This window comes from Channa argus, chromosome 8 (assembly GCF_033026475.1).
Source record: "Channa argus isolate prfri chromosome 8, Channa argus male v1.0, whole genome shotgun sequence".
In the NCBI taxonomy this organism is placed as follows: Eukaryota; Metazoa; Chordata; class Actinopteri; order Anabantiformes; family Channidae; genus Channa; species Channa argus.
In genome coordinates this window covers 7970610-8083586 of record NC_090204.1, presented here as the reverse complement: position 1 = coordinate 8083586, position 112977 = coordinate 7970610, and the positions used below count along the sequence as shown (strand labels likewise).

At 39.4% G+C, this 112977-nt stretch overlaps 7 protein-coding genes and 1 non-coding gene across 35 annotated transcripts; 4 read left to right on the top strand and 4 right to left on the bottom strand.

Moving 5' to 3' along the window:
• Window positions 1-735: 735 nt before the first annotated feature.
• On the top strand, window positions 736-29912 carry tcf3b (transcription factor 3b). Of its 6 annotated transcripts, none has more exons than XM_067514570.1 (21): window positions 736-1221; window positions 4079-4175; window positions 6734-6806; window positions 13081-13154; window positions 13831-13903; window positions 14406-14446; window positions 14673-14805; window positions 15791-15837; window positions 20010-20109; window positions 20201-20298; window positions 20668-20764; window positions 20917-20975; window positions 21569-21644; window positions 22106-22167; window positions 22397-22594; window positions 23267-23375; window positions 24698-24842; window positions 25219-25272; window positions 25865-26100; window positions 26202-26353; window positions 26536-29912. In XM_067514570.1, exons 2-20 carry the CDS (start codon window positions 4101-4103, stop codon window positions 26345-26347), a joined length of 1896 nt encoding a protein of 631 aa, XP_067370671.1. In that variant the 5' UTR covers window positions 736-1221; window positions 4079-4100; the 3' UTR covers window positions 26348-26353; window positions 26536-29912. The 6 variants fall into 6 exon arrangements, with proteins under 6 accessions (XP_067370671.1, XP_067370672.1, XP_067370670.1 ...); XM_067514571.1 differs by having other exon boundaries at window positions 20198-20298; window positions 22400-22594; XM_067514569.1 differs by having other exon boundaries at window positions 739-1221; window positions 20198-20298.
• A 138-nt stretch (window positions 29913-30050) lies between these two features.
• On the top strand, window positions 30051-33607 carry LOC137132265 (cytochrome b-c1 complex subunit 10-like). Of its 2 annotated transcripts, XM_067514585.1 has the most exons (3): window positions 30051-30337; window positions 32640-32779; window positions 33433-33607. In XM_067514585.1, exons 1-2 carry the CDS (start codon window positions 30276-30278, stop codon window positions 32758-32760), a joined length of 183 nt encoding a protein of 60 aa, XP_067370686.1. In that variant the 5' UTR covers window positions 30051-30275; the 3' UTR covers window positions 32761-32779; window positions 33433-33607. The 2 variants fall into 2 exon arrangements, with proteins under 2 accessions (XP_067370686.1, XP_067370685.1); XM_067514584.1 differs by having other exon boundaries at window positions 32640-33607.
• Window positions 33608-33808: 201 nt separating this feature from the next.
• Window positions 33809-41321, top strand: mbd3b (methyl-CpG binding domain protein 3b). 8 transcript variants are annotated; one of them, XM_067514578.1, is made up of 8 exons: window positions 33927-33955; window positions 36566-36631; window positions 37226-37385; window positions 37997-38134; window positions 38318-38408; window positions 39072-39249; window positions 39633-39727; window positions 39981-41321. In XM_067514578.1, the coding sequence occupies exons 1-8, from the start codon at window positions 33942-33944 to the stop codon at window positions 40091-40093; spliced, it is 855 nt and encodes a 284-aa protein (XP_067370679.1). In that variant the 5' UTR covers window positions 33927-33941; the 3' UTR covers window positions 40094-41321. The 8 variants fall into 8 exon arrangements, with proteins under 8 accessions (XP_067370682.1, XP_067370683.1, XP_067370679.1 ...); XM_067514577.1 differs by having other exon boundaries at window positions 36563-36631; XM_067514580.1 differs by having other exon boundaries at window positions 36563-36631; window positions 39633-39785.
• Window positions 41322-41568: 247 nt separating this feature from the next.
• si:dkey-110c1.10 (unconventional myosin-Va) lies at window positions 41569-54759 on the top strand. Of its 4 annotated transcripts, none has more exons than XM_067514568.1 (35): window positions 41569-41703; window positions 42313-42423; window positions 42558-42726; window positions 43299-43443; window positions 43620-43776; window positions 43923-44066; window positions 44165-44246; window positions 44382-44489; window positions 44645-44757; window positions 44870-45138; window positions 45216-45297; window positions 45667-45807; window positions 46027-46158; window positions 46355-46438; window positions 46515-46628; window positions 46728-46825; window positions 46932-47018; window positions 47335-47655; window positions 47914-48070; window positions 48216-48455; window positions 48581-48790; window positions 48930-49023; window positions 49127-49275; window positions 49406-49615; window positions 49754-49854; window positions 49984-50098; window positions 50356-50461; window positions 50692-50802; window positions 51431-51582; window positions 51832-51921; window positions 52013-52145; window positions 52235-52532; window positions 53408-53582; window positions 54175-54255; window positions 54337-54759. In XM_067514568.1, the coding sequence occupies exons 1-35, from the start codon at window positions 41635-41637 to the stop codon at window positions 54496-54498; spliced, it is 5010 nt and encodes a 1669-aa protein (XP_067370669.1). In that variant the 5' UTR covers window positions 41569-41634; the 3' UTR covers window positions 54499-54759. The 4 variants fall into 4 exon arrangements, with proteins under 4 accessions (XP_067370669.1, XP_067370668.1, XP_067370667.1 ...); XM_067514567.1 differs by having other exon boundaries at window positions 50689-50802; XM_067514566.1 differs by having other exon boundaries at window positions 49106-49275.
• On the bottom strand, window positions 54754-98025 carry unc13a (unc-13 homolog A (C. elegans)). 10 transcript variants are annotated; one of them, XM_067514554.1, is made up of 43 exons: window positions 97677-98024; window positions 93973-94002; window positions 93751-93850; window positions 92768-92885; window positions 92080-92203; window positions 91633-91703; window positions 91341-91395; window positions 90713-90742; window positions 89807-90002; window positions 88361-88480; window positions 86128-86934; window positions 85885-85978; window positions 84854-84900; window positions 84590-84668; window positions 83006-83080; window positions 82695-82914; window positions 81905-82132; window positions 81501-81642; window positions 80673-80842; window positions 80426-80541; window positions 79358-79521; window positions 79113-79266; window positions 78841-78909; window positions 77153-77242; window positions 76849-76983; window positions 75499-75632; window positions 75216-75301; window positions 74356-74482; window positions 74134-74230; window positions 73281-73424; window positions 73061-73138; window positions 72835-72912; window positions 72154-72242; window positions 71871-72017; window positions 71209-71332; window positions 65667-65696; window positions 64688-64744; window positions 64498-64578; window positions 63860-64007; window positions 62987-63043; window positions 59405-59497; window positions 58397-58556; window positions 54754-58290 (listed from the first exon to the last, which is right to left on the bottom strand). In XM_067514554.1, exons 1-43 carry the CDS (start codon window positions 97696-97698, stop codon window positions 58002-58004), a joined length of 5475 nt encoding a protein of 1824 aa, XP_067370655.1. In that variant the 5' UTR covers window positions 97699-98024; the 3' UTR covers window positions 54754-58001. The 10 variants fall into 10 exon arrangements, with proteins under 10 accessions (XP_067370655.1, XP_067370657.1, XP_067370656.1 ...); XM_067514556.1 differs by lacking the exon at window positions 62987-63043; XM_067514555.1 differs by lacking the exon at window positions 65667-65696.
• An 817-nt stretch (window positions 98026-98842) lies between these two features.
• On the bottom strand, window positions 98843-103603 carry hmg20b (high mobility group 20B). 3 transcript variants are annotated; one of them, XM_067514147.1, is made up of 9 exons: window positions 103496-103603; window positions 103006-103117; window positions 102272-102472; window positions 101792-101912; window positions 101612-101661; window positions 101445-101508; window positions 101036-101251; window positions 100647-100779; window positions 98843-99472 (listed from the first exon to the last, which is right to left on the bottom strand). In XM_067514147.1, exons 2-9 carry the CDS (start codon window positions 103084-103086, stop codon window positions 99460-99462), a joined length of 879 nt encoding a protein of 292 aa, XP_067370248.1. In that variant the 5' UTR covers window positions 103087-103117; window positions 103496-103603; the 3' UTR covers window positions 98843-99459. The 3 variants fall into 3 exon arrangements, with proteins under 3 accessions (XP_067370248.1, XP_067370246.1, XP_067370247.1); XM_067514145.1 differs by having other exon boundaries at window positions 101612-101664; window positions 103496-103602; XM_067514146.1 differs by having other exon boundaries at window positions 101612-101664; window positions 103389-103530.
• Window positions 103604-105078: 1475 nt separating this feature from the next.
• Window positions 105079-112723, bottom strand: LOC137131557 (elongation factor 2b-like). Its single transcript, XM_067512991.1, has 13 exons — window positions 112589-112723; window positions 111180-111394; window positions 110571-110752; window positions 109375-109586; window positions 109084-109262; window positions 108876-108981; window positions 108345-108597; window positions 108018-108213; window positions 107545-107911; window positions 107071-107424; window positions 106721-106903; window positions 106344-106476; window positions 105079-105437 (listed from the first exon to the last, which is right to left on the bottom strand). Exons 1-13 carry the CDS (start codon window positions 112589-112591, stop codon window positions 105244-105246), a joined length of 2577 nt encoding a protein of 858 aa, XP_067369092.1. The 5' UTR covers window positions 112592-112723; the 3' UTR covers window positions 105079-105243.
• Window positions 108670-108737, bottom strand: LOC137132334 (small nucleolar RNA SNORD37). Its single transcript, XR_010915106.1, has one exon. It is a non-coding gene; the product is annotated as a small nucleolar RNA SNORD37 (small nucleolar RNA).
• Window positions 112724-112977: the final 254 nt, after the last annotated feature.

Genomic DNA, 112977 nt, shown 5'->3' with positions numbered 1-112977 from the left:
AGCACAAGCGATCACTTGATGATCGTTTGACAGAAAACAAATCAGTGACTAAATTATATGGATAATCTGTAAAAAATGTCAATAACTTTTCACCCAAAAGAGCTAAGTATTTACTAGTCACATCTTCGTCTTTATAAGGACTATAACGTTTTTATGTCTCTCATGTGATAGCAAACTAAATATATTGCGATTCTTAACTGCTGTCCAAATTAAGCAAATCATTTTAGTATAGCTTTAGGCCATATTTAATATGTAGACAATTATATATGAAAACATTTGTTTAATTATGTGTATATTATAAAGAAATATTAGTAAATCTACTTTTAAATCTTGCATCATTTTAAATGAAGGGAAATATTTCCACTAGCATTAAACTCAAAATGCAGTTCACAACCACTGTTAAAATAGTTTAAAGTCGCAGGTTGAGTACATTGTTTCAAAAAAGGGGTTGGAGGACACACCAACCACAGTTATAAAATGATGTCAGCGGGCATGCTGGAGCCCCCTCAGCACACAGGGGAAGAGCGTCAGGAAGGAGGAGGGCATAAACCGAATTTCCAGGCGCTTACTGTGTATTATTCCTGCCAATCAACCGCACGCGTTCTACTATTGGCTGTTGTCTTTCGCATTTATCGTGCCATCTCGTCAAGCGGCTGCTGTGTAATCGCAGGTAACTTTCTTACGATAGCCTTCCGCTGGACGACCTAGTGCTCCAGCATTTTTGATGATTGCGTGTACGGCACTGAGAACTGATCTTCGGAATTAGACAATACCGTTGTTTTGGTAATCGGAGGACGTACAGGCACTATTTTTTTCTCTGTAAAAATACGCAGTCTCACAAAGGCGTTTGAAATCGGACACCGCTGGCGTTGAGGCCCTCACTTTTATGCGGAGGGATACCTTGTTGCGTCTGACAATGTGGACGGAGGTGGTGAAGATGTCTACGAGAAGAATGAAATCATCTCAGTAGTAACAACAAAAAAGGAAGACGCGAGATTAGTTACTATAATAGATTTGTTTGCACACAGAGTTGTTACATTGAAGCAAACACGTGGGCGCTTCGTGAAAAGCAAGCGGACCCGGACAAAAGGAAGACATCTACTGTGCTCCAATGCGTTTCATGCACTGAGGTCGACATTCTCTTGAAGTTTTATGTTTTTTCCCCCTGCGAGTCTTCGCTTTTCTTTTTACTGTTGGATATCAGACACTTGGAGAAGAGAGGTAAAAACACATTCTCACACTTCATGTTTCGGGGGAAGTTGTACGAATTCGGTGGGTTTCATTGACACCTATTTCGACGCCTGCAATTTTCGAAAAGTTTTTGGGAATGTGTGGTTAAAGCGGGGGATGCAAGTTTTTTGTCTGGTTTGAGGTGGCGACCCAAGTGTGTGATGGTCTCCGCATCGACCACGGAGAGGAGGAAATTACTCCTTTGTTCTGCAAAAAGACTGCACTTACGTTAAATGTTAGACCTCTCCGGCAAGCCTCATTTTGTTTTTCACCGTGTGTCTCGGACACTAGCTCTAGCCGCTATGTAGAAATTTGTAATTTTCACCTTGTGTAACGCGGGCGAGCATTTTAGCTCAACTTTGTGTTGCAGGCCTCACGGTACGTGTGTTTTACACGAAAGCCCGAAACAAACTTTCCATAAAACGCATTTGGTAGCCCTTTAAGCATTCCTTTATGGAAGTGTCTGGCCAACAGCTAGACTTTATTTTATTGCACATTTGGCAGGAAATTCCTCATGCGCCCACCCCCACCGTCTCCTCCACCGAACTCCCTCATAATGCACGACTTGAACCCTAATATGTGAAGAAAGGGCTCAGTATTTGCTGCGGGAAGTTTGGGGCATTGCTCTTTAATTCTCCAGGGGTCTCGGCCGCTTCACTTCTTTTACTCATATCGTTTGTTTTCTCCTGGAAGACCCAACTGGACGTTATTGTTTTGTTAGTCTCGACGATGATGTCAACATAGTTCCAAATAAATGGTGAATGGCTTAGTTGTCAGCAGTGGCTTGGCCCTGGATGTGGCCTAGCGGAGATGATCAAATAATGTACAGCGTACATCCTGTGGTGCCCTTACTGTCATTGTTGTAAATTATTTCACCCACTGTGGTTGTTTATTCTAATGTTCCTTCACAAGACGACATATTCTTTGGAGCAGTGTTTGAATCAACAGTTGAATTTTCCCCTTTTTGGTCAGTGCGGCCGCCCTTGTTCCCACAGTGATACTATTGACACAAACGCATGGTAGAGATGCTTATTTTGCTTTTATTTTAGCAGTTAACACGACAAAAACGCGCGCAACCTATGCGCAAAAAATTGTACCTTAACATTACTTAAATGTCATCAGCTATCCCAAAGTAATAACATGTTTGCTAGGTACGTGGAATTAATTTAATTTGCCCCGTAATTCTGTTTGAAAGTTATGATGAAAAGTGACCGGGGCTTCATAAATTTAAATTATCCTACTTTTAGAAGAAGGCATCCGTTTAGCTCAGAGGGTTGTTTGACTGGAAGTGCAGCCTCTTTTGTGGAGAGGGACCTGCCTTCTCTGCCTTGTGTGGGGTGACAAAGACCCCTAATCTGCCTCCTTCATGTATTGATCCAGCAGTAGCTGAAGATGCCATTTTGTTACATTAAGTCCCTCAATGTGTTCTGCTCAGTTTACCTCAATGTTTACAGGATAGTTGAGAATGTTGAGTTTATTTTAGGGTTTGCAAAAGGCTACTTTTGTCCTTAATTGGCCATCTTATCCAAAAGTTTGTAATAGCAATGACAGCCATGTTGATAGTCTATTTACACTTCGGGCTGTGTGTGTGTGTGTGTTCACTTCCTTCCCTTGTCTCAAGGTTAAATTAGTTCTGCTCGCATAAGTTTGGACTGCACTGTGTGTCTCCTCAGAAGTGATTTTTTTTTTTTTTTTTTTTTGTAGAAAAATGGTAATCACATGTCATTTGTTTGTTTTGCTTTCAAGTGGTTCTGAATTGTTAGTTACTGGCACATGTTTAAATAGTCTGACTTGCTTTGATTGGCATTTCACAATATATATTCCCTCTTAGACCTCCACCTTTTTGTTTTTTGATAACATCAAATAATAGTAGTGCTCAATTCCAAAAGAGGTGGTAAAAGCACACCACCTGTTGGTTTCCTAGTGCCTCTATTCCTACACTCTCTCCCCTTACCACTAAGTTCCCTGTGAGGCTCGAAGAACCTCCACTCAGTATCAGAGAGCAGCCTTGGGCTTGCACTGGAATGCAAGACACAGGGTAAATCCAGTATTTATGCTCAATGTGTCATTTGACAAGGTTCTTTCTGAGTTGACATATGGTAATTTGGTAATGACGTGTTTGCATACAGTCATTAGCTCTGCCTTTCACCCCCATTTCCTTGGGCTAACAATAGTCCCAATTATGTCTGTAATTGTAAATGTATTACATTCTCTTTTATGTAGCAGTGATCGACATATGGCTGTGTTATTTGCCAGGGTTGTGTAAAATGAGACTTTCTTTAAGTCATTACTTGGTAGTGATTTGACTAAAGGCAGAGTCCTCATCATTTCATGGCAGTTTCCCTTTTGCTACTTTGGTGGGAAGACGGCGTCTGAGACAAAATTCATGATTTTCAGTAGACCTGCCTTAAGTGTTTGTGGTTTTGAGGAGCCTAATGTCAGTTCTCTGTCATCAGCCCATGTTTCAGCTCAGTAGTATATAGAGTTGTATGTTTTTGGCCAACAGAGGTTCAATAGATAATAGATAATAACAGCTGAATACGTTTACTTACAACCTGCCTATATTTATTTGATTCTTATTTGAATAAGAAAAAAATATTTGATGGACTGGTGATGGCAAAGCTCCTTTCTTTTTAAGAAAACTGCTGACATACTTTTTCCCCTGCACAAATCTGGACTAACAACTGGCCAGTAATAATAATTTTACAGGGCAAGATAAGGGTTGTGGTAAAGCAAGTTTGTTTGAATCATTCATTACCAAAATCCTCCTTGTTTAATAGTTACATGTAACCTTTATTTGTGCTTGCTAGTGCCATTAAAATCCTGTATCTGCAAATTTCTCTCATAGGGTTTATTAGAGACTGAAGGGTATGAACGAACAGCAGCAAAGAATGGCTGCAGTGGGAACTGACAAGGAACTCAGCGACCTCCTGGATTTCAGTGCGGTAAGAGAGTGGGAGAGCAGGCTGGGTGGTTCTGGGTGGTAGTGGTAGGTGGGTGGCACTGGGAGAAAGAGATGAAGAGTGATGCAGGTCTGGGTATGGGCACAGGAAAGGAGGAGTTCTGACTGAGCAAAATAAGGAAAAACCCAATAGGAAAAGTAATTTCTCAAAATCTGCAAACTGAAAATGTGAAATCTTTTTTGCAATCATTTGTTGTGGAACCTTGAGGCTAATGTCATTAATTCTTTGCATGTAGAGAGGGTGCTGATTACATCAAAACATGAGTAAAATGTTGCTAAACTAAATGTGACTAGGTAAAACGAGTACAGGTTTTAACTAAAGAATACTTGATTATTTTGATGATGCAGAGACTCAGCAACAAGGATGTAGCTCCTTACTTAAAGGAACCTGGTATCCATTATAAATTATAGTGAATTAGAAACAACTGCAGGACATGTTGGAAATAACTTCACCTCTATTTGTCTTTTTAACAGAATAAGAACAGAAAACATTCTGATGTATGAAGTGGGCTAAACAGACAGCTTCTGCATTTCTTTCTGTCATGGTTTTAGTTTTTCTGAAGACATTTTTACAGATATGCTTTCAGAAGTATCCTCCAGACATTATCTACAAAGTGGATAGAGGTTTTCTGTTCAGCTGTTATTTACCTGTGCTTCATTTTGTTGCGAAGCCTTTGAGCTTTACGCTGACATAAACATCTCAAAAGCCCAGTGGAGCTGTGTTAGTTTTTTGTCTTCTAAATAAATTCAAAAACTGGTAAGGTTAAATTGCCAGCTCGGTATTTTTGTTATACACCAATCAGCCACAACATTAATACAACCAAGTGGTTTTAATGTTGGGGTTTCACTCTAAACAGTCTGCATCTATAAAGCTCCATATGGAGCAAGCTTGATGCACTGTGTGTCTGACACTTGTTGATGATGGCCAGCTTTAAAAATTTCCTTTGCTGACCCCTGTCTAAAACAACAACAGAACCACCAGGTAAATTTAACGTTGTGGCAGATCTGTGCATACTGGATACCGTAGGTGATTCCGAACTGACTCCTGATGAATATTTGTCAGCAGATTTGATGTCCTGTGAGATTTCTTTTGACAAAGTACAGCTGATGAACACCAATGTGTTTCATTGGGAGAGTCATTCACATCGTATGCTGTGCCACACTGGGGAACAGCAGGACTATCTTTTTTTTTTTTTTTTTTTTTTTTTTTTGAAATGCGTAGTTCATGGGTATTTTTGGTGTAGCGCGCCATTATAATGACTTGCACGATTCAGTCAGCTGCTTTGTTAATGTAGTCATATTCTCTGCCACACCATCTGTATTTAAAAGAAACCTAACCCAGTGGAAGGAAAACACTCCTTGTTGTAAAGGGGGTTTGTGGGAGGTTCTCATTAGACAGTTGAGTTTCTGTTTAGGAAGCTCAGATTGATCGGCTGCCAGTTTGTTTCTGCAGATGTTCCTTCTTAATATGACATTGATAATTGGGTGAGAAACCGTTGAATGCTGTACCAACAAATTTTGTTGCCTTTGTTTATTTGGCTAGTCATGAAATACACTAGATTTGATATGCAATAAAATAAAACTAAAAATGTTTGTGATAAATGCAAAGAGGGTTTTTTTTTTGGATTGCTTTACACTTGCCCAGTTTGAACTAAATAAAAGATCATATGTGATAGTGACAGTATGGTATGGTGTCCCAGTTTGTGTAGTTTGTACACGTCACTCAAAATGCCACATAGCAGATATTTAGACCACACCATAGCTTCACAGTAAAGACCGCAGATGATTGGTGTCAAAACCCTCGGCCTTGTGTTTTGAAAGTCTAAGTAGTACAGTTGGGTGCAGAAGTTTGCACCTTTTCAGTGTAATGTAATCCAAGCGTAACCCTAAATCTAGGATGATAATCTTCGCAGATTCAGCTAGTACAGATGATCTTTCATTATCAGAAGTAAAAATGATTTAGGAGGGTATAAAAAAGATAATACAAATTTAAATAGTGCAAAAGTTTTTCATCCATACCTTATTAAACATATACAATATTAGAGTATTTAGTAACATGCTTTACTACTGGAAGTTGTTGTATACATTCACTGGCCACTTTATTAGGTACACCTGTATAATCTAAACAAATCCAAAGCATTATAAGAGGTGTTTCTAATATTTTCGCCACCTCCTTCATTTTAAATAGGTTGGCCAAAACATTAGAACCCCTACTCGTATAATGCACCCCAGTACGACGCATCTACCCACTTTGACCTCAGTAATAAACAGAGTTTAGGATTATCTCCTTTCTGACAGTGTCAAGCTAGAAACTGAGAAATTTTAAGATTATAAAAGTAGAATTCATGTCATTGCTGCTGTATTGGATTGCATTACATTGCACAGCTGTACCTAATAAAGTGGTCTGTGTGTTTTATTCATTTATTTTATTTTTTTTAACTTTGAAATGCCTATGAAGAGAGAGAAAACGCACATTAATGGAAATGGGATGTGTAAAAAAATGCTGTTTTGTTAAAGAAATTTTCCTCTTTTGTCTTGTAGATGTTTGCGCCTCCAGTAGCCAATGGGAAGAACAGGACAATGACACTTGCAAGCAGCCAGTTTGGTGGGTCAGGTAAGTTGTTCATCTTCAAGTACAAACCTACATTGAATTTTATTCCTTTGCATTTTCTCTTTGCCTTGGCAAATAATTGGTTTAAATTCTGATGATGTGAACATATTTGGCTCCCCATAATATTTCAGCATTACTGTGGCTGGATTTTGGAGAACTTTAATATTAACCAGTGTTTGTTAGCAACCAAATTTAGTGCAAACATTGAACAGAAATAAAACACTTATTGAACATGTGGACAGTTTCTGTTTTATTTGATCAGTGAAGTCAATTTTTTAACAGTTGCTTAAAAACTCAAATAGTTATATGAATATCCAAGAACAACATTATGGTTGGCTGACTTTGTAGAGAACTCTTCTCAATTGGAACAATTTTCTGTGAAAGCAAAACATTTAGAAAAATGGCCATGCTTGTATTTTATCGCACTATGTGTCACTGTCATCTTAAGAAATTACAATGTAGCATTGTGCTACATCGTGCTCGTGGTCTGTATAAATTGGTATCCATTGAGTTTTTTTAATTTATTACACACACACACACACACACACACATATCTATATATCTATCTATCTATCTATCTCTATCTATCTATATATATATATATATATATATATATATATATAGAGAGAGAGAGAGAGAGAGAGAGAGATCTATAGATATAGATATCTATATATATATATTACACACACACACACAGTGTCCTTTGAAATCCATTTACACCACACCTCTTGATGCTTTAATGATATTAAACGTTGTCTTGAGAGGCTTCAAGATTCAAAATATGTATTTTTTTTTTATCACAAGTGAAACTGCTAATTTCTACATGATTGTTATAATTAGTACTCTCGTTTTCTTTTCTCATTTCTTTACATAGTCTTTATCAATTTTATGCATTGTTGCAAGTGCAAATTAGCTGCCATTTAACCCCCTCAAGCACCTGAAACCTTTGAGTGAGCTCTTCTCTCTTCCTGAATGTTTTTAGTAAGTTGTTACTTTCGGTCTTCTGTCACCCTGCCAACCTGGCCTGTGAAATTGAGTCACACTCCCCAGTGTTCCCCAGAGTGAGAACTTGGCCACTGAGGAACAAAGGCAAAAAGGGGGCTTATGGACTTGAAACAACTCCCCCACCCTGAAGTGTAAAACACTCCTCCCCCAACACAGAACAGGGTTCTTACCCCCACTGATCTGCAGGAAATGGCTTGAGTACGAAACAATGTCCCTCACCCCCAGCTTGCAGCCTCTTAAACTGGCCCAGCATGCAGTGAGTGGCCAGAGTGCAAGAGAGCTTGTTGAATAGAGGGATCAGCCTGTCGAAGGCAGGATTCTGTTTGTTTCTATTACAGCAGGCAATTACTAAGCAGCGAGGAGTTAATTCCTTCCCCCCTCCTCATGTCCTAACTTGTGGCCCTTGGTCATTGACACCCATTTTAATGTCATACTTAAAGCTGTCACATTTAACTCTGGGAGATCTGCAGGTACCCTCTTATAGCACTTAGGAGTTAAATCACTAACATCTGCAAATTCTAGCTCCATGGTTCCTCATAGGTCTGTGTGACATTAAAACACACGTCTATGTGGTAACGAAAATGAAGATAGAAATAGTGTATGTATAAGAAAGAAGACTGGAAGCATACTCTAGGTGTGCATGATTTTACTTTATTTTTTTTAAATATGTTATGGCAGAGTTTGTTGACAAGGCCATGATTTGAAGCTCAACACAGAAGATTATAGCTTATTTAAACCCCTACATTTGTTTTGTTTTTTTTGTTTTTTTATGGAAATGATAAGCATTAAAGAACAATTTCCATCTATGACATCAGGTACAGCGCTTGTATATTCTGCGAGTCAGCAGCGCGGGAACGACAGCGAGCAGCCTAGTGGCCCACCAGACCACCTCTATTCATCAACACAAAAGTGCTCAGAGGGGTGCTAATTGCATTAGGCGTCCTTCTCCTTCCTCAGTGGCCAGAGTGTGCGCACGTGTGTGTGTGTGTGTGTGTGTGGAAGGGTGTGTCAGGCTGAGTGGCGAGTAAAGGAAAGGGGATTGGCAAGAAGTGTGGGATGTTTGAGAAGTAAAAAAGGAGGAGGGTGACAATGTGTGGTGGGAGCTGGCCAAGCCCACTAGTCTTCATGCAGGCGTCCCCTCTGTCACCTCTGCAGCTGCTGGCAACGTCTCCAACCCCCTTTACACACACAAAACACGGGACTGACAGGCACATTTCCCAAAGATCTAAACAGACAATATTGTGAATTTACATGTGGTGTCCTGAGAACTGTATCATGAGGGAGTTTGACTTATTCTGGCTCTTTCTGGGTTATCTGGCTTCACTTTGGCTATCTTGGATAAGTTATTACAAAGGTGGTTATCAACATTCTGTGAAGCCTGGGTTTTCCTATGAGGTCAAATGCTTATTCATGTGAAAGAGGTGAGTTTGTTAATTATCCCCAGATCCATGAAATGAGATAAATTGGCAATACCTGAGGGGGAAATTTATGGAAGGTGGTAAAATGTTTCAAATACAGTAAATAATCACATAACAGAAGAAGCTATACAAACATTGGAAACAATTTTAAATATTCTAATTGTGTACTGTAAATCAGTGTCATGTTCAGTTCCTGTTTCCCCCTTTTTTGTGTGTGTGTGTGTCCTGATGAGGAAACTATTTTGAACATAGGATGCAGAGATAATTTTTTTATGTATTATTTCTTTGATAAATTACCTATATCAGCACTGTCGGATGTTTTGTCTGGAATTTAAAACCCTCTGTTATTATTTTCATTATTCTGGAGCCTTTTTATTTTGTAAAAAATGACGTCTGTCACTCCCTTTAGGGGACAGTTGTGGATGTGGGGAAAATTGCAAGATATTTAAAAAAAAACTTACTCAATTATTTGTCATTTATTTTCCCTTTTGCAACAAGTTGGGATGCTGTATGAATGAGGAATAAGTTTTCAGTTATTTGATTGGTCAGTGGTTGGGCTCTTAAAAGCTTTTGATCTCATTGTATCAAGTAAATCTGGTTTGGAGCAAGTTAGCAGTGCACAGTAAGTTACCATGGAGATCTACCCAGATTAAAAGTGAGCCAAAGATAGCTGGATAACCCACTGCACTTTTCGGTACAGACCCCTTGAGGCTAGCTTACTTGCTATGCATTTGACTTTTGCGCCCTCAGTTGTATAGCTGCACACGGCTGTGGTATTGTGTGATGTATTTTTCTTTGCGTTAGTGGGTTGTAATTGGAAAATCTAAGCCCTCAGAAAAAGGAAATCTCAAAGGAGTGTGGCTTCCTTCTTCAACTAAATTAGATGTTTTCAGAGCCTGCAGTTGTGAGAAGGCTTTGTGGCTCAGAAAATAAATATTTTTCTGGGCTATGATTGTGAGTCAGTATTTGTTTTGCCATGTGACTTTCACTGAAAGTACATTCATACTAGCCATGCCAAAATCTGGATGGATGTGATGTATGTCCGCAGAACACGTTTTTATTCACCATTTTGAATTATTGATGTGCATGTCTAATATGTGTTTCAGTAAATTGACTGACTGTTCAGAAGTGTATCCCTTCACTTTTAGGCTTTATGCCGCTCCGGTTTGGTAGAAAATTTCCTATATAATGGATTTGAAGGGTGCAGCAAGTTTAAACAGGGTGGGGAAATGGAAGGAAATAAAACTGCACGTTTAACTACTTCACATGAACGGTGTCAGTAATTTTGGAATAAATGTTTTATACCATTTGATGTACGAAAGAAGTGGCTGGTCTGACGGTCTGTACATACGAACATTTTTGGCCTGCATATAGTCATCCACGGAGTCCATACGGCTTGTCATAGTCTGGGGAGATGACAAAATAATGTCACAGACATTTTTTCATGTAAATACAAAAAGTATGATCTGAGCCTTTATCCAATACAGTGTTTCAGTGTAGTAGCATTCACACTGTCATTATGTCATGTCATAGATTTTATTGGATCTGTAATGTAGCATGAAATACAGTGCTCAAGTACTGTCGTTGGCATCAAAAATATAGAAATGTCAGTGCAGGCAATAAACATTTTAACAAAGACCATCACTTGTAATTTAGGGTATGGTAATATGTTTAATGTTTTGTATCGCAAATGTGATACAATATTAGTCATAAATCCAACACATTTGTGGTATCCATAAAGAGAAATTTCCAAATGACTAAACGCCAATAAAAAACACTCTCAAAGTAGAAGCTGCAGAACAAGCTTTACTGTTTTGTCTTAATGGTTAATTACAGGTGTTTAGGTCAATAACAGCTGACAACTTGTGAGCTCTTTGGTTCCTTTTTTGTTTTAAAGTATTGGACAGGAGCACTATTGGGCAAGTGAAGAAATAAAAAGTGATGAAATAAAGAACACTTTTGGGAAAGCTTTGTTTGTCCTTTAAATTTCATTGAGAATGCAGACTATTCAAAGCCAACTTTTTAGGTCACGGACCAACGGTTGGTTTATAAAAAAGTGCTAAAAATATTTTGCTGGTCAAAATAATTGATGTTGTAGTATATCACTGACCTACTTTAAACAATATCTGCTTTTATAATCAGACTTTAAACTTAGTTGTATAAGAGACTTTAATACATGGTTACTTCTATAACAGCATTTTGAACAGGGCAGGTCATTTGAATGCTGTTTTGCACTATTTTATCATTTTGGGTGCCTGTGGTGACTGTCGATTTGTGTTTGATCTTACACATGACAGGAGATTAACAACAATAGAAAGATCTCTCTTCTGGCATAGTTGGGCTTTTCTAGGCTGGCTGAGTGCAAGTGTCACCTCAGCAGCTCTCCACCTTGTTTTAATTTCCTCAGAGTTAATTAGTCCAGTAAGTGTGAAACAATGTTGTCAGACTTCTCCTGCACAGCCGTGCTTTCACTCCATCCTCTGCACCCCTGCTGGCCAAACAGGCTATATAGGCAGAACCTATTGAAAATAGCTGATGGTTATGAAGTTACTCTTCTTTTCTACTTGGTGGCGTGGTAGACCTGCTCTGCTCAGGTCAGTGTTGGCTGTAACGATATGTAATTTAGTTTGTAACCTACTCAGCCTAACAGAAGGTGTTTGAGTTAAAACTCATTATTTCATCTTGAGGCTAGGAACAGACTACCTCATTGTTGATGTCTCTCCTCCCTAATTTGGTATTACTTCTTTTGGCACCAACCTTTGGCTGAAGTGTCTTCATACAAAGTCTGTCGTGCCATTGGACATGGTTGACGGTGGTGCAGTGCTTTATTATTGGTGTGGCCTTTTAGCATCGCCGATCTGAGAGTGAGCGAGGCCCCTCTCATCCCTGCTTGCCTGATTCTCCATGCCACTGGCATCAGCTCCATAGATCACGGCTGTCGCAGCGTGTGTAGGTGCTTGCACTGCTCTGTTAGTCTCATCACTCATTCTCACTCGTCAGCCAGGCTGCTGATCTCACCCAGACCCCTCTCACTCTTGTTCGTTCCTCCCTCTCTCTCGTCCCCTTGCTTTCTCCTTCCACCCGCTCACTCTCTTTTGCTTTCTCACACACATTTTTTTAATTAGGCAAAAATCAAAGACAAAATATGAATATTCATAAGGAAACAGCATTAATATGCACAATTATGCAAATCAGCATGCAATTAAGCCTTGTGTCTCCAGAGAGCTTGGATAGCATTAGTGCATAAGACAGCAAGAAGGGGATGATGGGGGTATTTTGGAGTTTTCTGCTCCACCAGTCTTTTGGCTGTGGTTTTCCTTTGTGCCACACGTTGGTTATTTCTTTACCTAAAACATAGTTTTTCCTATTTTGATGTAGATGTTTTGGTTTTGTGTTTCTTTTTGTTTTTTTTTTTTCGTGTGTTTTAGTCAACTGAGTTAAAATTGATATGTATGTTACAAGCATGTGAATGTTTAATATTCGGTGACCATCAAAAGACACTAGGTACACTGAGCAGCATTTAATAAGTGGCTTTTCGCAGAAATTGTACAGCATTGCATTCCATCTTAATGCAACAACACCATCTTTGATCAATAGTGATACTCGTTACTAGGTTGTTCAAACCCATTGTGGCCACTTGAAGACAAATAATGTATAGAGAAGGACATGGTGACAGATTCCTTTTGATATGACTTCAGCATCAGGGCATTTCTACATATCTGCAGTGACACAAAGGATAATAATTGCCAATAGTCTTTCACAGCAGTAGCACAACCTGTTGTTTGTTTTTTTTTCATCCATTTCTAATTCAGACTAACTTGTTTGCGTACCTTTCTGTCTATATTGCTTTACAGCACTAGATGAGCGCAGTGGCTCGGGGTCTTGGGGCTCGGCAGAACAGAACAGCCCCTCTTTTAGCCAAGGACGGGTAAGATCTAAATGCACACGCACTCTTTAGTCACATTAATATTTTAAGTTTGGAGATCTAAGCATTAACACCAGAGGATGTTGTCACACACTTACACGTATCTGCCATTGATAGACACACAAAAACCCTCTGCCTCAGTTGCCGCAACAGCTTAGTACTTTCCCCCCCCCCCCCGCTGTGTGCCATGTTTGATTTGAAGTGGTAGTTTTCTACCTAATCACCTTGGCTCAGGATTCTCCATTGGCAAGCTCTCTGGTAGCCCAGAACCTCTGTGAAAGCCCACCGGTAATTGCAGCTTCACATCCGCCGTAACTGTCTTGGCACAACTCTGTGTAAATACAAGGAACAGGGTGGAAATGTACAGCAGGCTTTGATTACCACAAGTTGATAATTAAGAAAGTCGGTTTGAATCCCATGAGCTAATGCAGATTTGTTTGGCATGAATCCTTTTAGATAGAAAAGCAGAGGGAGGGTAACCACTAACCCGTATAGGTGTGCTAACAAGATGGGGACCTAAAGAGTGTTTTTTTTTTTTAATACACACACACTCTCTCACACACACACACACACACACACTCATGGGATTCAAACACCTGCATGTTATTTCTTTGTGCATTTACCTTCCTAAGTTTGCTCATCCTTTCGTGTGCGCATGCACACCCCCCTCCTCCTTCAGGGCTATGGGGAAGGATCCCACTACAGTGAGCATGAAGGCTTGTCCTCCCCATTCGTCAGTTCAGGGATTGCAGGTATGCATTTTTTTTTTTTACTTAAAAAAAAAGGGGGGGGGGGACCTTCAAAGGACTATGTGGTAAAAATTACTTGATGAATTTAGGATTTTAGTGAGATAAGTGAACAAATGTGGTTAATTTAATTCTTGGTACTACAGGAAATGTTTCTTTGTCATTTAAAAAATTTGAACAAACAAAACAGATAATGGCCAATATAATTATATTGCATACTTCATTATGACCACAGAGTGTGTGTGTATATGTGTACATGCATTCATTCGTTGAGTGTTGGGGATGTTAGGGCACTGAAGCAGAAACCTTCCCTAGGGTTTTGTCTGGGAGGCGGCTTTATGCAGCTGAGCGTACTGAAAAAAAGGGAGGGCAGCTCTGGACTTTTTGTACTTCAGAAAACCTACTTTTTATTTGCTTTAGCACACATCATTGACTCTTTATGTGTGTACACGCGTGTCAGGGTTTCATTCGCATCAGTGTTTAAACAACCTCGGCTTTCACCTTACAGGTAAAAATGAGAGGCCCCCATATCCTCCCTTTGGAAGCCAGGTATGTTACCATTTATATCATTTCTCCCACTGCAAAGCTGAACATATATCTGAGACATAAACTCAAGTAATGTGTCAATGTAAAGGAAGCCCTGTTTTCTCACTTCTCTTTTCATGTTCAACACTTTGAATTAGGTCTTCATTTCCTAGAACAGAAACTGTTTGTGTTGATCTTTCCCACGCCTCTGTATTTATTATTAGTAAAATGTCTTTCTGTCTTTCTATAGCCTGGCTTTCTTCCCAGCGACATAGCAATGCCCAGCCCAGATGCCATGTCCCCTTCTGGCCTAAAGTCTGGCTCCCAGTTTTACCAGTCATATCCGAATAACCCCAGGAGGCGGCCACCTGAGGGAGGCATAGGTAAAACAAGTCATTCGTTTCTTGCTTGCCTCCTATTATTTTTTTATTTTTTTTATTTTTTATTTTTTTTGCTTGTAAATATATTGTTTGATTTTTTGTTTTTTAAGTCTGTACAATGTTACATCACAAGTCTGTAAAATGTTACATCGCTATATATTTTTATTATTTAATAATATTTCAAAGCTACAGTTTAGAATATTTTTCAAATACTCTTTTAATTTATCCTGATGTCGAGAGGTGCTGTGACCCTGATTCACTGAACATTACTGGCTGCACTAGCAGCTTGCACTACGTTTATGAATGACACCTTTCTTACCTATTGCAGAGTAATTAAAATTTTGTTAGGACACTTCTTATTTGTTGTCACTTGTAAATGACTAATACATGATGAGCTGTGCAGAGTGTAAAGACCAAGCCAAAGCTGTATCAGAGCAAGAAGAGTGAGGATTGATCCTGGAGTTTCAAGCAAGTGCTAGCTTATACTAGTTTTACCATAAGCTAACAACTGAATAATCAATGAATTCTTTCAGCTCGGCTTCTCTGAATGCACCAAAATGTCAGACAATAGATTTAAAATAGAGTTGAGATATAAGCGCTCTACAAGTGAGTGGTCCACTAGGTCCACAAATGCAGCTATTCTAATGATACCAATGAACAGATAGAAAAAGAAAAGGGGTAAAGCTTTGTAGTCAGAGCTTTGCAGTCAGACTTTCTTACTGTTTGACCTTCCTTAATGTTGTAAAGCAATTTGTAAACACAGTTTTCAAAAGGTGTTCTATAAATAAATGTAATTATTATATTGTTATTGTATTATACATTAACATACACTGTGCCACAGAATTTTTTATCATTTCTGTAGTCAAAATGTAAGCAAGCATATGATGAAACTGCATCAGAACTAGCATAACGTTGGCAATAGCTAATTCCTTATTTGCGCTTTTATGTCTGTCACATTTTTTCTTTGTCTTCACCTGCCTGTATGCAGACACTCAGCCAAAGAAGATTCGGAAACCCCCTGGCCTGCCGTCCTCGGTGAGAGCTTATTTCCACTCGCCTTCACAGCTCACAGCCAATCTTGTCTCTCTCTCTGTCTCTCTCTTTCTGTCTCTGTCTCTCTTTCTGTCTCTGTCTCTCTCTCTCTGCCTCTCTCTCTGCCTCTCTCTCTGCCTCTCTCTCTGCCTCTCTCTCTGCCTCTCTCTCGCTCTGTCTCTCTCGCTCTGTCTCTCGCTCTGTCTCTCGCTCTGTCTCTCGCTCTGTCTCTCGCTCTGTCTCTCGCTCTGTCTCTCGCTCTGTCTCTCGCTCTCTGTTTGTGTAGCTACACACACTTTATACACACTTGCACACTGGGTTCCCTACTCTGCTTGAACAGTTCTCTGACAGACAGGAGTAAAGACCCTCTGCTCACTCAGACTCTCAGTGAGTTGACAGTCAGACAACTCTGGCCCTAGTAAACATCAACACTGCAGTTGTCTCTACACTGCATTCAAGTGGTTTAAAGTGCTGTTCAGGGCCTGGTTATCATGCAGACAAGGAATTTTTATGGGATCTTGAGGTAGTTTCTCAAGTCTGCTAATTTACTTTATTTATTTTTTTTGGTTATTTAACTTGTTTTGTTTTTAGAGAAGACTCTGGATTTGAGGAATGTGGGTCACATGTTTCAGGCAGCCTGATTCATGAGTTGTGCAGTAAGCTTTGTCTCATACCTGCCTTCATTTTTTATTCCATTCAAATTTGGTAAAGATACCTGTTAAGCTCATGCTTCAGTTTCTTTAAACTAAAACTTTTTCTTAAGCAAATTCTAGAGACCATTCGTTGAGTTATTTGGCTAAATATTAAATATGCAACCTGTCTGTCAAGTTTTACTTCTTTGACTATCTTTCTTTTTTTAGTTATTTAATATTAAGCTGTGTAATATTCTATTTGGAAAAAGCTAAATCACAATACATTCGGTCAGATTGGAAGTATCATGCAGTGCTTTGATGTACAGTACCAAGTGTAACATTTTGTCATTGGGCCCAGAATTCCAGCAGCTGATGCAGCTTGTGTGTTGATTATGCTAACTAGACATAACTGGAAACATTTGTCAGTGTTACATGTTTAAGTATACAATGAATGAATATCCCTGTTAATTTTATTTATAGGTTATTTTTGAGACTTTTGTGTGTTGATCAACAGAGTGGCTACGGTTTCATGAGCAGTGGATCTTAAATGACTCAGAGGCCACTTGCTGATTTTGAATACCATATAGCTTCTTCAGCACAACAGCTTAATCTTAGCACACAACGCCTAGCACACAACCTAATCTCTGGATATATCAAGGTTCTTTCATTGATTCCTATGAAATTCACTAAATTCAATTTTGAAAGAAACCTAATGGGTAGTTGGCTGTGTTACTGTAGCTATTAGAGCCCAGCCTTGTTGCTTGAGTTGCCACTGGATCATGAATCTGAAATGCTGCCATTGCACAGACACTCTGTAACCCAGTCTTCATGCAACCATAATTCTCAGTTTATATCAGACTCAAAAGATAAACAGTTTTATCACGGTGCCTTGAAGCAGTACGCCAGCAGCCTGAGTACAAGTAAGAAAAGATTAAGTTGCGTTGTTTACAGTTTTTGGCAATTTTAAGTTTAAATTTTAACTATTATAGTTCTGTCTTTGCTGTGACTTTTTTAACTTGCATAAATGTAACATTTTAATTGACTCATGCCTATGTTGTGCATTTTGAATGCATAGATAAAGTAAATTCAAAGGGTTCATATGCCTAAATAGATTCAAATCACAGAGCCATAGATACATAATGGAGAAAGAAATGAAGTCAAGCATTATGGTTCTATAGTCTTTCTCAATTTGAAATAAAGTATTAGGAGATAATACTGTAGCCAGCTACATTGATAAGGTGGCTTGATATTCAACTTTAAATGTGGGTGTTTTTTTTTTTTTGGTGATACTGATATCCTCCACCTGTAGTTGCTGAAGTCTTGCTGTAGACACAGTTGGCGGTAGTGACATAACAGAGATTGAGTGTGAACACACTGTCTGACCGAGGCCCCATCTTTTCACTGTCTGAACCTCCATCGTTCCCCATAGTGTGAACGACGGCTGCGTGGTTTTACTGCGAATGATGAGATGTCTGTCTGTGTGTGTGTGTGTGTGTGTGTGTGTGTGTGAACCCCCCTCCCCCACTTCACCCAGGCCTCCGCCTACGCTTCACCACATGATGGCCTGGGTGGGCCTCCCCCTGTGAGTGACCCAGTTGTGAGGTGCAATGCTTGCGAGGCCTCTTAGCCCCATGTCTGAGCCCAGATTAATGACTGCCGATGGTGATCCTGTGGTCTTTTCCTCCCTTCCTCACTGCTCTTCCTGCTTCTCTTCACCACCACTTCAACATGTTTTTTAATTAATTTATTTTTTTCTCTTTCTGTACTTTGTCACTTAAATCCAGATGCTCAGATCAGTAAATAGACAAGTAATTGGTGCACTGTAAAGGCTGTTTTCTCATACCCCTCAGGCTCTGACTTCTGTAACCCACCAGTACTTGTTCTTAAGATCTTTGACCTTATCATGTAAACCTTTACCCTACTTCATTTGAAACAGTCAAATGGAGAAACTTCTCCTTTGCCCCCTAGTTGTCCAGTACTGAAACCACAAAACCCATGCGGTCAAATATAGCTTTTTGAGGTTAGTTTGATGTTCATCGGTGTCTCCTCCCCAACCCTTTAAACAACCTGTGTTTTTCTAGTGTAGAGACCTTTACACGCTTATAACCTGAATTACATTAAACCTCTATTAGTTGAGGATTTTACCCTAGAAATCCCCTTTCTTTCTGAGAATACAATTATCCAGCAGCACCAGTCATTGTGTAGTACTCTGTTCCCATGTAGAGCAGCAGGATTCACTCGACATTGTTCCCCGTGAAAGAACAACTCAAAGCCTATTGTTAAATGAAGCCATCTCCGTCATGTTTTCTCCTGAATTAACCGTGATCATTTTAAATCCCCTGTTTCCTTCACACTCCCTTGGCCATATCAAGCTTTGCTTAAGTCATTTAGATTACTTTCTCCTGTCCCCCTCAACACCCCTTATCTCTCTACCCTTTTCATAAATCATCAGGGCCTTAATTTTTCCTCCTTTGCCCCTTTACCAACCCACTGCAATCTCTCTCTCGCGCTCTCTCGCGCTCTCTCTCTCTCCCCCCCCCATCTGCCCCCCCTCTCATGCTGACTGGATCCCAGCCCCCATCTCTCTCCCTCTCTTCGCTCCCTCTCCTCAGCCCAGCTGCCTGTGGAGTTGGATGTGGTCCAGGAACAGGCAGATGGCTCTGTAATTAGAAGTGCATCTCTCCATTCCCTTTCCACTTCTCCCTGTTAAATCAAATTACAGAAAAAATCCCTTCTCTGGATTAGCATTCTTTGCAGCATAGCCTCCATTCTCTTTCTCTCTTCCTCTATATGCCATGTACTACATAGGAGAAGAGGAAAAGCCTGAGTGGTGGTGGATTGTGTCGGGAAACTGAAGACTTCTCATGTCTTCAGTCTGTGGCTGTGGAGGCCCAGCATCCATTTTTGTTACAAAAGAATGTGTGATTGGGTGCTTCTGATTGGATGTAATATAAAATGTCCAGTTTCATAAATGCCGTTCATTTACATTTTCTTAGTCCTCTCTTGATGCTATATAGAATGTGATAGTGCTAATTTGAGGTTATTGCTGCAGTATGTGTGCCTGGGTGGGTGGGTGTGTGTGTGTGTGTGTGTGTGTGTGTGTCAGTGTGTTGGCTCACTGAATGCATGGTATGTGTGTGAGCTGATACCAAGTGAGTGTGTTACAGGGAGGGGCTGCAGGCCAGGCAGTGCGATGTCACTGGGGTCCTGGGAGCTAGAGGAAGTGCTCACTGTGCACTGGGATCCAAGCCGTCGCTGTGCCCAGCATGCCATGGCCGCTGTGTTCTCCTCCACAGGCGAGGAGCCGGCCCACTTCCATAGCATACAGACTCCCTCTTGCCATCTTGTGGCCACTTAAAGCTTGTGTAACTAAATATTTTTCCATAGGATGTTATTGATACCATAGCCTCAGGTATAATTACTGGGATTAAATAGGAAACCACTAATTTATTTCAAATCCAGAATCATAAAATAAGTGTTTTCAGTATATAGTACTTGCTGTGAAACATGATCCAGCTTCTCACTGTTAGCATGTTTGTTTAGGTGTATGCTTCCACATCTGGTGAGGAGTATGCCAGGGACAATGGAGGATATCCTGGTGCTAAGCCTGGGGCTGTATATCCCGGCTCTTTTTACATGCAAGGTAATATTAAGTTTCACTGAAATCATTTTGGTCCTTAATACTCTTTAGAAGCTGTTGTCATATTTTACACTGTCTCCACTTTTCTCAGAAGACCCCTGGTCATCTTCTGGCTACTCTGCCATGCTGGGTAATTCACCTCACATTGGACAGCCAGGCTCCTTCTCTGCAATTAACCCACAGGACAGGATGGTGGGTAGATCCCATAACATCAACTTTATTAATTTTTTTTGGTCATGTTTTTTCCCCATTTATTTATCATGTATTTTGTGCTTATGGTGTGATAAGCTTAAAGTGTAAAATATTTTAGTCTCTGCTCCAATAATGTTTATCTCACACATCATCACATGCATTAGTTTAAATTGGATTGTGACATTTTGATTCTCTGTTCCATAATCTCACATTTTAAGTCTCCATAACATTTGAATATTTTTCAATGTTTTATTTTTTATTTTTTAATTGTGTGTGTGTGTGAGCATGCAAGCATGCAAATACCTTTTTATGAAGGTGCCTGTATCCCCTCACTAAAAGCATCACCCCTCCTCTGTGTGTCCCCCACAGAACTATCCTCTGCACAGCAGCGAAGTCAACGGCTTCCACTCAGCCACCACCACCACCTATAACCACACACCTGCCATCAATGGAGAAGGCATCATGGGTATGCAGCTTCTTAAAATAAACTTATTACACAAGTAATTTGGTAGCATCAGTCACTGATCCAACTGATCCGTGGTCATTTGTTTTGTTTTTTCTATCCCAAAAACAAATTAACGGGTCATCTGACTTGCATTATTTATTTTGTCTCTGCAGCCAACCGAGGCACCACAGCTGGCAGTTCAGGAGATGAAATTGGAAAAGCTCTTGCCTCGGTGAGCTCTTTTCTGTTTTTGAAATTAGTGCTGGGCAATAAAACAATTATGACAATTTTCACAGGATATTTATTTTCTATGACAAATTAAAAATATGCGTTGTTGAGTGATTTGTATGAAGAAAGAACAAATAAGTGCAGATTTAACGAACAGTGGTGATAGTGATGACAAATTGTTCAGTGGTTCAGGATTAGTTTACTTTTGCAGCCTTACATAGATTCAAATCCTATGGTAATCGTCATATACTGAAATGGCATGTATTATGTTTTAGATATCTATAAATAGATAATTCATTTTAAATGGTACATTCAATTCTCGAGTTTGGCTAATTACTACAGTTAAAACCGGACCTTATGTTGCCCTCTCTTGGCACTAATTTTTAATTGATTTCTAATTGATTAAATAACTGACTCCTTAAATTTGGAAATAGGTTTTGTGACAGTGGAATTTGACAAGTTATAAATAATTGTGATGTCAAATTGTGCTATTATTATTAATTATTTTCAGTTCTGATTTTAATTGCACTATTGAACAGTGTCATGTTTTATAACAGCATGAACATGATGTTGAGGTGACTGCTTTTTTTCTTTCAGATTTACCCATCGGACCACAATAGTAATAACTTTTCCTCAGCTCCATCTACCCCTGGATCTCCTCAAGCTATTGCAGGTAGATTGCACTTCTCACCTATAGCTAGGTGTCATGTTTTTTTTTTTTTTTACAGGACTAATTTTAATTTAATATGAACCTTTTCTGTCCTGCCATTCTTTGATTTAAAAGTCATGTTAAACCAAGAGCTGTGTCAAATTTGGCTATTCAGAAGGTTGGTAAACTGAGTTAGGGTGATTTGGCCCTCTTTATTCTAGCTTTTAACTCTGCCATGCAACCTCAAATTTGGATGATAATTTAGTTACAGCTACAAAGTACCTGCATCAGTCCAATTCATTTTACCAGTTTGTTTGATTGCAACCTTTTTTGTCACATAAATGAAATGAATGAATAAGATGAACTTGCTAGAGCAGAAATTATCCTCTGCATGTTAAATGTGTAGCACAGAAATGTGTTTGTAGCTCCATCTGCTGTAAAGTCATGAATTAACACTAAACATTATCCCATTTTTTTCTCTGCAGGAGCTCAGTCTCAGTGGCAAAGACCGACCACACCCAACTATGAGGGGCAGCCACATGCATTGGTATGTGAAACATTTTTTTTATTACATCAAAGTTATTCAGAACCAAGAAGCATTCATTAAATTTCTCTACACTTTATTTTAGAATGTTAGTACAAAGGCTAAAGTACACTTGGACATGAATTCATTAAATCCAAAGCATACCATGTGTTGTTGTTTTTTTTTTCATGCTATTGTTTTGGGCTTCATTTTTGTTAAGTAACAAATGTTTGTATAACTTATGTGTATGTAGCAGAGTAAAATGGAGGATCGTCTGGAGGAGGCTATACATGTACTGCGTAGCCATGCTGTAGGCCAAGGCCCTGGCTTAGAAGGCACCCATTCCGACATACACAGCTTGTTGTCTTCAGTACACAACGGGGGCCTTGGCGCGCTCTCTCCAGTTTTCCCCAATGCCAGCCTTGCCCTCAGCAACAGACATCCTGCTATAGTGAGTGATCTGGTGGCTTGTACTTTGTACATTTGTAATTCAAAGCGACTTTTAATGGTATACAACAACAACCTAAAGCAAACAAATGTTTGTGTTTTTGGTTAAATTGAGTTTGTGCTGCTTCTGAAGGTTCTTGCAAGCGTATTCTGGTTACAGTCATAGTGTAGATGTATGAGTGCATTCTCAGCCTTTGCTGAGGAAACATATTGTTGTTTTTTTTTTTTTACATTACGTACAGCAACCCTAACATGTTGAAATCTTATGTATACATTTTTTTAAAAAATCTTGTGGGGTCATGTTACACAACAGTGCTTTCAAATAAAAGGTTCTGTTGTATTAATAGGAAAATTAAGATTTACCACCCCCCCAAAAAAGCAAAAACAATTATTGCCTTTTTTTTTGAGTTAAAATCTTCAAGCAACAAAATTTCAAACAGAAAAGTTGTGCCATCTGCTGGCCAAAAATAAATTTGCAAGCAATCAGGAGTAGAGGCAGATATGGTACTTTCAGAGTCTAGTTGCACTGGTTCTATAAAATTTTCAATATGCTATATCAATAACTTTGGTAATTGGCTATAAGTATATCTTTTAGTTTCTTTAGCTGAACACAATGTTTTTAGGGAGTTAGCTGGACCATCGACAATTCATCATAGTTTTTCACCTTTATCGACAGGGAGGAAAACATGAGGAGCCCACAGGCCTTCCTCCCAGCAGTACTCTTCTGCATGGTCATCACGCATCTGGACCCACACCGTCAGGTGGCCAACCAGAAGGCTTTACAAGTAAGTTTAGCTAGGGCTGCACAATATGTTTTAACATTGTCATCACAATGTGCACATGCCCATGACAACTTATAATGTGCGATGTGGCACTGCTTGCATTTCCCTAGTTTTCTGCATAAGATGTGATCTAACCTTCAAGTCACAAATATCAACAAATGCTATTTCTAAGCTGAGAAAACAGTCATGATTGTTCATGTCTTTATTGAACACGCACCTTAAACATACAAATTGATAGTGGAAAAGGTAATGGCAGCACAAGTTGTAACATTAAACGTCAGCTGCAGGTTTCAGGTGTTGGCACGCCTGGAGTCCAATCAATGAAATGAGAATCAGAGTGGTTTAGAAATACCGTCACTTACAAAAAGATTGCCTGTGTCCTATTTATAAGCAGTGTTATATGCCTTGCAAACAAGAGGTCAGAAGCAACACTTGAGTTGTTGTTGTTCTGCATTGAGGTAGAAAGGGTCATAGAGTAATCTCAAAGACGACAGATATTGATCTGTCCACAATTAGACCTATTGTTTATAAATGGGGATGATTTGGTTGTGTGGCCACTCTCCATCGAAGTGGGTGCCCAGCCAAGATCACTCTAAAGGCACAAAACAGCTCAAACAAGGTAAAAACGAAGCCAAGGGTTATAACTAGAAACCTAAAGCATTCATTGAAGTCGGTTAACATCTCTGTTTAAGAGTCAAACATAAACAAAATATTGAACAACCATGTTTAAGGACACCACAAAGAAGTCCCTGTTTTGCTCTCCAAAAACAACATTGCGGCATTCTTGAAGTTTGCCACCTAGACCACCTAGCCACTCTATAAGTATACTGGGAAAATATCTTGTGAAACACTATGTATGGTGTAAAAATAACCACATACCACTAGGAAATCATCCTTCCCAAAGAGAGGCATGGTGGAGGTAGCATCATGATGTGGGGCTGCTTTGCTGCCTCTGGACCTTGACTACTTGCACTTCTGGAGGGATAAATTAATTCCCTGGTTTATCAATGTATCAAAGAGGATAATGTCAGTAACTGTCTGCAAGCTGAAGCTCGGAAGATAAGGGTTGATGTAGCACGACAGTGACCCTAAACAATGAAGTAAATCTGCCACAGAATGGCTTGAGAGAAAGAAAATTTACCTTTTGGAGTGGACCAGTCTGAGCCTAAACGTCAACCCAATAAAGATGCTGTGGAATGACCTTAGCTGTCTACATTGACCTATGTTACATCCCATCCTCTAATAAGGGGAAATGTGACAATGCTCCTCTCTTGATATTAAATGGCCTTAGAATTAAATCGTCACATTTTTGTGTTTGTTTCCAGGTCTTCCTGGGGGTATGGCCCGCTCCTCACTGTCCTCCAGCAGCTCAGACATCAAAAGGGAAGACAAAGAAGATGATGAAAACTCTGTTGGAGACAAAAGCGAGGAGGGAAAGAAGGACTCCAAGATGGCACGCAGTCGAACAAGGTAAGATACTTTTTTTTTTTTTTTTTTAAACTCAGATTTTGTGTTTTACTGATTTTGTTTGTTAACCACAAACTGTTAGACAGGCTGTTAAACTTAAGTGAAAACATCCCCCTCCACACACACACACACACACACACACACACACACACACACAAAAGTGGACATTTTCTTGAAAAGGAGTATATAAGGAACATTTTTTCTACCGGAAATATCCACTGCAAGGTTCCAAATGTCATCTGTTCAGTGAATCACCCTTAAAAGAAAGAGTAATTCATCTTCGTCATCTACTCTTTCCTGTTTGTCCGAAACATAGCCCAGGCTTTGTTAGGTGTTTAACAATGTCACATCTCCCCTTCCCTTCATGTCCCGTTTTCAGAAAGGAGGCGTTGACCCTCCAGATGCTCTCTAGCCTTTCAGACCAGAAAGATGAGTAAGTTTCTCCAGCAGAGAATCAATTTCTTGTGCTTTGTGGATTCAGATCTTAGACACCAGCTCCATGAACACATACTCTTGAGTGGTGTCTGATCTAAATTTTGATAGGCAAATCCATTTAATATTATGATTATTATTATTTTTTTTTAGTTTTGTCTTAAATAACTTAAAAGTTTAAACAATTATTTCCCATACAACAGTACAGTAAAAACACACAATATTTTCTGTAGATCAGCATTATATGTCAGAACTTTAACAACAGCAGCAAACAGCACACACTTTATAGCATACTGTTTTAAAGTGAACTGAGCCAACTTTTGTGGGATACGTAGGCTTAAATTGTCATTGGTTGAATTGGTTAGTGAAGTGGGATATTTTACTTTTTGGTTATTCACTTGGAAGTATTAGCTGCTCACACCTCATTCTTGACACATTGACTCAGTGTGGGTGCAAAGTCCATGCTAATTGTTTTACCATAGAACTTCTTATTCTTAATTACAAGGTAACATTAACACTTCAGTGTTTGTTTGGGTCTGTATTTTCTCTCTTTGTCAGACTTCATTAACGTCAATATTTCTTTTTAATACTAGTCAGGACAATGAAGATGACGAGGACCTTCCCCCTGAGGTGAAGATGGAGCGAGAGAGGGAGCGGCGAGTGGCCAACAATGCCCGTGAACGTCTCAGAGTACGGGACATCAACGAGGCATTTAAGGAGCTTGGGAGGATGTGCCAGCTCCACCTCAGCCACGACAAACCTCAGACCAAACTTCTCATCCTACATCAAGCAGTCAACGTCATCCTCAATTTAGAACAACAAGTCAGAGGTCAGCCTGCATGTCATAGATAAGAAGCCCAGTGCTGTTAAGCTCTGTTAAATACGGGTTTTCTTCATACTGAGAAAGCTTTTTATTCTTTTCTCTCTCAGAGCGTAACCTCAACCCCAAAGCAGCATGTTTAAAACGTCGTGAGGAGGAGAAGGTGTCTGGGGTGGTGGGGGAAGCACCCATGCAGCTATCAGGAGGCCACCCTAGCATGGGAGGAGATGGCCACAATCCAGTTGGCCACATGTAAAACCAGGTATGCCTTTCTACTCTGTACTGAAGTAAATCAGAATTTTCTTCTGGTTATGCACTGTTACATATTATTGTTGCCACAAGAATTTTGTTTACAGAGATTGTTATAAAATAATAATGCTGTATACCTGGATGTCTTGATTACATGGGGTGTCTGTTAATTATTATTCTCCTGTCTTTTGACAGATTGGTGGTGTGTCCTTGGCTGTCAGAGGATGTGGCCTTAACAGATTTCTTCCACCCATTATTCTCAGTGTGTGTGTGTACATATGTGGACATGTCTGTGTATTGTCCGTTCAAGTTTCAAGATGCACATTCACACACTCATACACACATGCATACTGCCAAAACTGACACAGCCAGTTTGTCGCACTCCCAACCATGACTACAAGCTCAAATGTGAAGAACTTTTTTTTTTTTAAGTTTTTTTTTTATTATTTTTTTTTTATTTTTGCTTTTTTTTATACATGTAAAAAAAATATTTTTTTTTTTTTTTTTTTGGTTTCCACAAGGTGATGGAGCACCAGAGTACTTTTTGTCCTGCCACAAATTGGGACTTCACACACTGCCGAGAGGTGCTCTGGTGTAAGAAAGGAGACCTAAACAAACACAAATTGAATCAAAGATTTGTGCCTAATTGTTACATGTTTTCTATTTGACATTTAAGCAAATTGCTTTACATGTGAGGAACATTTATTGTGAGGGATTGCTTATGTGTATGAGCAATTATTTTTAATGTATGTCATTCCCAGCGTGATGGTACAGTCTTACATATGTTATGTAACCAAGCCTATAGTTGAATTGTCTAAATTCAGTGACTTTTCCTTGATCTTATCAGTAAACAGGAGAGGTGGTGGAAAGATCACAAGGAAAATGTCGCAGCTTAAGACTGGAACTCTGACCTAGAGACAGTCTCTGACTGAAGCCCAGTCTTGTCCCACAAGGTGTCTAGAGACTTGGAATCGAAGACTCCTTCCTTGGAGCTTATGAATTACCCAGGTTGTGGAATCTGTCAACTATAGAACTGTTCTTCCTCTTTGTTGACCATGAATTCTAGTGTTACTCCAGTAATCCCTTGTCATTGGTTCAGGTTTTTGTACTGCTTTATGTACTAAAGCATACATAAACAACACAAAGCACAGTTGTATAGGTTTAGGCTGGAAGTTAAGTGTTGACCTGTAGTGCATTTCAGTCCCTTGAAGTCTGGTATGAAAGCCATGTACGACACTTTCTAAGTGATAAGCACCACTCACTGCTGTTTCTTTCCTAATGGTTTACTGACAATGCCAGCATACATAACAGCTCACATTTTCCCTCTTAATCAATAACTTGGTAAAGACAGAAAAACAAACAAACCTGGCTTCCTTTGATGGCAGGATCTCATTCTGCAGTTCACTGAAGCAGAAAAACCTTTGTGAAACAAAGACTTTTTTTTTCCTCAACAAGCATTCCCACTGAATTACAGCCCCTCACCTTACTAAGTTTTTCACATTTCTTACTGAGAAGTGTGACATGTAAATTCACTTCATACATTACTCTGATATGTTTCTGATATCATTTTTCAAAATTAAATATATATAAAAATATATATTTTTTGTTAGTCTATACATTGTAGATTTTTTTACATAAATGGCAATATTAGTTTGAAGTTTAGAGTGTATTGTAGATGAGCTGAATAAGGGGATATTTGACATTTGAAAAATTGGTCAAAAAGAGGAAAAGGGTCAGCAGATGATAAATGGCAATTGTTGATGTGTCCTTAATTCCAGTTTTAGTTGTAAGGCGTATTATCAGTTACCCAGATTAAATTCTTTCTTTTCTTGTGGGTGTATGTGGACAGAGTTTGTGCTACAATCCTGCAAGTGTTCCTACTTCAGCAGTGCTGCACTGAGGATAAATGTAGGAAGGGGTTTTTGTCTCCAACAGTAATTATGCAACTGGTTTTTGAATGTAGCTAACATACAAATGTGGATCGCCTTCAGTTTAATTTTGCTCATGGATTCTTGTCAGTACAGTATCATTTTTAGTTCACCGTCTGCCCTCAACCAAGTGGCTCTCTGTGTGCAGCACATGTATTTAGAGGCAGATGTCGGTATTGGGGTATAAGGGATAATATGGAGAACAAAACAGTGTTATTGTGATGTTAATCCCATGTCATGTTGTGAATGGTTTTTACCAACATGTAGTCACAAATGAGAGGTAGAACATTTTCTGTGTTTAATTTCTACAAAAAGAGATGAAGAAAAAGACATATACAAATCAATAGTGTGGCCTTTTCATTCTCAGACTTAAGATGTCATGACGGGAGAGTGATACCTTATCAGTGCCTGAACTTGTATTTTCATTTAAGACAGTTTTATTTTGTAAACCATATCATTTCATTTATCATGGAGATTAAAGAGGTACTTGTTCATTCCCCACCCTCCATTCTCCTAATGCTTTTTTTTTTTTTTTTTTTTTTTTTAATTTCAGGAAGAATTTTAAATGGTATAAGAGATTTTCTTTCTGTGTATCTAGTTAAATAAATAAATGTTATGTAGACCCTGTTTAGTTTTTTTTTTCTCTATTTTCAACTGGATTATATTTTTAAACTTGCTGTATTAGTTAAGGTCATGGGTCCAGGTCACACTTTTTTTTAATATGCCCTATATTGCTAAATCACTTTACATAATTGGGTTCAAGAAACACTGCTTTTGCCTCTGATTGTCTGCTTTTGATGCACATTAACATGTTTTAGTGTGTGTTGCTTCACTTTCAGTGTGGGAGTTTTATTTTTCTTAGTAGCTGAAGCCTCTAATGACTTGGAGTATTTTATATTTATGTAGAGCCTGACAGAGTGCAAGTTGCTGGAGTCTAGTATATACTTTCAACATTTGTAGTCTTCAGTGACAATTTTCACCTCTGACCTTTTACTCTTCCAGCTCTTGGTGGTGTTGACAGTGACTTTATGGAAGTTCTAATTACTTTCTTTAAAAAGTTGCATTTAAAGCTTTGTTTTTTTTTTATTATAAGATCAATAAGTGTAGTACTGAATATTGCCGAATTGTTCCAAGGGAAAATCTGACTTGATGTCATTTAGTATTCTGTGAACATCCCATTAGCCTGCAACCTATATAATCAAATTTTTGTTGGGTTTTTTTTTTTTTTTTTTTTTTTTACTTGGACAGGCACACATTACAGGAAAGCAAGCCCGACTACTGCAGGAGCACATAATAACAGAAAACTACAATATAATGATAGAAATGCTGAAACACTTGCTTTTGACAAAGACAATGTCATATCTGAACTAAAAAGGGGGAGACTGTTATATACATTCACAGGTACACAGAACCTGACATCTTGGAGTGAGTGCACTGTTGAGTCCTGCAGGTTCCTCAGTGCCTCACAATCTCTCACTCTCTTTGATATATATAAATACATATAGTTGAGAACTGTCCTGTATATAAGTAATGTAGCAATAAATGTGCCATTTTAATAACAGATTATACCTTTTCCAATGTCTGGCTTTTTGAATATTGTATACATAAAAAGGAAAATAAAGGAAAACATTGTAATAAAGGGTTTACTGTAGTTCGGAAATGAATTTGTTTATATTTTGTATTGCCAATAGCAGTTTTAGAAAACAATGAAAAAAACGTATGACAGTTTCCGCCTTAAATTTGGAGCATGGTACCTGCCAATAGTACCGATTGAAAATCAATGCGGCGCAGATACAAGAATGAATTACAGCTGAGCGTTTGGTTAATTGAAAGTACACCGCTTATTTAAATCATTTTTGTCGTATAAATAAACACCACTGAAATTGTGCTGTTACACGCATCCTGCTGTTTATTTTTACCAGGCATAAGAAAAGGCAACTCGGGGTCCTTTGCAGCATTCAGCGACAAAACATTGCTTGGAGCAAAATCTAATTTGAGAGTCCCAGCATGGTCCCGAATATACTTAATGAATTAATCGGTGCAAAGTATACTTGTATTCTGAGGACGTGGTAAGTTAAAATAAAAACACAGGTCGCAGTACTGCGCATACCCTCGGTTTGCGTTTAAATAATGTCAACACCTGTGTCCGTCTGTGTGACCCGTTTATCTCACCAGCTAATTTTAGCTTAGCACCCTTTATTACCTGCTAATGTAGCGTGGTCACAGTCCCCGGTTAAGTGAGCACCTAGCGAAGGTGGTAAGTGGTCAAATTTACATGTGTGATTTGTCTAGTATAATTGGAGTTTAATGCATATATTGTCCAAGTATGGGGCTTGCCTCAGAATGACCATTACTAATAGGTGGTGTCCATTTGCTTGACAGCTGTGTGTTTTATAAAATATTGTAGAATATAGAATATTGAGTGCATAGCACAATAAACCTTGCTTAGTGCACAGACTTACCAGCAATTTATATTATTATCCTAGGTATTAAATACACCCCTTCTTAAAATGGTAAATTCAATTTCTTCATGCACAAAATAACTGTCAAATTGTCGGAAAGTAGTAATCAGGACAGTAGTAATCAGGACGTTGCATACACCTGTTCATAATTGGTGTAAGTATTCAGACCCTTTGCAACAACACTGAAATTTAGCTCCGGTGCCTTCCATTCTCTTGAGCATTGCTGAGATGTTTCTACACCTTGATTGGAGTCCACCTGCGGTAAATTGAATTTATTAGACGTGATTTGGAAAGGCACATGCCTCTCTATAGAAGGCCTTACAATTGACAATGCATACTGTCTCAGAGGAAAAGCCATAATGTCAATAAACTGCAGAGCTCAGAGACAGGATTATTATAAGGCACTGATGTGTGGAAGGCTAAAATAATATGCTGCTGGACTGCAGGATCCTAAGAGGGCTGGTGGCTCAGTGGTAGAGCATTGGGTTGGGGTGTAGAAGGCAGCTGGTTAGAGCTCTAGAGGCTCAGTTAGGGTGACCGTCGGTTTCTTAGTCACCCAGTTTGGCCGCTACCTTCTACATACCAACCCAACGCTCTACTACTGAACCTGTGTAGGGATGAGACAAAGTTCCAGAAGGACAATTATCACTGTCACCCTCCACAAATATGGGCTTTATGACATGGGCTAGGTGGAAGCCTCTCGAGTGCAAGACGTTTGCACAAAGGACCTAAAGAACTCTTAACTGTGAGGACCAAGATTGTGTTGTCTGATGAACCAAGATTAAACTGTTTGGCCTCAATTCCAAACTTTGTCTGGAGAAAACCAGACATCGCTCATCATTTGCCCAATATCATTCCAACAGTGAAGCGTAGTAGTTAGTGGCAGCATTATGCTGTGTTTTTCAGCAGCAGGGACTAGAAGACCGATCAGGTTAATGGAAAGTTGAATGGAACAGAGATACCCTCAATGAAAACCTGTTCCACAGTTCTCAGGACCTCAGAAGTCACTGAATTTAGAAAATTCAACTATAGGCTTGGTTACATAACGTATGTAAGACTGTACCAACATGCTGGGAATGACATACATTAAAAATAATTGCTCATACACATAAGCAATCCCTCACATGTAATGTAAAAATCCTTAGCACACAGCCAAAACAACACAAGAGTGGCCCAGCAAGACTACTAACTTGAACCCTAATGAACATCTCGGAAGAGACCTGAAAATGTCTGTCCATTCAACCTGACTGAGCTTGAAAGGATTTGCAAAGAAGAATGGCAGAAAATCCCCAACCAGGTGTGCAAACCTTGTTGGGCCACACCCAAAAAGACTTGAGGCTGTAATTGCTGACAAATGTGCTTCAACAAAGTACTAAGCAAAGGGTCTAATTACACATTATTTCAGTTTTTCACTTTGTCATTATGGGCTACTGAGTGTAGATTAATGAATGGAAAAATGATTTTAGAAAATTATATTACAACGCTGCAACATAATTGAAAAAGTTAACTGACTACTTTCTGGATGCTCTGTACATAGACACAGTACTGTGCAAAAGTTTTAAGCACATGTTATGCTGTAAAGAACACCTTCAAAAATATTAAGTTCATGTTTATCAGTGAACCAAATTTAAATTGAATGAACAGAAGAGAAATCCAAATCATTATTTGGTGTGGTTACCCTTTGTCGCAAAACAGCATCAATCCCTCTACAAACAAAACATTTTTTACAAGTTAAAACTGCTGCAGTCAACTTATCTTGGTACTAGTTTTAAATTACTATTTTTTGACAAAAACTTCTTGTAATATGACACCTGAACTTGTGAGTCCAATTGCTCCTGATATATGTTTGTTTTGATTGCATAGTTAAATTTAGTCTCCCTTATAAACTAATTAGCTTTCCTCCCGGCAGGGTACCAAATATGGTCGCCTGGGGCACTGCGGGAGGAGTGGCACTTGTTCACTTCACAGACTGGCGATTAGTTCTAGACTATGTCCCATACATAAATGGGAAGTTTCACAAGGATGAGTAAAGTCACACTGCTCTAAAATGTGAGTGAACTGTGAGTGTAGAAACCAACTGAGATTTCTTCAACACACTTTGTTTACAGTGTTCTGTTGGGATGCTCATTAGCTTTGGCACCACCCATGCAATCTTGATAAGAAGCAGACAGGTGTAGGCCACACCAGGTGTTAGCACTGAACATTCAAATAAACACTCTTGAGTATTATTTCAATCTCTGGCCGACTTGCTTACACCTAACAGTTTGTTGGGGCATGTGTCCTGCTAAAGGCTTGATGCTTTTGTCTAATCTAAATATTTGCAAAGTGGTTAGAGTGGTTTAAAATATTTTGGTATAAGATCTTTTTGTGATGCATTGATAAGAGCTGGATTTTAAATTGATCAATTTAAGATAATTTGACTGTGTACATTATCATCACACTATGCTAAAATTATATTGACAGACTAATAATACACCTCTGGAGCCTTCGCACCATCCCAAAGCATCTGCCAGTCTCACTATTTCTATTCTGAAACTTCCATTTGGATATGGATATGGATTTGGATATGCTTATGTCAAAAAAAAATTGCAGTTAAAATGGGTAGTTTCTAAAGCATGACTTGGGTTTTCAGGATGTGCTTTTCACACTATTGCACATGTTTATGAACATTTTGCTAATGGACTGGCTGTGTCTGCCAACAGAACCAGAGCTTTGGAATGGACACATGGGTGGATTGCTTACAGAAGGCAAGATTAAATAGGAAACCCTGGCTCAGCAGTCACTGATGAGTTTTTAGGAGTTTGGATTTAAAGATGCACTCTGTATAAATCTGTTTTAAGCCAGTGTTATTTCATTTGAATAAATATTTAATTTACATTGTGTCCAGTTGTTCTGCAAATGCCAAGCTGTTAATCTGTTTATTTAAATGGGTTGAGGAGTTCTTTATTTGCATCGTAGAAATAATGTTAAATGATTATTGGGGATGTCAGCCTCTGACAATATATTTCATAATGCATGGTAAATGAGAGATATTCACACACTGAGACTACGCCAGTTGCGACCAGACATCATACTCATTTTATAAGGCAGACTGCGAAATTTGCGTGGATAATGTCTTATTTCTCCCATGGAAGGGGGAGGGGACTGAAAGAGGAGAGGGGAGAAGGGATTTAACATAGCGAGAGGGAGAAAACGAGATAGTGTCTTCAAGATGGATAAAAACGAGTAAGTACATCATCTGAAGGATAAAAAAACACCAGCTGGGGGATTTAATGCAACTAGCGTTTAAGGCGTGATATGTCGTATGGAGAATTTATTTGTAAAGTATGTTTATCATCGACTGGGTACTCGGTTGTCTCGCATTTGCAAATAGCAGTGCTGTTATCGGCTAGGATACAGGTATTTTCTTTAGCATTACTAAAATATGGATTAATATTCCTGATTTGTACGGCTAATACTCAATTAATAATGGAGTCGATATTTTGCGTCGACAATTTGCTGTTTCGATACAGATATTAGTCCTTTACAACGCACGGCATATTTTACGCATCGTTGCAGCAAACACAAAAACCTTAAAAATGCTTGATATGCGTTTAAATGATGGCGTTGTTGGATCGATGAGAAGTAGTTTGTTCAATCGTAAAAGCCGGTGTCACGCCGGCTCCAAGTCGGGATGACAACGGTTGGCATTGTGGGGAAACGGATCTCCAATTTCACGTCGCCTGCATGAAACTTTCACATTTCGGTTTACCGGCAAACTACAAAGTGCATGATGCTATCGGACCACATCTAACATTTTTAATGTCTCAGCAGTGTATATTCTTGTTGTCACTGCATCTGTGTGATAACTGTTGAGGATCTATTTATACGAACACACTAATACATGTTTCCCATAGGTTCACATCGCTGTGGAGCTAGCAGGATCAAGGAAGGCTAAACAGAAAACGACGCTTCCGCTTAAACCTTTCAAAATAAAATCGTTCGTTAAAGCAGAAACAAATATATATATATATATATATATATATATATATATATATATATATATAGTTTATACTTGTTTTCAACATAAATACTACATAAAGCAGTTGAAAACTCTTGAAAAAGATAATAAGTTAACATTTAGTTAAGATTATCTAGTTTAATATTTGTGTGCAAATGTTAACTTTTGATAAAGCTATAAGCCCAAAATAACCTCAATGCAAGTATCTATAGTTTTTTTGAACCCAAGTGCACGTATCTCTGATTTTGTTTCTTTTGGACAGATAAAGGGTAGCCTCATCAAATTGTCTTTTGAATGTAAACGAGTTGCAGTTGGAAATGTTTAAAAAAAAAAAATCAGAATCAAAAGTACTTAAATGTTTTAAAACTTCTGTACTTATACATGTGAGATAGTGTTTTGACCCATATTTGTTTTATTTAATGTGCTGTATATACTCACATTTCATTTGAGTTTTTAATTGAGCCATTTGTAGGTAAAAATGTGAAGACGTATTAAAAAACCCGTATTAAAAAAATATGTTATACATAATTATTGCAAAAAAGCTTCTAGCTTGAGTGTGATTGTTGAGTCCTGATTGTAATTACTATAGAGGTACACTAATTTGTTTTTAGAGAAGAAGTGGACACATTAACCAAACTATGTATACGACCAAACAGTTTTAAAGAATTTATATAACCTGTAAATGTAATTTTCTTTATTATTGTATTGTATTATCATTTGCCCTCTTTTTCCCCCTTTGGGCTGTTCTCTATTATTATCTGCCTCCTTAATCTTTTTATTGGATCAGTGTACTGTAAAACTTGGGGGATAGCTTTGTCTTGTCATGTTTTTTATCTTAATAAAAAATAGACCATGAACCAGAATAGTTATCATTCAAACATGAGTTGCCTTTGTTTATTCAATTTTGAAAGAAATTGTATAATACACGAGTTTTGGAGCTAAACAGGAGTCTTGATTTTGCCATCAGACCTGAAACTAAATTGGATAAGTTAAACTTTGGTCCTCTGTCACATTCGACGTTATATTTAAAGAATTTAGGCTGAAAATGTGCCTGTATTTTGGAGTTATAATTCCCAAACTTCCTGCTTTGCACCAGCTTCCTCGGCGTGTCTTGACATAACCGCTCTGCCCTATGTTTTCCTTGCGGATGTAGACCCATCGACTCCGGCGAGACGGGCAGGTAGTGATGGGGCTGACGTCCGTGGCGGAGCGATATGCGCGACGACAAAGAGAGGAGATGTTAGCAGCAGGGAGATCCCATTACAGAGGACGCATGTTGTGATATGATAGAAACTTAGAAGCGGTAGGCCTGCCGTCCAAAATAATCGAGACATTCTCCAAACGTAGTTTGGGTATCCGCAAACTTTTTGTGGATTTATAGGCTACTCGCGAGGGAAATGGAGAAGAAAAGGTGGGATTGCACTGCTCTCCCCAAGGGCTGGAAAATGGAAGAAGTGACCAGAAAGTCGGGTTTGTCCGCTGGAAAAAGCGATGTCTATTATTTTAGGTACTACACAAACAAGGGCTTGCGAAACTTGTAGGTGCAGGAGACACCGCGATTGCGGACGAAAACATAGAGGAGTTGGGGGGCCACGGCGGTCGGTGTAAAGTTTAGGATAGGGAGGGGAGGGGGTTTGTTTGCAGCAGGGCAACAAGGCCAGCCACGCCAGATCCACTCACAATTGTTGGGAGAAGAAAGAGTCTGTCCAACCGCACAGGCTAGTGGTAGCAGCTCCCGCCTGGCGAGGCATTTGTAAATATAACTCAGTGTGATCTTAAGTTGATATTTCCCAATGAAGTGAATCAACAACGCCAGATTTGTTTTCATTTAGCAGAGGAGAAGAGCAAGATGAGGAACAGAGGCAAGAGAGGGGGGAGGCGGGTCGGTTGTATAGTTTGTGGTAGGCTAACTGTACAATCCTACTGGTGTTAACCGTGGTGTGTGATGTAAGATACATTTGCATGAGTTACTAGCACGTATCCACCCACAGTTGTGCCTTTGTTGGTCATTGCTCAAGCTAAATATATTGTTGCTCCCACACGTGGAGCTACAATGTTTCCATTCAGAAACACTTGGACAAGTGTTACTATTGCCATGTTTACATCGTGCTCACTGATTCTTGGAGGCTCTTTGAAAACAGTTTAATGTTATTCTATACAGTAACATCCTCATTTTACTAAACATTTGTGCAGCTTATTAGGTAACAGGGCTTAACCAGCATATTCATCAAATAATGCATCCGTATCACAAAGTACTGTGACTTCAGTGTCGTTGCTCATTTGACTGTGCTTTGCTTCTCTCTTCAATTTTAAATTGTTGCATGTTGTGGTCTGGTTTGTCGGCTGTGTACGTGGTTGAAGCGTGACCTGTCAGTTTTGTTTTTCTGCCTTCATCTCTGTTCAGTTTTCAGTGTTTGTTCTGACCTGTTTGTTTGTGTAAGAGACCATATTTAGTGTAGTGGTTTCTCACATATTTTCATTGCCTCCCCTGCCAGTCCATCTGGGAAGAAGTTTCGGAGCAAGCCTCAGCTGGCCCGTTACCTCGGTAACCAGATGGACCTCAGTTCCTTTGATTTCCGCACAGGGAAGATGCTGATGAGCAAACTGAACAAGAACCGCCAGAGACTGCGATATGACAACAATAATCAGAACAAGGTGAGATGAGACCGACTCATCATGACCCGATGCTCTCTGTGAGACGCCTCTGATGGTGGATTAAACATTAAGTGTGCCAAATGATACTGTTTTACTATGCAGTGCATTATAGTTCCTTGTGAGCCAGTGAAAGCATTTTCGATCACTCTTAGGAATTCCCACAACAAGAAGGGTAGTACAGATGGCATGTATTTTCTTGGCAGTGTTCATTTAATAGATGCAAAAAGCAAATTCGTGACAGAAAATGATGCTGGTTTACAAAATGATATTCAAAATCACAATTTACTGCCCTAAAACTAAGTAAGTAATTAATAAATAAGAGACTTCTCTGATGAAGCCTATGTTTTGTTGATGAACAATGCAGGTGGAGCAGTCAAACTACAGCACTGCATAAAATGAGTGTCTCTAAAAGCTCAGTGCCTTAGTGCCTTATTCTTTTTGTCTTTGTTTTGTTTTTAAGATCTGCTGTTTAATAAATAACTGAATACAATATAATATTAAAAAATCTTTGGCCCAGCACCAAAAGTTGGTAAAAGTCAGCAGCATTAAGCTCTTTTATTTTTCCCTTTAAACTTGATTTTCTGGCTGATCTGTGTCTTCTGCTTTTTAAGGGCAAACCTGACTTGAACACATCGCTTCCAGTCAGACAGACGGCCTCCATATTTAAACAGCCCGTTACTAAGGTTACCAACCATCCTAACAACAAAGTAAAGACGGATCCTCAGAAAGCCGTTGACCAGCCCAGACAGGTGAACATTGTCTGCTTTCTACCGTTCAGATCACTGATACGGTAACTTGTAATTCTGCACAAGTAAATGTGCAACTCAAACTGGACAAACCAGATCTGAGTTTGTGTTTTGCAGGAGTGGTAGCAGCAATGTTTTTCTATGAAATCTGCCTGCAGCTAAAATAGTTGTTTTTGTGTTTCCCAGCTCTTCTGGGAAAAGAAACTCAGTGGCCTGAATGCTTACGACATTGCAGAAGAGCTGGTGAAAACAATGGAACTGCCCAAAGGCCTGCAAGGTAAAACACACAAGTTAAATATAGTAGGATGCAAGCTCTAAAGAACAATATTAAAGTCATCATCCCTTACTCTAAAATATCTCCAAACTGCTGAAATTTCTCCTTGTGTTCGCCCCAGGTTGGTAGTTAATATAATGTTGCTGTAAAGTGCTGCATTGTACTTGAACTTTTTATGGTTAGAAGTGTACATAAGGGCAGTAGTGGACCTGATCCTGTATTTGGGCTCTTTAATGAACTAAGGGCAGTTACTATTTTGATCTTTCTTACAAGAGCCGCTGTTTGTAAAACCCGATCCAATTTCAACATTCTCCAACATCCTTATCTTGGATCGTCTTTGGTTCTCAAATGACCAGTTTGAACTTGTTAGACCCCTTCTAGACAGTTCTCTGAGTTGGTGCATTGTTACCATAATGACCTTCTGGCTTCTTGAAGATTTACTCTGCTCGATAAACTAGCACTGATGAAAATTGTGGAGCAAGAGCACTTGTTTTTTATTAAGAGACTGTCACTCACAGGCACACACCACATTCCCTTCTATCTTCAGTTTTGTCTATGATGGCTGCAATTCCAAAACTTTTTTTAAATAAAACTAGAGAATGAAGCTATTAAATCAAATAGGTTTTTGTGACTGCTAACAAACTAACAAACCTATTGTGCCTGCAGGTGTTGGTCCAGGCTGCACAGACAAGACTCTTCTGTCGGCTATTGCGAGCGCACTTCACACCAGCGCTGCTCCTATTACAGGCCAGCTGTCGGCAGCTGTGGAGAAAAACCCCGGTGTCTGGCTCAACACGACACAACCACTGTGCAAGGCCTTCATAGTCACTGATGAGGACATTAGGTGGGTGATCCCCGAACTTTGCCTTTTTTTCACACCATCAGGTTCTGTCTGTCTAAAAACAGTGACGACTGCACAGGCAGTTTGAATATCGTCATATCTGTTGTACCTGCACCATTGCATAATGAAGAGCAGAATAACAACCACAAAGGGGCTCATATAACGGGGAAAACTGCCAGATCTGAAATGACCTTGATAAGATCTCGTCAAATTTTCTCTCCTTTGATCTGGGCAAAGATACCACTTGAGTCAGTTCAGAATTTCCAATCCACAAGTGACCCTGCTCTTTGTAAAAGAAAATACCATCTGTTGTGTGCTGAATCAGTGGCTGTTACAGGCAGCTGTAACTGCCAACTGTAACTGCTTCCTGTTGTGTTTATGCGTAGAAAACAGGAGGAGCTGGTGTACAGCGTGAGAAAAAGGCTGGAGGAGGCACTGATGGCTGATATGCTGGCCCATGTTGAGGAGGCTGCCAATGAAGGTGAGGCTCTGAAGGAGGAGGGCAACGGCAGTGAAGACATGGAGAGTGTATAGCACAGGTTAGTTATGTACAAAATAATTTTTTTCTTTGACCTGTGGCTCACAGAGAAAACTTAACCTGATATTTTTGCATAAAAATATAGTAAAGGCCTCTTTTTTTATTTTTTTAAATTTTTTATTTATTTCCCAAGTTTTGCACCTAGTAATAAATGATCTAATCAAAAAGAACTAATTGTTGATGTCGTCTTATGTAGGTTTTCGTCTGGATGGGTTTGTTCAACACCTGTGCACATACACAATCGTGTCCAGTAGGAGCCTACGGCACTCCAGCCCTGAAGAACTGTCCCCCGTATCTGCGTCCAACTGAAACCTAAAGTGCTGTCTTCCCCACTTTTTATCCTAAACTCTTTCAAATGTTTCTATTTATTAGTGACTCCAATGAGGGCCCTCCTTGACTTCGCCAATTAAATAACCTATTTGTAAGCCCAGGCGATTTCTGACTAGAATATTTTAAACCATTCTAAACATAAAATTATGTCAAATTACCTTTATAATATTGCAAAATAACATAACTACAGTGTGTAAAATTCATTGTTTAGTGATAAATGCATTTTTTTACTAAAAAGCTTTGAATGGTTTGTATTTTTTGTGACAATCAGGTCAAATCGAGAACATTTTATGTCAGTAAGTAGGCGATCTACTTTTTTCTTTGGGCAGATTAGAAATTAATATTTTATATTATGGGTGTTTTGTCTCTTGAATGTTTTGATCCACTCCACCGGTAGTTGGTACAAAACAAGTAACGGACTAATCTTTTGTAATGGCACCAATTGAGGTTTAACTAGTGTACACTGAGTTGTGCTAATTTAAATGGGCCTCAGGGTCAGCCTGCTGGCTGTACGTTACTACTGCAGATGGAGGAGTTTGATGTACATCTGTTGGAGGGGACTGACCCAAATTTTTTTTTTTTTTTTTTTTTTTAATTGTAATTTCAAGGAAATATTGTCTTGTCAGCTGTGGTATACTGTGAGTCATGTCCAGTATTGATCAAAGAGGAATTGAAGAAGGTATTGAAGAGGGTGCTGCTTTGTATTTTACCATAAGTGATTATAATTGCCCTGCTGTTGTCTAACTCCAAAAATGGAAAGTAAAAAAAGATGATAGGGCAGAGATCAATGGGCAGAGAAATGACTTGAATCGTCTTTCAATTGTACAATAATCACATTTTTTTTTTTTTTTTTTTTTTTTACTCATCATTTTATTGTAGGTGCTTACTGATGTTGCGAAACATTACTGTTTAGTGCCAATGCTTTGCTTCATGTCACATCCTCAATTTTTTTTCTTCTGTGTTGATGTTACCACACACACGCTGCCTCCTCATCAACCCACGCACAAAATTGGTGACACAGCAAACTAAAGTTAAGATTTAATTTTTTTTATCCATGGACAGGTTTTTTGTATTTTTTTATCATAGTTTGCCAAGGTGTATTGATAAATAATGTATCTGGTGAAATTATGAACTTCCCTGCTCAATATCAGCAGGCTTGCTGAAATAAATTTGTTTGTATGACCTATTAAAATGAACCAGAATGTCACTACGTCTACTGCCATACTGTCTTTTTTTTCTCTATTTAAAAGCACTGAAAATACCTTTGGCATTTATACATGTGGTTAAAGATGCATCCTAATTGCCATATGACCCAGGCTGAAAGTAGCAATTTAAACTCCCCTCCATCCAATCAGGACATCCTCTTGCAGATTAACAGTTAACTTGACAGTCCTCCTGCCTGGGCTCATGTGTGCCTGGCCAAAGTGCAAAATACTATCACCTGGAGAGAAAGCAGTGCTGTTGATGAGCACAAGTTACCGGCTGTGCCCTTACAGGGATGTGTTGATGTTGCCCTTCTGATGTTTGAATGGTGTCTCCCCATTTGCTCTGAAGTAATTAAAATGGCCACGCTGGAGTTATATACCAAGGTAAGACTGAATTAGGATTATATAATGTTTAAAATTATGCACTTTTTCATGTCTGTCTTATGATGGGCCTGGTTTTGTTAGCTTTTCTAAATATTAAGGCAAAATTAAACAATACTGATGTGTAAGCACTAGTTGGTGCACTGTGGGACCTGGTATCAAATTTTCCTAATGTGTGTTTTTGAGCCAGTTGGTTACAAATGATAACAGATGACTTTGTGTACTCTAACCTGCAAAAGCTCTGGAATTTTTATATTTATTTCTTCAAACCCGGTGGTCGAAGTTGCCTAAGGTTGTAGTGATCATGGTATGAATTTAAACTAAATTCCTAAAATGCACATATTAATAACCAAATTAGACTAAATAATAGTTAATCCATGTAGGTCATTTAGAGTAGAATGACCAGAGTTAATTTTTAACTGTGTTTAGGAGACTTTTATGCTGATGGGTGACAAATCTGATGTCTGGGTGGGACCAGGAAGTGTGACATATATCTGAAAATAAAATAAAAAATTATGTAATAATTGTTCTTTCTCCTGGACCTCAAATAGCATGGTAATTACCTTTACCTCTTTGTCATTCACTGAAACTAAAACAGTCTATTATTTCTAGGATGCAAGTGTGTGGATTCCTGACCCAGATTCTGTCTGGGTTTCGGCCCAGATTCTTCAGGACTACACCCCAGGAGAGAAACATCTACTTCTACAGCTCTCCAATGGAAAGGTTAGACATTACTCTGTACCATTACACTTTCCAGGAATCAGTGCAAATGATTATTTTCACAAGGAACTTAAATGCTAAGCCTAAACCCTTACAGACATCTGTAAAGTTACAGCTTGTAACATTTCCAATGATAGGAAGTTCACTACCCAGTGGGCTCTTCCTCTGACCTCCCACCTTTGGGCAACCCCGACATCCTGGAGGGTGAAAACGATCTAACGGCTCTCAGCTTCCTCCATGAGCCTGCTGTTCTGCACAACCTCCGGGTTCGGTTCCTGGACTACAGCAGCATCTATACATACTGTGGTGAGCACTAAAATTGTGAATAAGAGACCACATGGATAGTTAAGTAATGAGACAGAGATGGTTGTCACATGTAAAGGGGGAGAGATGCAAAGACACATGCAAGTGAAAGAGAATCCTTCAGATATACGCTGGCAATATGCCCGCAACAAGAAGCTCCTGTGTGCTTCTGTCTGCATGATTGTAGCTCGTTATGTCAACTATATTACAGTAGGTCAAAGGTTGAGACAGGAAGGCAACTCCCTCATTGCCACTGGTTTAAGATGTTACATATTTCTGTAATGCACTGTGTTCATACTGTCATATTAAGTGTAATTTAAATTCAGAATATGCTGACGTGCAGTGATTGAATCTCTCACCTTGTTCCAGTGACGAAATCTTAAATGATAAATTTCTTTCTTGTGTAGATACCTTTTTAATGAAGTGTGTGTGTGTAATTGTGTTCTGTATTGTTTTGTAACTTTGGAAACTAACCAAAGTATTGTTTAAGTTAGTCTGTTCAAATTGAAAAAAAACTGTGTTGAAGATGTCTTTTTAAAATCTGCTATGCTGAGGTCAGTTTTCTGTCCCTGCAGGTATTGTGTTAGTGGCCATCAATCCCTATGAACAGCTCCCCATATATGGAGAGGAGGTCATAGACGCTTACAGCGGCCAGGACATGGCCGACATGGAACCTCACATCTTTTCTGTGGCTGAAGATGCGTACCGCACTATGACCAGGTCAGAGGTCAATGAGTAATGGTCATGTTATTTTAAATGGAAATGAGGGATGCAAAGTCGACATTTGCGATGCTGCAGTCTGCTTGCATAAATGGCCTTAAATTATGCAACAGCGCTGGCTGGTGTCAGTAACCTCATCATATGGTATTGATAGCCTTTCCTCATTGCATTAACAGAGAGCAGAAAAACCAGTCTATCATCATTAGTGGAGAGTCTGGGTCAGGGAAAACTGTCTCAGCCAAATTCACCATGCGATACTTTGCTGTTGTTGGAGGAGCAGCACAGCAGACCAGTGTGGAGGAGAGGGTTCTGGCTACTAACCCTATCATGGAGGTTATGGATTTGCTACTTTGAAATAAGGATGTTTCTCTTAGTTAATAGATTTGTTTATTTTTTTTTTAACTCTATGTCTTAGTTAATAGATTTTTAAATTTTTTTTAAATCTATAAACCAAAATAATTCTGTGCTCTCCTCCTCAGTCTATTGGTAATGCTAAAACCACTCGAAATGACAACAGCAGTCGTTTTGGGAAGTACATCGAGATTGGCTTTGGTAGAAAGGGGGACATTATTGGGGCAAACATGAAGACATATCTCCTTGAGAAGTCAAGGGTTGTCTTCCAGGTAAAGTTTCACCATTCTCTCACTCTCTCGGTCTGAGTGTAATATGTTTCCAGTGCACCTGTCTATAAACAATAGGTATATTTTAATGTGTACGTTAGGCATCAGCAGAGAGAAACTACCATATCTTCTACCAGCTGTGTGCCTCCAGAGAGCTGCCAGAAATGAGATGCCTCAAACTAGGTAAGTATAACTAAGGGATGCAGGCCTTCCTTAAGTTGCTCTGGGACGCGTGCACTCACCATGCCGGATCCATAATGTATTGTGTATTATAATATCCACTTTGCATGAAGCCTGATTTCTTTTTGTTGTCTCCAGACGTACCAGAAGCTTTTCGTTACACCAGACAGGGAGGAGAAATGCTGATTCCTGGTACTGACGATCTGTCAGACCTGGAGCGCACTCGCAATGCTTTCACCATTTTGGGTATTTGAATTCGCACTCACAATGTAAATAAATAATAAAAAAAAAAAAACAGATTGATATAGGGTTTAGAAATGATTTAATTTCACTGATGTGTCATTTCAATTTGGCCAGAGATAAATAGTTTATTCTTTTTGCTTTGTTTGCTGAAATTGCAGGTGTGCAGCCTGAGCAACAGATGGAGCTCTTCAGAATCCTTTCAGCTATTCTGCACCTGGGTAATGTCAACATCCAAACCAGTGGGAGAAACTCTGAAGGGAGTTACATTGATGTAAGATATTAATTTCTAGTACACTTCATCTCTTTTCATCCTGGGGGCTTTTTTTCTGTGTTGCCCTGTTGTCTCCATCAGAATGTGCACGGAGTACTTTGTGTTTTCTTAGGCAGACGATCACTCTCTGGCCACCTTCTCCAAGATCCTGGGAGTAGAGGGACCTCAGATGGCTCACTGGCTGTGCCATCGCAGACTGGCAGTAGGCGGAGAGATGCTGGTCAAACTTTTGCCTGGTCAGCAGGCTATAGAAGCCAGAGATGCACTGGCCAAACACATATATGGTCAGCTGTTCACATGGACTGTTCAGAGACTCAATTCTGCCCTGCACGCACAGAGGGCACAAACCAATTCCTTTATAGGAGTGCTGGATATATATGGGTGAGTGATTGACCTTTGGTTTTTAGCTAGTGGATAAAGACAGGCTCATAACACTCAAGTTTCTTTCTTTCGGGCAGCTTTGAGACCTTTGATCGCAACAGTTTTGAGCAGTTCTGTATCAATTATGCAAATGAAAAACTACAACAACAATTCAACAGGGTAAGTAGTGTGATGCTTTTCAGTCCCTCTTTTCTGCGCCATCTATCTCTCCTGCAATGTGTTTACAGAAGTACATCTTTCTGATTTAATAAAACATAGATTTATCATCTTTATAGCAGCAATTGCAGAGGGAAGTGCTGCTCTGTCTTTGGCTTTCTGTTGTGAGGGGAAACAAGCACAGAGTGTCCTCACTGCGTTGGTCTGTTTCATGGCCAAGCTGTCCTCACTGGTTGATCTTTTCAGTTTGCTCTCAGGCCATCTGCCCCCTTGAACTGCCTAATTTAGAATTATGGAAATGGTTTCCATTATCTTTAAATCTTAATGTTTAATATAATACTTCGCTGAATTATTGTTTTGTTTGTTTTGCAGCATGTGTTTCACTTGGAGCAGGAGGAGTATGTCCGGGAAGAGCTGGCCTGGAGCAGGATTGAGTTTAGTGACAATCAGCAGTGCATCAATCTCATCGAGGGACAACTTGGCCTGTTTGATCTGTTGGATGAGGAGTGCAGGGTCAGTCATGCTTTCTAGTGTTTGTTTGTTTTTTTTCTCTTTCACTACAAACCTTTTGCCATCTCTCTGTCTCCCAGACAGTGTGTTTGCCTGCATGCAGAACAGTGTGACTGCTTGAAACTTCAAAGAATGCAACAGTGTACTGCTGCTGTGTTTGACAAAATGTTCAATTCAAAGTTTTAATTACATTTAATATCACTTATTGTGTGTCTTTATCAGATGCCTAAAGGTTCAGATGAAAGCTGGGTGCAGAAACTCTACCACCAGCACCTGACCAGCAGGCCTCATCCTCACTTCCAGAAAACCCGCATGTCAAACAGCGCCTTCATCATTCTGCACTTTGCTGACATGGTGAGTGATGAAGGTCATCGCCCTTCACTCGTTTCAATTCAGGGAAAACTGTATGAGAACTGTAGTGAGGTCTGGACTTGCCGTCATTCATCACCATCAGTTATTGACCAGAAGTTGATTTTGGGTTTATATCTGTGGACAACATGAACCAATTCTCCAGCGACTTCCAATTAAAAGTTTTTTGTTTGTTCAACAGGTGCAATATGAATGCGACGGCTTTTTAGACAAAAATCGAGATACGGTCTTTGAGGAGCTCATAAACATCCTAAAAGCAAGTCAGGTAGAAACACGTTACAAAAGTTTATTTCATTTCTGATGAGGGAGTCACTAAAGTCCATGTTGTCTGTGTGTGTCAGTCTGAGCTGGTGGCTGAGCTGTTCCAGGAGCAGGGAAATGTGCCGTCTGTGGCCAATGGAAGCATTCGCTCAGGGAAAAGAGCCAGAGAACATAAACTGACTGTGGGCTTCCAGGTGATCTGTTACTACCTGCTTTTTCCTTTTGGCTAACGGTCCATCATATCTTGATAGGGCAAACTTTTAGTATTAATTATTACTGTTTGCATCTGTCAGTTCCGTCAGTCTTTACAGATGCTAATGGACACGCTCAACAGCACCACCCCTCACTACATCCGCTGTATTAAACCCAACGACCTCAAAGAGCCTCTTACGTATGTCACAGACTTTGACAGTGAAGCGTGTGTCTGTTTTTAAATAAGTGTTTTGCTTGATACTGGTGTGCACACTAAAAAATCTGTAACATATTTCCCATGTTAGCTTTGACCCCAAAAGGACAGTACAGCAGCTGAGAGCTTGTGGGGTGCTGGAGACTATTCGCATCAGTGCTGCAGGTTATCCATCCAGGTACTGAGCCTTTGAATTCCGGCAGAGACAGTCACATAAAGTAGACACTTATTCCTTACTTTCAAGTAACAGGTAAAACACATGGATGAGAGCACCTTCATTTCAAAAGACAATGAGGAAGGGTCTTACATTTACACCATTTATTTCATCCATCCATGAATTATCTAAATGACCTATATTGTTAAGGGTTGGGAAAATTGGTTGTTGAGGAAGGAGTTATCAAATTTGATGTTGAATATGAAAAGGTACTAATTTACATCATAGTGTGAAGATCCATACTGATCTAACTTCTAATCAGTCTACTCTTTATTTTCAGATGGACATACGAGGAGTTCTTCAGCAGGTACCGGGTTCTTCTTCGAGGGCCTCAGACTCAGGAACAGGCCCAGACCTTGTGCAGACAGACAATACCTCCGCTCATTCCAGACCCAGACCAGTACTGCTTTGGAAAAACCAAAGTTTTCTTCCGGGCCGGTCAGGTGGCTCTTCTGGAGAGGTTAAGAGCAGAGAGGCTCCGTGTGGCTGCTGTGATCATCCAGAGCCACGTCAGAGGATGGCTGGGAAGGATCCGATACACCAGGATGCTCCAGGCAACTCTGACTATACAGAGATACTGCAGAGGAGCACTGGCCAGACGGTGAGGAAAGATTTGTCTCTCAGAGAGCAGGTGACTGAGAGAGAAAAATACCACTTTGGGTGACAAATCTGTTGCTGTGTCCTCTCCCAGGTTCATGCTGATGTTTGTTGATAGCAAAAGAATGACTATTTTCCAATTATCTACAGAAAATGTATTTTTTCAAATATAAATTCTAAAGCTATTAAGGAAAGCTACAATTTATTTTGACAAATATGTGGAAATATTCTGCAGTTAAACTTCTTTTTTTTTTTTCTGTAGACTGGCCTTGACTCTGCGCTACACCAAGGCTGCCTTAATTATCCAAAAGACCTACCGCATGGTGGTGGTCAGACAGTTGTTCCTCATGATTCGCCAGGCCACCATCATCATCCAGGCCTTTGCCAGGGGCAGACTGGCACGCCGTAAATACAGACAGGTTAGTTTAATGTGCCATATTGATCAAATCAGATCAAAAACAAAAAACACACCTCAGTCTGCCCATTTTGTGTTAGTCACTTTTCCTAGAAATTGCAGTTCTGATTTCCTCAGATAACAATATAAACACTATTCTCTCTCCTCAGCTGGTGGCTGAGCGTGCTGCTGTGCTGCTTCAGGCAAGAGTGCGTGGGTGGTTGGCGAGGGAGGCGTACAGGCGAGTATGTGCAGCGGTGGTGTTCCTGCAGTGCTGTGTGCGCCGCAGGGCTGCCAGGAGAGAGCTGCTGAAACTAAAAATGGAGGCCCGCTCGGTGGAGAGGTACAGAGAGCTCAACAAGGGCATGGAAGTCAAACTGATGCAGCTGCAGTTAAGAGCCGACCAGCAGGTGGGTGAAGAGTTTCAAAGAAGTTTGATCCAGTGATGTGATGCTTTTAAGCTCTAAAATGTCTGTGTCAAGAAGTCATTTCATTTCTTAGTCACATAATGACTAACTTGTTCACATGTGTTTAGGCCAGAGAGAGCGCTGCTTTAAGAGAGACCCTGCATGCAGAACGGGAGGCCGCCAGTGCCGAGTTGGAAGCCCTGAGAGCAACAATACAGAAACTAGAAGGTCAGAAACATGAAAAACCTCTGCACAGGCCAGTCATCAGCGAGAAGGAGGTGGAGGAGAGGAGGAAAGCTGAGGAGAAGGCTTCTCAAAAGATCATTCAACTCACTCAGGTGCCAAAGGCCTCAAGAATGACTTGATACATTTTAAACAGTTTTTTTTTCTTTGCCTTGCAATTAACTTTTTTCTTTTTTTCAGCTTAATAATTCAGACTTTCATTAGTTTTTTTATTCCTTTCATTATTTTTTTAAGGAGTTGCAAGCCCAGCAGAGGGAAAAAGACAGTTTTTACAAAGAGAGAGAGGCTCTCTCTGCTCGCTTGTTCCAACAAGAAACACAACAACAAAGTAGGTTTTGCCACCATTGAACAGTTTGCATTATCCTGTCTCTTTGCTCTGTATTTATCCCCGGTGTATTTCTCTTCTTCAGTATGTATTTATGTGTGTGCAGAGTGTTTGCAGGAGGCTGTGTCTCAGGCGAGTGCAACCCTGAGGGCGGAACTGGATGAAGAAAAGAGGAAGTATCAGGGTCTCCTAAGAGAGTTCACCCGATTGGAGCAGAGATACGACAACCTCAGAGGGATGAGTCTGCTCACTGAGGTCTATAACTACACCTAGTCATGATACAAACACACTTGCATACTTTACTAGAGATGCAGCTTTGGTATTACAATCAATTTCGTATCCTGATTGGATTTATATATATTGATTTCATTTCTCCTCCTGGCAGCAAACCAAAAGCCACAGAAGGACAGATTCCACCCAAAGTCTGAGCTTGGAGCCCCCTTCCCCTACCCTGCTGTCACCCACGAGTCTCGGCCCGTTCTCCACATCACCCTTCTCACCTGCCTTACTTTCACCAGATGAAGTCCGCAGGGTCAGCGTGACATCTTTCTCCTCAGAGAGGAGACTTTCAGTGTGGAGCCCAGAAAATACAATGGTGAGAGCAGTGCCACGGAACATGTCTCAAGTTTCTCAGATCATTAGAAAATGATATTTTTGTTCTGATTGCACGTGCCCAACTTGCAATATGATCTCATTAGTAAATACAACTTAATGTCACAATGTTTACTGACAGGACCAGATGATGGAGAAGATGGATGTAGCCAAAGACCCAGCAGTAAAGATGACAGGAGAGGACCTGACACATGCTTACGACGCTGTACGAGTGGCCAACAAGTCAGTCTGTCACTGCTCATTCATTCCTATCAGTGTAGTGACCTGTTTTGATGTCATTTTAAATTCGCGTTTTATGTTCTGGGGATTTAACCGGTCATTTTGTTTTATCGCTTCCTGTGTCTGTGTCAGGTTTCTGGAGAGTCAGCTGTGTGACCAGCGCAGTCAGTGGGAGCAGGAGCTGGAGTCTTTGAGGTGCCAGATCACTTTAGCGATCTCTGGTTTTTCCTCTGGTGCACAGCGACAGGTAGAGACTTACTTATGCCTGAAAGAGAAAAATGCTATACTAGTGTTTTATGTTGCACTTCTTCCTTTCCTGGTACTATTAAGCTCCCATCTTTGCTTCCTACCTTACCCTCATCTGTCAGTGGTTCTTCCTTTATAGAGGCACTGCATCTCTCAAAGTGGGACCCATTGCACTCAGTAGTGTAGTTACTGTAATTAGTATCATTAAAAGCCTTTCTTCTGTTGCTGTAAAAAATAAAAAATGTTTTGTCTACAAAGGAGCTGCAGGAACTACTGGAGGCCAGAGAGCAAGAATGTGTGAAGCTGAGGAGGGAGGTAAAGGAGCTTAGAAACACATTTTCACTCAAACGACTCCTGACTCAAGGTGAGACTCTGATCAGACTAAATATGTTACAATATCACTGAGAACACAAAACACTAATGTTTAGAGAAATGTCTTCATTAAACATGATTAAATGGAAAATGGACTTTCAATCTACTTGTTTCAGTCCGCAATTTTTATGAGTTTACAAAAGTGAATACATCTTACATCTATTTCATCATTGCTTCTTATGTCACTTGTGTTTCTTCCCTTTTCTGTTCTCCCATCAGAAGTTACCCCAGTGATGTCTCCCTGCCCATCCCGACCAAAGCCTGCCACATTCACTGGTTTGCTTGAATGCAGGAAAAGAGATGAAACCAAACTCATCAAAAACCTCATCACAGGTGAGTGTGATACCTGTTTGCCAGGATGTTCAAGTCTTTTAAAAATTAGGAAAATAAACTTTGTGTAGTTATTGTATTGTGTGAAGGTTTTTCAAATGAGTTACTCAACAGGTTCAAGTGACAGGGGCAGATAAAACGCAAACTGTTTGTAGCTCTATATCAATAGATTTCAAACGAAACCCATCATCAGCCAGGTGGACCATTAATGTAGAGGCAGCTCTTTCAGACAAGCTATAAGAAGAAAGAGTTAAGGATAATGACATATTTCAGCACTGCTGCTAAACCTACATAAACACTTGCAATTGTTGAGTCGTACTTTGTGTTACTGCCAGTTTCATTGTGGTTAAATCTAAACAAAAATGACTGAATGAATGAATAATTTTGATTCAAAAATTAAAACTGTAGGTTGACAGTAGTTGTGTGCCATTTGTGATTCAATGCATTGCAGTGTCACTGCATACGGGGATTCTCAGAATGTCCTTTAGTGCACGTGAAGATGAGGGCACGGATTTGAAGCATCTGAATGCGTTGTGACTCACAATAAACATTAACTGTGCTTTATATAGCTGACGAATGTGACCTGACTGCGTTCAGCCTGCTATAACGACGCTCTCTGTCTGTGCTTTAGACATCCGTGTTGACAGCGCCCTGTCTCTGCCTCCTGGCCTGCCTGCCAGCGTACTCTTTCTGTGTGTGCGCCAGGCCGACTGCTGCGGGGACCAAACTCGCACTCGCTCACTGTGCAGTGCTGCTGTCACTGCTATGAAGGCAGCTTTGAAGGTAACCTGAGGCTCTGAACTTGCTTGGTGCACCATATGGTTGACGTTTAACGTAAAAGAGCAGTTCATGTCACGTCAGGTGGATTGTCACTTACAGTACAGAGAGGCATTGACAACTAACTTCGAAAGACCTTTTTGCAATTGCTTTGTCCTGTGTGTAAAGTAAACCACAACAAGGCCCTGTACATATATGTACACACAGTATTTATCTCCAAATGTCAGAATCATCTCATTTCATGTTCTCCTGCAGAAGTATAATAATGATATTGGAATGACAGCACTGTGGCTAAATAATGCCTGGCTTTTGCACGACCGGCTGACCCAGCACTCCTCCAAAGTGGTAGGAGGAACATTTAAATATTTACAATTTAACGAGAGAATCTTATTATGCTGTCATATTAATTGACATTATATATTATGATTGGATTGAGACCTCTGAATCAGATGAGCTGGTTCCACTGACTACTGACCTGAGTGATTTGATCCGTGTCTTGAGCGACCTATGTATCCAGGCCTATCAACAGCTCCTCTCCATCACAGAGACACGCCTGCAAAGCATCATAGGTAGCACTTCACTCATAAGAATACTGATACTTTAACTATGTCCCTTCACTTGCTCCAGGATTCTCACATCCCATTACATTTTTTCTCAGTCCCTGCCCTACTGGAGTCTGAGACCATCACCGGTCTGTCGGGCTCTGCAGTGAAACTGGGACCATCCAGAAAGCGAGCGGGCTCAGACCCCAGGACAGTAGGAGGTGATGCTCCCACTATGACATCAGTGCTGAGGGAGCTTGGAGCCCTTCATACCGCCATGTCCCATCAAGCTCTGCCCCCGATACTGATGGAGCAGGCCTTGCGCCAGCTCACTTACGTCATCTCTGCTTCTGCTCTGAACAGCCTGCTGCTGAGGAAAGACATGTGCAGCTGGAGTCGTGGAATGCAGATACGGTAAAATCAATAAATATAATTTGTCTGTGAAGTCTTCTGAAAGATTATATTGATTATTGAGTAAAAACAAATGTGTATCTATAGGTACAGTGGAGGTACACCATTGTTACTAATAAGTACACAGTAAGTTCACTGTACTTACCCTGCAAGTCACCGACTTTAATCTAAAGCATTACCAAAGATTTCTTTTCTTTAAATTATTTTGAACTATTAAATGCTGATGTAATATTGTGTGCTGACATCTGGTTAATACATAAGATGGTTAAAATCAGCTTAACTTTTACAGTTAGAGTATTTTTACTTTTGTACTTTAAGTAATATATGGACAATCTGCTTAGTACTTTTTACTTTAGTAAAATATTTGCATGTGCAACATTTTGTATGTTATGAAAACATATGCAATCTTTGTGGCATTGTATAGACAAACTGCTATTATTTTAACTAGTTTTGGTGGAGTGTGAGGTCAGAGTTTTTGTTTTTGTTTTAAACTTCTGTTAAACTGTCTTGTATTGAATATTTTCACAGAATTGGCCAAAAAATCAAGGCAATGCCAAGACATCTTACTCTTTACATTGTTTTGCCTCTTCCAGAGAATTTGTGTCATTTTAATTTGAAATTAGATCGAAATGTGCTTTTAATTTATATTTTTATTAACCGCCAAAATCTTTGATTAGTTCATTGTTGGCTTACTTTAAATTTATAACACCTGTTGTCTTGAGAGGTTATTTGTCTGTTTTACCTACATGTTTTTAAATTAGCCGATCTACTTGTTGTAATTATTACCTTCCGAATATCACCATAGCTCGGAAGAACACCTAACATATAAAATACCACAATGCTGAGAAAGTCTACCTATCCATTCTGTGTTCATACAGGTACAATGTGAGTCTGTTGGAAGAGTGGCTGCGGAGTCAAAGTCTGCAGGCAGGGGGTGCAGTGGCAACACTCGAGCCCCTCATTCAGGCAGTACAGCTGCTACAGGCAGGAAAGAAGACAGAGGCTGATGCACAGGCCCTTGTTCAGACCTGCACTGCCCTGTCCAGCCAGCAGGTGGGTCCCTCTGTCATCTGTCTTGATAAAACGTGCTGACCACAACATTAAAAACCCTGACAGGTGAAGTAAATAACATTATCTTGTTGTAACATGGCACCTGTCGAGGGGTGGGTTTTAGGCAGCAATGCTGACTATTGTCAGTGTCAAAATACAGTTTATTGTGCAGAGGGCTGCGTAGCTACAAGCTGGTCATGAGTGCCCATGCTGACCCCTGCCCACCACTGAACGTGTACAATGAGCATATGAGCATCAGAACTGAACCATCGAGCAATGAAAGAAAATGACCAGGTGTGACTAATCACAATTTTATTTATATCGAGTGTGTATGTCGTTTACCTGAAGAAGAAATGGCACCAGGATGCACTATAAGGGGAAGGCCATTTAGTGGAGGTAGTGCTCTGAGCAAAGTTCTGATAGGAAACCTTCCTGCTCCAAATGCTAGCGGACACCTAGCAGTCTCAGGGAGTCCAGACTTATTTTGGTGCAAGAGGGCAGACCTACACATTTGGAATGGTGGTTTTAATGTTGTGGCTTTGTATTTGCCACATAAAACTGTAACTGTATGCTGGTCTCTTATTTCTCTCAACAGATTGTAAAGATTCTGAGCCTCTACACTCCCCACAGCGACACTGATGAAAGAGTCACGCTGAAATTCATCCGAATTGTACAGGTACTGTCTACAACTGTAGAATTTGTTTGTTTCAAGGTGTGTATATCATGCAAGCAGTCTATGATTTTGCTTTTTTCCTAGGGGCTTCTCAAGAGCCGCTCTGATGGTGGTCCTCCTCAGATCTTAATGGATGTGAGGAAAGTGTTTCCAGTCACTTTCCCCTATTTGCCTCCCACTGTCCTCCATGCTGAGCAGTTAGTCGTCCCAGACTCCCTCAAGATTTCCTTTCTTCGTAAAGTCTAAAATGAGAAGCCTGCCCTCTCCAGTTGGCCTCTTTAGAGCAAATGTACTAATGTTTTTGAAATCCAACTCCCAAACTTCTGGTGTTTGTCCTTTTTTTGAAATTTAAAAAAACAGGTGAACTTAATTCCTATTATCAATGCATTGTCAATCATTTACATCTCAGCTAATTAAGTTTGAATGCTCACAAGCAACAGAAATATAAAGTATGTCCTCTAGCTTTGTCTTTGTCATTGGAGAGACAATGAATGAAATGGATCTCTTTTAAAATATTTTATTGGAAGCAGAAACACAATGAGACTGCAGTCCCAGTAACCTCAACCCCCAATAAGAACAACCAGAATAAAAAACAAAAAAACAAATTAGAAACATTGTGTATAAAAAAATTCTCATGCGAGTACTTTGTACCACTACACATCATAAGTAATATTTATATATTCACAGCCATTTGAAAAATAGAAAACTTAAATTAAATATCAAAATCAAATAGACAACAACTGGCAAGTAACATCAAATAATTGTGTGTGCTGGCACAATACATGTTTTCTTTTTGTTTTATTGTTCCTATCATGCACCATTTCTGGGAGTACAGGGCCAACATTACTGTGCAGCTGTCTGTCTGTGTGGTCAGCTGGACCGAACAGGATGGATCATGCATGTCTGTCCACTGTGCTTTTCATTGTGCTTCTACATTGTTCCTTAACTTCTATGTGCATTCCTGTTTTACGTGCCAACCCAATATCCCTACACGCAAAATGAGGGTGGAGGATTCTCCTCGACTGAAGTATCATTGTCAACAGCACTGAAAGAATTATTTCGTGGCATTTCCAGCTATGTGACAGTTGTGTACCTGTTATTAAAATACTCTGCAGATTTCCTCTTTAATGGAAGACCTTGTACACACCAGAGAGAGATGCAACATATTTAAATTGATTTTGTAAGTGGTTTCCTTTTGTAGGGAGTTTGATGGTATATGATGTCAGAGACTGGCAGTTAATTTATCTGGCACTAAATCAAGTCCATTAAACCATCAGCTATTGTATTAACAGTTTGTTATTCTTCTCCAGTGTGTACAAAGCTTTCCTATATATTCCTTTATCAATAATCGCTACATTTCCACTTTGGGCACCCACACGTACACATTTCCTGCCTGTCACCCACAGCAAAATTCTACAAAAGAGCAGCAAACTTCACTTCACAGGATCCGACATGTTTGTTTCATCTTGGCTATTTACAATGCCCAACGACATCAATCCATCTCTGCTGTACAAACACATTTGATTCTCTAATCAGCTTTACTACAGCTGTGATATTTGGCCCATTACAATAGAGACAGCGTTTACAACATATCAGACAAACACTTGTGCTGATATAATTAGAATAATAATCCACAATGTAAACATAAGACTGCTTCAAAATGACTCGACGACTTAGATTTTTATAGATTAGATGCATAGAGTTCAGTTTTTACACCTTGTTCAAAAGAGGGGCCTTAAGTTAAGATCAAGTGCTTTGGGGTGAGAAGCCCACATGAATGGCGATGTAAAGAAAGGGGAAAAAAGCAAACAAAACAGCCTATCATTTTTAAACTTTTTAAATTTTAAATACTTTTTAAATACTAAATCATCCATATTTGAATATTCACAATAAGCATAGAAACTACTTATTGATAAACATTTTGTTGAAAATGGCATTCAGTAAAAATAAATGTGGCATTAAGAGACATGCTGGACAGTCAACAGTCAATTGATAACTTTTAATTTCACTTGGACTTGACTAGTTTAACTGCAGGATGATTTGAAACAATCTAAGTTTTTAAACAATTATTGAATCACAAACTAAACCAGATCTATAAATGTGAAGTATAAATGTGTTATTATGGGTGCTGAAGAGACCCTGTGCTTCTTCTACACCACATCTTCATACTTTACACTGATTAGAGCTAAAGACTAAACTAGAGGCCCTCTTTTAAATGTCAGCGCCAGACCTGGTGCAGGTCTGGATCTGCAGCCCTTTAGCAGATGTCTGACTTCTGTATTAGGGATCCGGATAGGTGGATTATTAGTGGTTTGTGCTCTCCCCGGGTTTAAAGGTGTGTGGGTTTTGTAACCCACGTAAACATTTTAACTTGGATGATTTTTTTTATCCTCTTACATGCAGGGTTTAATTTTTAAAAGCATTTGTTTAAGAAAACACCTGGCAATTAAGTATTCCGCTATCATGCACCCAATTTCGAGCTGTTTAGTTGTGGAATGTCTATAGTAACAAAGAATATGGAAAGATCCATCAGAAGATATATGATAAATCCTCCCACATAATAAAAGACAGCTCCTCCAAAATCTAATCTAAACATTAAAGCCTCCCATTGTGAGATGCTCTTTGTTTTTTGATGGCTTTCTGTGATTACATTTGCAGGTAACAGGCAACACAGGTGGCTACAAGAGGTCAACAATAGAACATATTACAAACACATGCACACTTAAGCTCCACGCATCTGCTCAAATGCAGATTATACATTCACACTTGGGCACGCTCAGTCTCACACATATAAACTGATGAATCAGTGCTTAAAGGCACATTTTCATCAGATTAATCTCACCATACAGTCACTATATAGGAGACAGACATGGTGTAAGAGGGTCACTGAGACAGAAGGCATTACGGGTGTCAGGCAGTGTGCTCTGTTACTGGGTAGACAGACAAAGACAGACAAGGACAATCTTTCAAGTACCACACAACTGTTGAATAATCCATTGTAGCTTTACATATGTCCTTCATTTGTTATTCTATATACCTACCTAGATAGATAGATATAATGACAGGATATAATATTTTTTCAAATATAAATACGATTTGAATGAAATCAGTAAATAAATATTAAAATACATTACTAAATAGTACTTTGTTCCCAATATGTGTTCCCCACCCCATATTTGAATTGGTCGTGGCAGCCATTGATTTTGTAAATGGGTCAGGGGTACGGTTGGTCCTGTTGTGCTTAGGCCTGGTCTTCGCATATTTTAATGATTATCTGTTGGCACTTGCGGTTGCTTTTCTGAGCGGATGCAGGCCAGGAAAAGAACGTGAGCATCTGGAAATTAGGGGATGGGTTGGTAAAAAAGTAAGACAAAAATGGGAAAGAAAGCCAAAATATTAAAGGCTACAAGATATTTCTCACTTAAAAAAGACGTGTTTATGGAATAGCATGACTCACTGCTATCTAGAGAAAAAAGTAGATATTAGCTCTATGATTAAACTCTATACTATATTTAACAACAAAGACACTAGTGCTTTGTTGCAAAATATAAAAATTTAAATGAGCACTGTGTCTTCCATGAAAATAAATGTATGTAACACTAGATGTGTGGTGATTGTTGTCTTATCTGTGCTTTTACGACACTGGATCATCAGGGCAGTGGTTAGCAGTGGCCAGCAGTGGCCCAGGAGAGCTCCAGAACAATAAGTGGGAATGCGTGACTGAGCTTTAGACGGTTCAGTTTTGCCTTCTAGCTGCGGCCCTCTTCTGCAGAGCGCTGGTCAGATTTCAGCTTCACAAATTCCTTGGCGACGTCGTCATTGTTGCGCTGGGAGAGGATGCGCAGAACGGTGAGGCCTGTCTCATCCATGTGTATGCGTTTACCCAGGGGCAGCCAACAGGCAACACTGCCCTTAGACGCCATATCCTTCAGCTGCAGGACAGCCATGCCCACAGTGCGGTCTTCTCGGGCGAAACAGTAGTCTTTCACACACACCTGCAGTTCATAGCACTCAGGACCCACCTCATTGCTCAGTGTGCTGCAAAGGAGAAAAAGGACGAGTTAACGACAATGCATTCAAATGTTTCTACAGTATCAAAACAAAACAAAGAAAAAGAAAAATCCTAATCAGTTTTATTACTCACAAAGTGAAGGTTTCATTATATTTTGGGGCCCAGCTGTTGTTCTTTGACTTGGTGGCATACTTCCTTTTCTTGTCACTGAGGTGAGGGCCAATGATATAGACCTCCACAAATGGCCGGAATATTCCCTGTGTCTGCCACCTTAGGTCATTGGCAGCAACCACTGAGAAAAAGAAAGTGATGGAGAGAGTGAAAGTGGAAGGATGGAGAGTGGGAAGGTGATGGTAAGACAAAGATTTATGTGGAGAAAAGGTGTGAAATTGTGGGGAAATAGAGAGTGAAAAGAAAAAGGCCTCATTTTCAGTTTTAAATAGGTAGAACCGTGATTTTATTTTAATACAAACTTATTTTACTTCTGCAGTTGTTAAGCAGTTGGGCTTTGGGTTTTATGCTGCTGTGCTGTAATGGCAGATATGACATCAATATGGTGAAAATAAATTATTAAACATACAAGATTTATTTTTCTTAACTAGTATTGAGTAGAGCAACATAATCTGTTCTGTCCTCATGGAAATTATTTTTTAAAAATGCTTAAATTGAAATCTTGACATATACAATTTCCTTCACTTTGTTTAACACTTTAATAAATTGTTAAATGAATTTGAAAAATTACTACTTGTTTGTTCTTGAGCCATTTCCATTGAGTTCAGCCACATCACATGACCTTAAAAACTGAATGGAATTGTCTTAGTTGTTATGGCAATGGATCTGCACACAGTCCAAGTCCAACAGCTGTACTTTTAGGACTATATCCACAATTAGTGAACAAATTCTCCTATATGAAGACGAGAAAAACACATGAAACATTCTGACTTTTCACTTAGCTTAGAACTGTTGTCTGTTGGTATTTGTCATTGTGGTGAAGATCAGATCACATTTCATGACTGATTTATGCATAAAACCAGGAAATTGCAGTGGCATTCTTGCATCTGTAATTCTAAATATTATTCTCTTTTACTGATAGATTAGTTTCCAGAGATGAACGAAGATAGAAAAAGCCCTTTTCTTTACCTTTCACTGTGACCTTGTGCTCTCCGGTGTTAGGGTGAGTGAAAATCTCCACGTGGATGGAAACTTCTCCAACAGCATCATCCACTCCAGAACCTGAGAGGACAGAGAGACAGTGAGTATGTTGTTTAGACCCTTGTATTTAAAATGTCACAGACCAAACACCAAGACAAGACACTGTCTCCTGGTATAAAAACAAGGCTAAGATCAATTCCACAGCAATTTAAATAAATTGTCACTGAAATGAATTTATCTACAGCCTTGCAGACATTATGCAGAATGTTGTCTATACAATCATTTCTTCACTGTGTAACAGGAAGATTTAAAATACGGCATATTGACCTATTGTGCATATGTTGTGGTCTGGAAGTGGACAGTCAGACAAATCTGCTATGAGTGGGTATAAGTGTAATATACATAGTCTACTGTCATTCTCTCTTATGCAGTACAACTGATGAATCCTCAACATGGAAAAATAACTGATTTTTGTTCTAATAACTAAAAATAACAACAAATGTCCAGTCAATAGTTTGACAGTGAAGTGTATTATGTACTTCAGCAAGAGCCCACATCAATGCATTGTAGTTCGAAACTGACTGAATACCATTTGTACAGAGTCAACAACTGTGAGGTAACAATTTGGATCCAGTGAGGACAGTAATTTGTGCCCACTCATAGAAGTGTTGTGTCTGTTCAGATGCAGGGTGGTTAGTACGAGGCAGAGAAGGAGAAAACAGGAGAGAAGCTGAGAAACTGACAGTGTGGTTCCCCCAACATAGAACAGGTCAGGACAGATGGATCTGGACAGGTGGACACATCCATTCCTTAGTTACCCAAGGATGGTAAGAGGAGGGATAATAAAGTGGAAGGAACTTAAAGGAGAGAGAAGCAACCTCTGTTGATGAAGGCACTGCTGAACACCCTAAAAAGCTACCATGTGAAGAAACAGATCTGCAGGACTCAAATTTTGCTTTTCATCACCATATTGCTACGACTTAGCATTTAAGCCTTTGGTTTTTCTAATAATTTTAACTCCAGCCATTGTGCATTCTACTCAAAAAAGTGCAACTCTGAACTTGGGGTCATACTGTTGTAGTTAAAGGGCTGTTTAGCGAGGAGATGGACTATGGCTTGTTTAGATGGCTCTAATCAAGCTTTAAGCTTTTTGTCTGGGAGAGCGATGGTGCACAAACCTTTCATCATTGTAGTTCTGTGTTGCATGTGAACAGGGGGTTTAAATCCGCATACGACTTCAGAAGGATACAGTGGCAGATGGACATTCATTTTCAATGTTTTAATTAGTGTCTTCACTCTGTCAACGGTATCTTTGTGGTGACGACCAGCAGCCGTGTGTTTTTTCAACCAGCCACCCACTAAACAAGGTGTCTGTGGGACTAAGACGGCAGAGTGTTCCTGGCATGCAGCTCTCTGCCTCTCTCCAGGGAAAATTATAGAATTGGTGGTCTTGCTGCCAACAGGACCAAAGAGAGCAGCAGTCATCCATCTGGCCTTGTCTACTCTGTAGAGGACGTCCATAAAAGATGAAAGATACTTTTCTATGTGGGACGCAGGGAGGTGTTGCTATGAAAATGCACGTTTGTCTTATTCAAAAAACACAACAATGTACGATACATAGTTTTTCTCCATATATTGCAAATAATAACCAGAATAGACATAGCTCTTAATTCATAATTAATAAATCTTAAACTTGTTCTGTGATTGTGCCAGAGCATCACGGGTCCTGCGTACTCACAGAGGAGTCGTGATTAATTTCAGTATCAAATAATGCACTCAGCCTGCAGTTCATGACAATTATCCTTTCAGTCGAGTTTATAGGAATAAGCTCCACTGTGCTTCGTTTATTGATCTTCTTCTAATCATCTACCCTAATATGGATTAAAAACAAACTAGTAAGTAAAACCTACTTGGCAGGAAAGTAATTTGCATGCATGTTACAGTGAAGGACATCCAGCAGCTGGCTGACAGATACTACTTTGCAATTGATATGTTCCTCCACTATGGAAGCATAGAATTTAAACTGTATCAGCAATTGAATTACTCATTATAAAGCGGAACCAGTACTGAGCACTTTTATGTTGTAATTCAAAATACTCAACTCTGAAAACCATCCATCTGAATTTGCATGGTCTGAATTTAGCTTTTTTAAATTTCCAGTATCTTATGTCTTCGTTGCTTTAGGATGACAAAAACAAACAAAACAAAAACAAACGTTTTTATATAATGTGCCTCAGTAATCTAGAACATGTTCAGGGTATAAACTGAAATAAATGCATGGATTTAGAAGGACTGAGCTCTTCTACAACTTATTTACTACAAAATTGTCAAGAGTGAGAGCAAACTCTGACATTAAAGGTGTATCACTCTTTTTTCTTCTACTGTATGTGCAGAATTACTTAGGCTTTTTACTTTAAAAAACAGATTTAATTTTTTGTTCACATGCACTATGTTTAACACTCCTATGTATTACTTTTGTTTAAATCTGTGTAAACAAAAACAAAATATTCTCTCCTATTACTATATAAAGTATTTTAAATATAGTACAGATGTTGCCCATTTTAGAGAAGTGTCAATATTCTCTAGCCTCTCTGTCTTACACGTGGTCATTGTGAAAAAAGTGCATTCATTCAGCTAAATCAGTGTTTGCGATTTAAAGACGAAGTCAGATCTTTAGATGCTAATCTAAAGTGACAGAAACCAGACCACATAACTGAAGGGACTGTTTCTTATTGGCTCAGTCTGTGGAAAGAGAATAAGAATAAGTTAAGCACTCTTTTCTCATCATTGCTGCAGGAAGGGCTGCTTCACTGCATGTGGGAGCAGTGTGTGTGTTTGTGCCCATCTCTGTCTGTGTTTGTGTGTGTTGATAAAGCAGGCAAGGACAGGGAGCCCTCCCAGACAAAGTGAGCCAACAGCCATCTTTGTTTTCGTACTCTACTCCTCTTCATCTGTGTTTTTCATTTCAAACACGGTGGGAGGGGCAGTGGCGTGGGGGACAAAGATTTCCTCTGTGTCTTCCTCGGTGGAGCCACACAATATACTTTGCTTCTGCTTCAGCACTCAGTCACAGTGGCTTAGTCACTCACTCTCCCTCTAGACCACATGTACACACACACACACACACACACACACACACACGGCCCTTTGGCCTCTTTCAGTGACATCATGCTGGATCAGGATTCCTCCACACTTTAATGCATTTCTGTTTTTGTTCTCTGATGTCCGCACATCATGCTTTAGTGTCTGCTCATACATACTGTCCATTACGTATGTATTCAGTGCAACATACAGACATCAGTGTGTACATTACATGCATGAATGCATAAAGTCTGTATTGTTATTGTTGTGGTAGTCGTGTGTATTGTACAGTATATGTGTGCAAAAAGGCAGATAGAGAGAGTGCGCTCAATCTTAGCAGAAAATTTGTCTGTTTGGATGAATTTGAGCAAGCAGGAGATTTTCAGGATGCACATGGGGGAGGGTGGAAGGTGGTGGGAGTTGGGCTTTGGCCTGGAGGACTTCTATTAGTCCTGGTTGTCTCAGGCCCTGAGCCTGAGTTCCACATACCCTTCTCTGGGTAAACATCCTCACTAGTGGTGAACCTCACCCCCTTCCCGCCGAACACTGGCCCACAGATGGGGCAGGAGGGAGGGAGTAGACAGAGAAAGGAGAAACATGTAGAAATATGAGGTTTTCAAACGAATTAAGAGTTACAGAGTTGAAACAACAGTTCAACATATACCAGTCCTGTCTGTAAAGAAACAGTTTTTCCCTTGACTTATATTTTTTCTTGCTTCTTCTGTACATGCAAAGCTGACAAAGATGTAGTGCTTAAAAACCAACTCCATGAACGGCTTCGCACAGCATATTCTAATTAGAATTGAGCTCATTATCCGACTCGAATGGCATTTCTACTAATGGTGCCCAGGAACAGTGTGTTAGAATCTGCACTTCCACAGAGATGATGGCGTACTATGTAGTCATCCGATGGTTGGACAGAGACTGAGCAACAGAATCAAAAAGTGAGAGGAAGGAGGGAGTGAGTATTTATTTTTTCATTGCAAATAGCTGTCAGGTCATGTAAAGAATAGTCTGCGTTTCCTGAGGCGGCTAACAGGAGACTCAGCATTTCAAAGCACAGAGAAAAGATTGTGCTGATGCAGCCTAGACTTTCTGCTCTACAAAGCATGAAAGATATTTTTAGGATATAGATCTCTGCGTTTGGGAAATCCTAACGTTTACAGAGGATTGGGAGATTCTCGCTTCACTGAGAGTGCAAAGCATAAAAACACAGATACAATGACCTCAATTAAAAATAAATAAATAAATCACGTCTGTAGTTAGGTTAGCAAAGAAAGACACAGGAAAGTAGAGAGTCCAAAATCTGCCAGTAACAGACAAAGGAAAGCATGTCACAAAAAGAGACAACCATTAGGTTACCTTGTGCATTCTGTGACTGGACAAAGGTCTTAATGAGTTTGTCTGTGGCCTGTGTGTAGAGGGACAAGGCATAGTGGAGAGACTGGAGATCAGGACTCTTTTCTAGGAATGTCTTCTTCAGACCCACACCACCAGCATGGAAATATTGCTAACATATAAAAAGGGAGACAAAAGGAAATGTTATTTATCATCCTGCTGTAAAATAATACAAAAAAATTAATTATACTTATATTAAGCGATGTGACACAGAGTAAGCAGTTGTGCTGTTTTTCCCAATATGTAATTTCAGACATATTTCATGGTCCCTGTCCAGCTTCAGATTCCCTGAACCAAGTCTACAGTATATGTTCTGTTGTGATTAAGATATTACAGTTTAGATATTTACTACTGGCCCCTTATGAATCTATTACAAAACTACATTTCTATAATCAATCTCTGTTTTACTACAAATATATAATATACAAATAACATTGTCCCACCTGGGTATCTCATTTTGCACACTGGGTTCATTGGCATGTAATTTTAAAAGACCCATACCATTAATACAGTGGTTTCTGTATTGATGTAATATTTTCTGTAAACATTAAAGATGAGACCGAAAAATAGAAATTTTTGTACTCCTGTAACAGAGTTTCTACCTTGATGGTGTCCAGAGCCAACTCTATCACAGCACACTGTTTGGGTGAGAGCGCTTTTGCCTCTTCACGAACCATGTGCTCCTGAAAACAACAAGAAAAGCATGATCTGTCTGTCCATTCATACAATATGTTTTTTAGTTTCTAAGTGAGGAAGTCTCGAGAGTCTAACACTGTTAAAAACATAGTGCACCTTCAACTTGGACAGCTGTCCCAGCTCCTTAGCAGCGTTAAAGATGAGCTGAGTGCCCTGGAAGAGACAGAAAGAGAGGAGGAGAGGGAGAAACAGAAGAAAGGTACACAGGGACAAGAGGGGGTGTTGTTATTATCATGACAACACAGGGCAGCAGTTAACGGCTTAGTGTTACACAGAGGACAGTGACGTTTCTGACAGACACATTCAAAAGCAGTCACTCTAAGCCGCTTTAGAGATGTCAAAGTACTTTTTCCTATAACTGCTGTTGTCATACTAATTTGTGTTTTATTCATTCCAAAAAATTACATTCTGCTGCACAAATCTACACACACACACACACAGTGAGACATTTCAATACAAAGAGAAGGGACAGTGGCTTAGTTAGTGAGGATAAGAAAGTAAACACTTTCAGACACTCATGGACAGACTGACACACATACACGCAAGCACGCACACACACAGCAGCTCTGTAGTTGCACTGTGGTGTGCACAGGTATGTACTGGCAGTCCAGCCTAATGCAATATTATGATAAGATAATATGAGTGAAGCCAGCTACACTTTCTATTGTTATCATTAGTTGGTTTTAGAATAGACAGTAGTTACTACAACCTATTGGGAGATTTATAACATAAAGACATCAGAATAATTCCAGTAAATGGAACAAAATACCCAACTGTTTATTATATTATAAAATGTGGAAAAAAAGTGGATATTTCAAACTACGTTGTGTATCATTTGAGTTATATTTCAGACACTTGATTAGTCCGCTTCCTTCTACAGTATGTTATCGTGGGATTTTCACAGTACAGTATATAAAAAGCACTATACAGGATGCCGTGTAAAAACAAAAGTGAAAATCAATATTTCCACTGCTTTGTTTGACTGGGGAGCTGAGGGAGAGAGAGATGAGGACACGGAGAGAAGACAAAAAGGAGAAAGACAAGACACATTGATCTTAAGGGGTTTGATCCTTACATCACTGTGAGAAGCACTCTTCAGCCTCCCCTGGAAAGAGAGCATGTGGTTAATTCATTAACTATGTGCATTTTAACTGTGTAACAAATTTTGAGGATCCTGGCAGAGATGTCCCCTTTTTGTCAGTTAGCAAATTATACTACTTTCCAAAGCAATTACATATTTAGTGTCTTAAAAGACACAGGGAAGTATATATTTTTTTAAAAGTTGACCAAACCATTTGTTGGCATAAAAGACCTAAATTGGTATGATAATATTTCCTTAGAAAGTTGCAAGTAACATTTGCTTTTACTGCACATTGACTTTCATTACTGGGTTAGTTTATGTCAGACTACAGCAATAGTCAAACAGTTTGTGGTCTGAATAAAACTTAATACACAATGACCACTTCCAACTGTTTCTGACAGTGAAATAAGTGGTACTTGTAGTGGAGATTTTCGTAAGCACTTTTGCTAGAGTACTTTGTTTGTGTACTTCTACCACTTCTGCACAGAGTGTAAAAACATGCTAGCCCTTGTGCTGGCCCTTGTCCTCCGTGACATTATTGGGACCACCAGGTGTATTGTTGGGGCAGATCCATCTATTTCATTTTGGGAAATATGATTATTTGTTAATAAAATATTATGTGTTTACAATATGCCAGAAAAGGTTAGTTAGTTTAGCATGGGTAAACAAATTTGCTTATCAGCACCTCTAGAGCTCCAGAAGCTCTAAACTCTCCAACTTCACACAGTGGAGAGTTTGGTGATAATTTAGGATGTGTCACTAGCTGTTGTAAGACACAGGAAGGAAATGACTTCTTGGCAAGCAAGTATCTCCCACAATTCCAAACTATTCCTTTTAAAGAGGAGAAAGTAAGGTTAAGCAATGAAAAAGTCATTACTAAAAGTAATTAAAAGTAATTTAATGCATTTTTCTCAGTACACTAAATGCAGCCAGTGTTTTGATAAATATAAATCCAAACAAATAACCTCTTGTAATACTGTGTATCAGTACCAGCAACATAAAGCCATTTTTACAAAAACCATAGTAACAACAGAACATGAAACCAAACCAAGACAGACCGACATGACAGGTCTGCAGCAACATACAGTACAGTACAGTGTTGTACGGTATACTGAGAGAAGACTGCAGTGTTGAAATAGATCAAATGCAAGCAACAAACCCACAGTGGGGAGTGGGGGTTTAAGACAGTGTTCAAACAGGAGGGAAAGGTGGGGACAGTAGGCGGGCTGGAAAATTGAGAAGGAAGGAAAGTGTTGGTGGGGCAGGACACCAGATACCAGGGTACCAAGAGATTATAGTAACCCCACCAGAGTCCCAGTAACAGGACACAATGCATGAGAAGAAACAAGGCAACACCAAACACAAGAGAGGAGTAGGGTACCACTCCCTGTTTGAGGAAAGTTATTAGGACAGCAGGAGACAGCAGAAGAGGAAGACTGTTAAGGGGTGAGACCTATCAAAATCAGTCAGGAATGCACCATGCTTTTGTCTTCTCAAATGAGAGAGTTGGAGAGTTGGAGAGGAGAGGAGAGCAGAGATTTTAAAAGGTCCCTTTATTGGACATTACAAAAACAAAGCAAAAATAGACCTCTATCAATCATTACTCTAGAAAAGAAAACAAAAATGTAGAGAGATACAAAAAGAATAACCAAAAAGCTAAGCAAAAACAATTATTGAAACAATTCTTCTGTCAGAAGTTTACAATCAGCTCTTCAGTTTCCTCCACTACAGTGCAGAGAACATCCCCTACTGTCCATCTGTGACTGAAAGCCTCCATATTGTAATTCGATAGTAGACGTATTCCACCCCAAGTCTGAACTTAAGGACCCACTTTAGAACTGGCACTAGCTCCACACTGCCAGGACACTGAGTTTGGTTTCTGCGTGTCAGCCAGATGGCCAGTTTAGCAGATCCACACAACAAATTCAGAAGGTTATGTAAATTATTTTTCCTCACCTAACATTTTGGGCCAAAATACAAGAGGCTAAAAGAAAAATCATCCCGAAGACCGTGAAACCACATCTTTAAAAGGTCCAACATTGTTGAAAGCCTGGGGCATTCAATAAATCTATGTTCTAATGTCTCTGTCTGGGAACAGAAGACACACTGGTCCAATAAGCTAGGGTTCAGCCACGCTCTGTATCTGTTCATGGCTACTGCCCCATGTACAACTCTCTGCTTTTCAATGGGCAGCTTGTACAGGCACCGCCAGCTGCCTTTCGGGGAAACGTCTTGACCAAAACACTCAGTAACCCTCCTCCATTTCACTCTTGTCAATGAGCGAAGGTTTGCTCATTGCTTTTTTTCTCTGCACTCTGAAATATACTCAGTTGAGGGATTTTTACAACAGAAGTTGACCTCCTCCTTCCTGCTACTACCCCACAGCTGGAGTGATCAATAGAGAAGGAAAGCTGTACAGTCATCATTCCACTGGTCAGACAGAATACTGTCTTCTGTGAACACTCAAGGATTGTGGCAAGGCAGCCCAAACTTCCTCCACAACTTTAGCAGCCTGATTGACCAGACTCTGCTGGTCTTTCTCAGTGTCCATAGAAGCTCCTGACATCTTGATAAGATGTCCCAGTTTAGGCTAGTGGACTGCAGTGTCTGGGTCCTTGTGAAGTTTTTAAAAAATAAGGTTTCCTCAAACAACCGCCCGGGGTGTCATTACTGGCACACAGTTTTAATAACCTGCCACGCCTACAGTACAGAGGTCCAGAAAGCTGTTAAACACGTGAGGTCCAGTTCATCAGCTTGTAGAAAGAAAAGTTGCCCATCATAGTCCACTCGCCCCACTCTCCTCAGCAACAGGCGAGAAGAGTCGGGCTAACATGACCCAGAGCTGTATAGCAGTTTCTGTGCAGTATAAAGTCTGAAAGAGACAATCTTGGAGTGAATGTCAATCAGGCCTTGACCCCCTTCAGCCACAGGCAGGTAGAGAACTGCTGCCTGGACCCAGTGTTTACTAGGACAGAAAAAGTCCACGATGTCTGGATGTCCCTGGATAACCCTGGATGTCCTCTATCAAGCTGTGGAATCTCCGCCGAGGCAACCAAGTTATTGGAAACAAGATTTCTTCCCCTATATGTCAACTGAGGTAGCCAGCATTTCCATTTAGACAACGGAGCACAAACCTTCTCCCTAACGCTGTCCTAATTTTTCCTCTGCAGAACCTCAGAGCCAAGACAAACTCCAGGCACTTTCAGCCCCGTCTTCCCCCACTGAAGTCTTCCAGGCTAACTACGCACTAGCTGACCTCTCCACTGTCCCAATAGCAATGCCTTGTTCTTTGCCCAATTAACCTTTGCAGATGTAGCTTCCTCATAAAGGGACAGGGTCTCCTCTAAACACTGAACACCCCTTTGATTTGTGACAAAAACATTTAAATCGTCTGCATAAGCAGAAACAGTGAGAGGGGGACGCACACTGGAGAAGCCTGGCAATGAGACAACTCTGAGGTGACTTCTCAGCCTGCACAGAAAAGACTCAATGACAAGACTGTATAGCTGCTCTGAAATAGGGCAGCCCAGAATGTTTGTGCAGGCGAGTCCAGGAACAGAAACAACTCTAGCCTCAGAGACTGCACTTGCTGTAGTTTAGAATCCTTATATCGCATACTGACGGTTTTAAATCCACTGGCGAATTCACCAAACCAACGGAATTCATTCTCCAACAGCTCATTCAGAATAAACGGCAGAACACCTGACACAGTGATCCGCGTAGAAGGAGCTAACGGGGAGGATACTTGCACAAACCAGTCTCTCTATGAAATTGTTGACATCATGCTCCGCTTCCAATCACACAACTACCGCTTTGTCCATTCTTGATGCGAAAAGTATTTAAGAATGGAAAAGTATAATTGTCATGTCCTACCTGGTCATCGACGACCAGTAGAACCATCTTACGCTGTGACACTATTAGCCGGCGGGACAATCCTAATTCACTGACGGAGGGTTGGAGGTGGCGTCTCAGGCGACGCCATCCCCTCCCAATACATGGGCAAAATCTCCCCAACAATCAGTAAAAAAAAACTAGTAACAAGACTTACCAGATCATGCAAAAAAAAAGAAAAAAAAAAAGATTAACAGTAAAAAGAGAAAAACCCCAAATAGGACTTGGAAAAAAATCCCAAACTTCGCGCCTCTCATATGCCCTCCACCCTCATTCGCACTCACGCGGAACTCCCAGCATGCAACGAAGAGGAGACAAAAAACTGAGGAGGGACAGATTTAAGATGTGAGAGTGTGCGAGGGGAAAGGGTGTGATATAGGGTAAAAACAGCGGAAGATCGAAGCCACATATAGAACCAACCACCGTGGACGGACAGACAGACACACACGCAGGAGTGCTGTACTTACAATCATCTGTGGAGGGAGAGCGGTGGGAGAAGATGTAATAATAGTCACAACAACAACAACAACAACAACAACAACCAGAGAGAAGGGTCAGTAAAGCAGCAAAGAGCCCCACATCAATCAGAAAATACAAGTTTGGGCACAAAGTTTGGCCTTGAGAGATGGGGACCAGCTAACACCTGTGTGAAGCCTGAACTAAGGACTGGTAAAGAACTGAGCACTGCTAGCAAATTAGTATGTTCAATAAGAAAGAATAATCTTTGAATAAGTCTTATCTTTCCTGTTTCAACTGAGCAGGGGTAACTGCAGGTCTATGAGCCAGTATTTGAATTTCTAGCCAACACTGTACACTTTAATCACTTATATTAATTATCAGATTATTAATAATGATATGAGGCTCTTTTGATAGTAACCAAACACAAATAAGAACACATATATTAAAACCAAAAGAAAACAAGAGGCTGCTTTCCAAAATGTATGATTCTTTTGGAAGGGGGCCAGATCCTCTGGGCAAAACAAATCATAATTTCTGCCACTCTGTTTTGAGATACTCATAAATCAGGAATCGCTCCAAATAATTTCAGTCTGACATACTGGAGAGCAGCCATGAGCTGGTGTTAGAATGATATGGTGCACTCCTTTTTTATTTATTTTTTGCTTTTGTTTAGATTTTATTTACATAGCTTGGATGAATGAAGGCACTGGGGGTGATGTTTAATACAATGTGTGTGGGGACTGAGGAGAGAATAAGAAGCCATGTAGATGTGATGCAAAACCTGTTTGATCTTTTGTTTATAAGAGCGCCATCTTAAATCGCAACGGCACACACAAAATGTCTGCCTGTCAATTCCCTTTCCTCATGCTCCACCTCCTCCTCCTTTTCTTTTGATGGTGCCTGGGTGTTACATGTGTTGTAAATGTTTTTTCTGCTGTCTACATTATTGCTGCAGTCATCATAAGAGCGAATCAAATATACTCTTTCTTTGGTTTCTGGTTAACAATGCGTCTGTTTGCATGTGCATATTTATCCAGTCTACAAATGTTAGACTAGTGTGTAGAAAAGCATGTACTTATTGTACTTAGAGCAGGCACAATGAAGTATAAGTCCCAAATTAAGAAGTGTAGCCTACCACTATTGTGGTGCCTACTGTTTGTTTATTTCTACATCTGTGCGATCTCACCGTTTGGTCAGTGAGCGGTGGCAGGACAATGGTCTTCTCCATTGTGTTCATCACTAGCTTCCACAGTTCCTTCAACACACGTTTTAACACAGTCTTCTCACAGATCTTCGCAAACAAACTCAGGCTGGCAAGATTGTGAGACAGAGGAAAGAAAGGGAGCTGAATAAACAAGTACAAGAAGGAAGCAAATGCTGTACTCTAGTTCAAATATTCATTTGAAGAATGAGCAGAATAGAATAAAATAATAATTTTAAATAATAATAAAAAAAAAATAACAAAAGCTAAAATTTTGAAGAATTTTACTAATTTGCTGCTCATCCACAGACAGATAACCTGACATATCCCTCTTTTAATCTATATGTGTTTATAAACACATTCCTTTCAATCATTAGTGCTAATATTAGCTTTACACAATCAATGGCTTTACTAAGTCCAAAAGAAAAATTACATAAAAATAATTAACGTCTGTGTGATGTGATGGAACTGTGATGGTTCTCTTCTCAAGCTGCAACTTGATTTAAACTACTCTAAGCAGACTATTGGTGAAACAAAAACAATGTGTTTGAGTCCCTTAGCATGAATAGATTACATATTAAAATGCCACAAAAATTTAAAAATCCCTTTTGAAATCATTTTTAAAATAAAATGGCAAATAGCCTCACTTGCTGTCTAGAAATTCCATAATGGGCTGCAGGACATTGTCAGCATCCTGGGCCACGCTGCTGGCATTGCCAACATTTGAAGTTCCCTTCACCTGAGCCAAGATATCTCCCATCTGCTTCACATTCTCCTCAATATGAGGCTGGAAACTGCAAAGCAGCACAAGAAGATGTGAATTCAGTTTGTTCATCAGCATAATGACTCACAGTAATGTCAAAGTTTGCATAGATGTGTGCGTTGCATATTTGTGCATGCATGAATATGTGTCTTTTACAGTGTTTTTACCTGACAGCAAATACCCTGCTGAGATCATCCATGACATTGTTGAGCTTAACTTGTAGGTCTTTCAGAATATCGCTAGCCTCCACACAAAGCTGGGGCAGGCACAGGAAAACCAACACACATACATTCACAGCTGGTTGGAGTATTTGGTCAAGGGAGTCATGCTATACAGCAATAATGACACTAACTCTTATTCAGATTATAGTCATTTAGACAAACAAAAACAATTTAACTTGCAAATAACATCAGCTGGAGAATGTCGTAGTTGAAGGATGACTTCACCATTTTTCAACTTGTTTTCTATGGCATTAGTTAAGGGCGTAAATGTACATTAATGCTTTTAAACTCCCCACTGACCTCCCTATAATAAGATATTTCTCTGCTTCTAGCTGTAAAACTCCTCCAGATGACATCACCTGAATGAGTTTTTCAGCATTAGGATGCAGATGATATCATCTGGGGGAGCTCTGGAAAAGCAGGTTGACCATGATTACAGCCTTCATAGTGTGAGCAACAGGATGACATAATCTGAACTGAAGTACAGAGATATTTTAATGTAAGGAAATCAAAAGGAGGTTTCAAGGCATTAATTTACATGCACTACCCAAACTAAAACCAAAAGAAGCTAGTACAAAATCAGTGAAGGCGTCCTTTAAGGGAGGATAAAAGTGGAGAATCACTCACATCTTTTCCACCCATTGCTTCAAACATCTTCTCCAGCTGAACTCTCAGCTGCTGAATGTTATTAATCAGGATGCAGGGCTGAGGATAAGAAGGGAACATGTCTGTATTAAACACACAAGTGAGTTAAGCTAAAATGAAATATAAGATTTGTTTTTTAGAATGGACTGAACCAGACAGACTCCTTCGTTAAGACCCATACAGACTCATTATGTCTCCGACTACTCACCACTTTCTCCATAGTGACATAGTTGGCGAATAACTTGGAAATTATATCAGCATATGACAGAAGTACATTGCTGATTGTCTGGAGAGAGAAACAATAAAATAGAAAATAGGTCATAAACTGTTAGTGGATATTTGTTGTTCATCAAATTATGATGTTAGAAATTGCCTGTTTGTGTTCAAAATTATAATTTGACTGCAGTTTTTGATTTTCCTATATTTACCTTGGCAAATCGCCTCATGTAGTGTCCAACAATCTGCGGATCTGGACACTCTAGCTTCCTGATAATCTCAAAGCTCTGGTTGAGCTGAGAAAACACATCCACCACCGAACAGGAGAACAGAGCATGTTCTGATGTGACTTGGAACTGCAGGGCAGAACAGACATACAAGACTATATAGATTGATAGATGAAGCTGGGAGAAGCTGGGAGAAGCTGGGTTGCTGGGACCTCTGAGCATACCATGATAAACCATGTTCCTGGACTGACACAATCTACTAGAACTAGAAACTAGAACTTTGATATCTTTCAGTGAATATACAGAACAGAGTAGCTAGAGTCATCCAGCCTGAGCCAGTTAGACAGCCATTAGGTGACAGGTAGGAGCACCTGTCTGTCTCCTGGTAATTTGATGTCATTTAGCACCTAGTTCATAGTCTTGGTAATACGGTGAGGACAGGTTTCCACTGGTCAAAACTCAGGAATAAGGCTATAAATTTACAACATCCTACTCATCACAGAGTTATCATCTTCTATTAGTGCACATACAGTACATCTACATACAGTACCTGCTCCTTTAAACATCCAAGAAGCATTTTATACAATGAAACATTTGGACTGAAACATACTCTTAGCCTTTAATTTGTGTTTCAGTGTTGGCTTTGAAGAATGCAGGATACGCAGGTAGGCAGTGTGGGAGGCAGAGCAGGAGGAGGAAGAAACTTTCACTGATAACTTTGAGAATTTCAGAAAAAGTATAGTACAAAGGATGGATTACAGTATATTGCCTGAACAACAGCAACTCAGGATTTCAAGAGAAGTGAAAGGAACATTAGAAGAGGAGCTAAAACTATTACCCCATCTTTTTTGTCTCTTTCCAAAGCACCATGTAGGAAGTCCCTAGAAACTTCCTCGTTTTCGTCCAGCCACTGGATGACAAATGGCTCAAACCAGCTATTGAGAGTAGAAAACAAATCAGAAACAAAATTAAAAAAGTAAAAAATCTTTTCTTCCTATCTTCTTCTTTCAGAGTGTGTAAAGTGGTTTTAGGTTACAAAAATGGGCAAGTTGCTACTCACGCAGGATATTCAGGCACTCTGCTCTTGAAGAAGGGCAGGTCTTTGCAATACTCGTTGTAGAGCCACTTGACTTTGAAGTGCAGGTTCATGTAATCTGCACTCTTGCACAAGCGATTTTTTTCATGTTCTGAGAGAAAGAATAAAGCAGACAAATACATGTTTAGTTAATTTTAAGTTTACCTGCAATCATGACAGATCCACTGTGCACATGGGGGCAGACAAAGATAAAGACACTTTCTCAAAGAGTTTCTGAAAATATTTGATAAAGTAGATTTTGTATACTTACCACTGGTCCACTCGAGACAAATTATAGGAGAACTAGTTCATCAATTTTGCTCAACAAAACAAAGATTAGTCTTATTATGAACCTATCATATAAAAATGAAGAATTGCCCTTGAGGCAAACACCTTTTTAGATTTTTTTTATCAAAACCAAATATGGTGGGTGAGCAAGGACAAATAGGATCCATTTTGCAACCATTCTTTACTGAATTCAACGTGAAATATGGTTTCAGCAAATAATGTAATTAGCTGGGTCCACTGAGTAAAACAAAACAAATTAAAAATCTAATCATTTATCTATCTTGTACACAGAATAACCAAAAGTAGGTCCCATGCATGCCCAGAAAGTGAATTATCTAAGCTGTTTTTCTGCTTTTTTACTTGAACAAATTTGGTCCACATGCTTATAAGACAAGCAATAATAAAAATTTGTGGTCCGATACATCACAGCAGGTGGTGGTTGTCACATACTAACGTATCACATATTCTCTCACACAATAGCTGCTACAGTTATTTAACTGGTTTTCAGTGCTGTGACAAGGCTCAGTCATTTGAGAAGCTCTTGGATATGCACTTACCCTCCATTGCATACTTCATATCCTGAGCAAACAGGTTCCACATCACTTCAGCACTGATTTTACCCACATTGAGCTCCTGGGGAAATCTTGGTGGAGAAGAGAAAAGGAGAAAGGCTTACTCTATATGCACTCATGAAATAAGAGCATGAAAGTGCACTTGTAGAAGTATTAAAAGAGAAGTCATAAGCTGTATAACATTAAAATGTCATTAAAAGGGAATGTGATCCATTTTGACTAAGAGCTTTCTAGATGAGAGGGGCATACAGAAAAGTTAAAAACATACTGGTTTAGGCAGGGAGTGTAAGAGTTCTTGTCTTCCTCAATTATGGAGACAATCAGGGTGATGAGCTTAGACCAGAAGTCCAGATTCTTAATGCTGGGTCCCTGCTCCTCTGGAGGCACAGAACCTTGCTTAGCCTAAAATCACAACAAAAACCCTTTACCATACTTGTACTTAAAATATGATCAGCAGACGGAAACAACTTACAACTGTGACAGAACAACTGTGTTCTGCTCAAACAATTCCCAAGCTATATTTGTTTTTTGGGGAATTCTAGGCTATACTGTAGACACCAAACCTTCAGAGACACACAACCAAAGCCTTTCCTTAATTTATGAGACCATTTACTGCTCTTAATGTGAGCATCGCTAAATTTATGTCTGAGACAGAGGAATTTTAGGAAGGAAATCCTGACTGTGTTGTTAATTGTACAACTCATACATATTCAACACTTGCTGCTCAAACAGCTTTAAACAAACTCAGATTGTCAACTGGCTGAATAACATCTTTGAAACAGCTTTAGATGTGCTGGAGAAAAAAAACTAAGTCAAGCACCGCAGGGGTTAAAGAGTGAAAAATGATCTTCCGGGGATTTCAAGAAAATTTAGCAATGTCCCTCAGGATGAAATGTTTTATTCAAGGGATAAAATGCTTATTTCAAATTCACAAGGAGGTCTGAAGGGAGCTGGCACTTTAATGAGGACTAGAAGCAAGTTCTTGAAATCCCTGTTGAAATCCGGTGGAGGAGTGATGGATGGAATAGCCTGGCCTACACAGACTGAGAAGAAGAACTCTCCACATGCATGTACATACATTACAAATGTTTTACACATCATTAAGGATATGCAGAAATCAAGAAATGAAAATGCATTTCAAAAATCCTTTTGTAAAAGTAATATTTTTAGCAAAGAAATGTGAAAGTCAATGTGTAGTCAAGGACCAGGCAAGGACACCTCAACTTAATATAATTCATAAAGAAAAGTGATGTGCAAGTTTGAAATGAATCAACTTGTTTTGAAACAGAGTTAGAGGATTAGAAACATTTCATGCTGTACTATACCCTGTATTAAACTGGGAAAAAATGGACAATGTCATGTTATCTTCAAGGGAACCCATCCATTAATGAAAATGTTCTGTGCATTCTAAAGATCTGCTTCATCTATTTGATTTCTAGATCACTTATTATCTTTTAATTGTTTGTATCAGGTTTTTTTTCCATTACATTGTACTATGTAACAATGCTGTTGCAACTACACAACCTTTAGCAATACTGAACTGAATACACTTACAAAATTAGAATTTAAACATTGATGAGAGAGAGAGAGATTTAATTAATTCATTGCTGTTTCTTACCGGGTCTGTCTGATACTCCCTGCTGTAGAGCTCGTGACAGTTATTAAAGATGTACTCGTAGGTGGAGTTCAAACAGGCTTTGACACAATCCTTCACTACCTGACTGGCTCTTGGTGGAGACTGAAGTTCTTGGACCTGGATATGCATACAAAGTAAGTTGGGAATCCACATATTGAGGAAACTATAGATTCTGTTCATTATATTCCAGTTATGTGAAAATATGGGTTTAATGGGTAAATGGAGGGCATGAAGTACAGAAGAAATTTTAAAAAGTTGGAGAAGAAAGTTAGAAGAAGAAGGGTACCTTCATTCTGAAGAAGGTGATACTGGTCAGGAGGTCCACGGTAGACTTGAGGTCCTGCAGCCTCTCAGGACTGCTGGCTGGGAAGTTGTTCTGAAAGAAAAACAGAAAAAAGAAAACGCTCAGATACTACACATGACATCGCATCCATCCTTGTCCAGAGAGTTTTTTGTGTCCATAAAGTTTATTATATGGTGAAAACGTGGGCTGTATTGAATGTATACGAATGAATGTGCCACTGAGGTTACTGTACCTATTTCAGATGAAACCCATAAAGGTCCCAAAATCTGCGTTCAACAAGTTGAACAAAATGATTTCAAACTTATCCAAATGGGCAGCACATTAAAGACCCTTGGTATCATGGATAAAGGATCATACCTATATCCAGTGGATCCACATACAACCTCTGCGTATAGCACCCCTTAAGATGTTAACCTTTTCCAATACATAAACAAATTTCATTGTATTGCTAATCTTAAAGGCTCCATACAAATGCATCTGGATGTAAGCTTCAAGGGGTGGTCTGTATACGGACTTGATTTTTTTACATCAGATTCCCTTATGCCAAACTTAAGTCATTTGAGCAAATAAAAATTACATTTGCAGACAGACAGAATTTGTTTTTTTATCATGACACATACAAAGTCGGACAGTATTTAATAAAACATACAACAGTTCCTTATAGAATTGAAATAAAGTTGGGCAGCAAAATGTTTTGAATTTTTATATGTAACAATTCTGTCCATTTAATACCCCATGGCAGTAACTGGAGAAAGCTCCAGCTATAGAAGTTAATAACAAGATACTTTTAAACCCCATTCACAATCACACACATATTTTTTGGTCATGCCTAATGTTAACACACTTTTAGAAGCATGTATTTGGGGCACTGAAAGAGGTCTTCTATCATGATATCCCACTGGATCTCACTGGATTTAAAAAAAAAAGGGTTAGAACAGTGGTTGTCAACCCATGACCTCTCATACCCCTGTCCTGCTTGTTTCCAGCTATTCCTGCATTACACACTGCTTATTACAGGACAGGGGTCTTTGTGGACTAGGTTTGAAACGGATTTGTATAAAATGTATTTTATACGGGCTTCAACAAAGTCTATTACAATCAAGTGTTTATTATATAACCGTTCTAACCGATCCAAAGAGTGTGGGATTGGATTTAGATGAAGCAAATAACATATGCATTATGATCATAATATTTTAATGAAGACATTCTCCCTATATCCTACATTATGCCAGCTGTACTTTTTCGTCCCTCTTTTGTTTTTCCTTTGTCTCCCCCCTATTTATTTGTTTTAATTATTGTAATACAAACTGTTTTCATTCTATTTGATTATGTTGTACAGCCCGACAGAATGTAAAACCAACTGGAAAAATGGAAAAGTAAAATGTAAAACAGCTCCAAATAATAAGCTGTTCTAAAAAGTTCTAAAAAAAATATTTCACTGCTACCAAACCCTCTGACTTGTTACTGTGTGGGTGTGCTGTGTTTCCTGGATAAGTCTGTGCATGTTTCAGAGGAACTGTCAAACTAATTATCACATCCACCCGCTCTATTTTACTGCTTCTCACAATGAGAGAAATATAAGGAGAAGGAGATGCATTAAAGAAATATAGAATAATATATTGCAGAAGGTAATTTATGAGTGCAAATAGTAAGAGAGAGAAAAATCTTACTCGATACATGGACAGGTCAATCCTCAGAGAGTTGTGCAGCTGGTCTAGGAGCTTGACAAATCGCTCTTTCTGTAGGTAATGACACATAAGTATTAGTATGTATAAAAAGTATATATGTAGGGGACATACTAGGCTGCACAATGCATGAAAAAAAGCGTTTAGTAATCACATGAACTGTAGTTTTTGGATAGATTTGTGCAACTATTTGATAAAAAAGGTAGCGACACCTGTTAAATTTACCAATTCAGCTAAGGGTTTCTGCAGTGACTTACCCCGAAGTTAGAAGCAGCAAAGCGGTCAGAGGCAGAGACATTATTGGTTGCCTGGGTGGTGTGAGCATAGTAGGCATTGATGTTGGCCAGCAGGGTACTCATCACTGCTGGCACACCTGGGCACATGTATTTAGATGACAGGCAGGCAAAGTGGCTGCAAATTGAGAAAAGAGGTAAACAACGCAGCGCACCTTACAGGGAGATATATGCATGAAAACACAACAATGCATTTCAGTGGAACATACGTCATGGCCTGATAGATGGACTCCACTCCATAACGCATAGCAAACTCATCTACAATCTCCTGAGGAGTCTCCTCAAAGTAAACCTTCCACGCATCGTCCCCTTTAGCATCCGGAATTTTCACCACACCATTGTTCTGGATATCAGTCACAAAGTGGAACAAGTTCTACAGAATGGAAACGCAAAAGAGTTACACAGGAAATTGAATGAAACGTTTTGAAAATAGAAACTAAAGTAGCATCACACACATCAGTCAGTTGTAATGGAAGTTTGTATGCAGTTCATTGTGAAAAGGCAAGACCAGATTTCAACCTCTTCATGTGTTTATCTTTAAACAGATGTACTACATCCATGAAAGTAAATTATGATGCCAACACAAGGTGCTGTCTTGGCTACTCGGCCATAAAGTGTTATGCTGTTGTAAAACATTTGGCTTTGTGGTTTATGGGCACCTATGTGCATCAGTAACTGTGGTCATTTGTTGGTTAAGGTTCAGCAATTAAGTTTTGGTGAGTAATGGGTCAAGCAATGATTCTGTACAAGGCTGTGATTGGTCTACAATCACTCAGCAGATTTCTCTACACAGTGGACACGGTGCTGAAGCGGTCATTATTTTACTAGAGTAAAGTAAACTTCACAGAGTATTAACTTTTATAAATATATATAGTATTTATATAGTATATACATTTATTTGGAATTAATCCCTTATATAGGTGAATGTCATTCAAGTAAATTAACTTGTTTAATATGGATCATTAGGATGACTTGCCGAAGAGATACATGCACAGACACAGGATGGGAAAAGTACACATTCAAATGTTTCATTTCTACAGGTTATTATGCCAGCAATTAATCACAGCACACTGACAGCAGATTGAGCTTTCTGTAAAAGCTATCCGAATAACTATCAGTATAGAGGATCGTATTGTATCAATGTGTTTGAAAGTGTTTTTTCAGGCCTTTGGACTGGTAAAGACTCTGGTATATAACACCAGTATATATTTATTTATTTATATTTATATCTGTTGAAACACACATACAAACACACACAAAAGACATATTGAGCTTACTTCATGCAAACAGGTGTACTGAACATGATATGGGGCGACCGTCTCCTCTCCTTTTATCTCTACATTAATGTGCATGCGGATGGCCCCAGACACAGCTGATTTGTCTGTACGCTTATCTGTGAAGAACAGCAACATACATTACCAAACCGCAGAAAAACTGCAGGTTGAGATAAACAGATCAAGGACATTACGATAGTATATGTTAGTCAACCTCCATATTTAAGTGACACAATATGATTCAACTGACCGAGATTGTACCAGACATCCATCTCTCCGCTTAGAGTGCGGACCTCGATAATAGTCTGACCAAGGAAGTCATCTGATTCGCGCTTGAACTTCTGCTTCACACGAGACTTAATGTCATCATCCTCATCCCACACTCGCACCTTGATGCGGTCAGAGGAGTTGTGACACTCACTACATAGACAGAACCAGAGAATCAGTCACAGCTTACATTAACAGTTGGCCAAGAAGACCAGATGGATTACTATCATGACTCATTAAACATGAAATGCAAGGGTAAACAAAAAGCCTTAAACAATTTTAAATGCCTTTTACTTCATCAGTAGACAGCAGATCATATTTTGTAACTGCAACTCTACAAGAATTAGAATTAAAGTTTAGTCAACTAATAGAAAATGAATGATAAATAATGATCTATGAAGTCATTCATCAAAAACAAATGCCACATATTTGATGGTTCCAATCTCTAACATTGCTTGTTTCTTTGTTTTATATGATTGTTTGCAAAAAAAATACTTTTTAAATTTATAACCATTATTTTGCCAAAACAAGCTCAAATCAACATGCAGACAAATGATCAACTGTGGCGACCCTGAACTCACAGGATAAGCCGAATGGACAAAAAAATAAAATAAAATATTTCCATAACAAGCTATTTAGAGTTAGGTTCTGGGAACCTGTTTGCTCTGATTTGCATTTTCCAATAACTTCTCATATTTCAATTTCATGGCTAAACAAAGCAGTTATCTACAAGGAACAACCAGTATTATACCTGGTAATGAAAATAATCATTATTTAACAATCCAAGTATTCTCAAAACATCTCAACTCACAAATTAAATGTCTCCTCCCAGACAGGGTTAAGGTTTCCATAGATGGTCTTGGTTCTCTTTTTGGTTTTTCCCACCTGGACGGTGACATAAGGATCACTGGAGCCAGTTTTATCCTTTGCTTGTAGACCCTGTGCACACAACACTAGGAATTGGGGGGGGAAAGGGAAAGTTACTGTGTGTGTTTAGATGTAAACAAATGTCTCTTATCTCATTTGACTTTCTGCTCTATGACCCCACAAGTGCCACCTGTGCTCACTTCATTCAAACAGCAGCTTGTCTCTGTTTAAAGACACAAACGCCTGACATGTGCCATTTCCTGACTCTGACTCTGATGGTGACAGTGTTGGCCAACTCTCTTCTAAAGGTATTGAACTGCACTGGACTGAATTTGATTTCCCTCTCACCTGTGATGCTGATCTTGGCTGACCATTTAGATGTGCCATCGAGCACGCTCTGTTTTATCTGCTTCATTTGGGTGACATGGGCGGACTTGGGGACAGCGAACACTTCCTGAATGAGTTCAAAGATCTCTGGTTTGTTCCTCTCACGAATCTTCATGCGGTCCTTCAGAACCATGATGATGTTCTGGGTTCGGTCCTCTGCACCATGTTTGGAGCTCTTTTCTGCAGCTCCTGGTTAGGAACAATTAAATAAAGAATCAGATATGTAATAATACAGGCTATAGAAATTTGATATGAGGTGTCTATGGCTTTGAGTTTCCTTAAAGTCATTAATTATAACATATGAGAGGATTATTGCCTGGTTTTTTGCACTGTGAAAGTGAAAAGTGAGAATTTAATTCAGAGCAGAAAAGAAGCCAGCGTAAGCGATAAAATAAAAGGCATAGATTATAAAATAAACGTAGACAATTTCTTTACAGATGAAAGAGTGGTATCAGTCTTCTGAAAGGTTGCAAACAATGCTTATTTCCAATAACTACACCTATAGACGACACATGATGTAACTGATGTAAACAAACAAAACATTTACAAAAGTCCAGTTGTGGAAAGTACATGTAAGTTACATTTACGTATATTGTGGACTTTAAATTCTATATAGGTTCATTGAACATTGATGTTTGGAAACACACATCCATCAGGTTGGTTAGTACCAAACATTAACGTATGCATAATCCAGTCATTTTTTTTCCCACATATTAACACTTATATCATGTGCAATAGACATTTTTCTTACTTTGTAGACAGTCAGCATTGAGAAGATCTTGGCACTTTTCGTGGCACTTGACACCACACTCGGTACAGCGCATGCCCTGGCGAGCAATACCCCACAGGAGTCCCTCGCACTCGTAGCAGTAAGTGGGGGTGGTGGCAGTCCACACCTCGAAATTGTGTGGTGTGGTGCAGGAGATGGGATATATAAGGGCCTGAAGGGTCTTCTTGTAGACATGACTCTTCTAGAAAAGGTTCAGACAAGAAAGAGGTCCAGGGTCAACAGAATGAAAAGCATTTGGGCCTGATGTATAAATACTGTAAATTAGTACTGACCAGTTCTTCATTGTGTAAGGTGCTGGATGTCAGGGCGGAGGTGATGCCTGCCTTCCTGGAGTTCTGGACCAAAGACTGTGACATTAGAGAAAAGGGGACATTATCTGAGCTCAATTTGTAATTTAATTTTAAAAATAAAGACAGATGTCATTACAGCCTATAAACTAGATTTATTTCTACCGTCTGTCTGGCAATGATTCCTAAATAGGTAAAACAAGTGCCTCCTTTTCAAAAGAGTGGCCAATTCTCTGATGAGACTGAAAAAACACTCTCAAAATATATATATGTTTCTGGACAAGATGGTGTTGCTGCTACTCACCATAGCCTGTGGCAGTAATGGTAGGAGCAAATGGGAGATTTGTTATTAGAAATAAGCAAAGAGAAGAGAATTCACACAGAATTAAAAATGCCAAGAAAGTGTTGAGAAATTAATGGATTAAGTGTAGATTTTCTGCTAAAATTATTTTGGACAACCAAAAAACAAACAATTAAATTAAACAAAATAAAAATACAAGAGGAGGAACAACAGAAGGTGACTATACAATCAGTTAAAACTTAAAGGGTTAAGGAAGCCCCAGCTGCAACCAGACAATCAGACAACATCCCACATCTAAATGAAAGAATCCCTGCTATTTAGCCAGAACCCCACACTATCCAATCAGTTACATATGACACTGACCAGTTGTGCTGTTTGTTTGTTTGAAAGAGAGGAAGAGAACCACGCACCTGCCTGGGACTGTCTGTCATTGCACAGTGACTGTTACTGTGTGACAGCACGATTTATTATTGAAGACAGTCATTGGAGCTAATTTCTTGGTAATTTAGTGGTAATGCTTGGATCTGATTTACTCAGTAACAATGCACATTGAGCTTTCCCTGGCAGTTGATGTATATCCAAATTGCCATCCTATTTACAGTCTGCCTTTTGTTAGTCTTGAAAACGTATTTTTGAAATTAAACAATATTTTCATTTTCAGGGAATGATGAGATCAGAAGATTAAAGACACTCACTATTGGGTGTGGTAAAATAAGGCTACAGCCAGCAGCCAGTTAGCTAGGTATAGATATAGGACTAAACTATAGAATGGATCCAAAGGTCTTAAAATCCACCTATTAGCAATCAAAAACTACACTATTAATATGATGAACTTTGTTTAACATGTGCAAACTATCAAGTGTTTAAATGTCAAGGTTTAATGGAAAGTTAGCCAGATGAGCTCTTTCCTCTGCAACAATCAAACAATTAAAATGGCAAACGTGTGCCTTTATGGTTTTCTTTTCTGTAACTGAAACATGATAACATATGCCAATAAATTTAATCTAGCTGCTATAACCTTGCTAAGAAAATTTGATCCCCCTGACATTTAACAGAGGTAGAACACTTCTAATGATAATAAATAAAAAAACTCAACGAAGGTGACATAAAGACAATATAGTAGAGTGAACGAGAAAAGTTGAGAAAAAGAAAACAAACAGTTGCAGATAGACAGAAGAGTGCTGACTGCTAAGCTAAATGATAGATGGACTTGGGAGATGTAAGACACTTGGTCAGGGGAATATAAAGTGATTAGTGTGTAAACTCACCAGATCTCTGACGAGAGGCATAGCTTTCCTCTTCCTGAGGTCTGGCATGCTGTCAATGCTATACAGAGCACCGCCCATCCTGGAAACAACACATGCACGTTCAACATCTCTTATCTTTTTAGCTACAGTTATTAACGAGAAACAGGCAAAACAAATCAAATCCATTAAGACATAAAGGCCTTGGACTTAAGGCCTGTGCTCTTTGGTTGGTAAGTTAAGGTATAGATCAGTGAACATAGTAGCAACAGCATCAACGTTACTTACCCTGCTGATAAAAGCAGAGAGGCAATGCCAACACTTTCTCCTCGGGCCTGCAGAAAAAGAGAAATAAGATTAGAAAAACAGGCAAGCAGAGAACCATTTCAGCTGTGGCTTGGAAAATTGGAAGCATAACACATTACAGTTCTGTACTTGGTGTTTTTTATATGGTTCTTACTGAGAACCAACAAAATCAATAGATATTTCATTATGGTTATTTAACAAAAAGCTAATATATTCATTGTTCTTTTGTGAGTCATGGTGAGTTGTTTTCACAATAACTATTTCCAGGATTCATAAATGAATAATACAACACTGGTACACGTAAGACATAAAAAATAAAGCAGAGGAAATGTTTAAAGCAGTATAGCTGAATTTTGACTAAGGGGCTGAGGTGATTATTGACATCATCGATTAGAGCAGGTCTATTTATACTCAGTTTTCTAATTCTATCTGGTCTTTTATGAAAAACCATGTCCTATGGCTGCCTGCTTGTTCAAGGAGTAACACGTAGCACAGATACTCAAGTCACACTAGTAACAAAAATACTCCAAACTTTGAAAATGATACTTTGCAGGCTTACAGCAGCGTCCCATGTCTTCTTTCTTGGATTTCTAAGAATATCTTACAAGAAATATATTTGACAAATTGACACACTCTGGCCACACCCACCTGAGAGTCTGCTCCAGCCATGGGTAATCTGAACAGACTACATGCAAATCGCTACGAGGATGCCAAACAACTGAAAAGAAAATTATGAAATGGCAAAACAATACAAGGGGTATACAGAAACTATCAAATAAAAACACAACAATACAGTATAATCCATGGCAACAATCACAAACCAGGAAAAAAGGTGGAGCAGTAAACAAAAAGCCAAACTCATGCAGGGACTGATGCAACAAGTCAGTGAGCTCAAATTAAAGCACAGCAACAATAAACAAAAACACTACATTATCCATTGTCATGAGTGCAGGGATTCAATTGGCAAATACACAACATTGTGATCTCCCCCTCCACACACACACTGCTTGTACCTCTTGCAGTTGTAGTCGTACTCTGCTGAAAAGTCGAAGCCAGTTGGCTTTGGCTCTGGCAGGACCGGGTTCCATGATTTCCCTCTTTGGAAAGCTAAAAGGGCGATTAAAGTTTTTTTTATAATTCTGTTAGTCCATCTGGATGTGTCCTAATTTATTATTAAATTATTTTGCCATTTAGCTTCCTAGGTGTTGTGCTTCTTTTTTGCTCTATGAAGCCTTTAGTGTAAGAACAGTGTTCACCTTGTAACAGGAGGCTCTTCTGTCTTCTCCTCAGAAGCTGGTGGGATGCTATCTGCGGCTTGAGGCTGCTCTGGGGGTCGAGGTTCCTCCAGTGGTGCCTCAAATTTGGACCCAGGCTCCAAGGATTTGGAGTCAGAATCTGCAACCTGTGGTGTAAATGTTGGGGTGGATGTAGTGGTTGTAGACAGATCTGGATGGGTGGTTGCAAAGGGAGGTTTGCTGGAGTCTGAACTGAAATGAGGCAACTTGTCATCCTGTGAGACTGGGGGTAGACCAGGAGCTGTGCTGGGGGGCTGGACCTGATCCTGCACAAGTCGCTGCTGATTTAGTGATGTCTGCTTCTCCAGTGGTGGCCTGGTGGAGTTCAGTCCATCAGTGGGCGACATATAGGTGTGGGCGGTGCTTGTGGGTGTGTAGGGCAGCTCCTGGTCTTCACTGAGTGTGCCTTCTAGTGGATACATATCTTCATCTTCCTCATAAGGCATGTCCTCCTCATCTCCATAGTTGTACTCTCCTTCCTCCCCATACATGTCTACCACCTCTTCATCATATAGTGCCCCCTCTTCCCCTCCATCTTTCAGGTAGCCTCCCTCATCGCTATAAATGCCTTGGTGGTCTTCACCATCCCAGCCTGGGGAATCCTCTTTGCCGTAGCTGACAGAGGAGTGGCAGGAGTGGTAGGAGTCGTTTTCATCGTAGAACTCAGAACCTCGTAAACTCTCTCCATCTTCAGGAACAAACTCCTCGCTCAGCTGAGAGCTCCCTCGACTCAACTCGCCAGACGAAGCGTAACGACTATCTGTAGGACTAAAGGAAGGGAGGAAGATAGAGACACCTGTTACATAAACTCACCCACACAGGCTTAAATGTAAACTAGGGGAGATCGCTGAGGTGTTTTCATTAGGGAATTTGTGTTGGAGGCCAAGGAGGGAGACAACTACAAAAACCAATTACGATACTCAGAGCACAGAGGTTTAGGCTAGTGATGCATCTCTGTAACAAGGGGGATCATAATTTTATTAACGGAAAGATTACCATGGATACTAATTTTGTTCAAACACAAATTATACAGAAACACACACCATACATAAGCAGATAATTAGAAAACAGATTTTCTAGATATGAATGAGAGTAAACCTAGAGAGGTTAGGGTAATTTATTACCCTGGCAGAGCAAAAACTCTCTTTCTGTGGATAAATAAGGGAAAAATATTTATTCACAATGATGAATGAGACTATCAGACACTGAAGCAGACTATGAATCAGGGAAAGACCTGAGACATATACAAAAACAATTTCTTACACACACAGTCACATGGAGAGGCACTCACACTTTATTTTTTGGTCTCTATTGATTACAGTGATGTGGATTCAATAATGTATGATGCAGGAGAGAACTGTGTAACTGAGAGAACTTGGGCTGTGAGCTACAGGGAATACACAAATATGTATAAATGGGCACATTAACAGTCAATCACAAACCCCCGTTCTTTCCTATTCGTCAACTATCTCACAATCTCTTTCTCATTCAGCACAAAGACTAACACAGCCTGTGACAAATGCTTGCATAAAGCTTGTGTCTAAATAAATGTCTGCCCTCTGTTTGACCAAAGAAGAAAAAAAAAGATGATGAAACAAAGATGAATATGAACATAATCTGTCTTGGCCTCTCTTCTAGGGCCCCATTATTAGGTTGAAGGCCTCCTGCTGTCTCACAAGTTGAAAGTAAATGTGTATAATTACCAAGTGCGGGACACCCAGAAAAAGACAAGGCTCCTCTTAAAGTCTCACATCCAGGATGAGACTGTAATAACAGGCTGCCACGACAACAGATGCGCGCACACACACACACACACACACACATAGGCTTTTCCACAAACTCCAACCAACAATTAACCTTTCTGTCTCAGACTGTTATGCAACAGCACACATCTTATCAATCACTTGCCCACTCACATAAACAGAAAACCATACAGACATTTAACAATGTATGATAGAATGTGTATGACACATTATTTCTGATTATTTCATTTAAAGATAGATGCAACACCTATAGTTCTGTATAAAAATATAGAATATATACATATACAGAGAAAGGGTAAGAGCACATGCATGCAAGCACAGCGAGCGAGGAGGACAGGACAAGTCCACCACTGACGTCACAGCGAGACGGAGCCACAGGCCGGAGCAGAAGGAAGAAGAGGAGGAACTGGAGAGGAGGTACAAAGACCCACCTATCGGACAGTGAATGCCTACTGTCTAGAGAATACTGACGACTGGTGTGCCGGCTCGACCCTGAGCCTGAGTCGATATCACTGCGCCCGTTGGTGGCCGAGTCTAAACTACCATAGTGTCTGGTAAGAGGAGCGGGGAGGGAAGTAGGGAGGAGGGAAGAGGTAGGAAAGGAGCGTCAGTAGAGCCCAGTAAACTGAACCTCTCGACTACCCTGAAGGACAGGATCAAAGTTTTCATGTCTGTCCTACAACTGTAGACAGGCAACTGTATAAACAAAGAAACAGACTTGCTTGCTATAATTATTTTTCCTGTACATAGCGACTGTTAAGAGGTCTCTAAAACAATATTAATGCAAGTGATGGAGGATGAAATCTACAGTTCCAGTTCTCTTTAAGTGAAGCTAATATGAGTGTTTAGCAGACCAGTTTATTCAGATCAAGTGGAAATAACCCAAATTCCTTTTTGTATTACCATCTGTCCACGACACAACAAGTAAACACTGATTGTGGAATATTAATATTAGAAATGGGGTGAAACAGGGAAATTCAATATTTAAAGGATGACTTCAGAATGTATCCACTTGATTTTGTCCTGCTTCACTGACATTGGAGACACAGACAACCACCACAGGGAGCATCTTAATGGCCAATGTGACAGGAGGGATGACTATTTCACCACTGCACACTGTTTTGAGACAGACATTAAAAACTGTGAACCTATCCTATCCAAGTATAAGGGCTCCCAATAAAACTGATCCCTGGAATATTTTTCGTTCCCCATCTAAAATGACCATATTAAAAGGTTAAAGTTCCCTTTCAGCTTTTCTGAGCAATGCATGAACTTTTATGATCTGCCTCTAAAAATCATCAGAAATACTGTTATGTCCAGAAATTAGTTGATTTTCTGTTCTACAAGTTAGCGCCGAAGAGATACCATGCAGTTTCTCAGTTGCTCACACACTTGACATGCACAACAAAATGCAAACACACACACACACATTCGCACAGAAAAGATAACTACAAAGGCCTGCTTCATACATGACCTGTATACAAGAGCTGTGTGCCTCAGCATGCTTGTATACTCTGAGGCCAGGATTAATCTCTAGAGGAGGAGAGCACAGTGGGACAACATGTTACCATGTACAACATGATGAAACAAAAGATGGCTGCAGGGGCTCAGCTGTCTCAGGGCTATGTGCTAGACTCCATATAGATTTTATAACAAAGGAATATTTTGTTTACAATTATTTTACATTTTCAGCAAATATATTTGTTCCTTATTCTGTCCCACTGAAATGAAACGTTTCTCCTACTTAGGTCTGCTGTTACAGTACATTAGGACAACCCCTGTGGTAATCTCATAGATGCATATAAGCAATAAGGCTAAGGAAAAAGAAACCACTTTGCCTCAGTCTCATCTGTGGCTAAGTAGTGGCTGTAATGTACCTCATGGCTCTGTGGTCATAGTCCAGCTCATGAATGTCATTATTGTAGGAATGTCTGTAGTGCTGATTCCTCATGGGATACTGGTGCATAGAAGCATTGGGCTGGGAGGTGGTGTAGTAAGGGGGTGGAACGCTGTTGCTGGTCTCACTGCGGTAGTCACTGTCCCTGTCATCCACGGCACTGTCTGGGTCCTCATCTGTCCACAGCGGGAGATGGGACAAAATGAAGAGGGGATATAGGAAAACTGGTGAGAATTGTATTATACAATATTTGCGAATCATTTAAAGTACTTGGTTAAATGTATTTTAAAGTATAATATCACACAAAGAACCAGCGGTTGACTTTCAGCTACCTTTCTGTGTGCTCACTATATGTTCTCATATGCACAGAAAGGTGGCAAATTAATGTAAAAGATATTTCTTTATTTTTTGTTTTGATAATGGTTGTGGAGACCGCTAACAAATCGGTCCACAATCACACATAGGTCACTCCAAAGGCCATAGCATATGATTCACATCAGTTTTATACCCAGCAGATTATTCAGTGATCCCTCGTGCCCTATGGAAAGGGGCTTTGTCATCCTAGCCTCTCCACTAATTTGTTCACATTTTCCCTTAAATTTGGTCCCGTCTGTATCTTCAGCAGTGCCACTTTTTTAAAATTTCATTTACTAAATTTAACTCCAATAGCTTGACTTTAAAATCCAGAGGGCTGTGGATACCAGCCGAAAGGAAATTCGAGAAGGATGTGTTGAGAAAAAAAACTAAACAAAAAAAAAAACATTTTCATGGCAGCTAATGTTCTCTGAGGAAATCAACACAAAGAGATTATTACATTAACTCAGACAAGGACAACAAATACACAATTACTCCAAGTCATTAGTAGACATACATTAAAGAAACTTACTTTGTTGTTCTCCCCATAGACTCCAATTACCTGCAGGAAGATAAAGGAGAAATAATTATTTTAAAAATGTTAACGTGTATGCAAAGTGTGAAGTTAATCAGTATCCATTTATGTACATGTATGAGTATAGAAACTTAGGTAAAGATTAGCTTTAGTTTAAACATTGTTGGTATTTATGTTCCTAAGTAAATAAGAACAGAAAACATAATGCTGTATCATCTTTGTACGCACACATAGACATCAAGCATCCAACCAACCTGCTCTGTCGACAGTTTTATACTGTACACACTTAAGCTGGGTACTAATCATCATGAAGACAGACTGACAGGCAGGGTGGTGTGTGTCTGACAACCAAGTGTATGTCAGCTCACATTCATCACACATCTAGTAACTATAAGTCACTCTAGTGCTCGAGCAGGCCTACATGCGTGATTTGTCACAAGCTGTTCTTCCTCCCTCCGCCCAACCTTTGCCTCATCTATCATCTTCATTTCGAGCTCCCGTCTAATCCTGATCTCTGTGAGTCAGAGTGAGAAAGCAAAGGGAGCGGGGAGAGGAATAACAGGAGGTATAAAAAAGGACACAGCAGGGGAAAGCACAAGAGCAGGTGGATAAGGGAGAGGCTCACAGCATTGCGTGGATGGTGCATGTAGTGGTCGCTCCGGTTCCTCCTGATCGGCATACTGAGGGGGAAAAACAACAAATCTCAAAAAAGCTCTTCCTACTAGCATAATTGCTTGTAATCATATTGACATTTCTCTGTATTATTGGTGACCAGGGATTGTATTTGAAGAGTATCGAAATAAATGAAGAACAGTTGGAAAATAATTATGAATGAAAAAAATGTAAAGAGGAAATACTGATGACAGAGTGTGCAAAGAGACATGGGAAGAAAATGTGGAAAAGAATGAAGTTCTTACATCTTGATCTCTCATGGCATTAAGTTGTTCAAGTTTCTTGGCCCAGTATCTGGCCTCTTCCTCTGGAATGTCTGCAACAAACACAAACCCTTATAATATTCATTGGATTTAATTCTATGTAGATTTCTCTAAAAATGTTAGATTAGGGCCAGACACTACGCATGCTTCTTTAGCATAGCTTAACACAGCTGAAAAGGAGTTTAAATTCTCTCACTTTAAACTGTGTGTAATCAGATGTGCGCATTACTGCACTTATAGCCACACAGCTATGCAGCGGGTGTTATAGCTATATAAATGGCAGTAGGGTTGGTTTAAGGTAATAGTAATGGTGCACTACAGCATTACAAGAACTAATTACTCCAATATTTGTTGTATATTTTATTTACATACTGTAAATTTAGCATAAAACAGGACAAGGCAGGTTAAAACCAGAATGAAAGGCCAAACCTAGCGGCAATTCAAAGCGTGTATCAAGTAGCACCCTGTGAAAGGTTGGGTCTTTGGTTCCACAAATTTCATTCTCAGCCATTATCACATTGGAATCCAGGGTCAGCCACTGACCTGGACCCTCCTGGAAAGAAAAGAGAAAGAGGTGTACAATTAGAACAATAAACTTTTAAAATAGCAGTGTATTAATGTAATGTATTATTAGTAATGTTTATATAGTTATTACTGTTAACTAATGCAAACTAAATGCATGTTTACTACGCAGGAATGAATCAATGACACCAATTTCTTTTTTATTATCATAAAAAATTGCTGTATATTTTCAATACATGAATGGCATCTCTATCCAAATCCCTAACAGAGTAAAACAGAACCCCAATATTATTTGAGTGATATTTGGCTGTACTGTCCACCAAGTGATGTTGCCCCTCTTTAAACGTTTATATTTGTTTAATAAGCTAAAATCAGGGGAAAATAAAAGTGACAAATAAAATACATGAGATTCAACAGGAAGGCTCAAAGTGCTCTCCAGGTTTCACAAAATTAATAAATTAAAATAACATAAAAAGCAATGAGTTTTAATAGCCCTTATCCGGATATTTTAATAATTGCATTTATTCATTTCTCAGACTGGGGTATTGTTGTATATTAAACAAATTTTAAAGAGAAAAAGAAGGAGGCAGTGCACCTCATTGGACTGCCGTATGCTGCCCAGAGGGATCCATAAGGTGCCCACAATGGTGTCCCAGATGAGCCCTTTATTCCACACCTCCACCGTCAGGCCCAGATCCAGGCGGTTTATTTCGCTGCACAGCAGAAGTAGTGAGAAGTAGGTTAGGAAAAAAGACAAACAAGTTATGAAAAAGCAGACAGAGACACCTCAGTGCATGGGGGGTTTTCGATAGAAATGCACTTTCTGCCACCACGAGCTGCACTTAAATCTGGTGATGGATATGCACTGTGATTCAATCTGCTGAGGGAAATGAGTCATTCAGCGTGAAGATGGAAAGAGTAGGTCGCTAGTAAGATATAACAGGCAGGAATAAAACTGAGGCTATCTATAACAAACAGCAGCAACCTCTATGCCCTGTTTTTCCACCAAGCAACATTCATACAGAGTATAAACCTTAGGTATCGATACAGTCAGGGCTTGCTAGGAATTGTAATGTGAGTACCTATCTGACTGGCAGATTGTCAGATCACTGAGCATCTCTCATCATTGAACAGCGCCTCTTCCCAAACCCACTGGCTGTCTTTAGTGAATCAAAACCTAACAATAGAACCAGCTTTAAAATGAAACTGTATCTTTGTATGTTTCCCTGAGAGTTGAGAAAGCAATTTGGCAAACAGCTGAATAGGGTGTTGCTTCATAAAAAGGAAAGGGCGAAGAGGAAAAGAGATGGCAGGATGAAGGAACACTGTGAGATTCAAAGAGAACGGGAAGAATAAATGTGCAGTTTTTACTTTAAAACGGGTGTTTTTACTGTTAAGGTAATATTCTGGAGTAATTAGTTGTCATGAAGCCCAGATTGGGAGAATCTCTCTCGACTGGCTGCGTGAAACCTGCTGTAGCAGCTCAGACTTCGCAGGAGTTACATCATCTCCATTCTTCAAAGGGAAAGAGGAAGGTAGGAAGAAAGTGGACGAGGTAAGAAGGCAAGAACCACTCACAACATGAAGTCCTGCTCCCAGCATGGCTGACAGCCACGCACAGCGATGGTTGTGCTCTTGACATTCTGCACCTTCAGCGTCACGTATGTGTTAAGTTTCTCTGTAAAAAGGTAAAAACAGAAACCTCCGGTCATTCTACTATGTGTGTTTGCATGAAACTATGTGCTTCAGTAAAAATAGTAACAAATGCATGATATCTGTAGACCACAAAGCATAACTCACCTTGGGTTCCATCAAGCTTGGCTTTCTTCACTGCAAATACATTGAGAAAAAGAAACTAAATTAATGTAACTATGGAAGAAATGAAACATAATATTTGTTACCATGAGAGTTTTTAAAGATTTCACATCACCATGCTACAAATATAACTTGAGTCGACTACTGCCTGTGGTCACAGTATGATTTCAGCCTGGCTTCCGCCTCTAGCTCATGTGCATGAAACTATGGTTGGCTGCTGATTGGCAAGAGCTTGGCATTTCAGAGAGAGGAGGGGGGTGGTCTGCTCTTCTCAGCTTGAAAGTGCTCAGTCTGCTTTGGGCAGAATGCCAGGATCTGAATATGAAATGCTGCAATCATTCAGTAGGAGATGCCAGGGTCTCTGAGTCAGAGGGGCAGAAGGACAGTTTGTGCAGGTGACAGTAAAATGTGATGCTGGGCATGAGATTGGCCACATGCCCCCTCCCCTCTCACTGTGGTTGTGTGTTTACTTGTGCATGGTTGACAACAGGGGGTGCTGCATAAAAGATTGAGCAGTTCTGGCTTTTTTATTCCACGATAGATGTGGCTCTGGTGAGGTACTGCCAACTCTTCCACAGAGGGACTTCTGGAGGTGCCAGACTGACTTTTAAAACCACAGTGACGTCAAAAACCTATTCATTATTCATTGAGTCCTGCACCCTGTCGATCCCCAACATCCCCACGTTCAGCAGTGAAGTATTAATATTCACAGCTCTGGGTTTTAATCCCTGCTGATTGCCTCTTTTCAATGGCGATATACTTAAGGTAAAAAAGGTTGGGAAGCATTATTTGAAATCGATCCAATTGGACCTCCATAGCCAGCAATAAAAAATTACATGAGCATAAGTGAATAGCTGTAGGAAGAATGACTTTATAATGTACAACCCATAGGCCAACTGTCTAAAATAGAAGGGGCTAAATTAATAAACACTAGCTGTTATTCACTCAAGGAAATCCTTGAATTACAAAAGTGACATGGACAAAGAAACACATTCTGAGTCACTTTCATCGTCACCGCACAACAGGCATGATAACCATCGTGGACAAACTGTGTTCTAAAAAGAGCATCCCCCCAACAAAAAAAAAACAACAAAAATCTCCCTCATTTATAAGACGGGTGTGGTTCTGTATATGTGGCGTGGTGAGGCATGTGCTGCCTAGCCAACTGCAAAGCAAAATTCCTTTCCTGATATTTTAACTTCTGACAAGCCAGTGAATGACAGATACACCTCAGTTGCACCTTTTGCCATCTCTCTCCCTTTCTAGCATAGTACATGATCCTCTCCTCACTCTCAACCAGTCATCTGTCCTCTCTCTTTTTCTCTTTCGCTCAGTCACTTGCTCCCACAAGCTCCCTCTGCCATGTGGCGAGAATGCACGTGTGTTCCCGCTCTCTCGTTCTCTTGTGCTCCATTAATCTCTCTGTGCAGCCAGATGCGGGCACAGGGAGCTGCATCCCCAACACTAAAAATAACCACTTTAGTGTGACGGGGTGGGGGTGGGGGGTGCCGGAAAGGGAGGTGGGCGGGTGTGTGTGTGTGTGTGTGGGGGGGGGGGGTACTTGCAGCTCACAGGCATAAGACTAAACCAACACTGCTGCAGTTACAGCACCGAGGTAGGAGTGTAGGAGAGTAGGTGTTACATATTTTCTGCAAAGCTTAAATAGAAAATGTTGAGTCTCTGCCACATCAATTATAGCATCTCATTTCAGTTTTCTTTGCTGGGGAAAATTGAACACTCATTCACTCATACCCTTATTCAAAGGAGCTAATTTTTTTTTATGCCTTTGGTTTTACATTCAAACACTTTTAAAGAGCCCACGCCTCAGAGCAAATATACTGACATCAACAAAAATATAAACCTGTGGAAAGGCAAAGCAGGGAAGAAAATTCTAAAAAATAATGACAAAAACAGAAAACAGACTTACAGTAAGAAGACTGAGAGGTCATTACCATCTGTATATGTCAACCCCAGATAAAGACTGCTATCATAAAGACTAAAATCTGTGTAAACTGTAAACTTTAAAAACTTTCCAAACAGATAGGAGAGGTTAGCATCATTATGCACAGAATATGAATGCATTGTTGTATATACTATATATAATTCCTTTAAAGCACAACTGACCTTTGTGTCTAGCTATTTCCACACTGCCCGTATTATTACCACAGTAATGCAGCAGTGTGTTTTAAATGGTAATACAACACAGTAATAGCCAAGGACAGTTTGATGCTAAATTATATTCATCCTGACTGCCAGTCCTTCTGACAACTTCTGCAAAGAATCTTCCCTAACAAGCATCATATAACAGACCTCGCAGCCAAGGGTGAACAGCCATATTCCTCATCTTCTTTATTTCCTGACAACCACAATGAAAAAATATTATATCCATATACTGCTGCAGGCCTATATCCAAGTGAGTAGAAACTAATGGGAAAATGCCAGCAGAAGCCCAGGATAACTTTGGGGTTGCTATGCCAACAAAGCTTCAAGACATGAAGGGACCAACGAGCTTGAATTTTAGTCCTACAGGAAAGCAGCCTCTTCAGTACTACAAGTCCTCTCCAACCCCTCCCTCGATCTAAAGCAGAAGCTTGACAAAATCCCTTTGTTTCATCTTTTCTTTCCTCTTCCGTGATCAATCAAGCATCGAATTTATTAGATGCCTCTGCACAGGAAAACTGCCAAAGTGGGCCAAAAGTCCTCATAATGCATCATGCAAATTTACTCCTAGTTTTAAGCTTTAGTGTAATGAAGTGGCATTCATTAGAGCTTCAGTTCTGTTCAAACTTGTTAAACTGTTGACACAGAGGGCTTAACATACTGTAGACCATGTCACTCTTACTTCAAATACATCAGTGACTTCAAGAAATGATGGTTTGTCGGTTATGTAAATATAGTCGATCAAAAATATGCTGTGACAACACAATTTCTATTTCAAACATTGTGGTAAACTTCTTAGAGGCTGTGTGAACAGGAAAGAGGAGTAATTTTAAACCTAATGAATCTATTCTTGATCCCGGACAAATTTTTTATAAATACTGGGACCTGATGGTCAGAGCTCAATCAGTATGAGAAGAAAATTATTTTGTTTCTGCCACTAATCACGTGGTTTACCCTACCGTAAAGAAAACTCGGCAGCCTACTGCACACGCCTTTATTCCCTCCTCTAAGCGCAATTACGCTTGAAAATTGAAATGAAATATCTCGTTGTCGACTTGATAAAAACCCTGTTTGCTGACATGAAACAGAAAACCCCACGCTTCTTACAGGGTACAAACGGAGACTGGATTATATCTTGTCTCACTATGTTTGACAGCGGCTGCCAGAAAGCATACACCTACTCCATAAACTGATCCGGTTGTAGTAGTACAGGCGGTCATCGTAAACAGTAAGTTATCATTTACTGTAAAAGACCTCTGAGTAAATAATCATTTACAAAGTGAAAGGAGAGACAATAAAAAGATCCAAAAGTGATGGGTGGTGCTGCTTCTAAATGGAATCTGCATTCAACTACTTTTAATTATGCATCAGAATTAGCAAGAGTCAATAGCTATAGCAGAATATTGATGAATGGACCTCCATCCTCACAAGTTAATCCCTCAAAGATGATTTGGAGCTATCTAAGATGCTCACAACACTGGGTCGAGGAAACAGACACCGAGTTGAATCGGTTTTTCTTTTTCTCTTACCTCCAACACAAAGCAATGACATTTCTTATGCACGCCTTTATTACAGTGTCCAGCTCCTTCACCAGCTTCGTTAATTGACCCAATCTGTGCAATATACAGCTTGGGAATGAATCCTGGAGATAGAGGCGCCTCCCGTCGCAAGCAGGGAGAGAACCTGGCAGAGCTTGTTGCAGCGGACAAAAAGAAGTCTTCACACCGCCAGAGTGACTCCTCAGTCTTATTTTGTAGCGCGTCGGTCTAAATTTGAGGCTCTTTTACCTCCTTTAGCTCTCAGCTCTCCGATCCACAGCACACAGCCATCTTGTTCAGCTTCAGCACCACCGCTGCGTGGACAACTCCTGGCAGTGACGTCAGGGAGGTAGTGATGGTGTGTATGGGTGGTGGGTGGACTCTCCTGCTGTAGTTTCTCTGAAATATCTACGGGAATTTTCAGTATCCTCGAAATAAGATCATTTTATACACATGGTGGTATTCCGTGAACATTACTGACTTAACTTGATTTTAAGTCATTTTAATGCAGGAATGCCAGTTTCTTGGTTTGTGTTTTTTTAAGGTTTTTTATTCAAATAATTTTCATCCCGTTTAGTTTCCCCATAGTCTATTAAAAAGCAAACATGTTTCAAAATTTTTAGATATTTAATGAGCCCAAAAAAATCTGAAAAAACAAAAGTGTTAGATTAGCTGATTTTAAAAATGATGAGGTGAGTCAGTCAATAGATACGTGACTGACTGCAGATAAACTGTTGGTGACCAAGTTCTGCAGGATGCAGAGAAATCATTCTATGGCTAATATCTCTTTGGCAACATTTGAATCAGGCGGAATTAGTTGGTAAACTTACTGCTAAAACGTGTTGCATATTTACAGCAGGTCATCTTACCTTTATCCCACCTTTAATAAATAACATCAACAACCAAACTATGGTATACTATTCAACTCGGGATAATAGCTTCCATTCTCTGTGAGCCAACATCTCCTCCTGCTGGAATAAAACATCCTTTGCATCTTTACAGTTTCTCCTAAATAAATACGTTTGTCAAAATTGCACAAAATCATAGTCCACTACTTATTTTTAGATATATATGCAGTGCAAAATTGACAGAGGAAAATTGTTCTTTTCTTTTAAATGCATTTAACAATAACTTTAAAAAGCAAAACTGCACACATATTCACTGTGTTTGAAATCTTTCAGTATGATTTAATGAACATTAAAAAAAAAAAATACAAATATACTTCACAAATATATAATAAATGACAGCATGCGAAACATTCCAAACCCTGACATAATTGATGAGAATTCAAATATGTATATCCTGACATTTAAATTTTCTCACCTTCTATTTTTTTTCATGCAATCTAAATAGCACTACATTAACTTTAACCACCACCAAATGCCAAATGGCATTTATTGCAAACTGATAATTAGGGTTGTTTATTGTAAGTAATTGTTGCCGCAGATACACAGTAGGGAGAAGGTCAACATTTACTTAAGGAAAGTTGAGGAAGTAATAGTACATTACATTTAATTAGATTCCTGAACTAATAGTCCTCAACCCTGCCACACATTTACATAAAAAAAAAAAATTGTATGAATTTACATAAAAAACAAAAAAAGTATGTAGGAATGGACTGTGTGGTGGTGTTTTGAAGCATTTATAGCCTTTCCTCTCTTATCCTTGAGATATTCACATGCTTTCTTGAATGGCACTGACTTGTCCTAATACCTCTGAGCCTTTCATGGGTCCCTCGGATACAGGAATGAAATAGTCTCCACCTGCAGCCTCATCATAACTTCTCACTGACAAAGAATAAAAACAGGAAGTAACAGAAAAAAAAATATTCTAGGAAACATGGATAATCAGTTTTAAGGAGTGTTGCGCTTTTCTTAAATAAGTAATGTTATGTTATAATCAGTCATGGCGTCAAAAAAAAAAAAAAAAAAGGAATTTAATACACATTACTTGTTACTTTTTTAAAACGTAAGGTGTTACTTTAGTTTATTACTGTAGAAAGTAATGTCCTGCACTTTTAATGAGCAAATCACAGTCCAAAAATAACTGAATTATTTTAGTAATAATGTGAAAGTTCATATTCCTTAAATTGCATTACAAATTATTTTTTAGACAAACTGTTCTCCTGCTCAGCACAAGACTGCCAAGGCTGAGGAGCCTCTCCACCGGTGCACAATACAGCGTCGCTGTGTGGAATTTTATGGACATAGTTGTTATTATGGGGAACCTGCTTGCAATCTGATTCTCTCACTCCGACTCCAAATATTCAGCTTCAGTGTTGGAAGGATTTGAAGGAATCCTATATCCCCCTCATTTAACAGGAAAATGTTATTGTGTCTAATACTAGAGGTGACGTGTCTGTCTTAAGCATGGCTGCTGCTGCAGTGTGAAGCAGCATTACAGACAAGTGTCAAGTAATTATTGTCACGACTTACTTTATAATCTGTTACCCCCAACACTGGTTGTAAAAATGTAAACACATTACTGAGGACATAAACGACATAAACTAAGGAGCTGAGCAACTCTTTTTCTCTCATTTTTCCTGTGTCATAAAACTCCAAATGTTTAATGCCAGCTAGATTGTAATTCTAAGGAATTACATTTATTTTCATCAATGACACAATGAGCAATCAGTAAAAAACCCACAAGAATATTTTTCTTGTAACTGCCAAGACTTGCTCCAAGTTAACTTTTCCCAAGTTGAGAAAGAAATATACTGATGACAGCTATGTTATGGTAAATCAGAGTAATGCTTATCAAAGTCTTCATCTTCACATGATACTTAGTAGGTGGAGGTTGCTATTCACTAAGCATAAATAACTATTTTTCAATTGTACCTCATAAGGCAACATCCTTAGTGATGTGATGTGTACAAATGCAAGTCACACACCACCAGGTATTTTTACTTGTGATTAGTTAGATTGGATCACTTGTCTAACACAGGTTAAACACAAGAGTTACCTGTCTAAATGAGAGAGGACCTCACAAAGCTGGCTTAGCAGGGCGCGATGCTTGTGGGGGTTTCCCTCGAGGACTCCACTGAGACGAGTCAAATACGAATCCAGGTTCCCAAGAGATGCCGTCTCACCTGTACCTGTTCAGAAAAACAGTGGAAGAAATTTCTGTGTTATCAAATATTGATCATGTTATGGAATTTAAGCAGCTGTGGTAACTCTACATTTCAAGGTTTCTTGTTTATTTACTGGTAATAGACGCAGATATTCTAAGTCATTTAGCATTTAAGATGGATCAAGAGAAAAGAAGAAAATAAGTAAAACAAAGTTATTTTACTTGATATCAGGCGACCTTTCTAGTATATCATCTTTAGTGTTTGTATATGTTTGGCTGACCTGGGAGGGGGACTGACGATAAGCTGTTGACCAGTGTGTGTTTAATGGCCATCAGGTGTTGCTGAAGTGCCTGGGTACGTTTTTCATCCTGCCCCAGTTCAGCCTCCAGGCGCTCCTTAGCATTGTACATGTCCTTAATGTGCCGCTGCAACACTGCATTCTGCTCCTCAAACTCAATGTTGGCCTTACGAAGGCGCCGCAACTCAGCTTCTCGAGCTAAAACCACAAAGAGCAAAATAAAAAAGAATTTGAGAAATTAGAGTTTAAGTTTATGTCTTGAGTAATCTTGGATGGAACATGTGAAGTAACATCCCATTAGTCATTAAAGTGATTGCACAACTCTGCTGAACACACAGAGGATGTTTATTTGTGGTACATGAGAATGACAATGACCTGTTTCTAATGTTACCTTTGTTCTGATCGAGAAATTCCTCTGTGAAAATGGGTATGTCAAATCTTGAAAGGTCAGAAGCCTTAAAGATAAAACACATAATCAGTAAATGGGTTATTAAGCCATGAAAAGGCCAGGAAAAGTGAAAAGGCCATTGCGGAACATACATAGATGGTGTCATGTACCTTTGGTAAAGATGACCCTGAACTAGTACCAATTATGACTGATGGTGTGTCTTCTGAAAAAAAACATATGTGCATTATAAGATAGTATTGCTCTGGTGTCACAATTATTATAAATGGGGTAACGGATAGAAACACATGCACAAGCAGTAGCAAACATAATTAACATTAAAGAGAAGTCACCTTTCTTTATTCTTTTGTCTTGAATCTTGGCACTGGTGATATGATAGGCCTCAGTCTGCTGATACTCCTTCAATTCCTGAGCATACTGCATCTTCTCCCGTTCAGCCTCATCCAGATAACGCTGTTAGTACAAAGAATGTCGGTACTAGATAGAACTAGCTCATTGACTAAATAAAAAAAATATATTTTATTTTTCCAGAAATGCCAGCATACACATTCCCCCACCACCAAACTGAAAAAAAGCACCATTAATGGGAAAATCTCTTATAAAATGTATGCAAGCAGTGGCTTTTTTAACATAAAATGGACAGATAATGATGCTCCTTGCAGCATAATCCAAATACAACAACATTTCCAATTAATTTCTTCAATTTACTTTACTTGTATCATTATAGATACAAACCCAGTTACCCCAGATCATAAAGCATCATTAAATGTCCAGTGAACTGAATACACTGCATAGAAAACTCAAAAGGTTACCTGTTTGTCATTTGGAGCTAAACGTGTCCACTCTGCTCCGAGTCTCTTTGTGATTTCTGGGAAAGGTAATTCGGGGTATCGGGCCCGCATATGTTCTCGCCGTTCATTGAGGAAGCGGACATATCCTGTTACTGGTGCCTTGGGACCATTCGGTAGGACCTTCTTTCTTTTCTTTCCCTTTGGCCAGCCTCTCTTCTTCGGCTGGAGAGAGGAAAATCAACATATAAGATAGGGGGCTCACTCATCTGTGCTGTTCCTTCCCATCCAAGAGCAGACAATAATAACCTAACTACATACAGTCAGGTTTTAACATTTGATATATGAAGTCAAAATGGTGAAAATTTAGCAAAACGCTGTTTAAAAACTTTTGAACTTGAGGGTAGTTGTTTAGAATCAGACAATATTGCAAATTATTTCTGAATGAACATAAAATAGTTTGTGAGCATATACATAAATAGACATATTTATCTATATCTCTATTTTTTTTCCAATTTTTTTTTATTAGGAGGTATTTTACTGAGAGGGTTCTCCTCCCTCTACTGTTAAATCTGTTCATTTATTCCATGTGCCCTCATTTTGTTTCTTTAATTCAACAAATAGTCAACAGAACATTTGTGTCAAATAGCATGAGTATGCTCAGTGTCCCCTTTAAAAAGTTTATTGCTGCTTTGATCAGATTCACAATCTTCTGGCACTTAACAGAAATGCTATATGTTGTGGTCAGATGTACTTACCTCATCTTGTGGCGGATCTGCTGAATGTGATGCTTTTGGCTGATGAAAAGCATCATTCTGCTCCTGTTTGATCCCCCCCATGATGTTAGTCCGTGATATGTCTCAAGTAAGGCTACGAACAATATTTGACGAAACAAAACCCGTTAGTTTTCCCGAGGGGAAAACGTGTGCACAGAATAAAATTGGATATGTTGTAAAGGAGATGGGAGCAACTGTAAATGTTAGCATCAATTTACCCGCTATAGTGCCGCTACTTAACGCTAAGCTAACCTGCCTGCTAACAGTTGAGTGTGGCTAACTGTTCGCACTGTTCACACACAACGGACGAAATCTACACAAAAAGATTCTACAAAGTGCTCACTCTTCAGATGGAAAAAACTTACACAGCAAAACGTGTGTTGGTACAATCAATAAGATAAATCCACCCAGGTTATTAGCGCACTGCGGAAATTATTAGCACTTTTTGGATAAATGTTTTATTATTACTCACCCGATAATGAGTCCCTCGGCTAAACAGGAAGAGAAACCTGTCTGTCACCTGATTGGTCGGTACACAGACTCATGATTTGTTATTGGAAAACTTCCTCCGCCCCCTGCCCCCACCACCGTGGTCTTACTTGACGTGACTAATCTAACAGGGGGATAAAGATCTTGGGGGATAAAGTTGTAATAAGGTGATGATAATCGCGAAATGGATAAGTAACCAAAAACAATGGCCCACTTAAGCAAATGTACTTGTTTTTCCACTACAATTGCACTTCCCTGTGAACTCTATTCCAAAAATCACTAAAAGTTAAAAAGTTTTAACAACCTTTAGCATTTTTTAAATTCCACTTTATTGCTATAACGCGTATAATAACATAGTTCAAGTTTCTTTAGTTTCATTCCAGGTACTATATTTGTTATTTGTATTATAACAATAGTTTAGCTTTAAATATATATATATATATATATATATATATATATATATATATATATATATATATATATATTTCAAAAAGATATTTTTTTGAATTTTGGAATATTAAAGTTTAAAGAAAAGTCAAGATGCACGTGGCGCCCACCGCTCAGTTATAAAGCAGTAGTCGATGACTGTCTTTTATTTTGGCATTCTTTCCCGGAAGTGTAAAACTGCGGAATTCCGAATTCTTTAAGTAGATTGTTTCTTTCTGTAATTTTAAGAGGCAGATGTTGTGATCTACAGCCAAATCAAGTTACATGCCCACCCACTACTTTCAGAAGCAACTACAATAATTATTGGCTCCCTGTCCCGCATAATCATTTAAAAATTAATTTTCTTAATCACTTATACGTGATTTGGATAAAAGGAATCTAATAAATTGCACTTTAATGCCTTTGCGTACTGCTGTTTAACCTCTCAATTTCTAAATAGGGTCAAAAGTGTTAATGTACAATATATTAAAATGAAAAAAGTAACAAAAATAGTTTCCAAATGTAATGTGTCCTAATGGCAGTTTTGCATTTGAAGGTAGCATAATCAAATTAAGAAACCAGAAAATGGAGACTCAAGTAGAAATAAATCAAAACAGTACTGTACAATACATTGGTAAATTGTGAATTTGTAAACAAAAGTAAATTCTAGAAATACTTATGTGCTATTAAGATAATTATCCATTTCATTTCTTAAGTCACCTACAAATCTTATTTCAGGGTAATCACTAAACCTTTGGATGATTGTTTAGCCACCAACTTCCAGATCTCCAGATTCCCCCTCACTGATGTGTTCTCCCCTCACTCCCCAATTTGTTTTTTGCACATCCCACTAATTTTTTAATGGCCTAATGTAAGTGTTTTTTCATGGCTGTTAATCACTGGTCCAACTAATTTCTGGTATGAAGGCTTAGTCCATCTTCCATATACCATCAAACTAGATCAACCATCAGGCATCACAATATTAATTACATCATAACAATCAAATGAGAAACTCAATCTCAGACAACAAAAACCTGTAGTTGGCTAATGTTTAACATTTTCATCACCATTGTTTTTTAAATGAAGGCAAATATATCTATTTGACTTTTGGTTGAGGGGGAAAAAAGAAATCCTCAATAATCAGTTTTTATTTTCCTTTATTACTGGTTTACAATTTTTGTAGTATATTCATTGTCATTCCTTTTGGCAAACATAACATTAGTGAGTGTCCATTAGTCCGGTCCCATGGTGTTGACTTTGTTGGATAAAGAGGAATGAGGCAACAACCAAGTGGGGTCCAGGCTTCTACAATTTGTCCAGGTAGTTGTCCAAAGCTGGGACACCTTCCTTGAGACCTTTGCGTTTGCGTGTCTCCATGACAACTATGCCAGGCTTACTTGCTGGGTCCAGAGGGTTTCCAGGGAGGATCTGCCAGTGGTCAAACACACACTGTGGGAAGGCCTGGCCACCAGTGTTGGAACGAAGGTCAGCAGTGAAACCTGGCAATTGATAGAAAATATTTTAAAACATCCTTACCAAGCCTCGTTTTAATTAAAATCAAAATTAACTACAAAATTATAAGTGATTAGCTACTTTCTTTCAATATCACATGGCAGCTTGCATCACCCATTATTAATTGGTTGATTGTTACACAGCTATAGAAAGAGTCCCAAACCCTGGAAATGAGCATTTTTTGCATTTCTGGTTCCCTGATCCTATGGTGTATGGGGTTTTAGTTTATTTTTACAACAAAATCTATTAATACCCCACTACCTCTGTTGCCACAACTGTCTAATGAAACTACAGTTGTCAGAAATAGCAAGTGTTTTAAAGCCAAACACACTACTTACTTAGGAAAGTATCAATGTGTTATATTTGGGAAACAAAACAGGAGTCAAAATACATCATTGTCTTCATGTGTAGAGCAGGGATTCACAACCCTGGTGGTGTTAGGGAACACTCCCCTGCTTGTTTTTCCAACCTACTCACTGATTACCTGGGTCAGCTCTGTTCATTACATCAGAAGCTGGAAGATACTATTTTGCTTTGCCTTTCTCCAACCCACCCTTATCTGATGATATTATCTTCCAGCTTTTGATGAATTTGACTTAAAGTGGTAGTCATCTGAAGATTTTCTTACTGAACAAAACATGCAAATATCAAATTTGTCAAGAGCAATTTTTCCATATGATTCAAATAGGAGAAAAATCCCAGTGGTTGTTGAAGGAACCCAGAAGACAAACATAAACATGCAGTTTATATACTGTGGCATGTCCCATACCCTGCCTCTAACTGCTAACACAGACTTGCAAGACAAATATGTAATATTTACTTGGGTAACAAGATTAATAGTGGCTCAAAAGCAAATGCTTTGGGCTGGTCTTCTGTTTAAAAAGAAAACTTACCAAAGGACTCCATGACAGGCAGGTAGGCCTTAATGACACGCATGGGTGTTCCCATGACACTGGACTCCTCAAACACGTGACCACGCCTCTTGGTCAAGACACCATAGATTCCACCCATTGCAACTTCAGGACACTACAAGAAGACCAGAGAGCTTGAGATTTACAGACAATACATTTGTTAAATAGGACAACAATAAGAACTGACATCCTGCTAAAGAGCTGTTAATTTTGACAGGTACAAAACTTTGTTACTTAACACGTGCCCTGCCAAACCCAAATAATTGGCAAACTTGATCAGCAAGTTTTAAATAAAAGGATCAAGCATTAGACTAAGATCTCAGATACATTATAGAATTATAAAGGAGCTACAAACTTACCTGAATCTCAACCAGGTAGACTGGCTCCATCATTCTAGGCTCAGCTGTCAACTCACATGCATACAGAGCTCTGCGGGCAGTGGGGATAATCTGACCACCACCACGATGAATGGCATCTGTATGCAGGGTGACATCGTGAACGTCAAAGCGAATGGCGCGCATGTTCTCTTCGCACAGGACACCCTAAACAAAACAAATACAAATGTCAAATCCAAGTATATCCCCAAAAAATTTTGAAATCAGATCTAAGAATGTGATTTTAGATTCTGATTCAAGATACTACTCAAGCAAAATTTGGTTTTATATGACTGCAATAAAATGTGAATTTTTGCCCCCAATAGTACCCTTACCTCTTTGACAGCCCACTGGAATCCAGCCACAACACTATCCTTGATTTCATTAAGGTACTGCACTCCCTTGGTAACATCCACCAACAGATTAGGGCCATTTCCATCAGGTCCAAAGCACCAGATCTTTCTTGCTTCAGTGACATCCCACTCATATTTGTCAGCAAGGTAACGGGCACGAGCCTTGAGCTCCTGACGAGCTGTAACCTCACCCTTCTCAATATCTTCTGCCAGACCATCTTCAAAGGGACGGGCCTTCATGAACAGACGGTTATGCTTGTTGGGTGACTTGGAGAGACACATGAGACTTGATTCTGCACTGACAGTCTCTCTGTAGGACACCACCGGTTCAGATTTCTACCAAGAAAATTTGAGCAAAGAAATTATAACCTTAAGGGGGGGGGGGGGGGAATGTAAATGATACTTTCCACTTTATTATCCATTTGATGCTTGCATATTAAATATGCTTTTACTAACCTTTAGTGGAATGCAAGCATGGTCCTCCTCCAGATCCTTAAGACAGATCTCAAGATGCAGCTCGCCAGCTCCAGCAATGATGTGCTCTCCAGACTCCTCAATGATACACTGCACCATAGGATCAGACTTTGACAGACGCTTCAAGCCCTCTACCAGTTTGGGTAGATCAGCAGGGTTTTTGGCCTCCACAGCAACTCTCACCACAGGGCTGACACTAAACTTCATCACTTTCATGTTGTGTGCCTGCTCAAATGTAGTGATTGTTCCTGTTTTGACGAGGAACTGGTCCACTCCAACCAGACCTACGATGTTGCCACATGGCACATCTTCAATGGGCTCAACATAACGGCCCATCATCAAAATGGTCCTGAAAAAATTTGAACATAAGCAGAAGAGAACAATTTAGAATAATCATAAATGAAGCTAAAACAGACATCAAATAAGTAATCTACAGGTCAAATGTTAAAACAAACCTCTGAATTGGCTTCAAGTACAGATCGTCCTTCTTTCCAGGGACAAAGTTTGGTCCCATAATGCGCACTTTCAGGCCAGTGGAGACACATCCAGAGAACACACGACCAAACGCATAGAAGCGACCCTTGTCAGTGGTGGGGACCATCTTTGAGATGTACATCATCAAGGGAGCTTTGGAGTCACAGTTCTTGATACCTGCAGAAGCAATTTAGTCCATTAGTATGAGTCCAATTACAACAACCAGTTAATGCAATTATGCATGTGTTGGCGATGCGGGATCTTTAATTCCTGTGTGTGAACAAATTATACTTAAATCAGCTTCATACCCATGGCAGCCTCATCATCTCCAGGTCCTTCATAGAGCAGCTCACAGCGGTATTTCTGGGCAGTGACTGGGGAAGGCAGGTGGATGGTAATCATTTGCAAAAGGGCTTCTCCAGCAGGCAGCCAGCGACGCATAACAGCCTTCAGGAGAGGTTTACCCTCCTTGTCCTTGTCCTCAACATCCAACTTGATTTCCAGCTTCTGGATCAGTTTGGCAGTTTCTTCCTTCTTGAAGTTCATGATTGCATCAAATACCTAAAAGAACATGAAACAGAATGCATTTTAATGTGACCAGGCCAAGTAAATTGAAGCTGATGTTTTTTCCCTGCTCAGACTGAAGGTTATCATCACTGATTAGTCAGGTCAAAGTGAAGAATGTTCAAGTCATCACTTGCAGGCATAAAGCATCAATTTATTCTGGACAAATTTTACTAACATTGAGGTACCTTAATATGTTCAGCTCTGTACATAGTTTTGCTTTCTAAAAGCACCATATCTCAATATATACATAAAATCATGTCATGGCTTGATACCTTGAAGATGGGATCCAGGATGAGTGCAACAAAGGTGCGAGAAAACTTTTTGCCATCAGGTCCATTGGCAGTCTTGGAAAATTTTCCACTTTCTACATCATAGTATCTAGAATACACAAGTTATGATTTTAAAACAATTATCCAGAAACACAGAGCTACATTTTACATTCACACATTTATTTGTTATCCAGTCAATTTACAGACTCACCTGTCACCCCACAGTTTTTTCATCATGTCTTCCACTTTCTTGCAACGCTCAGCTGGTGTCATCTGGGTGTTGCCCTTAGCAGCAAACTTAGCTGCATACATCTCAGCAAACTGTTTCAGGGTAAAAGCCCAGCCATGGAGTCCAGAGCCAAATCCTACAGTGCCGATGACTGGATCAACCTGGAATAGTTGACAACACATTTAAGAAGGTTCATCATTGAATGTTTGATTATGCTGGGAGGATTACATTCTATTAAATGTGCATTTGAACATAAGGAAGACAGTAACTTACCATGATGTTGCCCATTGGTCCATGTTCATCTTCACCATAAGTTGAAATGATGACATTGACAGTTTCAACAATGCGCTGGAAGGTCTGGTAGAGGTCTTCTGGTTCAAGCTGCAGCTCCAATAAGGCACGGTCCATCTTGTTCATCATCAGAACTGGTTTGATACGCTCACAAATGGCCTGTCGGAGCACTGTCTCCGTTTGCACACAAACACCTGGTAGGAGTACACAAATTGAAAGAGGCCAAGTTAAGAAAATATTGTTACCTTTTTGTAATTAAAACTTAGAGTCAACGTTAAATTATTAAAAACATTAACGCAAAATTCTTTTAATGTCACTAATTTGACATCATTAACAGATTGTTATGATGACCCATTGCCTCACCAGTACAGTGCCTGATAGTGTGAGCAAATCTCAGGATTATTTTTGCATTTAAGTGTGTGCATTTAAGTTAAGTCTTCTGTGTCTACCTCTACTGGAGGGCAGGGCAAATAACCAATGAGGGCAAAGTCAATAAGAGCAGTTTATCAAAACATCTGTGTTTTATGCTTGTTTGACAAAACATGTCATGCTGGCTCTGCTCACAGAGGTCACCTCAAGTTACCCATAGTGAGTTTGTATAACCTAATTGCTATAAAAATGCTAAACAGATGTCAGTATGCTAAATTAACTAAATAGCCCATTTGTCACAAATGGGTAAAGCTTGGTAGGACTGTCTAGCGTCTTTCACATTAAATTAGTCCCTCCTTTCTAACATTTGTGTTTGTTTCATGCAAATAACCTGGCATTAATTAAGATAAATTAGACTGCAGTTAATAGCAGATTTGTCCACATGCCTTAAACATAGTGAGTAAAGTTTATTTTACAGCCCTTATTAAAACATTAATAAATGTGGACAATGATCCGCTGTGGCAACCTTGAACTCATGGGATAGGCCGAAAGAACAAAATAAATGTAATTTATACATCTATCCATCCATCCATCTCTCTCTCTCTCCATACAAACCTACTTATAGAGCACTGGAAATCTAAATTCCATAAGCTTGAATTCTGTATGAATCATTAAAAAAAAAAACACGCCACTGAGTGCAATTCTTTGCACCATTACTCTTCTGCTTGTAAATTCAAAATATGCACAAACTGATATGCAAGCTAAAGTACTTGAATTAACTACTGGAGTTTACTCAGCCTTGTCATTACCAGATACGCAGTCCACCACAACCAGGGCTCCATCAGTTACACGGAGAGCAGCAGTCACTTCAGAGGAGAAGTCAACGTGTCCTGGCGAGTCAATCAAGTTGATCAAGAAGCCAGAACCATCCTTGCTCTGCTTGATGAAGGCCAAGTCATTCTCACTCAGCTCGTAGAACATAGAAATGGCGCTATATGCAAGGACATAAATCTGACTTTAAATTGGACCTTTTAAAATAATGTCACTTTACTTGTGCTTCAGGTTAAATACAGCAATCATCCAATAAGAAAGATTTTTTAATTTTTTAAACACATACACTTTTAGTGGAAAAATAACTCAACATATCAAACAAAAATGACGATGAATATTTGTCATTGCAATGGTTGACTGCATGAGATAGGCAATGAAGCTGGTCACTTGTACTACCAAATTCTCCAGTGAGTGTTGTATGGCAAGGAGCAGCAGGTGCTGCTTGTAAAGATGTATATTCACTCCACCTTTATACAACTGTCTAATCAGCCTGCTACCAAACATAAGCAATAAGAGTTCTATTAAAAGCAATAATCTAAGCACAGCATAAAAGTGCAGTTAGAAATTATTTCTAAGACAACACTTACGTAGACTTGATGGTAATGCAACGTTCCTGTTCATCTTTGCGTGTATCTGTGAAACGCGTCTCTCCAGCACGAGCTGAGGCGATGATGCCAGCTTTGGACACAAGAGAGTCTGTCAGAGTTGACTTTCCATGGTCAACGTGCGCAATCACAGACATGTTACGGATGTTTGCCTTCTTGTCCATGATGGCACGGATCTGGTCTACAGTGAAGTTCACCTGAGGAGGCAAAGCCACATCAGAACCATAAGGGCAAAAACTCAAAACATTGTAGTTTCTGGTCAGTCTTAGCAAATTAGGTTTATCAGCAGAAGATTCACTATCTTGACCTAAATTAATGGGATCCTCTTCTAATGAAAGTTTAAAATAAAAGAAAGAAAAATGAAAGTCAGAATTTAACCTAAAGAAACACAAAATGAAAACTGGCATTCATTTTACTGGTGTCCATTCAGGTACAGTTTCCCAAATGCAAAAGAGCATTGGTCAAATTATTTTACGTCTATACTACTAGCTTATAAACAGTTTCAGTCTGACAGTGTCCAAGTTTTGTGCACTCCACAACAAGTGAAGTAGCACAGCTGACTTCAAACTATGTCACCATACAATACGTTCAACTAACGTTACAGCAAGAAAAGTCTGATGTAAGAAATTGTTCACCACTTCCACCCAGGGCGTATCGCCATGTTCACAACTGTAATGTTACTATTTTATACGTTGAACATGATTTTTCTGTCAGTTTCTCTCTATATATAGTTTACGAATGACAACCTTTCACTACATTGATTTCAGGATCATTAGCATAACACAGTTCGGTAACCCGGCATAGAGTCGGCATGAATAGGCCACGTGTACAGATTTTGACACTATGCTAAGTGCTAACACTGGCAGGAAACTAGCCGACCGGGCCGGGCTAAGCTACATGACATGCCGGTAAATTCTTCATACAGCCGGTTACAAACTAATTATGAGCAGTTCTTGAGTTAGCCATTGTGGTCACATGGCAATAAACACGTTTAAGTGTCACCCCTGTCTCAATTACGTTTATTCTTTTATACATTTATAATTTTACCGAGAACTGGAGAATAAACCGCAAATGTCAGCAGACACTGCGTCATTCAACGTTAGCAATCTTAACCCATTATATCTTGACCCCACTTAAAAAAACCGTAATAAATGTGCAAATTCAAGTTATTAAGTCAAGTTATATACAATTTTAGACCGGATTTTCTACCCTGAGGCCATTTAGGCTAGCGGTAAGGAAAACAAAATGGCTGCCACTTTGATCAAAGCACAATCCTTAGAACTAAGATGTACATAGCAACAAGAGTCCATAAGATGAAAAATAAATAACATTTAGTTGGCATTATGTACCAGACAATTACATAATTACTGAAAAAATCTGATTAAACTTACCATTTTGGTGGATGGTTTTGGATTCGCTTGGTGGAGAAAAGAGAGAAATTTTTACACTGCCCACCTGACGAGGGCATAGGCAGGGAAGAGGCCGCTGACGTCAGACAAGGGAACTTTATACCGCGAGCGTCAGGCGTCATTTCGTAATAACGTTACGCTGAGGGACTGAACAACGTATGAGTCTTGCTCGCTAAGAGGTTTTTTAAACTCATCGATGAATTATATATTGCCATTAGTTATTTTAAAATTATTATAAAAACAAAATAATGAGTGTGAATTACCTTCTGACGTTTTCAGACGAAATATTTAAAGACAAGGCCCGTTTTGACATTTGCTAAACCTCTAAAATAGTCTTGTTGAATATAATTATCAATGGATATAATTTACAG

Excerpts from the sequence above, each read along its gene's own strand:
- unc13a (XM_067514554.1), bottom strand. The coding sequence starts at position 97,698 with ATGTCATTGCTTTGTGTTGGAG. Across the intron at positions 75,302-75,498 it reads TACACTCCCTGCCTAAACCA|ATTTCCCCAGGAGCTCAATG; the intron begins GTATGTTTTTAA and ends TTCTCCACCAAG. Across the intron at positions 58,557-59,404 it reads GCACAAGGTCACAGTGAAAG|TGGTTGCTGCCAATGACCTA; the intron begins GTAAAGAAAAGG and ends TCTTTTTCTCAG.
- hmg20b (XM_067514145.1), bottom strand. The coding sequence starts at position 103,086 with ATGGGGGGGATCAAACAGGAGCAGAATGATGCTTTTCATCAGCCAAAA. Across the intron at positions 102,473-103,005 it reads CAGATCCGCCACAAGATGAG|CCGAAGAAGAGAGGCTGGCC; the intron begins GTAAGTACATCT and ends TCCTCTCTCCAG. Across the intron at positions 101,509-101,611 it reads CAGGGTCATCTTTACCAAAG|GCTTCTGACCTTTCAAGATT; the intron begins GTACATGACACC and ends TTTATCTTTAAG.
- si:dkey-110c1.10 (XM_067514565.1), top strand. The coding sequence starts at position 41,635 with ATGTTTGAATGGTGTCTCCCCATTTGCTCTGAAGTAATTAAAATGGCC. Across the intron at positions 46,629-46,727 it reads AACTGACTGTGGGCTTCCAG|TTCCGTCAGTCTTTACAGAT; the intron begins GTGATCTGTTAC and ends TGCATCTGTCAG. Across the intron at positions 48,071-48,215 it reads CACGCCGTAAATACAGACAG|CTGGTGGCTGAGCGTGCTGC; the intron begins GTTAGTTTAATG and ends CTCTCTCCTCAG.
- tcf3b (XM_067514569.1), top strand. The coding sequence starts at position 4,101 with ATGAACGAACAGCAGCAAAGAATGGCTGCAGTGGGAACTGACAAGGAA. Across the intron at positions 14,447-14,672 it reads ATCCTCCCTTTGGAAGCCAG|CCTGGCTTTCTTCCCAGCGA; the intron begins GTATGTTACCAT and ends GTCTTTCTATAG. Across the intron at positions 22,595-23,266 it reads GCAACAGACATCCTGCTATA|GGAGGAAAACATGAGGAGCC; the intron begins GTGAGTGATCTG and ends CTTTATCGACAG.
- mbd3b (XM_067514576.1), top strand. The coding sequence starts at position 36,128 with ATGGAGAAGAAAAGGTGGGATTGCACTGCTCTCCCCAAGGGCTGGAAA. Across the intron at positions 39,250-39,632 it reads GTCACTGATGAGGACATTAG|AAAACAGGAGGAGCTGGTGT; the intron begins GTGGGTGATCCC and ends GTTTATGCGTAG. Across the intron at positions 39,728-39,980 it reads TGAGGAGGCTGCCAATGAAG|GTTTTCGTCTGGATGGGTTT; the intron begins GTGAGGCTCTGA and ends CGTCTTATGTAG.
- LOC137132265 (XM_067514585.1), top strand. The coding sequence starts at position 30,276 with ATGGTCCCGAATATACTTAATGAATTAATCGGTGCAAAGTATACTTGT. Across the intron at positions 30,338-32,639 it reads ACTTGTATTCTGAGGACGTG|GGTACCAAATATGGTCGCCT; the intron begins GTAAGTTAAAAT and ends TCCTCCCGGCAG.
- LOC137131557 (XM_067512991.1), bottom strand. Across the intron at positions 109,263-109,374 it reads GACCAATGGGCAACATCATG|GTTGATCCAGTCATCGGCAC; the intron begins GTAAGTTACTGT and ends CAACTATTCCAG. Across the intron at positions 106,904-107,070 it reads TCCAGTGGGCTGTCAAAGAG|GGTGTCCTGTGCGAAGAGAA; the intron begins GTAAGGGTACTA and ends TGTTTTGTTTAG.